General features: G+C 41.0%; 11 protein-coding genes across 45 annotated transcripts in view; 7 read left to right on the forward strand and 4 right to left on the reverse strand.

Moving 5' to 3' along the window:
- LOC110495269 (purine nucleoside phosphorylase) overlaps nt 1-5794 on the forward strand; it is a 13467-nt gene extending 7673 nt beyond the window's left edge. Inside the window, exons 5-7 of one of the 2 annotated variants that reach the window (XM_090206501.1) lie at nt 262-452; nt 600-769; nt 5227-5794. In XM_090206501.1, coding sequence (XP_090062627.1) covers nt 262-452; nt 600-769; nt 5227-5283 — 418 coding nt within the window. In that variant the 3' untranslated portion in view covers nt 5284-5794. Of the gene's footprint in view, nt 1-261; nt 453-599; nt 2401-5226 lie in introns of those variants that run through there. The other variant, XM_021570523.3, reaches the window with a different exon arrangement.
- A 4772-nt stretch (nt 5795-10566) lies between these two features.
- Nucleotides 10567-23629, forward strand: LOC110495285 (calretinin). The gene is made up of 11 exons (XM_021570524.3): nt 10567-10750; nt 14152-14228; nt 15047-15136; nt 15416-15496; nt 16602-16658; nt 17266-17343; nt 19863-19918; nt 20035-20074; nt 20266-20319; nt 22805-22876; nt 23006-23629. The coding sequence occupies exons 1-11, from the start codon at nt 10657-10659 to the stop codon at nt 23120-23122; spliced, it is 816 nt and encodes a 271-aa protein (XP_021426199.1). The 5' UTR covers nt 10567-10656; the 3' UTR covers nt 23123-23629.
- A 6020-nt stretch (nt 23630-29649) lies between these two features.
- On the forward strand, nt 29650-34617 carry got2a (glutamic-oxaloacetic transaminase 2a, mitochondrial). Its single transcript, XM_021570525.3, has 10 exons — nt 29650-29789; nt 30768-30924; nt 31115-31243; nt 31342-31401; nt 31739-31900; nt 32031-32135; nt 32239-32389; nt 32511-32676; nt 32762-32912; nt 33060-34617. The coding sequence occupies exons 1-10, from the start codon at nt 29710-29712 to the stop codon at nt 33180-33182; spliced, it is 1284 nt and encodes a 427-aa protein (XP_021426200.3). The 5' UTR covers nt 29650-29709; the 3' UTR covers nt 33183-34617.
- Nucleotides 34618-35292: 675 nt separating this feature from the next.
- si:dkey-12e7.4 (SDR family oxidoreductase) lies at nt 35293-40531 on the forward strand. 2 transcript variants are annotated; one of them, XM_021570530.3, is made up of 6 exons: nt 35293-37189; nt 38948-38999; nt 39095-39282; nt 39383-39541; nt 39658-39768; nt 39940-40531. In XM_021570530.3, exons 1-6 carry the CDS (start codon nt 36974-36976, stop codon nt 40051-40053), a joined length of 840 nt encoding a protein of 279 aa, XP_021426205.3. In that variant the 5' UTR covers nt 35293-36973; the 3' UTR covers nt 40054-40531. The 2 variants fall into 2 exon arrangements, with proteins under 2 accessions (XP_021426205.3, XP_090062671.1); XM_090206545.1 differs by having other exon boundaries at nt 37168-37573.
- A 426-nt stretch (nt 40532-40957) lies between these two features.
- Nucleotides 40958-45974, forward strand: syt19 (synaptotagmin XIX). Its single transcript, XM_090206525.1, has 7 exons — nt 40958-41065; nt 42733-42922; nt 43097-43176; nt 43977-44387; nt 44469-44588; nt 44687-44798; nt 44894-45974. The coding sequence occupies exons 2-7, from the start codon at nt 42754-42756 to the stop codon at nt 45199-45201; spliced, it is 1200 nt and encodes a 399-aa protein (XP_090062651.1). The 5' UTR covers nt 40958-41065; nt 42733-42753; the 3' UTR covers nt 45202-45974.
- A 10479-nt stretch (nt 45975-56453) lies between these two features.
- Nucleotides 56454-75625, reverse strand: LOC110495325 (choline kinase alpha). Of its 4 annotated transcripts, XM_090206579.1 has the most exons (13): nt 75136-75625; nt 74628-74736; nt 74044-74107; nt 71769-71822; nt 67556-67669; nt 65032-65165; nt 64383-64487; nt 64020-64078; nt 63038-63125; nt 59951-60059; nt 59752-59858; nt 59242-59323; nt 56454-58826 (listed from the first exon to the last, which is right to left on the reverse strand). In XM_090206579.1, exons 4-13 carry the CDS (start codon nt 71820-71822, stop codon nt 58767-58769), a joined length of 912 nt encoding a protein of 303 aa, XP_090062705.1. In that variant the 5' UTR covers nt 74044-74107; nt 74628-74736; nt 75136-75625; the 3' UTR covers nt 56454-58766. The 4 variants fall into 4 exon arrangements, with proteins under 4 accessions (XP_090062705.1, XP_021426207.1, XP_036810645.1 ...); XM_021570532.3 differs by lacking the exon at nt 74044-74107; XM_036954750.2 differs by lacking the exons at nt 71769-71822; nt 74044-74107 and having other exon boundaries at nt 75136-75619.
- An 814-nt stretch (nt 75626-76439) lies between these two features.
- On the reverse strand, nt 76440-84755 carry LOC110495327 (histone-lysine N-methyltransferase KMT5B). Of its 8 annotated transcripts, none has more exons than XM_021570540.3 (12): nt 84529-84755; nt 84365-84416; nt 83433-83656; nt 82701-82975; nt 82407-82554; nt 82025-82190; nt 81818-81927; nt 81541-81707; nt 81415-81434; nt 81183-81319; nt 80880-81076; nt 76440-80164 (listed from the first exon to the last, which is right to left on the reverse strand). In XM_021570540.3, exons 4-12 carry the CDS (start codon nt 82831-82833, stop codon nt 78381-78383), a joined length of 2862 nt encoding a protein of 953 aa, XP_021426215.3. In that variant the 5' UTR covers nt 82834-82975; nt 83433-83656; nt 84365-84416; nt 84529-84755; the 3' UTR covers nt 76440-78380. The 8 variants fall into 8 exon arrangements, with proteins under 8 accessions (XP_021426215.3, XP_090062689.1, XP_090062694.1 ...); XM_090206563.1 differs by having other exon boundaries at nt 82701-82886; nt 84529-84737; XM_090206568.1 differs by having other exon boundaries at nt 76440-80161; nt 82701-82886; nt 84529-84719.
- A 2943-nt stretch (nt 84756-87698) lies between these two features.
- On the forward strand, nt 87699-88909 carry LOC110501857 (uncharacterized). The gene is given in 3 exon segments (XM_090206594.1): nt 87699-87914; nt 87917-88059; nt 88061-88909. Coding segments are annotated over 3 exon segments (1110 nt in total). The 5' UTR covers nt 87699-87796.
- An 8046-nt stretch (nt 88910-96955) lies between these two features.
- Nucleotides 96956-113008, forward strand: anpeplb (alanyl aminopeptidase, membrane like b). Its single transcript, XM_021570565.3, has 21 exons — nt 96956-98149; nt 98274-98312; nt 99382-99524; nt 100577-100719; nt 101038-101164; nt 101394-101548; nt 101684-101797; nt 101921-102064; nt 102206-102271; nt 102480-102545; nt 102692-102840; nt 103272-103357; nt 108252-108385; nt 108775-108830; nt 110545-110692; nt 110812-110891; nt 110974-111084; nt 111328-111495; nt 111589-111729; nt 112100-112181; nt 112394-113008. The coding sequence occupies exons 1-21, from the start codon at nt 97560-97562 to the stop codon at nt 112553-112555; spliced, it is 2904 nt and encodes a 967-aa protein (XP_021426240.3). The 5' UTR covers nt 96956-97559; the 3' UTR covers nt 112556-113008.
- Nucleotides 113009-113050: 42 nt separating this feature from the next.
- On the reverse strand, nt 113051-115460 carry arpin (actin related protein 2/3 complex inhibitor). Its single transcript, NM_001165128.1, is given in 6 exon segments — nt 113051-113693; nt 113880-114043; nt 114163-114369; nt 114601-114733; nt 114938-115013; nt 115281-115460. Coding segments are annotated over 6 exon segments (681 nt in total). The 5' UTR covers nt 115373-115460; the 3' UTR covers nt 113051-113684.
- Nucleotides 115461-116587: 1127 nt separating this feature from the next.
- On the reverse strand, nt 116588-120705 carry LOC110495350 (protein FAM169B). 23 transcript variants are annotated; one of them, XR_016488158.1, is made up of 9 exons: nt 120446-120699; nt 120057-120199; nt 119683-119785; nt 119495-119598; nt 118981-119155; nt 118434-118616; nt 117531-117672; nt 117216-117286; nt 116588-116900 (listed from the first exon to the last, which is right to left on the reverse strand). XR_016488158.1 is itself a non-coding variant. In XM_090206608.1 (9 exons), the coding sequence occupies exons 1-8, from the start codon at nt 120480-120482 to the stop codon at nt 117228-117230; spliced, it is 876 nt and encodes a 291-aa protein (XP_090062734.1). In that variant the 5' UTR covers nt 120483-120705; the 3' UTR covers nt 116588-116900; nt 117216-117227. The 23 variants fall into 23 exon arrangements, 20 of the variants coding, with proteins under 20 accessions (XP_090062734.1, XP_021426309.2, XP_090062732.1 ...); XR_016488160.1 differs by having other exon boundaries at nt 119495-119580; nt 120446-120683; XR_016488159.1 differs by having other exon boundaries at nt 116588-116850; nt 120446-120683.
- Between the last annotated feature and the right edge of the window lie 14758 nt (nt 120706-135463).

The following is a 135463-nucleotide window of genomic DNA, read 5'->3' on the forward strand; positions in this document are numbered from 1 at the left end:
AAGAATAGCAGTCTTTTGATCTTTGGAAGGGTTGCGTTGCATGTTCCCTCTGTCTGAAGAGGATGGGCTTCTCTTTCTGCTGTGGAAAAGGCTCCCCAGAGGTCTCCTCCCACATTTTCCCATACATGGAGCCTGATTACTGGCATTTCTTTACAGTAAAGGGCATGGGTCTTACCCTTGTGGAGTCCTTCGATTGTACTTTGTCCTTTACCTGACATCGAGGGCCTCTGATATGACACAGGACTTTATGTATCGATTCAGGTTTGGAGTCCGTTTTCCCTGCATGTCGGACGCCTATGACAAAGACCTTTCTAGTCTGGCCAAAGAGACTGCTGAGGAGCAGGGCTGTTCCTCCTTCATCCAGCAAGGTGTGTACTGCATGCTGACAGGTCCCACCTTTGAGACCATCGCAGAATGCAGAGCTCTCCAGAAACTAGGCGCAGATGCTGTGGGTAAGTATGGTTCATTGGGTTTTGACCATGGCCTTCAAGTCTCTCAATAGCAATGTCCATTTCTTCTACAGAAAATGTACGAGTGTCAGGTTGAAAATGACCAAACTCAATGCTTGTCTTCTCTCACCCTCTGTCTGTGCTCTGTAGGTATGAGTACAGTCCCTGAGGTGGTGGTGGCCCGTCACTGTGGTCTCCGTGTCTTTGGCCTGTCTCTCATCACCAACAAGGTGGTCACAGACTACAATAGCCAGGAGAAGGCCAACCACGATGAGGTACTGGAGACCACAGGAATGCGTACTCAGGACCTACAGAGGATGGTCAGTAACCTGCTCGCTAAGATGTAGATCAGCCCCAGTCTGTCTGTGTAATCAGCCCAGGAAGGTGATGTTATTGGAAGTACAGATGACTATATTCCAGACTAGAGAAATGTCAATAGCTAGCATGAAATACAGATGGATCATTGCAATGATATGATGTACAGTTGAAGTCAGAAGTTTACATACACTTAGGTTGGAGTCATTAAAACTTGTTTTTCAACCACTCCACAAATTTCTTATTAACAAACTATAGTTTTGGCAAGTCGGTTAGGACATCTACTTTGTGCATGACACAAGTAATTTTTCCAACAATTGTTTAGACAGATTATTTCACTTATAATTCACTGTATAACAATTCCAGTGGATCAGAAGTTTACATACACTAAGTTGACTGTGCCTTTAAACTGTTTGGAAAAATCAAGGAATTGATGTCATGGCTTTAGAAGCTTCTGATAGTTGACATCATTTGAGTCAATTGGAGGTGTACCTGTAGATGTATTTCAAGGCCTACTTTCAAACTCAGTGCCTCTTTGCTTGACATCATGGGAAAATCAAAAGAAATCAGCCAAGACCTCAGAAAAACAATTGTAGACCTCAACAAGTCTGGTTCATCCTTGGGAGAAATGTCCAAATGCCTGAAGGTACCACGTTTATCTGTACAAACAATAGTACGCAAGTATAAACACCATGGGACGACGCAGCCGTCATACCACTCAGGAAGAAGACGCGTTCTGTCTCTTAGAGATGAACGTACTTTTGTGCGAAAGGTGCAAATCAATCCCAGGACAACAGCAAAGGACCTTGTGAAGATGCTGGAGGAAACAGGTACAAAAGTATCTATATCCACAGTAAAACAAGTCCTATATTGACATAACCTAAAAGGCCACTCAACAAGGAAGAAGCCACTGCTCCAAACCACCATAAAAAAAGCCGGACTACAGTTTGCAACTGCACATGGGGACAAAGATCGTACATTTTGGAGAAATGTCCTCTGGTCTGATGAAACAAAAATAGAACTGTTTGGTCATAATGACCATCGTTATGTTTGGAGGAAAAAGGGGAGGCTTGCAAGCCGAAGATCACCATCCCAACCATGAAGCACGGGGGTGGCAGCATCATGTTGTGGTGGTGCTTTACTGTAGGAGGGACTGGTGCACTTCACAAAATAGATGGCTTCATGAGGCAGGACAATTATGTGGATATATTGAAGCAACATCTTAAGACATCAGTCAAGAAGTTAAAGCTTGGTCACAAATGGTTCTTCTAATGGACAATGACCCCAAATATACTTCCAAAGTTGTGGCAAAATGGCTTAAGGACAACAAAGTCAAGGTATTGGAGTGGCCATCACAAAGCCCTGCCCTCAATCCTATAGACAATTTGTGGGCAGAACTGAAAAAGCGTGTGCAAGCAAGGAGGCTGACACCTGACTCAGGTTCTATCAGCAGGAATGGGCCAAAATTCACCCAACTTATTGTGGGAAGCTTGTGGAAGGTTACCCAAAATGTTTGACCCAAGTTAAACAATTTAAAGGCAATGCTACCAAATACTAATTTAGTGTATGTACACTTCTAACCCACTGGGAATGTGATGAAAGAAATCAAATCTGAAATAAATCATTCTCTCTACAATTATTCTGACATTTCCCATTCTTAAAATAAAGTGGTGATCCTAACTGACCTAAAACAGGGAATATCAGGAATTGTGAAAAACTGAGTTTCAATGTATTTGGCTAAGGTGTATGTAAACTTCCGACTTCAACTGTACGTTATTTGATTGCAAGCTAGCTAGCATTTTATTATTTGTTGTCATTACTCAGTACAGAGGCTAATTCTAGTATTGCTACCTCAGTAGGATTTGACACCTTATAGGCTGTGATTTGTCCTCATCGCATAATCATGTGTAGTATTCATCTCTAGACTGAAAACTGAGAAGAGAGATTCTTACCAAGCTCACGTCTTCGAAAAGAGGTCGTCCTTATGCCAATAAAAGTAATGTAATGACCCGTTTTCTATATTATAAATAGATAGGAGATGGTACAGACATGAGAATAATATATTCCTCTTACTTACAAAAAACTTGAAAATGCATACCGATGCATAACAGTGCATCAACGATCACACTGAACAAACTATAAGATATTTAGTAGCATAATACATCTTAACCATCAACTGTGGCATAGAAATGTCATATTTGCCATCATGAAAGAAACGTGCCCAGACAATAACATATACATGAATGTATTGCACTATGTACTGTAATTCGGTACTGTAAATGGACATTTTATTAGGTACAAATTATTCTCATTATCATTGTGATTAAGGGATCAAGCACTGAAAGACCAATCAATGGCCTGTATGTCATGTGGACCTACAATCATTGTGTTGTGTTACTCATTAGTAATAATGAACAATGTATATATTCATTGGTGGACCTATAATTCCACCATTTTAATCTGAGTTAAGAATTTTCATTGGAGATATCTCCTTGGTGGAGAGATCGCCATACCTAGTCATGGTTATAAGTTATGGTTATAAGAAATAAAAGTCTAACATTTTTAAAAGCCACTGAGTGTGAAAAACATTACGAACACTTTTCTAATATTGAGTTGTACCCCATTTTGCCATAAGAACAGCCCATGTTGACTCCAATGCTTCCCACAGTTGTGTCATGTTGGCTGGATGTCCTTTGGGTGTTTCTTGACCATTCTTGATACACACGGGAAACTGTTGCGTGTGTTTAAAACCCAGCATTGTTGCAGTACTTGACACAAACTAATGTGCCTGGCACCTACTACCATACCCTGTTCAAAGGCACTGAAATCTTTTGTTTTGCCTATTCACCCTCTGAATGGCACACATACACAATTCATGTCTCAATTAACTCAAGGCTTAAAAATCCTTATTTAATCCTGCCCTTCATCTACACTGATTGAAGTGGATTTAACAAGTGACATCAATAAGGGCTCATAGCTTTCACTTGGATTCAACTGGTCAGTCTAGAGCCGTAGTCTTAATGTTTTTTTACACTTAATGCTTTTGGCCCACTTATTTTCGTAGTCATATAAAGGAGCCTGTTGACTTCAGATGTTTGTCACAGTTGAGGAGTAGTAATGCACTGTATGTAGGAGATTAACTTCTTTACTGTAATTTTAGTCCTAAAAACAAAAGCATAATAACTCAAATAAAACCAACAAATTACACTTGTAAAGTTGTGTACTATGAGTGTGTTTGTGCAGGAGCAATGTCCGTGTGAGATTACAGGTAGGGAAAGGCCTTTGAAGGGACTGGTTTATTTCCTATTATTTATATTCATATTGACTCTCCGGGAAGAGATGTAATCCTTCGTGGTGAAACGGCCACGTCCGTTCACCACAAAAAATAAGTTACTACAAACAACAAATGATGTCCCTCTGACATCATTGCACGTGCATAGAACAGCAGCATATGTACTGCAATATTTGTTTTTACCAGGATGCACAACGCTCCCCAGCTCTGCTTAGTCAACAAAACAAAAACAACAACAACAGCCGTGGGGCGGACAAGGCACTGTTTCCCGTAGTGAGGATTCCATCTGTAAGATGCTTCCTAGAGAAGTAAAGGAATTTTATGCTTTGCTTGAAAAAGGCAAGAAATTGATTGTCATCAATGACTTTGATTAATAAAAGGAGGAATCTTTTGAAATGAGAGAAAAATAGAAGGGGGATACGCTTCCACTCTCCATCTCAACTGTCCCTCCCAATCAGTATTTAGAGAGACCTGTGTCACAGTACTGTATGCCTAAACACAAGACATGAACACATCAACAACTAAACACATATGCTGCAAAATGTGATGAATGAAAAGGAACTTTCCCATCTCCTATCCACTACATAATTCAACAGTTCTGCCAACACACTGTAGAAGTGGAGCTGAGATGAAATATTAACACGGTGAGCCTAACAGACCGCCGCCAGAAATAGAAACACCTTTGGAGATATTTCTCCATCTATGGCATACTGTACCACTGCAAATATGCAACAAAATGAAGACAATGACAGTGCAGAAAAAACACCTTTCTCAAATGGTTTAAGAACAATATTATGTGTCAAACATAGTACACTGTTGGCTCACCCCATCACTGTAGCAATCTCGATAATAACCGCTCATTGTTGTGCATAATGTAGAATGGTCAAATGAACAGTCTATAAATGGCTCAGGTCAAACACAGTGTGTTGTCCTGAGTGAGCGAGAAACAATAGTGACATGTCAATTGAAGACTCTACTGATGCATGTTGTCAGTTACTACACATGAGAGTACACGTTGTTGTACTCTCATGCTTGATCAAATATGATATTGAGTTACCCATCATGATGAACTTAATGTTCATCAATGTTTCAAATACCATCTACTAATGTCATGTGGATCAGTAAATAATTCAGGAGTTGATGACACGATGCTCTCCCTTTGTCTCTTAGCATCACCAGCAGTATCTGCAGTCTGCAACCACCCTTGTAATCAGTGCTGGAATATGAATGAATCAGCGAATGCCCTGTGTGAGCTGCATAAGCAGTAGGGAGGGAGAACAGGCTAGGGCCCCCGTTACTCTCTATTAACAGACAAGATAATAGTCACTCCAAGATACATTCATGAGGGCATTCCAGTTGTAAGGTTCTGTGTTTATTTTCTTAGTCAACCTTGTGTTCTGTTTCATTGTGTCCTGAACGTAGCCCTGTGTCTTTGTGTTCTTGAACATAGCCCTGTCTTTCATTTTTGTTCATTGATTTCACCTGTGTTAGTTACTCACCTGGTCTCATCAGCTCCTTATTTAGTTCAGTTCATTCTGTTTGTGCCTTTGTGAGGTATTGTTCGTTTTGACTCTACCAAGCCTTTTCCTAGCTCGTTTGTGAGAACCAGTTATAGCCTTCAGTCCTAGTTTTGAATCACCTGCCTGTTTGCCTACCTGTGTATGACCATTGCCTGCATGTGACCACGATTCCTGCCTTCTGCGAAATAAACACCTGTCACGCTCTGCGCATGAATCTACACCTTTTTCTTCCTGAGTATTCATTACAACAGTGCTACACTGAATAAAATAACAAGTGTGTGTGTGTTTGCGTGCGTGCATGTGTGTAGTGTGTGTGATACATGTTTTGAGTGACTACTTTTTTGTTTTCTCATGCAAGTGGTGTCGCTCTACAAAGTAGTTATTTGTCTCTACATGTAACTGACATTAGCAAGGAATACATGATTTTCATCTTGCCTGAAATGGAGGCAACATAATGGCTACTGAATTCCTATGATCCAGATTGGTCAAATCTATTGATCACCACGCAAAGGTCAGATTAAAAACACAGTTGTCTAAAACAGTGCTGTGTAAAACAGTGTTCTGAAGGGAACGTGAAGACAACCCTGGCATTGCTATGAGCCATTGTGCGTACAGATGTAGGATCTTAATTTGAGCCAGTTTGCTACGGCAGGAAAATAATCCTGCAGTAGCAAGGAATGTGAATTATGTGGATTATAATTGATGGACATTTTTGTAAGGGTTGATACATTTTGTCTTAAAGGAAAATCAAGTCTGAAATTTCAAAGTGGAAATTACAAACTTCAGAAGCCTTTTTAAACCTCAGATACACTACAAATGTTAAAGTTATCCTGCAACGGGGTGATAAAATTAAGATCCAACACCTGTACATCATTGCACGATGTCATGATATCTCAGTGAGTTAGCTAGATAACTTGTGGTAATCATGCATTGTACACTTTCTTCCATCTTTGGTCTGATGTCAGAGATTGTTTTTGTGTTTCCTCCTGTCTTTTCCCTCTTTCTCTGTTCCAGGCTAATTTTCCTTCCCTTTTTGCAGCTTGTCCCCTCTATCGCTCAAACACCAACTGCTAAATCATCCTAGAGATCCCAATTCCATTTTAGCTCACTACGAATTAATGTCACTTTGCGTTAATGTTCTCACAGGCCCCATATTTCCTGTTTCAGGGGCACTCTGCTTTCCAAGGACTCTATGTGGATGACTGATTTCAGTTAAGACTAAACCCATATGAGCCACTAAACTTGTAAATCACTCACAAGAAATCGAGGTAATGATTGACGAATGTGATACTAGTTTGGAGTGTGGTTTTTCTACTCTACATAAACACACACAGAAGTAAAACATATTTTTTTTTTTTTTTACGATATTCATTTTTAGATCAAGAGGCACGCTCTCCCTGTCTTCTACCCAGATATCTCTTAACAACACACGACTCACACATTCCCCTCCTCCATCCTGTTATTTTTATATTTTTCATTTTGGTGTAATCAGTGCAGTGCAATCCAACTGTTGATGGAAAGCTTTTTTTTTTTATTTCCCCACTCACTTGGCTCAAATCTTCTAAGCTACCAGAGGGAGAAAGCCTGTAAAGAGAGAGTGCCATAATAAGAGAGGGATTTAAAATGATTCATTTCCGAAAGCAGTTTGGGAGATTCCCACCAGCACACAGCAGTGCACAGTTGAACAACACACACTCTTTTAAAAGTTTGCTTAAGTTTATCTTTATTTGTTCATTAAAATCATAAACTAGTAGAGCGGAAGGAAGAATGAAAATAAATATTATGAGCAGTGGAGGTGGGAAACCCACAACTGAATACAACATTATGAGTCAGAGATGGTTTTAATATTGATATTAACAATTGCTATTTCCTGTTGTACATCAATCAATCTATATTGATGAAGGGGACAAACGACCACCTTCCTTGAATAGACAAAGCAAGAGTGATAACTGAAAAAAAGGAGGGTGTGAAGGACTAGAAAGCCTTTGCTATTGTTTTAAGGTCAACACTTTATTCCTACTCTGCAGGGTGACAACTCCCATCTCAGAATGCTGATCTATCTGTCCCTGTCTTGCCAATAAATGTGAAGTGAGACTATTGATTGCATGGTGAAAAGACCTGCGGTGGAAATAGACTGAGACATCTCTGCTGAATAAAGGCTTTCAATGTTCCCAAACCGCCCTGTCAGCTTTGGATATGAAGGAGGATGGAACTGTGCCAAGATTCAGGTGACCACTGTTCAGATTTTATTGGCTGACTGTCTGTTGCAGATCATATTAGCTGACCGCTAATTTCAGATTATGTTAGCTGACTTTCCATAAAAAAAGTTGTATGAGTTATTGTGCACTTTATGACATCCAAAAGATGTCTGTTGCTCTGGTCACTGTCAGAACACAGAGCCAGTCTCAGAGCCAGTGTAGTCCCAACCTGCAGTATGTCATGAGGAGACAAGGGGAAGTGTGACACTGCCAGGTTGTGGATACAATGATTTACAAGACATATTTTCTCAATAACTGAGCGAATTTACAATTTTCAGTTCTCGCCATAGGAATAATATTGAGGCGGTGTGCCCTAATTTCTGAGATTCCTAGAGATAAGGCATTCATCATTGGGGCGGCTAGAGCGTTGGACTAGTAACCGGAAGGTTGCAAGTTCAAATCCCCGAGCTGTTCAAATCCCTGAGCTGACAAGGTACAAATCTGTCGTTCTGCCCCTGAACAGGCAGTTAAACCACTGTTCCTAGGCCGTCATTGAATTTGTTCTTAACTGATTTCCCTAGTTAAATAAAATAAAAAAAGTTGTTACATTATTGACCATTGAAACTCCATCTGAATGTCCAAGGAGAGTTGAGCATGACTAAGAACATTGTGTAAACCAATAGCGAAATGCTAAACCAGGAATATCATTACCCTTGACATGTTCAAACAAAACAAGTACACTATATGTACAAAGGTATGTGGACACCCCTTCAAATGAGTTTCAGCCACACCTGTTGCTGGCAAGTGTATAAAATCAAGCACACAGCCATGCAATCTCCGTAGACAAACACTGACAATAGAATGGCCTTACTGAAGATCTCAGTGACTTTCAACGTGGCACCATCATAGGATGCCCCCTTTTTAACGAGTCAGTTCGTCAGAGCTTCCCCGGTCAACTGTAAGTGCTGTTATTGTGAAGTGGAAATGTCTAGGAGCAACAACGGCTCAACCGTGAAGTGGTAGGCCACTCAAGCTCACAGAATGTGACCGCCGAGTGTTGAAGAGCATAGTGCATAAAAAATTGTCTGTCCTCGTTTGCAACACTAACTACCGAGTTCCTCTGGAAGCAACATCAGCACACAAATTGTTTCATGAAATGGGTTTCCATGGCCGAGCAGCCGCACAAAAGCCTAAGATCACCATGCGCAATGCCAAGCGTCGGCTGGAGTGGTGTAAAGCTCGCCGCTGTTGGATTCTGGAGCAGTGGAAACACGGTCTCTGGAGTCATGAATCACGCTTGACCATCTGGCAGCCCTACGGATAAATGTGAGTTTGGCGGATGCCAGGAGACCGATACAGTACCTGCTCCAATGCATAGTGCCAACTGTAAAGTTTAGTGGAGAAGGAATAAAGGTGTGGGGCTGTTTTTCTTTGTTCGGACTAGGCCTCTTAGTTCCAGTGAAGGGAAATCTTAACGCTACAGCATACAACGACATTCTGGATGATTCTGTGCTTCCAACTTTGTGGCAACATTTTGGGGAAGGCCCTTTCCTGTTTCAGTATGGCAATGCCCCCGTGCACAAAGCGAGCTCCATACAGATCGGTGTGGAAAAACTTGATTGGCCTGCACAGAGCCCTAACCTCAACCCCATCTAACACCTTTGGAATGAATTGGAAAGTCAACTGTGAACCAGGCATAATTGTCCAACTTCAGTGCCCAACCTCACTGATGGAAGAAAGTCCCTGCAGCAATGTTCCAACATCTAGTGGAAAGCCTTCCCAGAAGAGGGGAGTCTGTTATAGCAGCAAAGGGGGGACCAATTCCATATTAATGGCCATGATTTTGGAATGAGATGTTCGACGACCAAGGGTCCACATACTTTTGGTCATGTTGTGTATGTTATAAGTTGCAAGGAAAATTCCTTTTCATAATTGTAATGTTGTTTGGATGTTCTGGTCCTCAAAGAATGCAGCCTAATCACAGATTCCTCTAGGGCTGTATAAAATGTGATTAGAGTGTGGATTTCTAATGAATCTGGCGTTGGTTGAATCATTTCACTGAAGCCCGAGTAATTGGCATTAATTAAAGCTGAGTGAGTTGCGCATGCAGCAGCTCCATGCAGTGCAGTGGCTGTGCAGCAGCAGGACTACAGTAATTACTGCTGTGCGTCCTCAGTCCCAGGGCACGGGCACGACTTCTCCCTGGGCTCTGGTTCTCCTTACTGAGCTAGTCTCAATGCATGAACGCCAAAGGATAATTAACCCAAGCCTTTGGGAAGTTCCTTGGAGACCAGTGTCTCTTACTGTGATTGTAAACACATTTAAGAGGTGTCCATGTAGTCCATTGAACACACTTAAACACAGTAAGGATTAACACTCTATCCAATGCCAATCCATCCCCATCTTCTACATGAATGCAAATTGACAGTGAAAATAAAGGAAGGAAATGACACCGGCAGTGTTTTGCTCATGGAGCTAGACAATTCCTGCGCATCTCATTGTGATTTACATAATTTAAGCCACATAGCCTAGAAATTTGGTTCTTGATGGCAGAGCTCAAACCTGAACAGCAACAGACGGTTCAGTCCATTGAAGTTCTTGGCTGCATTCCGACTACTGAACGTCCCTCTCCGCATGGAACAGTGAGTCCCTGTGCCTTGCGCGATTCCTCGCATCAGCAGGCGAACGCAGACGAATGGAGGTGCGAGGGCGTTGAACTTGATGTCACTGCGCCACCTGCGTGGCTACATGGGAACTGCAGTCTCTGCATTTGTTTAAAAGCTCTGGCAACACGCAGGGGGGTTACAGTGTGGATTGTGGTCCTACAGATAAAAAGTTCGCAGGGGATATTCTAGCGCACAGGAGGAAAAGTCGTTGAGAACATGGCAAACAAACCACAGCAGCCTCCTCACCTTCATCTGGCGGAATTGAGCGCCACCCAGTTCATCGACATCTGGAACCATTTCGATACGGACGGTTAGTACCGGAGCACAAAGTTATCCAAAATGTTACCTTGAATTTAACGGAGCACTTTTTTGAACGAGGCATTGTTTCAAATGCAGACACAAATGTAAGCTAACATGTCGAATAGACTAGGTTACATATACTCTATCACAGATTTTAGTTTACAAATTGAACATATCACAGGCGTACCTTCAATACTTTTCGTAGATGCGGCTTGGATATTGGGATAGCTTTGTCTAAAAAGTGTTGTATATCATAACTGAAATTCACTTTTGGTTATGATGGGAAAGGCGTGGGCTATAAACTGCTGGATGCTTAGAATTTTGATTGGACAAGACAATAAGTGTTTGACAAAAAATGCTGGATAAGCATTCTAGTGCATTTACTTTCTTGGCAGTTAGAAAAGCAACTGGATAACTCTGGATCATTTTTTAAATGTAATTAATTGTGGGCACTAAATAATGTATCTTTAGAAAGGTTCGAATAGGCTACTTGTGTATTCATTGATCCATTTAATATTTCATTTAAAAGGGTTGGTTGTATGGATGCATTACTTTTATTCAGTTACTAGAAGAACCCACTCAGATACAACTAATACATCAGTATTACAATGTAGATCAGTCTATCGATCAAAAGGCATCAGAAGTCTAGGTTATACCTCAGAATACGGTGAACTAATGGAGGGATGGCCGTGTGGCACACTGTCGTCCATTGTAAACGTATATGTAGCCTTACCACACAATAAGCGTTATTTTTGTATAGGCCTATCAAAAAAGTAGGATTCACTAACTTGACTGAATACTTAAACATTGTAATAATATTATTCCACTGTATTGTTTTATAAAGCACGATCAAACAAAAATAAACACATCTGGATGATGTCAGGACAGACTCAAGAGTTTCCATAGGCATCATAACTGATGGTTGGAATCCTGCTTTAAAAAGGTGCGTCTAAAATGTAAGGAGGGAGTTTGTCAATTGAATTCCAGTATTATATGAATGTAATTCACTATACAGATGAAACCCCAACTCAGAGGAGACAGACAACTATCTACTTTCAGTAGCCTATTACATGCTATAAAATGACGAGTTCTCGGCTCAATTCGAGCGAACGAGCCCACGCCCCTCCACACGCATTGTCCTTGGGCATCCTCTAGGCATAATTGGTTTCCCCTATTGATAGTGTTACTGCACATTCCGTCCCGGCCATTCGTTGAAGCGGAATGATAATACTCTAGGCGCGAAGAGTCTCTCGGATTACTGTACTAGTTCCCTTTGGGTGTTTAGTTCTCTGAGCACAAACAGAGATTGGTGCTGTTGGTCCACCCAATAGGGCCTATACTGCGCTGTCTCTATGGATTAAGAATTTTCTGCAAAGACAACATGACATAGGGATGTGAACATGGTTCATAGTGAATTGCTGCTCTTGTGCAAATAGGCTAGGCCAGAACATCAGATCATGAGATTGACCTACCAATTTTGCCGCTGACCATGGTGCTGAAATTATTAGACGAATCAACGATGTTGATGAACATTTTTCTATAGAGAACACACAGAGAGATACCTGACTAATGTCTGTCTGATATTGACATTTCAGTAATGCATAATTTATGATGCCGTTATAATGCATTGAAAGACTTGGCATGATCATGTTGTTGTCCCTTGATAATGTTTTCTAGTATTGTAGCTTTTCCCTGTCTTGTGGGGAATAGGTTATCAATCAGCTGGTATTTGTTTTAACAGTTCATACATTTTTTGGGGTATGAGATAAATAACACCATAATGATTGCCAATGTTTATCAGGATTTGTTATTCACATAAGCCTAGAATATAATTATGTGTCAAAAACGACTCAAAATGGCTGATGGTATAGGCTAACTCAAGATCATAATGAGATGATAAGCCATAGAGGTCAAATGTGCCTAAAACAAGTCACATAATGCATTCTGATTGTATTACAGTATGCTGACAGTATGCTACTCTTAAATTGTGGCCTTCTGAGGGAGACCTTTACATTTAATAACAAATAGGTAGCTTATGTCAGATCATGTTGGAGATGGCTATTGTCTGTGACCACAAATGTGACATAAACTAACACAGTAGGCCACATTCTATTGCCACAACTGTTTAGATAACAAGCAGGAGTCATTTGTTATTTGCAATTCTCCAATGAAATATAAAAAAAGTAAATGAGTAGATAATTGAAAAACAATTGGAGACTGCAGTACATAGGCTACTGTGGGCTAGTGTATATGTCACATTATCATACACAGCATACTCTGCAGTATACATGCACACCTACAGCTTGTTTTTGATTTATTAACACATATACAAAGTTCATACAAAGTTCATAGACAACGAGCATATAAAACCACTGGATCATATTGGTCATACTAACATGTAATGATAAACTAAATCATATGTAAAGCTATTATACAAACCTATATGTCAATACAACAAAGAGATAATAAAATAAGATTGCATCATGATGATTTTGCTAGAATTACATCCGCTCTATATAGAGCAAGTTATGTTTTCTGTGTAATCAAACGCAAATGTGCTTTTCCCATAATGATATGTACTTGTTTGTCTGGTAAATATCAAACTGAGTGCTTCCCCAGAGACTTCCGGTACTCAGGTCCGTGCAAATGTCACTAGGATCCACAGGCAAATGAATACATAGGCAATTGAAAGACATTTAAATCGTGAAGCTGATAGGAAAGGCATTGTTGGTATTTGTCAAAAGCCACTATAATAATCATCTCACGAGTCTCCCTTGATTGAGCAACATTAAGATTAAAGATCTAGCGTTTCCTTCACCATTATTTATAGACATCCAAATAATCCTGGCAAGGGTGCAACTAGGCACATTTATTTGAAGTTGGGATTTCTGCATCGATTTCTTACACTGTCAGGCCAGGCAGAAATTTCCCCATTGTCTTTTCAAATAACTGGACTTAAAAGGCCTTGGAGGCCTCAATTAGAGGGAGAGAGAGAGAGAAAGAGAGAGTAGCAGTGCATTTCAAGACTGGGAGACCCCTTCAAGGGATTTAATTAAGCAGGTTCCAACGTTTGAGTGCAAGCTATCTCGCAAATCACGTCAGCCAGAGCCAGCCTTGCAGCATGCTAACCATCTGGACAAAAAATGAGTTAGTTATTATGTCAGTCATTGAGCCAGCCATCCAATCAGCCAGCAAGCAAGCCAGACAAACTTAGTTCTGGAGTATTACTGTAAAACAGGGAAGCATTACCCTAATTTGCTGTCAAATTTGTACAATCTCACTTCTCAAGAGTCACACATTCACAATGGTACTACTGTGCATTACATGGGGATCTTTGATGCTTCACAGTCACTGCCTGTATGATAGATAGTCTTGGGCTGATTTGTCAAATCCCTGTTTCCTCTGCTGCAGGCAATGGCTACATTGAGGGCAAGGAACTGGAGAACTTCTTCAGGGAGTTGGAGATTGCACGGAGAGGGGCCGGAGTGGTAAGGGAATGATCCCTGGGACTTGACTAGGGCTCAATTCAATCAAACATGTCATAGCAATGTTTATACAGTATCTATGTTTACATAACTACTGCCCACAAACATTACGTAGTGTATGTCACAGGCCTATTCTGTCTTTGATGGGTCTATGTGGAATTTTTCACAGTACTGAATCCAATACCATTTTGTAACATTATTTCCTGTAATGCTGGATTGACTGACCACTTTCAATGAAAGTGTCATGGCTCTGGTCATTAAATACAACAGTAAATATGTTTTGGGTTTTATTAGGTGTGATATGAACTCATGTCTCTAAGCTGTCCAGTCCGTGTAGGACTGGCAGTAATTAAAATGCGACTGATTTGTCCAATCAAGATCTAATTAATTATTTAAGCAACATCAAAACAACACATTTCTCCAGAGAGTTCTCCCACAGATGGAAGATATCCTCTTTCTTGGGAGGAGTCAGTGCAATAATCTTTGTGTCACCACATCTCGTGTGTGTAGAACACAGGAATCAGAGAGCATCAGTAATCATGTTACATATCATCTCCCTGTAGCTGCATAAAGTCTGTGACTAGAAGATGATGAGCCCTTTAGCTGGGTAGAAGACGCTTGTCTGTTTTAGAGAGACAATCTCTCTGTCTGCCCAGTGTAACAACCCCTAACATAAAAAACAAGCTCTTTCACAACAATGTGTGTGACCACAGTCCTATAACACGAGAGGACGGTTTGCGTAAAAAAAATAACAACAGATCTTTACTGATGTTTGTGTCATGACAAACATAAATTTGCGTGTATTTGTCCATGTGTTATAGGACCCATCAAACTCCACTTTCAGAGAGAAGATGAAGGAGTTTATGCAGAAGTTTGACAAGAACGCAGATGGGAGAATTGAGATGTCAGAGGTGAGCTGACATTTTTTCATTTTCAGATCAATGAGGATTTGATTATGCTAGTGATAATTATTACCAATGATCTCAGACAGTTTGCATATCAATGCAGAAATAATCAGACACTGTTCTGAAACTGTTGATTGACTCGATGATCTATGCTTCATTCGAGTAATCTTCGTCGAAAAGATAAGATTCTATTATTAAACAGTATTTTTCACACAATCAAACACAGAGAAACAAAGGTTATCTTTTTTTCCCCTAATTAATTTCTCTCTTTCTCTCCTTCTCCAGCTGGCTCAGATTTTGCCCACGGAGGAGAACTTCCTGCTTTGCTTCAGAGAGTTTGTTGGATCCAGTTCTGAGTTCATGGCGGTAAGTGGTGAAAATAGATGGTTTGAGAATTAATTTAGTTTGAGTAAGAATGTGGAGACTTGTACAGGCTGTTTATAATGTGTGTTGGTGGGATTGGAAATACAGAGATACTGTAATAAGGTAGAATACTAAAAAAAAACAATTAGACAAAGCAATTAAAACACACTACAATCCACATTTTGGAATCATTGCCTATCCCAAATCATATTAGGGAATTGCACTGCAAGTAATACATCATTTGTAAGAAAAGTCTCAACAAAAAAAAAGTATCCTACTCACAGGTTATTTTTCTCTGTCATGTGTGTCCTCTGCCAAGAGAAAAACCACAATCACTCACTGGTAAAGGAGATTACATTTAGAGACACTTGACAGCTCTGTCAGATTAGTTCTCATACAGTGTAAATGGAGAGAGTTTGATTATCAGTGATACCAGGAGGGACCATCCAGTCACCCACTGCACTCCTATTATGTCAAGGGCAGGAAGAATTACATGAGAAAGAGAAAATGAGGCTTTCTAATCACCCGGTGTGGTAGCGAAGACTTTTAAAGGGATTGAATGAGGAAGTACAAACTTCTATTTTCAGAATCATATATTATAGATGTGCGGCTGTAATTCTCAACAGACCTGGAGAGGGAGGGCATCTATCTTTGATAAGAGCCCTTTCTGGAAACAGGGACAGCTGCTAGATTAAAACATTAATTAAAATGCATTTCTCTCTCCTTGCCCTCTCACAATGTGTGGGAGATAGGATTTAGAAATCTGGAAAGTATAATGAAAACCCTAGTGTGATTACGGGAAGAAAAAACTAACAATTACCAGCCACATAAATTGGATATGATTTTTTTGTGTGCTCTTCCTCTCCTTTTGAAAGTGATCTCTGCCCCTCCAGAGAGTAATTCATGAATGTCACATGCAATCCCATTAATATAATGCAGTTTGATTGCTTCAGTGTTAAAGGACATTGGATATGGGGGTGTTTGAGTGTGAGTGGAGGAATGAGATGACTCCTTTACAAAGTGATTGGTACTACTGTGGGAGCAAGTGATTGGCTGTATGTCTATTTTTTCATTTCTAATGTGTGTGACTTTGTGTTTGCATATATAGGCTTGGCGACGATACGATACAGATCGCAGTGGTTACATTGAAGCTAATGAACTGAAGGTATGATTTCTCACTTGTTAACCATCAATGTAAGACATGTTTACAGTATGTATTTTGTGCAAACTATGCTAAAGCTCCAACCAATGTCTCCTAACTCTTCTTCTCATTCGATATAAGATGGCAAGGAGATGCATTATTATACTTTACAATGTAAATGAAGGTTTAGAAACCAACACCCAAACATTTGCAGGTATAGTTGTTGTGTTGATACAGTGAGGCAAATAGGGACGATGCAAATTTCTCTCGTCTCAACGGCTGTCAGACAAGGACACTATACAAATCCTGACTTATAATACCATCCATTAGGCGGTTGTCTGACACTGATTAATTTCTAAAGCATTTTCTGCTGTCTTATCTGCAGGGAAAGGCAGGTGTTACTGTAACACAGGCTGGTAGTGATAGATAGAATGGTCCTTTCTGTCAATGAAGGATCTGAGAATGTATGTGACACTTCCAACTCTGCGTAAGCCAATGCTTATATGACTGACGAAAACCAATAACTGGGGCCTCAGCGCTAAAGTATAGACGAGCCAGACTCTCTAAGATCATAGGATTTTTGTTGACCTATTAGGGAATTATAGTTTACTCAACTTTCTCAACTCCACAGGGATTCCTCTCAGACCTGCTGAAGAAAGCCAACAGACACTACGATGACCAGAAGCTTCATGAGTACACACAGACAATAGTGAGTCTTTTCAGTCTAAATGAATCACTTCCTGTACCATTCCCAAACCTTTCATCCATGTAAAAGTATATATATTAATTGTTTTATTCACAAAAGTAGCACACTGGGCCGTTACTAGTATTAGCAGACTAATATAGATGGCTGTAGGCACAAAACATTTTCAGCATCTCTGCTTTGGCAAAAAAAAGGTAGTTGTATAATTAAGAACAGTATCTTGCAGGATTCAATAGTTGGAATTGTAAGAGTTGTTGCTCTGTCCCTTTCTCTGCGATTGTCATTCTAATGGAATCCACAAATAATAAAACCCTGTCCTCAAACATTTACATCAAAAGGTGCAAAGTTATGGGCAAAGATACAAAACAGTCACATCAAATTCAAGATTTTTTCTTGATGAAATAACATGGAAAACAACCCCTTTTTGTGCAGTATTAATTTACCATCCTTACAAACCACTTATTGTAAATGTACATTACTGTATTGTACATAGGCTGGTAATCTAGGTTTGTACCTGTAGACTGAAGAAAAACAATCCACAATACAGTAATTGAGTACATTGAGACATCAAGTGGGTTGTGATGATGTGACTCAGTTAGTAGGGCATGGCGCTTGCAATGCTGCGGTTGTGGGCTCTATTCCCGCAGCCGACTAGTGCAAAAAAGTATGACAATATATGCACTCACTGAAAAGGACTGAAAACACCATTTCAGTATTTCAAGAAACTGGAAAACATATCAAGCAAGTATTTTTATATTTCACAAGTATTATCAGATTATCTGTTTTGTACGGATAATGATCAGACTCAAGTTACAAATGCTGGTAAACACTCAAATAAATGTAGTTTCATTTTTTTCCACAAAAGTAGTGCACTGGGCCATTACTAGTCTTGTATTAGCGGACCGATATAGACTTCTTCAGCCCAGGCAAAAAAAATGATCCGCATCTCCCCAGTCCCTGCACCTCCAACCCCAAACTAATTCCCTTGGCTACGCCTTCCTCACAGACCTATCTGAGAAATAACCAGCACCACCACATCCAAAGTATTTTGAAAAACAATTTAATATAACTATTATAGAATCACAAGGTAAAAGTCGTGTAAAACTGTGAGGGGAATAACGACACTTCTAGAGTATATTGATCCACATGGACCACATCCTCGCATGTACACTACCGTTCAAAAGTTTGGGGGTCACTTAGAAATGTCCTTGTTTTTGAAAGAAAAGCTAATTTTTTGTCCATTAAATAACATCAATTTGATCAGAAATACAGTGTAGACGTTGTCAATGTTGTAAATTACTATTGTAGCAGGAAACGGCCAATTTGTTATGGAATATCTACATAGGGGTACAGAGACCCGTTATCAGCAACCATCACTCCTGTGTTCCACTGGCACGTTGTGTTAGCTAATCCAAGTTTTGCATTTTAAAAGGCTAATTGATCATTAGAAAACCCTTTTGCAATTATGTTAGCACAGCTGAAAACTATTGTTCTGATTAAAGAAGCAATAAAACTGGCCTTCTTTAGACTAGTTGAGTATCTGGAGCATCAGAATTTGTGGGTTTGATTACAGGCTCAAAATGGCCAGAAACAAATAACTTTCTTCTGAAACTTGTCAGTCTATTCTTGTTCTGAGAAATGAAGGCTATTCCATGCGAGAAATTGCCAAGAAACTGAAGATCTTGTACAACGCTGTGTACTACTCCCTTCACAGAACAGAGCAAACTGTCCCTAACCAGAATAGAAAGAGGAGTGGAAGGCCCCGGTGCACAACTGAGCAAGAGGACAAGTACATTAGAGTGTCTAGTTTGAGAAACAGATGGCTCACTAGTCCTCAACTGGCAGCTTCAATAAATAGAGACTAAATAGTCTCAATGTCAACAGTGAAGAGGCAACTCCAGAATGCTGGCCTTCCTGCAGTTACAGAATTGTAACATTTAGTCCATAATGTTGCTTGATTGGTGGTTAGGATATTAGCTGGTCAAAATGAGGCCAAATGAAAAGTGGAAAACTGTTAATATATATTCATGTGTTAGTGCAGGTTTTCAGTGACTTTATGTAAATCACGATTCTCATCTGCATTTCCTGCGGTGCAGGAAAATTGTCAGCAACAAAGGAGTGATCAAATGAAAATTGTCTGTAGGTATTGTATAATATACTTCATATGTGAACAAGGGAGCTATGTATCCCTTGTCCCATCATGCTGGTGGCTGCCATGTGGTTGGGAGTGGGACTCATGATGTCCTACGGGTTGTGTGTTCCAACTGCAGATGTTCAAACATCTGTTTGAACCTCAAGGCCTAAAGCTTGACCTGAATTACTCTCGGGAGAAAACCAATCTGTATTGTTTAGTCTTAGTGTTGAGTAGCAACTTCTATGTACAACGGATTGACAACAGAGTAGCATTCTGAATAAAAAAATAATACATGTTGTTGTCACAACTGGTGACGGCCCCTTGCTTTAATGTCTCTATCTATCTCTCCCTCCCTCTCTCCCGGTCTTTCTCTCTCGCTCTCTCTCTGTAGCTCAAGATGTTTGATCTAAACGGAGATGGGAAGCTGGGCCTGTCAGAAATGGCGAGGTGACTGTCAGCAACTGAGAAGAAATGTTTCTATTTCATGTGTGCCTTCAGCATCCGACACTCCTAACAAGTGTTTCATGGAAATGATTCTCTGTTCTCTGTTCTTCTCTTTTAAGGCTTCTCCCAGTTAAGGAAAATTTCTTACTGAAGTTCCAGGTGAGGAGTGTGCAAGAGGAACTGACAGTTCCTTCAAACAAATCCCTTTTCCACAGTAATTTTGGCTGAAAAAATACCAGCAATGTGATCATTTGATATTTCAGAACACAATCATTAATTTGCACAATCTAACTAAGTAACATCATGCTGCTCTGTTATAATATGTTTTTATTTCCAAATGTGTTTTACAGGGTATCAAACTGACCTCTGAGCAGTTCAATGCCATCTTTGCATTCTACGACAAGGTACATTTAGATATGTGATTGGATATTGTAAAAGGGTACAGTTGGCCATATACTGTAGGCAGTGGCGATTTTAGCATGTAAATCTTGGTGGGGAAAACACCCCCCCCCCCCCCCCCCCCAAAAAATATTTGTAGTTGCATGCCAGCAATGCCACTACACAACACAACACAACACTAAACAATACATTAATTGCACTATAACGGCGACAAGCGGTGCCCACTAATGTTTGGGTCCTACATAAAGCTGTCCCAACATCAGAGCTTTCTTTCCAGCATCATGAAGGGAATCCTTACCACCGCTACACCTGGCTATCAGCGGAGACTTGTCTGGCAGCGAAACAGTTAATTCAGCCTCGTTTACTGCCTTTTTTTAAAACATTGCTGATATGGCTGCATATCTCCCTGGTATATTACATCATTTATGCAGCAGCATATGGGACGTTTTTGGACTCATCTTGTTGTGCACGGTGGTCCTTCGTTGGCAAATTTTGTCATCAAAGAAAAAGATTTACAATTCCGAGTTGGATGACCATTCAAAACGTATTTTCCTAGTCTGACTTCCCAGTTGCAATGCTTGCGGTTAGCCACTGTCACCAATTCCTTCCAAACAACTCATTGTTGATCTCCAACTTGTTGTCTAATGTTTATGTCCAATGGCCGATGAGCACCAATACGATTTATCTATATTTTCTCTGCATTATTTATCTTCATTTGACAAGGATTAAAAAGGATTTGCCAGTAGACTTGATTCACAATGATGACTGCTAGCTAAGATTGTGAAATTATGATGTTGACATGATCAATCCAATCAAAGCTACTGTACATATATAACGTGATTTGACATAAGTTCTGTGGCCAATGACCTTGAGCCTTCTTGGAAGGTCACTTGTAATAGAACTCTATGGTAGGACCCAAAGTGCTGACATTTTGGATGTCTACCCTTACTTAAGGACTGAAGCTAGGTATTTGCATAATGTCCCCATGAGTGACAGAATACTGAGCCAATCACGGCGCAATGCTCCTTTTTTTCTGCTGGCTTGCTCCACTACCACAGAAAGCACTGAGCTAGGCTGAAACATCTGCATTTTGGAGCTGCCTTACTCAATAAAACAAAAAAGGCTAAAAATGTGGGACTCCACTGGCTGTAGGTACAGTATTTAACTTTCAATCAGGTTTGGTGGATGACTCTGAGTTGTTATGACTGATTTCACTCTCTGCAAATCAGTGGTCTTTCCGCTCATCCGGGTAGGTAAATAAGCTTGATTGGTACACCTGCTATTCTTGTTTGAGTGTTGGTTGAACATGTATTCCATCATTTGTGGACAGGTGATGCCAGATTTCAGGATCAAACTGCTGTTGTAGTATGTAGTAATATCTTAGGCTAATAGCATTACATCTGGCTTGACATGTAGTGGATAGGGAGCTGACTTCAAACAAGTAAAACGCCAACTCGTATCACTTGTGTGTTGTTGACACGCCTAGAATTGATTGTGATGTATGGACTATTTGATTTGGCCTAATTCTAAACCGGCACTGTATCTCAGCTAATTTCTTGTAGTCATTGCTTTGTCGGCTACATGTCAGCATTGTGATACATATTTCATTACATATACATTATTCTCTATTGAATTAAAGTATGTTACATATACATTATTCTCTATTGAATTAAAGTATGTTGCTCCATTTTCCAAAAAGAGCATGCATTATTCTCTATTGAGGGTTACATGTACGACAGTTTCACAATATTGTACTTACAATCCATAAGACAACTATTAGCAGGGATCCAAATAGCTCACGGACTCTCTGAGTGACAGGTTAGAGCCTGTGACTTAAAAAAACTAAATATGCGGAAAGTTTTAGAATGTGGACTGAAATGAAAGTGAGGATGGAGAGTAAAATTGAAATGCTTCAGCAGAGCAGAGGGATTTTTGCATGCCTATGTCTGGACTAGATGCTTGCTGAGAGGACTGGGGCAGACACTCAATTATAAATGAAACACAGTCCATGTACACATGATGTGTGTCAAATGCTAACATTTACGTGCATAATTATTTCAGCATTTGTTTCAACCTCCACCCTGCAGCTGAATCACTGACAGCTGCTGTCACTGCTATGGAATTATGGGTAAAAATAATGGAAAGAGCAGGTCAACTGAACACTAACATTGCTCACAGTGCCAAAATTAAAATGTGCATCGCTTTGAAAAATACAAAATGTTTGACAGCACGCAACCAAGACAGTCTGTTTCCCTGCCTTCTCAAAGAAACACCCCACCATTGTAACTTCAGTACCATGGCCCTTCCCCTCCACAATATCTCCTTATACATTTCAAGCTTTTGCTCTAAAGCAGCCATATACAGTACATATATTTTATTCTTAAGTGAAATGTCAAGGGAAGTGTACTTTTTAAAACTTCCATTGAAAGTATGGAATTGAGAACAATTCTAATGCAGGTATATGATACATTTTACCCCTCTTTCTTACAGGATGGAAATGGCTACATTGATGAGCAGGAGCTCGATGCTCTGTTGCGTGACCTCTATGAAAAGAACAAAAAGGTGAGATAATATGGAAGGTTTGAAGCTTAGCTCTCATTCCTACATAACGCTGAATTTATAATTTTAATGTGTCATTACAGAAGCACCTGTATAGTTACTGGTGTCTTGTCTTCTCTAATCTTCTCTCAGGAGGTGGACACCAAAAACCTGATTGACTACAAGAAGAGCATCATGGCCCTGTCGGACGGAGGGAAGTTGTACCGCTCCGAGCTGGAGATTGTGCTCTGCAGGGAGCCCATGCTGTGAACCCTGACAACCATCGCTGTCTGTTTTTTGACCTCCATGACCTTATCTGCCCATCCCCAGATCACACCCACCTCCAGCTGCTTGACGACTGTAACCTGGTGCATGTGCCGGTCACTCCCTTCATGAGTTTTGAATGAATGTGCAACTGAGAAGCACAAACCAGCTCTCCCTCAGAACCCCTGTCCCCACTCGTCCCTGCAGACTGACCCAGCTATTACGTTGCCCCTCAAATTCTACATTTAACAAAATGAATAAAGATGATAAATGTACTTCTGATAATTATGATTGCAATGTGAACAGGAGAGGAATGAAAATGAATATAATAGGATTATTTATTCTGAATGCTTGGTTTGACTTTTCTCCTCTCTTTTTTCTCTGTTTGATCTGGTGTTTCATCATTCAATTATTATCCTGTTACATTTAGATTTTTGATGTTGGGTTTTCTGGCTGATACTGTTATAATGAGGATATTATCGAAAGCATTAATTAAAGATATCTTACGATTAAGATTTTCTCATTTTGACTTTCACATTGTGTTCACCTCGTTTGCTACCCCTCCTTGTGCTTAGAATTTATAATCCATTCAATTGAATATTGACATGCTGCTTTGAAAGAAAGTGTCTTGGAAAAACACTTTAAGATGCCCTCTGTTTTATGTTAGTATCAGTTAGTATTTATAGAGATGAAGTGGGTGGAGAGTGGGTATAAAATAAGGAGAGCCCTACTGTCAAACCAGATAACAGTGCACGGTACTGCGACCACACACAGAAACACTTAAACATTTTTGTCATTATAAGAGAATACCTCCATCAAGTCCTAAATTCCCTGTATAGGTATTTCTGAAGTAGGACATATTTCCATGAAAATCCCCTCTAATTGTGTGCAGATTCTTTTAAAACGAGCTCAATAATTCAGCAGTCAAACTTCCCTCTTGCACAGCCAAGCTTGTAGAAATACCTATCAATGAATCATTACTATTTCCATGTTTAGGTTTTTTTGCAAGAAAATACTGGCTTTTTCATCCATCGTGCAATGCACAGAGATGAGCATTTGTGTTATGTTGTAGTAATTTCTATAAGATGCATATTAACAAAGACTTGTTGCAAATAGAGAAACGTGCGTGAGATACAAATCCCTCACTCCCTAACCATATTAGTCTATATTTAGTCAGAGTGCTGCTCAGTTTACTGTCTGCATGTGCACCTCCCATCAAGGTCTCCTTTTCAAAGAGGTATTCCAAATTCATGATGACCAGGTTTATCTTCATATAGTTTTCACATGTAGGGATGTCAATGAAAAGAGGGACCAAAAGTAATACTTTTTGATACATATTATTGTATGCTATTATGTTAAAATATCATTAAGATTCAAATAGACATGTTTTAGCTTCATTGAATCTGCAATCACCATCCTGATCTTAAATACTAACTGATATGATGACAAGATGTCAGCCACATGCAGAGGAGAACAAGAGAGAACAGCTTCATATATGAAGATGACTCTCATGATGTATGCATACAGTATACTTTATGAAAGGTGTGGTGTTTTATTAATGAACTCTTTGAATTTAGTTATTGAGAATGAAATAGTGATTGAATGGATGTCTCTGCCTAAATTCCCTACAGTACATCCACTGAGCACCACACACAGAAACACCAATGCACACTGGTGACTAAGACATAAATACTGAGCTTGTTTACAAATGAGCTTTTCACTGTACAATACAGTAGATAATAATCTCTCTCTGCACATCACTGTAGATGGCCCTCCCTGTGAGATATACAAACAAGTTTGAAATGCTACATTTCATGATGGTTTAAAATAATTAAATATTTACAGATGTAGAGGGAAGAGGCAAGCTGGTAGACAGATGCAGGCAATGCCCAATTAAAACAAAACCATATTGGGAAAAGATTGAGGCCTGACCCATTTAATCACTGAACCGACACAGGACAACTAACAAACTGTAAATTAAGTCAATCATTTTATTTTTACACTGCCAACATGCCATCAGCACATGACAGAGGCATTTCTAAGCATCCCGCTGCAGCTTTGATGAATGCACATAGGCAAACCCAGTCTTTGTCCTAAGGGACTATCCTCCCACATACCCATAATGCAATGTCATGCAATATGTTGGGAAGACTTAGGCCATCCCAACACATGCAAATGTAGGATCTTAATTTGGTAACTCTTTCATTTCTGATAATTTTCCTGCAGCACAGAAAATACAGATGAGCTTCATGATTTACATAAATTCACTGAAAACCCACATTAACACACTGTTATATTAACAGTGTTGCACTTTTGATGTAGCCTACTTTTGGCCAGCTAATATCCTAACCACTGATCAATAAATATTATGGTTTAAACCCCTCAAACTCAAACCTGGGACTGATTTAAACCTGGGACACCAGGTGGGTACAATTAATTATCAGGTCGAACAGAAAACCAGCAGGCTCCGGACCTCCTAGGGTAGAGTTCAATAGCCCTAGTTTAAACGTTCAAATCCTGTTGCTGCAGGATTATTTTGCTGTGACAATACAGTTCAAATTAAGATCCTGTATATGTAACTGCTTGTGTGTTGAGATACAACATCCCAAATAATAATGGTGCCCAACAAAGGCAATAAAGAAATCCAATTATACCACTGTCAACACATTCAGTATATTCTCTAAACATAGATTATGTTTACACATTCATTGTGGTATCAGGGCTTTTCCATGGCTATTCCTACTAAGATCCATTTCATTTTCCACACAGATCATAGATGACAAAACTAAAATGGCGTCCATGTCCTAGGGGACCTACAAGCCTTTACAACAGACTTGCAGTTTGAATCAGTGAGGAGAAGCAGACTAAGAAGGGGAGAAGTCAGGAGAGGAATTTGTGAGAGTGATGGTGAGCTAGAATTATGGATGGGAGAAGAAAGGGCAAGGCTTCTCAGAGTAAGAGGTACAATCACTCTTGCTACACTCACACCTCACTTTTGCTATACACAGCAGAATGCACTTCCTGCCTGCAATTTGCATGCCTTCCTGCATGCAAATTTAATCTGCAATGTCATCGCTCAGGCATAAAAAAGTCCTCCAAACATCTCTTCCGTGAATTGAGGGACTCTTTACATTTATTGCATTTACAAACATTCACACACAACTATTTCATAGTTATAAACTATGCACTAATATTGCATCTAATATTCTTGAACATAAGGATTTATTTTGGTAAAATGGAGTGAGAAAGCACTAAAAGACGCAAATACCAGACATGGTAAGATACAGTAATAATTTCCATGCATTGGTAGAAAACTTATTTTCAATGGTAACACTTTTAGTGAATGCATCCAACAAATAAAGCATTCCAGGTAAGGCTGTGCTTGATTTCCAGTGGGGCTGTGCTCTGTATAGCCTACTCAATCTTTGAACGTGAACTTTAATGACAATAAAGAGATGATCATCAACTTATTTAAGATGTCAACATTTAAAGTAATTACACGTATAGCCTACATGATGGGCTGATAAATAATAAATACAATAGCATAAAAAAAAATATATTTGACTGTGAAATCTTCTGATAAAGTACAATGATGTTGTTTTGCCTCCAAGTGGCCAATACTGTATATTACATGCTACTCCTAAACCTGCAGTGCACTCAGACTGAACACTTCTTCATAGCCCTGCATCTGCAACGTGGTCTCAGCATTTCGTATTATTCTGTACGTAAATCCGAGACACTCCTTTAGGGAAGGGAAGGGAAAGGAGATACCTTGCCAAATCAAATCAAATCAAATCAAATGTATTTATATAGCCCTTCGTACATCAGCTGATATCTCAAAGTGCTGTACAGAAACCCAGCCTAAAACCCCAAACAGCAAGAAATGCAGGTGTAGAAGCACGGTGGCTAGGAAAAACTCCTTAGAAAGGCCAAAACCTAGGAAGAAACCTAGAGAGGAACCAGGCTATGTGGGGTGGCCAGTCCTCTTCTGGCTGTGCCGGGTGGAGATTATAACAGAACATGGCCAAGCTGTTCAAATGTTCATAAAGGACCAGCATGGTCGAATAATAATAAGGCAGAACAGTAGAAACTGGAGTAGCAGCACGGCCAGGTGGACTGGGGACAGCAAGGAGTCATCATGTCAGGTAGTCCTGAGGCATGGTCCTAGGGCTCATGTCCTCCGAGAGAGAGAAAGAGAGAAAGAGAGAATTAGAGAGAGCACACTTAAATTCACACAGGACACTGAATAGGACAGGAGAAGTACTCCAGATATAACAAACTGACCCTAGCCCCCCTACACATAAACTACTGCAGCATAAATACTGGAGGCTGAGACAGGAGGGGTCAGGAGACACTGTGGCCCCATCCGAGGACACCCCCGGACAGGGCCAAACAGGAAGGATATAACCCCACCCACTTTGCCAAAGCACAGCCCCCACACCACTATAGGGATATCTTCAACCACCAACTTACCATCCTGAGACAAGGCTGAGTATAGCCCACAAAGATCTCCGCCACGGCACAACCCAAGGGGGGGGGGGGGTGCCCACCCAAACAGGATGACCACATCAGTGAATCAACCCACTCAGGTGACGTACCCCCTCCAGGGACGGTATGAGAGAGCCCCAGTAAGCCAGTGACTCAGCCCCTGTAAGAGGGTTAGAGGCAGAGAATCCCAGTGGAGAGAGGGGAACCGGCCAGGCAGAGACAGCAAGGGCGATTCGTTGCTCCAGAGACTTTCCGTTCACCCTCCCACTCCTGGGCCAGACTACACTCAATCATATGACCCACTGAAGAGATGAGTCTTCAGTAAGGACTTAAAGGTTGAGACCGAGTTTGCGTCTCTGACATGGGTAGGCAGACCGTTCCATGCACAACTGCATGCATTCAGCTGAAATTATGTTTGTGTTTGTGCATCATCCTTGGTCTCAGAGCATTTCGTATTATTCTGCATGTAAATCCTAGACACTCCATTTAGTATGACATGAACATTTCATATGCTATGTATTAATTTGTTGATGTCCATCATCCATTTTGTATTATATGTTACGAATTGCAATTCATACAATATGATACGAATTTGCTAAAAGTACAATATGTTAGGAATGTACAAAATTATATGATATGTTACGAATTCCAAATTGTTGTGGCTAACACTAATGCTAGCTAGCACTAAGGGTTAGGTGTTAAGGTTAGGAGTTAGTTAAAGGCTTAAGGTTAGGATTAGGGGAAGGGTTAGCTAACAAGCTAAGTAGTTGCAAAGTAGCTAAAGTTGTCTGTGATGAGATTCCAACATTAAATATTTGGATTGCTAGACATTCACATTATACGCACACCTATCCAGCCCGACCAGCCACCTTATTTTTGTTTTTGCTTTCAGTAACCTTCTATTGCTAGGTTTCCATCCAATTGGTGACAGATATTCATGCGAGTATTCTAAAATCTGCATAAAAACATTTCCCCACCATAAATGTGTTTCCATCAAATTGACTCATGTACCAAATAGAAACCACAAGTTAAATGAGTTTCCATCGCATTTTCAACTGATGGTTTTCTCACATAAAAAAAATACATTATATAGCAAGTGTGCCCACTCTGGTTTAGGCATGAGTGCTCTAGCCAACAGCTCTATCTGCACGTTGTTGGCTAGAGCACACGTATAGCCTACATGATGAGATTATTATGGACAAAAGAGATCGATTATCATACCACCAGAATAAGACCCTCAATATTTATTGTAAAGGAGCATCAAGCTCATCACCTTGCACTTTCACCACCTGTGAAGTTCATCATATTTTATTTAATCTGTAGCCTAATGGTGCTTTCAACAACTGGAAACTCTGAAAAAATGTTAGAAAGAGGCATGAGATCCCGCCATTGAATTCCGAGTTGGATGACCTTTCAAAACAAATTTACCTGTCAGAGTTTTTTTTTCTCGAGTTCCCAGTTGTTTTGAATGCGCTGAAGTTGGAAGTCGGAGATTATCCAGATCCAGGTTCACAGTTCCCAGTTGTTTTGAACATGGCATAATGCATGCTTTCCAGATGAGTCGTAGTCGGAGGACCACACAACATGTCATCACATGACTCCAAGTTTACTTTGATATGATGGTTATTATATAACTATTTGCACATAAAACATTTCCACCAACATTTCTTGCATAATTAATATTACAGACACAAAAAGATCCCACATTATTTAGAATATTTTGTTTTGTCGCAAGTTTACCGAAGATGTTCTATTTCCATCAGGCCTGTCAATACATGTTTTATCCGACATGTATTTTATTCACATAAAAAGGTTCAATTGAATCCTGGATTGTATTATTTAACCATACCAAACGTAACATACAATCTCAGTCTAATTTGAAGGTCCCGGATGTACGTTTACTATATTACGTCTAGTCTATGAGACCAGTCTGCGCTGCAGAGCATGTGGGTGTGCGTTTACTATATTACGTCTAGTCTATGAGACCAGTCTGCGCTGCTGAGCATGTGGGGGTGTGCTGGTTTTGACAGCTACTTCAACTAGCTAGTCCAGTGTGGGAGAACTCAGGAGACAACTTTCCGTGCGTGTCGTCTCGAATATCAGCAATGGCCCTGTTGAAATCTAGCAAGATAATTTCTACCGTCGGACTTCACCCTCCATTGGGTGTCCTCTCCATTCGTGCCAGGTAAATAATTTGCTCTTAGAGTAACGTTACTGCTTTATTGTTGTTTTATTGACTAGTCAGCTGGCCAGCTAGACTGACAACAATAGACAACTAGTGCAGAGCTAGCAAGCATACTAGTTCTAGCTAGCTAGCAGACGACCCTTTGACTTTCCCCTCAAAAGGAGCAGGCTGCTGTAGCTGGCCAACTCAAGACATATGAACAGCTAGCATGTTAGCTAGCTAGCTAGTTTTCACAGCCATGTTCATGTAGTTATCATGTTAGTCTAACCATCTACCTTGCCAATGTTATAGCGGATTTCATCATGCCTTGTGAGGCTGGTTGGCTATTTGCAACCTCACAACAAACCAAGGTTGTTCAGTGACTGGATAAATGTAAAGGTAACGATGTCAAGGTAACTAGGATCCAGTGATGTGTTTTAGCAGGTAACGTAAAGTGGTTAGCTGATCGCCATACATGAAATGTCAATACTTAATATTATTTCTTATGATTATAGTAGAGCTGGCAAAAGAGCAAGAACTTGGATGAGTTGAAACAGCCTTGTTAGCTTTCTACACAAAGATGTATATGACTGTGCTAAAATCACAAAACGCTAGAAACTAGTTGGTTGGCCTTCCTAGCTAGTGATGTTCACCCTCCACATGACTGGTCAAGCATGTTTCATTACTGTACTGCTGGTGACTGGCAGCCCCACTGAAAGATGCTAGCATTACTGAGTGTCATCCTTGCAACATTAGTGGTTGGTTGTTGATGCTGTCACACAGACTATCCAGTATGAGTATTTCTGTGTGTGGAAGCAGACTTCAGCCTAATCAAATTGAGATTATTAGGGGATTACCACCACCTAATTTGGATTGAATCCTCCTTAGTGCAAAGGTATCAGACAACGTAATTGGGTGTAAATCGAGTTGATGCAAGTCTGTGATTTACTGTCTCTATCTTCTACTGGATGTCTCAATCTCCCTCTCTGACTGTTTCAGCTCATGGTGGTCCGAGGTGCAGATGGGTCCCCCTGACCCCATCCTGGGGGTGTCGGAGGCCTACAAGCGGGACACCAACCCCAAGAAGATTAACCTGGGTGTAGGAGCATACCGTGATGACCAAGGCAAGCCATATGTCCTCAGCTGTGTTCGCAAGGTGTGTTCAATCACTGCTTAATGTTTATGATAACTAATCTCATCATATCCATCATAACACGAGAAACTCCCAACTTTCACAAGAGATTAGAAGTTAAACAGACATCAGCCTAGCTGTCTATAATCACCTTGACACTGAGAACAGACTTAACTAAACACCTTGGCTTGACTTTGACCCTGTGTATACTTAGGCTGAAGCTCAGATTGCTGCAAAGAAGCTGGACAAAGAATACCTGGCTATTGGCGGTCTGGGGGACTTTACCAAGGCATGCGCCAAACTGGCTTTGGGAGACGACAATGAGGTTATCAAGAGTGGCAGGGTAAGTCAAGCCTTTCCTGGAACCTCAGACATCCTGATTCCACAGCACAGATTTAGAAGCCTTATTTTTACAGTTTGTTGTTTATTCCCTGTTCACAGAACATCACTGTCCAAACTATTTCTGGAACTGGTTCTTTGAGAATCGGAGCCAACTTCCTGGTAAGAGCCCTGATCCTTTTGCCTATTTACATATGGGTAGTTCCATGGTAACATAGTGATGCTGAGACTCAGATTGTACACTTTAAAATGTATGTTAAGGAAAAACCAATGATTGTAAAGTTAAACAAACCATACAACTCTATGCACAAGGAATACTTTTAACAATTTCCACAGAAAATTGTACAAACAAATTTACTTGAAGAACATTGCAGATGCAAAGTTTGCGCCGTCATTCTGTTCCCACAAACGATCATTCTGTTACCAAACTTAGCATCTGCACAGGCTTATTAATGAACGTCTCTTTTCCCTACTTTCTCCATTCTTCCTCCCGTCTCAGTCCCGTTTCCATACAGAAGCCAGGGACGTGTACCTGCCCAAACCCTCCTGGGGGAACCATACACCCATCTTCAGAGACGCTGGGATGCAACTGAAGGCATACACCTACTATGACCCAAAGACCTGTGGCTTTGACTTCCAGGGAGCCCTGAATGACATCTCTGTAAGTCATGGCACAGAAGCCTAATCTCCCACCTGTCAATGTGTACAGAAAGTACAATAAACTACTAGATAATTGTATGTCTCATTATTATAGATATTTTTTTTAAGTGTTATTGTTTCCTCTTATTCAGAAAATCCCTGAGAAGAGTGTCATAATGCTTCATGCCTGTGCCCACAACCCCACAGGAGTGGACCCTCGGCCAGAGCAGTGGAAGGAGATCGCTGACCTAGTGAAGGTTAACACAGCTGAATATAAAGTTCTCGGTAGTCCTCTGACACCTCATTCGATCCAGCAACCAAAATATATAACACGTTCTCTTATACATTTTTTTATTCCAGAAAAGGAACCTCCTGGTGTTCTTTGACATGGCCTACCAGGGCTTTGCCAGTGGCGATATTGACCGTGATGCCTGGGCTGTGCGTTATTTTATTGAGCAAGGCCACAACATTGTGCTTTCTCAGTCTTTTGCTAAGAACATGGGTCTCTATGGTGAGTAATGATAATCAGACTGGTCATGTTTGAGTATAATGTTGGGGGGGGGAGACCAAATTATTTTGTGTTTATTTAAGCTAAGCAACATACCTTGTGTGGTGGTGTGTTATGTCCTCAGGTGAGCGTGTTGGGGGCTTCACTGTTGTTTGTAAGGATGCTGAGGAGGCCAAGCGTGTGGAGTCCCAGCTGAAGATCCTCATTCGGCCCATCTACTCCAACCCTCCCATGAATGGGGCACGCATTGCTGCCACCATCCTCAATACACCAGACCTGTACAAAGAGTGGTGTGTAACAGTCATCCAGTGTCGTGCTTCAATTGTCTCGCAGCAATAAATATGGGCCCAGTTGAGTCACGACTGTTCTCTCTAGGCTTGGGGAGGTGCATGGTATGGCCAACCGCATCATCACAATGAGGGAGCTGCTGGTGGCCAACCTGAAGAAGGAGGGCTCCACTCGGAACTGGAAGCACGTCATTGACCAGATTGGCATGTTCTGCTTTACAGGGCTGAAGCCTGAACAGGTAGTGTAACTGTCTCTACACGGTCTTATACTATAGTATGTGATTTCCATCGGGTCACCTACTTGTAAAGGAATCATCAAATGAAACATTGACTATACTATAAGTATCAGATGAGTCTTGAGTATAACTGTATTTCAACTTGTGCAGGTGGAGCGCCTTACAAAGGAGTTCTCCGTCTACATGACAAAGGATGGGCGTATCTCCATGGCTGGTGTCACCTCTGGCAACGTGGGTTACCTTGCACAAGGTATCCATGCAGTGACCAAGTGAGATGGTCGACCAGGAGTCACACACCGTAGTCACCATCAGGACAGAGGGGCGGTAGAGTCAGACAAGAAAAATACGTCCTTATGAAAATTAACTCTCTCCTCAGCTTTCCTTTAGGGAAATACTCAAGTAAAGATACCATAGGGTTATTTATGTTGGCATTGTCTAGATATTGTATGTTGGACTATCTAACTAGGTTTTTAATTGTGAGTCCCCTGGAAAAATTGTGGGTTCCCTGGGGGGAAAAAAATCAAGGAACTCTTGAATCTTTTTGATCCCCCCTCAGACATCAAAATATCTTATAGATCACACTTCCCAATGAAAGCACAAGTTTAGAATCGTGTCTATATTGCAGCAAGTCCTCTCACTTAGTTTGAACACACCCTGTCTCTAAAAGAACTGTGCTCAACTGTTGGTTGTAACATGGACACCAAAGTAGTAAGGATTAAGACAATTATTTCAGGTAATTGTATTGAAATACGCGTCTCTGAATCATTAATAATTATCTTACAAAGTTTCTTTCCAAAAGATATCAGGTGCTGAAAAACTTTTGTCAGTGGAACCTGCCTAGGTAATTCTAGTGGAGTCATGGCACTTGTTTTATGAGGGATGATATGTGCTGCATGGAATCAACGATTGTGATTATCAACTGGCCACAATGTGTGCTAAGGATGTTATTCTGCTGTTGTAATTTATTGTAACAGATTACCATCAACTGCCACATATCCCACTAATGCTGTACCATTTAAGTGAACTATGTTTATCTATGGGCTGTACACAGTATACTGTATGAACTGTTTTGACTCAATTTCAGGAGCATTAAGGGAGTTTTTCTACTTGCACATTGCCTTGTACACATGCCCCCTCATGTGCTTCACCTTCATTGAAAGTCAAATGTAATGCACCTTAAGATTGCCCTCTGACTTTGAGTGGTGTACATTTCTGATGGGCCATGGAAAGCAGAGTCCAGCCAACCTCTAACACAGACTTGCCCTCAAGCCAACCACTGACTTATGGCTTTTACTTTGTGTTGTGAAAGATTACTGGTGGGTTCCACCTTGTAGATTATGGACTGCAGGGCCCCAAACATTCTAAAGCATGTCAGAAGTTTTACCCTTTCAGTCACCTGCTCTGTTGAGGTTGCAGATCTCTGGCCCCATGTGGTCCCAGGAGTTGGAACTCCTTTCTTTTGGTGGAGGCATCTGCTTGTTCTAATTAGACACTGATTTTTAACTACTGGAACGGTTATCTTTTTCTGCCCAATGTCACTATTCAAATTAATCTGATGTTCTTTTGAATGGTACTCAATTCTCTGAAATAATCTGATCATGATTTGTGTACTATAATGTTCTGAGTTTCTCAGATTTGAGTCAGCTTCATTTCATTATTTATGTCTGACCAGTGTTATTGTCACTAAGATAAAGATGGTTGCACAGTTTGTAAATGTCAGTTTCTTAGCTTTGCGCAATGACTCAAGCACTAAAAATGTCAACTGTGTATTATTAAAAAGTTCGGTAAGGCAGCAGGGAAAGGATAAAGTGCAAAAAATTGTTTTAATTCAAGAAAGGCCTACAATTTACCGACATACGGACACTCTTCTCTTCAGTGCTTACAGAGCACTGGAAATGTTAGGTAGAAATACCTTGAGTAGGGTTGCAAAGGGAGGGTATTTTACTGGTAACTTTCAAAGTTTACTAGTAAACTAACAGAATTTTATGAAATGTATCATGATATCTAGTGGCCTTTTTGGATAGTTCATATTATCTCTGGCCCACTGTGGCCAATAGACAACTCTAGTGCCCAAAAGCTTATTTTTATTTTATAATGGGCAGCGCCATTGAGGACTTTAACCATTTTGAAGTAGTAAACTGGGTGGGACTTCCTATGCGTTAAGGCTCACATAATTCCATACAGATCAGCAAATGAATTATACTCATGAGGAAACATTCTATGACTGCAGGTGGCAGTAAATCGGCAAATTTCGCTTTATACCTGTTCAAACAACACACTAGATGGCAGTGTGCACCCTTTCAGTTTGTTTGCCAACTCAGAAGTTGTAGAAGAAGAAAATATACTACTTAAAAATGGAGGGCTCAATTGCGCCGCCACAGACAGAAGGGAAAACAAAGACAAGTAACGGATGCTATAAAGCTGAAGCATCCATTTACAATGTTTTCTCATTTTTTTCTGTTTAGGGGTGCAAGGTAAAATAGAGGAGAACAGAGGAGGCATTACGTAACGGAAATATGCAAATACTTGCTACAACACGCCAATGGGATCTCACTAGCTCGTGCTTGGCTTTGCCAACCTCCTTGCTGGTTCTGCCGACTATACTTAATTTGCTCTCAGTGTAAACGATAGATGAACAATCTTGGGTTAGTTATACATATCTTCAGCGCTGCGCAGATGCCATAATGGGACAGACACAATGATGCCTTGTCTATCTAAGTCTACGATGTGGCATTGTTATAGATCAAATCATTAAATAAGATGATTTAAAAATGTAAAATAGAATTGGCCAAGCTGTAAAGGGTTTCAGCATGACATGACCCCTTGTAGTTTTTACACACTTGTATTTATTTTACTAGCTATGTCTTGTCTTTGTTGTAAATGTTTTGGTGCTAAACTGGTAGCAGTTGTGAAAAAGTCAATAGTTGAAGAGGTGCAGAATTTATTTTTAAAAAAATAGTACAACAAAAATGCTGACATACAAACTCTTCCTCAATGATGCAGTGCTCAATATCAATTTTAGTAAATAAAACATCCAGAATAGGACCTTTAATTTAAAAAATATGGAATCAATACTAGGTCAGATTTTTTTAAACACACGAGAAATAAAACACAAGAATATACACTATGTACAAGGTCAGTACCAGCACCCTATCAATGTGCACGGATATAGTGGTAGTTGAGGTAAATATGTACTTGTAGGAGGGGTAAAAGTGACTGGGCAGCAGAATAAATACAAATAATAAATAGTAGCAGCCGAGTAAGTGGTGAATGTGTGTGAGTGTGCATAGACTCAGTGCAGATAGTTTGTGGGTGGGCAGCCAATGCTTAGCTACTCAGCAGTCGATTAGAATGGGGGCGTTCTCGGTCCTCCTTTTCCTGTAGTCCACAATCATCTCCTTTGTCTTGATCACGTTGGGAGAGGGGTTGTTGTCCTGGCACCACACGGCCAGGTCTCTGACCTCCTCCCTATAGACTGTCTCGTCATTGTCGGTGATCAGTTGTGTCATCAGCAAATTGAATGATGTTGTTGGAGTGGTGCCTGGCTGTGCAGTCATGAGTGAACAGGGAGTACAGGAGGGGACTGAGCACGCACCCCTGATGGGCCCCTGTGTTGAGGATCAGCGTGGTGGATGTGTTGTTACCTACCCTTATCACCTGGCGGTGGCCCGTCAGGAAGTCCAGGATCCAGTTGCAGAGGGAGGTGTTTAGTCCCAGGGTCCATAGCTTATTGATGAGCTTTGAGGGCACTATGGTGTGGAACGCTGAGCTGTAGCTAGCTGTTATTGGCACAGAGGTTTGAAACTCTCTTTCTTATTGGTCTTTTAACTAATTTGATGTCACCAGGCAAGCCAAAACTCCATCTCACCAAAACAGACTGACATTTCAGGAGGTCTTTTCAAACAGCTCTTACACTAAAAGTACATTATCATCATTTTGACAATTTCACAGTTCTAGTCCAACCTCATAGTGTGGAAATATATAAAACACGGGAAATTACGTGTATAACTGCACTGGGCCTTTAAATCATGTGACTAGGCTAAACCACTTTAGTAAGTCATGGTATGATTACTCACTACATTAGATACGAAGAAATAGCCCACAACAAATCCAAATTTCTCATAATAACCATGAGTAGTGCTTTTAAAAATTGCCGAACGGTAATGGTGACAGGAGCCAGCCGAGGCCTCGGTCTGCGAGTTGTGGAAAGTCTGGTGGCAGAGAGCTCTGATCCGGACAAGATTATTATTGCCACGGCCAGAAACCCGAGCGGGGCCCAGGTAATTAAACACATGCGGAAATGTTATACGTCTTGTTTTGAGCGTATCCTACGCTACAGTATTGAAACGGCCCTGGGTTGGGTTTATAAGCGCGGAAATCGACTCTGCTGTTTTATTACATTGGTATCATAAGTGACCAGACCTTACATCCACGACAGTGCGTGTGCTTGGCCGGTGAGCGCGTTCCTGTAAAATGTAGAGTCGCAAGCTAGCGCGAGGACGCGCTCTATGAAAGGAGGGAGTAATGTAACGACCCTGGATTTATAAACGCGGAAATCGACTTTACCGCACGAAGATGCTTTTGCGGCATAGTCGATAGCGCGATGGACTTCGGGCTGGAAGTTCGAGGGTTCCTCCTGTTTCATTACAGTATTCTTTATTGGGGTTGGTGGATGGTGGATGTTTTTTAATGTTTTTATTTCACCTTTATTTAACCAGGTAGGCTAGTTGAGAACAAGTTCTCATTTGCAACTGCGACCTGGCCAAGATAAAGCAAAGCAGTTCGACACATACAACAACACAGAGTTACACATGGAATAAACAAACATACAATCAATAATACAGTAGAAAAAAAAGATTTTTGCAGTTCGTTCCAGTCATTGGCAGCAGAGAACTGGAAGGAGAGGCTGCCAAAGGAAGAATTGGCTTTGGGGGTGACAAGTGAGATACACCTGCTGGAGCCGTGCTACTGATGGGTGTTGCTATGGTGACCAGTGAGCTGAGATAAGGCGGGGCTTTACCTAGCAAAGACTTATAGATGACCTGGAGCCAGTGGGTTTGGCAACGAATATTAAGTGAGGGCGAGCCAACGAGAGCATACAGGTCGCAGTGGTGGGTAGTATATGGGGCTTTGGTGACAAAACGGGTGGCACTGTGATAGACTGCATCCAATTTGTTGAGTAGAGTGTTGGAGGCTATTTTGTAAATTACATCGCCGAAGTTGAGGATCAGTAGGATGGTCAGTTTTATGAGGGTATGTCATGTAACGTAAGGTCTATCATATAGGTCATTTGCATATTCTCAATATTTTTTTACATGTTGATGTAGGCTAACATTTGCTCATACCTTCTCAAACAGACCAATTTTGTATTTGTACAATATGTTACAAATTTACCAGATGTATGATATGTTACAAATTCCAATTTGTTGTGGCTAATGTTAGCTATGCTAGGGGTTAGGGGTTATGGTTAGGCTTAAAGTCATGCGTACGTCTTGCAACCCAAAGGTTGCGTGTTCGAATCTTATCACGGACTACTTTTGCATTTTAGCTAACTACCTACTACTTTGTATCTACTTTGGACCTACTCAGCATGTTAGCTAACCCTTCCCCTAAGCCTTTGACTTAACTCCTAACCATAACCTTAACCCCTAACCTCGAGCCTAGCCAACGTTAGCCACCTAGCTAGGGTTAAGGTTAAAGGGTTAAGGTTAGGGAAGGGTTAACTAACATACTAAGTACGGTTAGAGGGGAATGGTTAGCTAACATGCTAAGTAGTTGCAAAGTAGCTAAAGTGGTCCGTGATGAGATTCAAACAAGCAAACTTTGGGTTGCTAGACAATCTTATACACCCTACCCATCCACCCTTCTGTGTTTTTTCCTTAAGTAACCTTCTGTCTTATGTAACCATACCAAACGTAACATATCATACTAATTTGAGTGTCCCGGATTTACTATTTTATGTCTAGTCTATATCACTGGTGAATGCCGATCTGTCATGTGCAATGTAGTTGTGTGAAGTAATTATCTGTGTTTTGCAGGAACTCCAGAAACTAGCTGAAAGACATCCAAATATCCATATAATAACACTTGGTAAGAATAATTAAATCAATAACTTTTGTATGCATGATATAATGCTATATAAAAAAAATCATATTGTTTTCTTACTGACTTTGCCTCCTCTCCAGATGTTGTCAGTCAGGAGAACATAGAGAAAGCTGCACAAGACGTTGACCTGATTGTTCAGGAGCTGGGCCTCAATTGTCTAATCAACAATGCTGGAATCAATGTTGTCGCCAATTTTGAGACAGTCACGGCTGAGAAGATGTTGGAGAACTTCCACACCAACTCTGTGGCCCCCCTTATGATCACTAAGGTTTCCTTTGTTAATTTTTATCTTTACATAAACAAAAATACATGATCGTCCACCTGCATGAGAGAAATAGAAATGTTCTCACATTCTGTATCTCTGCCAGGCTCTCCTACCCCTGCTGAAGAGGGCAGCTGCCAAAGGCACGGGCATGGGCATCCATAGAGCTGCGGTCATCAACATGACTTCCTTGTTAGGGTCAGTCGAGCTCAACTGGGGTGACCGGGCCAAGAACTTCAAGTGGTATCCTTACAGAACATCCAAGGTATGTGTATCATTGGTCATTTGACAACCTGATAAATGTGGACAGGTGTCGAGCAGATATAAACCAGACTAACATAAGTGACATGGCTCTGACAACAAGTTGTTCTGTATTGACAGAGTGCTCTGAACATGGTGACCCGATGCATGGCAGTGGATCTGGAGGCTGATGGCATCCTGTGCATGGGCCTCCACCCTGGCTGGGTACGCACTGACATGGGCGGACCAGAGGTAGGCCTCTATTCTCTTCTCAACAGAGAGAACATAATGCACACTGCATCACAATATCTGTCCCTACATCCATACTTGTTTATTTTAGTAATAGCCCCATGAGAATAAATAGTATTTTTTTAGGGAATCATTGATAATGAATAATCTTTAGAATTTCCCCTTTGCCTCCAGGCACCTTTGAGTCCAGAGGAGAGCATATCTTCTGTGTTGTCAGTAATTGGTGGATTGACTGAAAAGGATCATGGGTCATTTCTACACTACACCGGGGAGCCACTACCCTGGTGATTGGAATATCACCATGAATGATTTTAGAAGTTGTTGGTTTGCACATGTTTATGCTTTAACTATGCAAAGTTGAATGTACTACCTAGATAGCAGTTTTGCATGAAAAAATGCATCATGTAATGTTCCATATGACATTAATATTTATTTGCTGTAACACTGACACTGTATGCCTAGCCTATGTTATTAAAACGAGGCAAGTTAATTGTTCTGTAGGCCTATGTGCAACAGGTTGAAGTGTCGAGGAAGCAAATAGTGGACAGTCTTTTGTTTGTCTTTGAAGGAATTTGTTCTTTCAGCTTAGGATAAGAGTATTTGAAGAGTATTATGAAGATGATTTATTTGTGTCTTTAGAAATATAGTAACATATAGTATCCTGGAAAACAACATTTATCCTCTGTTATTTCCCCTGTGACTCATAGTAGGAGTTTGTCTGATGTTAGCTGAAATAAAAGTTATGCACACAAGTGTTGAAAAATGAGGATCAAGGAAGTGGGTGGATATTTTAAAAACCTTCTCTTCCAAATGTTAGGAATACTTTTGCTTTGCTCTAGTTATCTCAGAGAGCTGCATGTCTCTGCACAAAACAAACACTATTAAGACATTTTCAATTCAGAAGTCAATTGTATATGATCACTTAAACATCCAAACACTACTAGATGACTGCTGAAACAATTCAACCCAGTTTTATGTGCATACTATCTTATTCATCTGGTGGCTATTTGGGTACTACATGTGATAAACCTCACCTAGCAGTTGCTTTGCAAATCGTGCTGGTGGAACAATGAGCCAGAGAGGAATAGCTTCAAATGTCAAGGCTGCTTTTGGAGTAAGTAAATAAGACAAGCCAGTCTTGGACTGTCATTAGAAACTAATCCGACCTGTTTAACTAGGTGGTGGATAGTCAGGTGCTGTAATGATCAGTGAGTCAGTTCGCCAGAGAACGAATGTATGGTAATGTAAACACACAAATGACAGTGAATGGAGGAGAGGGACAGACAGACTGTGTCATAAGGTATTCATTATTATTTCACAAATATCACATTTCGTTTAGTCTTTTATAATTGTAAATCTCACAGATTGTGTTTGCCAGAGTGTGTCACTGTATTTCTCTCTGGCAATTGTAAAGAATGGACAGAATACAGTGAATAAGGAATAAGGATATGGGTGACTTCATTGTTATACACTTGTAAATAATGTGTAATAACATGGTATTGGGGAGCCACTTGCTTTGAAATATATATTTAGCTTACTTCTCTAATATATACTGAACGAAAATATAAATACAACATGCAGCAATTTCAAAGAAGTTACTGAGTTACAGTTCATATAAATAAGTCAATTGAGATTGACATTGACAATTGACAATTGACATTCATTAGGCCCTAATCTATGCCGTTCACACGATTGAGCAGGAGTGCAGCCATGGGCCCACCCACTCGGCAGCCTGGCCCAGCCAATCAGAAATAGTTTTTCCCCACAAAAGGGCTTTATTACAGACAGAAAGATTCTCAGCACTCCCCCCACCCCCCCTCAGATGATTCCTGCCGGTGAGGAAGCCTGATGGGGAGGTCCTGGACTGGCGTGGTTATACGTGGTCTGCAGTTGTGAAGCCGATTGGACATAATGCCACATTTTCTAAAACAACGTTGGAGGCAGCTTATGGCAGAGAAATTAACATTAAATTCTCTGGCAACAGCTTTGGTGGACATTCCTGCAGTCAGCATGCCAATTACACGCTCCCTCAAAATTTTAGGCATCTGTGGCATTGTGTTGTGTGACTAAACTGCACATTTTAAAGTGGCTTTTTATTGTCCCCAGCACAAGGTGGGGGATATTCCACACCTGTCAGGTGGATGGATTATCTTGGCAACGGAGAATTGCTCACTATGTGAACAAATTTGTGCAGCAAATTTAAGATAAATAAGCTTTTTGTGCTGTATGGAAAATGTAGGGGATTTTTCATTTCAGCTCATGAATTATGGGACCAACACTCGTTTATATTTTTGTTCAGTATAATTTTCTTGGTTATGAAGGAGTTGTTATACAGCAACACTAACTAAAGAATGTTGTCTCACTATAGCAGGGAGGGCCACATTTTCTGAGCAAAATAAATAAATAAATTGTATTTTTAAAAATGTTCATTGCTGGCCATAAAAGACTGAAAACACCAGGGAATCAGCTCCAAGTGATTCTAATTTTGGAAGCCTGTTCCTAAGTATTCCCACGCATAATAGAGAGATACATGTGATCGTATACAAATGTAAGCAAGGTTTGAAATTATAATGTTTTAGTCAAGTATTATATCTGTTTGGGCTTCTTGCCGTCAATTTACAGTCTACAAATTAGATGTAATTATGTTCCGGCCCCCCGACCACTCAAGAAAAAATCGACCTGCAGCTGAATCTAATTGATGATCCCTGCTCTATAAGGTTAAATGTCCATTAATAATATGAACGACAGATGGGAGACAAGGACGATGTTCAAGTAGCAATGTTTTCCATAGGTGAGATTTTAGTTTCATTTCCAGAAGGAGACTAGCCGAAAGGTTGTTACTGGTTCCTACCGAAGTCGTTTAACCATTGAGAATTGCACTCATTTTGCATATAGGATACGAGAGTGAATATATGATTTGAATAGAGCATTAGAAGTGTTGAAATTATATGGAGTCCTGCTATACAGGACTTCACATGGCTGAGAGACATGAATTTCCTTGCCACCACGGACCTGTCCATTGGGGACCTACGTATGCCATTCACTGAAGAGGTCAAGTACTGTATCCTGGGAATCTCTGCAGCCCTCTTCCTGATTGCTCTGAGCATTCTGGTGTGGCAATTATACCGATACCGCTCATATGCTCCAAGGAAACCTCGTAAGTTAACTAAAACTAATCTAAGTTATCAGTTGGATTTTTGTCAAACCATATAGGTCAAACACCAATATACAGTAGAATTAGATCGAGTAAAAATTGAAGTACTGAACAGCAAACTCCTACATTTTTGGGACAAGACTTTGGCTCATGCTGCTATATTTCTATTCACTGCAGTTGATGAGTTACTTTCATCTGATGGCAAGCCAGCAAAGACTGGAGTCTTCCACACAGAAACCCAGAGGCCTAATTTTAAGGTAAGAGCTCTCTATTACTTGTAACCATTAATTCCTTTCTCACAAGGAACACTCTCCATTTAATTTGTCTACATTGCTATCACTGACACATTGAGCAACAAGCTTCTACTAATATCTTTCCACCCATGTTGTTCTTGGATTTTATTTATCTGTTATTTTACCAGGTAAATTGACTGAGAACACATTCTCATTTGCAGCAATGACCTGGGGAATAGTTACAGGGGAGAGGGATGAGCCAATTGTAAACTGGGGATTATTAGGTGACCGTGATGGTTTGAGGGCCAGATTGGGAATTTAGCCAGGACACCGGGGTTAACAACCCTACTCTTACGATAAGTGCCAGGGGATCTTTAATGACCTTGGAGAGTCAGGACACCCATTTAACGTCTCATCTGAAAGACGGCACCCTACACAGGGCAGTGGGGTATTTTTTTAGACCAGAGGAAAGAGTGCATCCTACTGCCCCTTCAACACCACTTCCAGCAGCATCTGGTCTCCCATCCAGGAACTGACCAGGACCAACCCTGCTTAGCTTCAGAAGCAAGCCAGCAGGGTGGTATGCTGCTGGCACAGTTTTCTCTCAATGTTGCCTACCATAGTCAGTTTTCACACATTGTAATATACAGTGAGAGTTAGAGTTCACAAACTAGGGTTAGTCATTGTGAATTAGATTGGGACTGTAGTGTTTTTGTCAAATAACCCTACAGCCTACAACAACAAATGAATTCAATGCATTTACATCTCAAAAACTCACTCTTAAACACACTGAAACAGATATTAGGACCATATCTGTTCCCCAGGTGGAGAAGCTCCATGAAGAGGCGCGGAGGTTGAGCAATTGCCTGTCCATGGGCAGCCATGTGGAGTTGCTCAGCCTGGAGGACCAGCAGGAAGAGGTGGTGGTGCAGGGCTCCCTGCGCTTTTCCCTCTACTATGACCAGCTGCAGTCCAGACTGGTGGTCACCCTTCTGGAAGCCTGGGGTCTGCCGGTGAGGGACTTAAGTCGCAGTGTGGACCCCTTTGTGAGGGTCCGGCTGCTATGGGCCAGGCAGGAGAAGGAGAAAGAGGAGCAGTCCTCTCCTTCGCTGCAGTGTGTGCTCCATGAGTGGCAGTCCCATATGGTGAAGGACAGCAGCAGCCCAACGTTTGGGGACCAGTTCTCCTGCTCTCTGGAGGAGGAGGATGTCCCTCACATCACCATCAGGTTTGAGGTACAGAACTGAGATAATTACTTGAATTACATTGACAAGCTAATAAAATCAGATTACAACATCTTTTTCTCTTTTCCGCAGGTTAAAGACTTTGATAAATTCTCCAGGCATAGGATCCTGGGAGAGGTCAGAGTTCATCTGTGCGATATGGAAATCTCATACCCTCTTGAAGTCATCAAGGACCTACAGGCACCACAGAAGGTGGGTGATACACTCTATCTGGATCTATGTGTACAAAATTATATACATTCCGTCTGTGTACTTTCTTGACTTCAGTAATACATTATTATAATTTCCAGGACCTGGTTGGAGAGGTGCTTCTCTTTATGAAGTATCTCCCCACCCTCCAGAGGCTAGAGGTTGGTCTGCTGAAAATCAGGGCACCACCTCAGCCAAGTAAAAAAAATCAAGGTAAATGCCACTTTTCTTGTGTGATAAACTCATTATTGCGCTGAAGTTACATACTGTTGCATTGTAGATGAAGGTTCTGTTGACTCTGTTCACAGCACTGTATGGCAAGATCAGTGTCCTCTGCAACCAGTTCAAGCTGCGGCACCAGAAGTCCACTGTTAAGACCTGGAGGGAAGTGACCGTCTTCAACGAAGTCATGATGTTCACACTGCCAGACCCACAGATCAGGGAGTGCTGCATTGTGGTCTCTGTGTACGAGGTCCCTGCAGCCAAGAAGTCATCCAAACGCCTGGTTGGCCAGGTCACCTTTGGAAAGGGAAAGAGCTCAGAGGATGAACACTGGAGTTTGATGATGCGATCAATTCGTCAGCCAATAGCAAAGTGGCATCAGCTCTTAATCTGAGGCTAGCCAGGTCAGTCTACCTACTTTGACTATGTTCTTGTGATGCACAGCATATTGTAAAAGTGTGAAGGATCAGCATTACAGGTGATTTACACTGACATTTAGTTTTTCAAGCTATTTCTCACAACTGATATCACCTATCTATGAAATATAGACTACTATATTGAAATTGTGTGGATAAATAATACATTCCAGCTGCTCACCTGATATGAGCAGTGCCTGATCACCTGTGAATAATATAAGTATTACCAGTAGGCTAAGTATTTAATGTTGCGCTGCACCCCCCCCCCCTTTTAGGAACACTAGAGGGCACTCTCACTCAGTAGTTCATTTCTTGAAGAATCTATAGGCAAAGAGGTTGAATAAAAACATTCACATATTTATACAATCTCGGCTCTGAAGTCGGACTCCCGCGAGCAGTTTAGGCACTTTCAAGGTTCCTTCCAAGGTGCACGGAGCAAAAAGATGCCTAGGCAGGATGCTAGATAGTGCGTGCAGTATCATCAGTGGAGGGGAGACTTACTGGGCATAGACGTCAATTCAACATCTATTCCACGTTGATTCAATGTTATTTCATTGAAATGACGTTGAAACAACATTGATTCCCCCAGTGTGTGCCCAGTGGAGAGAGAGTAGAGTGACACACACACAACGTTTGATTTGATTTTATCTGCCGGTGATGGGCAGGAAGTATGTTTGTAAATTAATTTGATCAAGCAATGTGACCTATGCTTCTTAAGGAGCCTTCATGATGAATAAATAAAACAAAACTGTTTTGTTTCTCTATAATACTAGCCACCTAACAATTTGATGAAGTTGGCTTTAGATATCCAGCTAGATAGGTTCCCAATCTCCCAACCTCATGACTAGCTACCAAGCAATTTCAAGCTATCAATCAAGTTAGAGTAGCTTGTCTAACTATCTTAGTTGTTAAGATAAACAAACTAATATTTTTTTATATTAGAATTAGGCATGTTTGACGTGTTAGAAAAATGCTAAATTCTCAGGTGTTTGAAAAATGCAAGAACAGAAGAGTTGTCTGAGTTCAGACCGCAACCCCAAAACATGTGCTTCCCCAATCACAAAATGAAACTACAAAATCTCTCCCAACACTGTGAGCTGTTGATGTGAGATTAGTGGTCAACTTGCATCTCACCCTCTCAAGGCCATTCCCAGGCCATTCCCACCCCTTTTCCAGGCCAATGTGCTGTTAGCTCTTGCTAGCTGCCACCCCCCTACCTACTACCTCCTGTGAACAAGCAGAGGCCTGAGAAAATAAACTTAGAGACCTTGAGATGGAAGGGACCTTCAGCCGTGCCTTTAGAGGGGCTGCAGTCTACAGGCAATTACTGTCCATTGTCCACACTCCTAATGAAGTACAGCTCTCAGGGGTAATGCAGGTCAGTGACCTGCCGCAGTGGGAGGATTCTGTCCATTCTACTAAGGGTTTTGCACAGCGTTTTGCACAATATGCACACAGTCATAAGGCTTTTTAAAACCTCTTAAATATAACTAAATGTAATTGTAAGTGTAATCTACGTAATCCCCAAAAGTAATTATTTATCATGAGAGGGACATAAACAATAACTAAACAATAACTAGTAATGCTGCATACTCCAAGAAAGGTTACAATTATTTTGTATAAATTGCTGAGATTTAGTCACTTTTGAGGACACAAGCTCTAGTACAAATATGAGGAAAATATGAAAAGGAGGGCCAAACATGCCCATTCACATTGACGGGGCTGTAGTGGAGCGGGTCGAGAGTTTCAAGATCCTTGGTGTCCACATCATCTACAAACTATCAGGGTCCAAACATACCAAGACAGTCATGGAGAGGGCACAACAACACATTCTCCCCCTCAGGAGACTGAAAAGATTTCACATGGGTCCCCAGATCCTCAAAAAGTTCTACAGCTGCACCATCGAGAGCATCCTGATCACCGCCTGTATCACCGCCTGGTATGGCAACTGCTCGGCATCCCCCCTTTAATTTTACACTGCTGCTACTCGCTGTTTATTATGCATAGTCACTTTACCCCTACCTACAGTGGGGAGAACCAGTATTTGATACACTGCCGATTTTGCAGGTTTTCCTACTTACAAAGCATGTAGACGTCTGGCATTTTTGTCATAGGTACACTTCAACTGTGAGAGACGGAATCTAAAACAAAAATCCAGAAAATCACATTTTGATTTTTTAGTAATTCATTTGCATTTTATTGCATGACATCAGAAAAGCAGAACTTAATATTTGGTACAGAAACCTTTCTTTGCAATTACAGAGATCATACGTTGTTCTTGACCAGGTTTGCACACACTGCAGCAGGGATTTTGGCCCACTCCTCCATACAGACCTTCTCCAGATCCTTCAGATTTCAGGGCTGTCGCTGGGCAATATGGACTTTCAGCTTTTTTTTCAGATTTTCTATTGGGTTCAGGTCTGGAGACTGGCTAGGCCACTCCAGGACCTTGAGATGCTTCTTGCAGGAGCCACTCCTTAGTTGCCCTGGCTGTGTGTTTTGGGTCGTTGTCATGCTGGAAGACCCAGCCATGACCCATCTTCAATGCTCTTACTGAGGGAAGGAGGTTGTTGGCCAAGATCTCGCGATACATGGCCCCATCCATCCTCCACTGAATACGGTGCAGTTGTCCTGTCCCCTTTGCAGAAAAGCATCCCAAAAGAATGATGTTTCCACCTCCATGCTTCACCGTTGAGATGGGGTTCTTGGGGTTGCACTCATCCTTCTACTTCCTCCAAACACGGCGAGTGGAGTTTAGACCAAAAAGCTCTATTTTTGTCTCATCAGACCACATGACCTTCTCCCATTCCTCCTCTGTATCATCTAGATGGTAATTGGCAAACTTCAGACGGGCATGGACCTTGCATGCGCTGCAGGATTTTAATCCATGACGGCATAGTGTGTTACTAATGGTTTTCTTTGAGACTGTGGTCCCAGCTCTCTTCAGGTCATTGACCAGGTCCTGCCGTGTAGTTCACGAGGTGAGATTGTGCATGGAGCCCCAGACCGAGGGTGATTGACCGTCATCTTGAACTTCTTCCATTTTCTAATAATTGCACCAACAGTTGTTGCCTTCTCACCAAGCTGCTTGCCTATTGTCCTGTAGCCCATCCCAGCCTTGTGCAGGTCTACAATTTAACCCTGATGTCCTTACACAGCTCTCTCGTCTTGGGCATTGTGGAGAGGTTGGAGTCTGTTTGATTGAGTGTGTGGACAGGTGTCTTTTATACAGGTAACACGTTCAAACAGGTGCAGTTGATACAGGTAATGAGTGGAGAACAGGATGGCTTCTTAAAGAAAAACTAACAGGTATGTGAGAGCCAAAATTCTTACTGGTTGGTAGGTGATCAAATACTTATGTCATGCAATAAAATTCTAATTAATTACTTAAAAATCATACAATGTGATTTTCTGGATTTTTGTTTTAGATTCCGTCTCTCGCAGTTGAAGTGTACCTATGATGAAAATTACAGACCTCTACATGCTTCGTAAGTTGGAAAACCTGCAAAATCGGCAGTGTATCAAATACTTGTTCTCCCCACTGTACATGTACAAATTACCTCGACTACCCCCGCACATTGACTCGGTACTGGTACCCCGTATATATAGCCTCTGTATTGTTAATTTAGTGTGTTACTTTTTATTTATTTTTTTACTTTAGTTTGTTTAGTAAATCTTTTCTTAACTCTATTTCTTGAACTGCATTGTTGGTTAAGGGCTTGTAAGTAAGCATTTCACCGTAAGGTCTACACTACACCTGTTGTATTCGGCACATGTGACAAATACAATTTGATTGGATTTGATTTGATTTGTATATGTAATGTTTTATATGATGTATTTCCCATTCAACAAAACTGTATGAATAGGAGCGGCAGGGTAGGTAGGGTAGCCTAGTGGTTAGAGCGTTGGACCAGTAACCGGAAGGTTGCAAGTTCAAACCCCCGAGCTGAAAAGGTACAAATCTGTCTTTCTGCCGCTGAACAGGCAGTTAACCCCCTAGGCTGTCATTGAAAATAAGAATTTGTTCTTAACTGACTTGCCTAGTTAAATAAAGTTAAAATGAGTAAGGCTTGAAAGGACTTCTTTTATCTTTTATAAATCAAATAATACAAAAAAAGTTTTCACCTTCCTTATAACTGTAGACCACATATTTGAATATTTAGTGTTAGAGAAAATGTGCATATTTTCTAAAGGTCTCTCTTGATCAAAACGTCTGCCCCCATCTCTGTGAATGTCTCACAAAGCTCTAGCTTAGCTTCCTGAACTCATTTGTGTATGACAAACAGAAAGTGTTATTTGCTTTAAATCTATGAATTATTTTTCGATTAGCCTACTAGCTATAAATCAATCTCTGAATGTGCTTCACCAACAAAACCACTCTCTCCTACTGCTGATTCCAAATGCATGCGTTATTCATCCCATCTTCCAGTGGTGTCAGATTTCACATCCTGCTTCATTCAGTGAGTAGAGACACTCCTGTGTCCATTAGAATAAGGGCTACTGCTCTATGCAAGCCATTTCAATCAACGGTGTCCACAGATCGGTCGGAACTGTTACCAGAACCATGCAGGTCCCCTAAACAGGGGACTTTAAATCAAATAGGTTTTATGTGGACCTGCAGCTCTACATTTCATAGTTCCCTTCTCTAGGAACAATGAAAAGTCACTCTCATTATAATGTTGATTGATTCAGACTGTGCAGCGATACAGAATATCTGTCTCAAAATAGTAAACACAATTATGTTATGTCATTGTCATCAGCTGCTCTGCCATTTTGTTAATTGCTCCGCGTGAAATTAGAAGTAAACATTTAGTCACTGCTGTTAACCGCTTTCCTCGTTGGATTGCCAACACTGTGAATACAGTTGAGGACTTCCGCTTCACCCGTGGCCTCCTCTTTCATGTTCAATAGAAATGTATTTTTTCTTTATACTGAACAAAAATATAAACTCTCATGTTTCATGAGCTGAAATAAAATATCCCAGCAATGTTCCATACACACAAAAAATATATTTCTCACAAATTCTGTGCACAAATTTGTTTACATCCCCTAAAAATACAATTTATTTATTTATTTTGCTCAGAAAATGTGGCCCTCCCTGCTATAGCGAGACAACATTCTTTAGTTAGTGTTGCTGTATAACAACTCTGTCATAACCAAGAAAATTACACTGAACAAAAATATAAACGAGTGTTGGTCCCATAATTCATGAGCTGAAAAGAAAAATCCCCTACATTTTCCATATGTGCTTATTTATCTTAAATTTGCTGCACACATTTCTTCACATCCCTGTTAGTGAGCGTTTCTCCTTTGCCAAGATAATCCATCCACCCAGACAGTTGATCAAATCAAATCAAATGTTATTTGTAACATGTGCCAAATACAATAGGTATTTTACCGTAAAAAATAACAATAACGAGGCTATATACAGGGGATCATGTACTGAGTCAATGTGCGGGGTAAAGGTTAGTTGAGGTAATTGAGGTAATATGTACGTGTAGGCTGGGGTAAAGTGACTATGCATAGATAATAAACAGTGAATAGCAGCAGCGTATAAAAGGGGGTCAATATGCAAATATAACATTTGATTAATGTTCAGCAGTCTTATGGCTTGGGGGTATGTTAAGAAGCCTTTTGGAACTAGACTTGGCGCTCCGGTACCGCTTGTCGTTCGGTAGCAAACAGTCTATGACTTGGGTGGCAGTAATCTTTGATGATTTTTTGGGCCTTCCTCTGACACTGCCTGGTATAGAGGTCCAGAATGGCAGGGAGCTCAGCCCCAGTGATGTACTGGGCCGTGCGCACCCTCTGTAGCACCTTGTGGTCGGATGCAGAGCAGTTGCCATACCAAGACGTGATGGCAACCATAGGATACTCTCGATAGCGCAGCTGTAGAACTTTTTGAGGATCTGAGGACCCATGTCAAATATTTTCGGTCTCCGAAAGGCATTGTCGTGCCCTCTTCACGACTGCCTTGGTACGTTTGGACCATGATAGTTTGTTGGTGATGTGGACACCAAGAAACTTCAATCTCTTGGCCTACTCCACTATAGCCCTGTCGGTGTGAATGGGGGCGTGCTCAGCCCTCCTTTTCCAGTAGTCCATGATCAGCTCATTTGTCTTGCTCACGTTGAGGCAGAGGTTGTTGTCCTAGCACCATACTGCCAGGTCTCTGACATCCTCCCTATAGGCTGTCTCATCGTTATCGGTGATCAGGCCTATCACCGTCATGTCATCTGCAAACTTAATGACGGTGTTGGAGTTGTGCGTGAACACGCAGTCGTGGGTGAACAGGGAGTACAGGGGGACAAAGCATGCACCCCTGAAAGGCCCTCATATTGAGAATCAGCGTGGCAGATGTGTTGTTGGCTACATTTACCACCTGGGGACAGCCCATCAGGAAGTCTCGGATCCAGTTGCAGAGGGAGGTGTTTAGTCCCAGGGTCCTTAGCTTAGTGATGAGCTTTGAGGGCACTATGGTGTTGAACTCAGTGTTGCTTGCCTCAAAGCGAGCATTGAAGGCATTTATTTGAAGGCATTTATTTAGTCTTAGTCCTGTGTTGACACATTCATTGCCTGTTTGATGGTTCATCGAAGGGCATAGCAGGATTTCTTATAAGCGTCCGGATTAATGTCCCACTCCATGAATGCAACAGCTCTAGCCTTTAGCTCAGTGTGGATGTTGCCTGTAATCCATGGCTTCTAGTTGGGATATGTAAGTACGGTCACTGTGGGGACGTGGTCAATGCACATATTGATGAAGCCGGTGACTGATGTGATATACTCCTCAATGCCATTGTATGAATCTCGGAACATATTCTAGTCTGTGCTAGCAAAACAGTCCTGTAGCTTAGCATCCGTGTAATCTAACCACTTCTGTATTGAGCGAGTCACTGGTACTTCCTGCTTGAGTTTTTGCTTGTAAACAGGAATCAGGAGGATAGCATTATGGTCAGATTTGCCAAATTGAGGGCGAGCTTTCCACGCATCTCTGTGTGTGGAGTAAAGGCGGTCTAGAGTTTTTTTTCTCTCTGGTTGCACATGGGACATGCTGGTTGAAAAGAGGTAAAACGGACTTAAGTTTTCCTGCATTAAAGTCCTGGGCCACTAGGAACGCCGCTTCTGGTTGATAATTTCCTTGTTTGCTTATGGCCTCATTGAGTTTGGTCTTTGTACCTGCATCGGTTTGTGGTGGTAAATAAACAGCTATGAAAATTATAGCTAAAAACGTTCATGGTAAATAGTGTGGTCTACAGCTCATCCAGTTTATTCTCCAGTTTTTGCACGTTCGCCAATCGGACGGATGGTAAAGGTGAATTATCCACTCCCCAACAATTTCTCACCAAGCATACAGATTTTTGGCCCCTGTATCTGCATCTCCTCTTCATGCGAATGACGGGGATTTGTGCCTGGTCTGGGAGGAGATGTAAATCTTTCGCCTTCGATTCATTAAAGAAAAATCTTTGTCCAGTCCGAGTTGAGTAAGCACTGTTCTGATATCCAGAAGCTATTTTCGGTCATAAGAGGCGGTGGCAGAAACACTATGTAATAAAAAAGTCACAAACAACTAGAAAAAACATACTGAAAAGCACAATTGGTTAGGAGCATGTTAAAATGGCAGCCATCCCCTCCGGTGCCATTTTCATGATTAAACTGTGGGTTTGCACAACCGAAGAATTTCTGCTCAAACTGTCAGAAACCGTCTGAGGGTTTAGATTAGATTATTGCCTAATGAATGTATTTCAATTGACTGATTTCCTTATATGATCTGTAACTCAGTAAAATCTTGGAAATTGTTGCATGTTACATTTATATTTTTGGTCAGTGTAGAATAACAAAAAAAACAATAAAAACAATGATAAATAAATGTCATGACGGGATGTAATTTGAAGTTGAAGAATGTATTTTTCCTCCAGTGCACAGGCTAATAGTCAGGTGTGGTATATGTTTATTTTAAAGCTTGGCTTTGAAACGTGAGTGTGGAGTGTCGTGGTTGGAAACAAAAACAATGCAGTGTTATTTCTGAGCTCCTGAATGCTACAGCAGAACATGATATATGGGACTTTACAGGACTCCAGATTTACAGGACTCTTGAGGATATCTGTCAGGCACCACTGATGATTTCATAACATAACCATATGTCTGAGAGAAGCATGTCAATTCCATATGGTTTACACTTGATATACAGACAGTACAGACAGTGCATGTTCTTACTGTATGTCAATTGTCTCTTATATCCCCCCTCTGGAGGGGCCTTGTTGTTGAGTTACATCAGGGATACACAGAAAAAGGCTGGGTGGAACTACATTTTTTTCCTGAGTTTTAGAGTTAAACTGTTTGAATTTAGCATGTAGTATCATCCATTCTTAGTTTTGGGACAACGTTTCAATTGAAGATAAAATAACAAACATAAGATTCAACAGAGATGGGGTATGAGCGTTACTATGTTGAGAGACAACAAAAATATACTGAAATATCTACTTTTACTGTGGCATTATTGGAGTTGTGTGAAGTTGGTGTTGTGGCCTTCTGCCTGTCAGCCCTCCCCGCTGAAAAATGGACTCATTCCATTCTGCTTCTCCCACATTGACCCTTGGGGAGAGGTTCTCCCTGGCAGAAAGGAGAAACTTCTAGACTTTACCAAGCCCTAATCAATGCTTTGTAGACAACAGATGGAACTACATTTGAAATTCTTCCTTACAGGTCATTTTCAACAATGATCATAAAGATCATAAAATAAAAAAATAAATAGAAATAGTGACACAAGGAATAAATACACAGTGAATAACTAATAAAAATAATCAGTAAAAGATTATTATACTTATTTTCCACCATCATTTGCAAATAAATTCATTAAAAATCCTACAATGTGATTTTCAGGATTTTTTTTCTCATTTTGTCTGTCATAGTTGAAGTGTACCTATGATGATAATAACAGGCCTCTTTCATCTTTTTAAGTGGGAGAACTTGCAGAATTGGTGGCTGACTAAATACTTTTTTGCCCCTCTGTAGGTATGAGTAAAGTGACTTGGCAACAGGATAGACAGGATAGTTAATAGACAGTAGCATATGTGGTGTCAGCATGCATGTGTGTGCATGTAAAGGGAGGTACCTAGTCAATTGCTCAAATGAATTCAACCAAAACCTGTCTTCTGCATTTAACTCAACCGCTCTGAATCAGAGCATTGCAGAGGGCTACCTTAAATGACATCCACGTCATCAGCACCCGGGGAGCAGTTGTTGTTGGGAGTTAACTGCCTTGCTCAAGAGCAGAACAGCATCATTTTGGGGGGTGGACTTCCTCTGATACCATTTGGTATAGAGGTCCTGGATGGCAGGGAGCTAGGCCCCATTGTACTGAGCAGTATTCACTACCTTCTGTAGCGCCTTATAGTCGGATGCCAAGCAGTTGCCATACCAAGCGGTGATGCAGCCAGTCAAGATGCTCTCAATGGTGCAGCTGTGCGTAGAGGGTCAGCGTGGCGGATGAGTTGTTGCCTACCCTCAACACCTGGGGGCGGTCCATCGGGAAGCCCCTGGCAGGCATTCCTCAGACAGACCAGTTATTCTAAGGGCTACACATCACACATCAGTCCCTTATTCTCACTGCGTTGTTCTGTCTTATCTCTTGTTTATCCTCCCTGTTGAACACTTTCCAAATCCCACACATTACCATCTTTGAGGCAGAGTTAGATATGAGCCATAGAACCATCTCCACCACAATAAAAGCTGTCTTTGTCAAGGACAGGTCTCTGGCTCACTTCTGTGCCTTGTATTCTCCCTGATTAGTATTTTCTGATACTGCAGCACAGCACTTTCCCTTCAGACGTCCCTCCAACTGTATAGAAGAACTTCCAATTGGCCAGAGATACGGGGCGGCAGGGTAGCCTAGTGGTTAGAGCGTTGGACTAGTAACCGGAAGGTTGCGAGTTCAAACCCCCGAGCTGACAAGGTTGATCTGTCGTTCTGCCCTTGAACAGGCAGTTAACCCACTGTTCCCAGGCCGTCATTGAAAATAAGAATTTGTTCTTAACTGACTTGCCTGGTTAAATAAAGGTAAAATAAAAATAAATACATGTCCAATTAGCCTGGCAGAAAATACAGAGAAAAGGGCATTTGAAGAGCACCAGATGTAACACAAAGAAACTCATCGGTAACATACTCTGTAAAGTACATCAGATAAACTTGATGAAATATAGATTGGAGTAAAAATGTATTCATAAATACACTGCAATTCCTCAGGGCAGGAGTATCAATCTTCATCTGTTTACACTTAAAGTAATAGGCTCTGCCTTTCTTTGAAGTTTCTAGAGACCCTGTGTCTATCGTGAAACTACACCCATTTAAATGATAACACAAACATGTTTTTAGCTGAGGAATGTGATTCTGTGCTCATCCCTGCATGTGGCCAGTAGTCACACCATGATGGGGTCAACAAGAAAAGACAAGGCCAGATCAGATGTGGTGCTGGCATGTTAGCTAAGGTCAACAGGCAGGGGTTGTATTTTAAAACAACAAGGACCACCTGGAGCAAATGTTTTTTTTATTCTGCTCCCAGCTGAAGATTAGAGCCATTCTCCCACCGATATTCTGGCAACTCTGTGAAATGTTTCCTTTGTAGAGTTAGTTTGAACTGGTTGAACGTAGATCAAGGTCTTTATCAGTGTCATTAGTCAAACCTCTGTGTCCTGGAGAATATAATACATTTAACCCCATTTGTCACCTCAGAGAGATCAATGTGCAAAAAAGCCAAAGAAGGGGAGAGGAGATGATGACATGACCACAAAAAAACACAGTAGTTACATAATCGCAGAGGACAACGTGGCATATGCCATAAACTGATGAACGCAACAAGATGAAAGATGTGTCATTGGAAGTGAATGTACAACTGCTTTGTAGAAGGAAGGCAAGGTTTCGAGGAATTACATAACATGTGACTGTCAGCCCATTCTGAGTCATCTTATCCAGTCATCCAATGGAACTCTAATTGTTCATACACTTATCATTGATCCAGTACTTATTAACATACATCATTGACCATGATGGTGCTGGCCACACACAACGCAGAACAACAGTTATGATAGGAACTACTGTATTTCTTATGTTATCTCTCCTTCTTTGTCTTTTTTGACAGAGATTAAACAATGTGATTGGCGCAAATCTATGGTACAATGTCACAGTGAATCATATTTCCCCCTCAGTTATACAGACTGATTTGCAAGAATACACGTTTTGTTTCTTTATCTTTATTGTAGTACTTGTGCAAAGCAGTAGAAGGTACAGTAAATGTATATAATGAACTTGCCATAGTGGTACATTTTCAAATGACTTGACCCTTGCTATTTACAAGGGAAGAATTTATACGGTACATATTTTCTTATTTTAGTGTATATCTGCATAGCTATCTTTATAGGTAAGCCAGGCTAAACGTTTGCACTCACAAAATAGAGTAGTTGGGATCCTTTCACAGCATATACAAATTGGACATTCAGTTCAATTATCCATAAGATTACAATATTCATAATCAACAATATTCAGTGTAATGTAGAGGAGCTCCTTCTTCCCTCATGTTTTGATAATCAATCACATGTTATTTGATCTCTGTATTGAATGGCAAAACATGAAATACAGCAAGGATATAGTCAGAAAACTGTATGTGACACTGTCAATTACAATTCCATTTGAATACATTTGGATCAATTCTTATTTTATTATCTCAAACTAATAATATAGCATGAAAGTGAGGTGTAATGTACATACAAATATACACAACATATACCTGAAAATGGAATGTAGTTGATCACACAATAATGATATAGCAGGTGTTGAGAAAACAGGAGTGAGATGTGTTTCAACAAGGAAAGAGACAACTTTCTTATTAAGAAAAATACATATTCCATTTAAGGAAAACATTTAAAACGTTATCCTTAAAAATGCAACTGGTCAGGAAAGTGCCACTCATCTCGCTCCCAGGCTAATAGCGTATGAGCATAGGGAAGAAGTGTCTGGTGAATGAGATTGAAGTGCCACTGACATTGTAGCCTACGCAACAATGTCATTTCAAAGTGAAGGCTCATATTTGTTTCAATATTATATTAACCAGATTAAATAAACATGTTGACATAAAACAAATAGAATGATGAAATACAGAATAGAAATTCATATTAAAACAGCACTAATTATCACAGTTTGGTTATGAATTTTTCACCAAAAAAAAGTAAAGTAAATATTTCCAGTCCCCAAACACATTCTAAATATATCATTATACATATTAAAGACCTCTACATGAGGATTTTTTTACAACTTATTTACAGTTCTTCTCACAACTACATGTGCAACTGTTTACTCCAGCTGAATAGCACAGTAAGCATCTCTATTGTTTGTCTGTTTGAGTTAAAGCTGAGAGCGTTCCTGTTTGCCATTTCCTTACTTATCCAATGTACTATCTGTGATATATTCAATCAATCAAATGTATTTATAAAGCCCTTCTTACATCAGCTAATGTCACCAGGTGCTGTACAGAAACCCTGCCTAAAACCCCAAACAGCAAGCAATGCAGGTGTAGAAGGACCTGCATTTTCATAATGAATATATCTGTTTGAATACCAAAACCATTTCAATGACCTATTCAGAGCTGATACTCTTACTCTACACAATCCCCATCTATTGTAAGTACAAAGTAGGGTAGTGAGGTCACCATTACTACACTCTTAGAACAAAAGGTGCTATCTAGAACCTTAAAAGGGGTTTTCAGCTGTCCGCATAGGAGAACCCTTTGAAGAACACTTTTTTCAAAGAGTACACTGTGTTTCATGTCACATTTATCAGATTATATTTACAGTACTGCAGGTGGGGAATGCTGTTAGCCAGAGACGCACCCATCTAATTGGTGGCTCCAAATATTTCCATATGCAAGTCATCTTAGAGGAATTACTTTTGATAAAGAATGAAGGAAAACTGAAATGTATTGGATGGATGCAAAAAAACTAACAATCAATTGAAACTGAGAGTTTAGTTATTTGACGTATGTTTTGAACCTTGCTCTTATGTCACAGAAAATGTACTATTGCCGTTGGGTCACAGATAAGAGATTACTGGGTTTTCAATAAGCAAGGATTTTTAAGGCTCATTGAGACTTCTGATCTTTTGAGCTACGCCAGAACATTTCCAAACAGGAATGGACTTCCTGGGAATGTAACTTACACCTCCGTTCAGAATGAAGATTTTTATCCCTGTCTTAATCTTCCTGATGTTCTTTGAAGAAAAGACAGGCCAAGAACAATCTTGACCCTGTGAGCGTGTGTTATAAAGGAGCGTAGTATTGTGCAAACACTGAGCAGCGATGCATGGGGCACCAAACCAGATATTCATGGTTTCACTTTGGTCCATGCGATACCAACTATAGCGAGCGTTTCATTCCCAAAGCACAGGTTCGCTATTAAAGCATGGTCCTACACCCTGATTGCCTGTCTGCATTATTTTCAATTAAGCGCTGTTAATCCATTCATCCTCCACCTCCTTGTTACAGTATGTGGTCCCTCGCTTAGACCCCCAAGCTCCGTTTCTGCTCAAAGTATGCATCAAACCTGGCCATGGCATACTCCTGTGGACAGACAAAGGAAATAAAAATATTGGAACATTTGCACAGAATGGATTTCAGACAATGGATAAAGAGAGAGAGAGAAAAGGAATCAAAATGAAAATCCGCCTCGCACAGTATGTGTGTCAGTTATATATATTTCAGCAAAGAAAGGAAATATAACAGAGATAATCTTTACCAGGTTGACCATGGAAAATATTTGTGTATAGTTCAGAGTAGTCTATGACACCAAACATAGCAAGGAACACACTGACAGTGCTTTCTGATTGTCTGGGTATAAATTGTATGCTTCCATGTCCTGTCTTATGCAACATGCACTTCTGATTTATTTTGTTTGAGGGAGAATGGCTGTGTTTTTTTATATCACACATATAAATGTGTAAAACAAAGGCATGGCAACCAGATAATGGACACTCACCATGTATCCAAACTCAATGGTGGAGATTCTCGCCTGGATCATCGACCACAGACCCCAGAAGAAGTGCGAAGCCAGAGCAAACCTGTGTAATTACCAACAGACAAATGTTTCAATAAAACAGTGGACGAGCACAATGGCAGTATGGTCCATTAAACATACATATGGGTGAACTGAGAAAACCTTTGGTCCATAGCAACTGCCACATGGAAATGTGCTATTTCATCACTACTGGACTGATTGCAGAGTTTTATTTCCCAGGGAGCATTTTACAGTAACCAAGAGGCCCAGTCTGAGGGGTTCATTATTATTAGGATTTACTGCTGCTCTCTCAACAGGAGGCCATTCTAAGTACTAAACCACAGGTGTCCTCAGAGTTGTAAAAAAAAACAGTAAGTCAACTTGTCCTCATGTGTCATGATGACTCATATGGTGTGTCAGAGACACGTGAGAAATTTCACCCCTCATTCACATTCCAGCAAAAAGCCTTGGCCACTTCAACGTGGTGCTCACCTGTTGGCTTCCACAAACAGCTCCTCTTTGAGTTTCATCTGGTCTTCAGCACTCTGATTCTCAAATCCCTGCTCAGTCTCTGACAGGTAGCTTCCAATGAAATGTAGCTGAAAAGAGGAACATCACAATGTTATTGGCTGTCTTTTGCCTAGAGAGCCACTCATTCAGATTCAGAGGACAAAAAGTCTTACTTACTCACCTGTTGGGCTTTAGTGGGATAATTATTTGAGTTGACATGGAAAAATGGGAACTTGTCATTTGTATAGTCATACATCCATTCACAGAAGTGGTTTCCTATGTCAAATCCCCTGAAAACACAAAATATGGAGAGAAAAAACATTAACAATGATATCACATTTGCCAGGTCAGCAGTCCTGTCAGTTACACCTGATATTTGATAAGCGTATTTTCAATGTTGCAGAACTGAACATTCTTGCAATGTACATTGCATTGCCACATGGATTGAGGATTATGATTGTTTGGGCTCTTTTCCTTGTATACCCAAATGAAAACTAGGGCTGCAGTAAACTGTTACCATAGCAAAGGAAGAGAAATATGAGATGATTTCTCACAAAGGGAACGAAAATGGGTAGCTCTTTGTGAAGGGAATCACAGTTGCTGCTGTGGAAACCAGACAAGAGGAACAACTTGGAGGATAAACTCTTTCCCAACATTTCTCTACCCCTGGCTGCGGCATTATGGGTTAGTGCTGAAAACCTGTTCAGTTCAAACCCTTTCAAGCAAACCACACCTGCTGCTAAGGAAACCAACTGAGAAGAAAACAGTGGGAAAACAAACAAGATGTGAGTTTGACATGGGCCTCCTAGGACTGTTCTCATTGTGTACAGAAGTCCATGTGACATAACCATTTTTTTTGGTATGAACACAGCTTGTGACGGCCCTGAATTTTTCTGAACCGTCTCAGTGCTTCTCCTTCCAATAGGGCGCTTCCCCTTCAATTCCCATTTAAATAGTGCTTCTCCTTCCAATAGGGCGCTTTTCCTTTAATTCCCAATTAAATAGTGCTTCTCCTTCCAATAGGACGCTTTCCCTTTAATTCCCAATTAAATAGCCAGCATCAGCTGCGCAAAAGTGGGGTTGTGATGGAGACGGTGTGAATGAGGATGTGGTCAACCCTCAGTTCCAAAGCATCTCTATTCCGTGTGTTTTGTAGCCTAATAGAGTTTTACCCAGGATCGGATCCACTCTTGCGTCCGTGAACTACACAGCTCAGCGAATTGGATTGTCTGACTGACCGACTACTACAACCTTTTTGTATACGGTATTTCATTTGATGTGATGTATACTGTGATGATTTATGTAGTTCGTTGTAGTTGAGGACTTAGTAAGAGTTGATACCTTTAAAGATCTGTGGTAAAATAATTGTTATATTGATTGTATGGTTAATACTGGGTTTATGCTACACTTGAATGAACTGACAAACATTACGTGACAAAGGTCACTTGAGTTCCCTGAACTCCTTTACCGGGCTGGACTCTTTTTTTAGGCCCGAGGTACAGGACATTTCTGGAGGAACCAGAACTCATTGTGTTATTTTTTTTTAAATCTCTGAAACTGGAAACACTTATCTCCCTCACTAGCTTTAAGCACCAACTGTCAGAGCAGATTACTGCACCTGTACATAGCCCACCTATAATTTAGCCCAAACAACTACCTCTTTCCCTACTGTATTTATTTTATTTATTTATTTTGCTCCTTTGCACCCCATTATTTTTATTTCTACTTTGCACATTCTTCCACTGCAAATCTACCATTCCAGTGTTTTACTTGCTATATTGTATTTACTTTGCCACCATGGCCTTTGTTTGCCTTTACCTCCCTTATCTCACCTCATTTGCTCACATCATATTATTGTATTACTGTATTATTGACTGTATGTTTGTTTTACTCCATGTGTAACTCTGTCGTTGTATGTGTCAAACTGCTTTGCTTTATCTTGGCCAGGTTGCAATTGTAAATGAGAACTTGTTCTCAACTTGCCTACCTGGTTAAATAAAGGTGAAATTAAAACAATTTGTGTAATCATTTGTTGGTAATACAACCCACGCAAAATAATAGTTGTTTTGAAGTTATTTCCAATGTTTTTAAGGGTTTATGAAAAGTTTATTTCCATCCTGACTTTTACATAAGTCCTTTTGTATTGGTGTAGCCTTGACGGACCAGATGGGACTCATTCCCTTCCAAATCAAAAGGAGAAACCAATGTTTTCTCTGGTAGGCACAACCTACCTGGCACCCCTATAAATAATAACCTCAAGTCAAAACTGTTACAAGCTTCCTAATGGTGCCCTGTTCTACCCTACCATAGAGGTTTGGGAGGGAATGAGTCCCATCTGGTCCGTCAAGGCTACACCAATACAAAGGACTTATGTAAAAGTCAGGATGGAAATATCAAAGCTTGGAGAAGGTGAAACCTGAGCCGTCTTGCGAGTGACGAGCACATGTGGTGACGTACAATGACTACGAGGGAGCCCGAGGGTCAGGACAGCGGGGCGGGGGGGGCTGTTTTGACGGAACTAACTTGGCTGTGAGCAAAGGCCAATAACCGTGAAGGTCCTTTCTGAAAAATAGGGCACTCAAGCATTCCATGTTTTACAAAGAAGGCTGTGGTACAGGAAAACATACAGTAAGATATTGTGTGGAAGTTCTGGATGGCTTGTTAGAGTCTGAAATAAAACTCAGTAACCCAGATGAAGACAGCTTGCTGCTGAAATATTGGAGATTTTAAATGAATCTCTAAAATATGTGGCTACATTCTTGTCTTAAATACAAAATACCAGGGTAAATTCCTTCCATCAATAGCTGTGTTGCAGCAGACATTACATTAGAGTTCCTATGAATATTTCATGAGGCAGAAGCTGTGAATGATAAATGTGAAGGAATATGGTTGGAGAACAGTCAGGGGAGCTTTGGGAATCCACTGTTAGATTCTGTGCATAAAGCTAGCTGGATGATTAGATTGAACAGGTTGTCTGGCTCTGCTCCACCAGCCCAGTCTGCTTGATTCCAGAGACTCAGACACACTCAGAAGGGTGAAAGAATGTCACAATGGATCGGCCATGGGGGGTATGATTTACCATCTGCCGAGACAGTGTCACCTTGGATAGACACAGCCCTCCCACATCGTACAGTGTGGTCAATGTTTACTGGCTCTTAGACACCCAAAATGTTGTACATTCACTACAATTTGTGACCAAAGTAGTTGAATCGGTTGTAAAGGAGATGATTACAGTATACACTGACTAGTGCCCTGAGCATGAACACACCTGTAGTTGTAGCTGCTGTATTCAAAGTCAATCAGCATGAGCTTCTGTCTGTCAGAGCCTTCACAACCACTGAGGAGAAGGATATTTCCTAAAGGATGAGCGAATAATTATTATACCACACACACATACACAGTGCAACACATTAGCAAGGGATTTCAAAGATTTTCTTCACTAGCTTTATACAAACTGCAATACTATGCCTAACAGAGGCCTAGCACAGTTTCACGGGGTCTCCGTAAGGTTGGAGCAAGGACAAACCCCCTCATAAACATGGGGCATAGAGAAAAATGTACAGTTTTATAGCTAATGTCATGCTATTCTACATATTTTGCCATGAGGCTGAGAGAAAATTCAGCAGCTTTAAAGCTAATTTCCTGTCATAGGGTTGGCCCCCCGGTAGGTGTGTGTGCTATGCCAGTGTACACACTCCTGTGTACACACTTCCCATCCGAAACAGATCAGAACAGTTAGTGCATATATTATGACAACATTTTGTTGGTTTTGGTCTTTGGCCAGGTTTTTTTAGGCTGTTTGTCCACACAACATTTTATCTCGAGGCAAGCCGAAAATCTACACCCCTTCGTCAGTCATTGGTCAACAGTAGGGATTCTTCAATGAGGTGTTTGTTGCCATTCAACGATAGACAACTTGTTTTCATATACAGTTTTTTCACCTGAGAAATACTTCACCAAACATCTTATTTAGATGTACAATTCTGTGACTAAGATCTCCTCTGCAAAAATGTACAAATGTATGACAGATTTCTTGAGTTATCTTAGATTCCTTCTGACTATTTTCAGGAAGTGTATACTGGCTACAGAGTCTCAATATGGACAAACAGTACTATTGTCACTTTTTCCTTGTTTTTCAAGCGACAGTCTTTTATTAAGGGAGTATGCAAGCACACTCGTTCGGTTCGCCTAGCCGGGTTCGGCGAGGTGCCAGCCAAACCGAAGCATGCAGAATCCTTCAGACCCCTTACCTTCTTGACAGTCATTGTGGCAGAAAACCACAGGGGAATGACTGGAGTCCAGCAAAGACCTACAGAGACAAACAAGCCATATTTAAGCAGGAAAAGAAGCAGGAGATATAAGTCCACTAATTTACTGTTTACCCCCAAAAACAGGATGCAAAATGCCCAAACATATTTCAACCATATTTTAATATAATTATTGGTTTATTGTTGTTGACTGGATTCTACACCAATTTAGTGGAAAACACCATATGACTAGTCCATAACTGAATTACTGCATATACATGTAATCATGTCCGTTCATGTGTGCTTAGTGTAAATACTGTTGTGTACGTTATGCAGGGACCAGGGTGGATGTGATGTGGGCCTTACTTGAGATTCTCCATCTCTTGGGGCAGGTTACAGCTCATCAGACGGGCAAACTTGAGCATGTGGGACTCCCTGGTGAAGGTGAGTCTCATCACCTGGTTCAGGTACCTGTGGATGGGGGAAAACATCAGGACAGTCAGGGTACTGTATGTATGGGAACACTGGGATACAAGCCGTTGAAGAGTTAATAGATAAGACGGATATCACTATTTTATCACAACGATGCACTTCGATGCACAGCACTCGTACAAATCACACATTATTTTTGCTGACAAGCAACCTTTCCCTTGTGATTTACCTGAAACTATCCTCAGACCACGACGAAGGACACTCTGATAAGCGAATTTCTTTAACAACTTAAATGACTTTAGTGTAAGCAAAGAAGACATTCATAAAACACATCAGAGGGGGCAATTTTTTTTGACCAAGACTGTTATTGATGTGTAGTTTTACTCTACAAATGCCATAGGAAAACATAATTTGTCTCTCTGTTATCCTCAAACCAGGTGACTAGAGAATCAACCAACAAAAGCAAACTAGCTAACCATTTTGTAAGAGGAGATATGTGTGACAGCTAATGTTTGTTTGGAGTGTTCAGTGAGGTCAAGTTAGGCAACGAGGGTTTACAGTTTCTAATAAGATACCAACTCACTTGTCAATAGTTCCAAACAGCCATTTGGGCTCCTTGTTGAAAGGCATCCTCATACCATGGAACTTGGCCATCTTCTCAGCTATTTCAGCAGATATGCTAGGCATGCTCAGCTCATCCGTATCCAATTTACGACTCTATTAACACAAAGAGGTCAAGGAAGTAAGGTCTACAAGTCTTAGCTGAATACAGGTTGTCTTCATTCCCCTCACGCTGACAGCTTTATATGCAACAATAAGCAGAAACACCATTACCAATAGACTGCTGACAGTGTTGTCATAAAGAATGGAGGGTATAACCTGTTCCAATGCCCTTAGGCCCTCTAATTTGCTCACCGTCAACCTGACAGTTTAAGATCTTATCAAAGAGGAAGATGTTTAAAGGCCACACGCTTGACCTCTGTGGATTCTTGGTCTCTGAGTACTAGTGAATAACTCAAATGTTTCATTTTTACTGCTATTCTCAAAAATGATTAATAATATACAGGCCATTTCATTAACCCTGTGTGGATCTTCATGCACCATTGACCTCAGTGAGAAGAGGAAGAAGGTAGGTCACAGGCTATACATTACCAGTCAAAAGTTTGGACACACCTACTCATTCAAGGGTTTTTCTTTATTTTTTTACTATTTTCTAAGTTGCAGAATAATAGTGAAGACATGAACACTATGAAATAACACAGATGGAATCATGTAGTAACCAAAAAAGTGTTAAACAAATCAAGACGAATCAAAACTTCTTCCCAAGTAGCCAACCTTTGCCTTGATGACAACTTTGCACACTCTTGGCATTATCTCAACCAGCTTCACCTGGAATGCTTTTCCAAGAGTCTTGAAGGAGTTCCCACATATGCAGAGCACTTGTTGGCTGCTTTTCCTTCACTCTGCGGTCCAACTCATCCCAAACCATCTCAATTGGGTTGAGGTCGGGGGATTGTGGAGGCCAGGTCATCTGATGCAGCACTCCATCAGTCTCCTTGGTCAAATAGCCCTTACACAGCCTGAAGGTGTGTTTTGGGTCATTGTCCTGTTGAAAATCCAATTATAGTCCCACTAAGCGCAAACTAGATGGGATGGCGCATGGCTACAGAATATGGTGGTAGCCATGCTGGTGAAGTGTGCCTTGAATTCTAAATAAATCACAGACAGTATCACCAGCAAAGCACCATCACACCTCATCCTTCATGCTTCACAGTAGGAACCACACATGCGGAGATCATCCGTTCACATACTCTGTCTCACAAAGACACAGCGGATGGAAACAAAAATCTCAAATTTGGACTCATCAGACCAAGGGACAGATTTCCACCGGTCTAATGTCCATTGCTTGTGTTTATTGGCCCAAGCAAGTCTCTTCTTATTGGTGTCCTTTAGTAGTGGTTTCTTTGCAGCAATTTGACAATGAAGGCCTGATTCACGCATTCTCCTATGAACAGTTGATGTTGAGATGTGTCTGTTACTTGAACTCTGAAGCATTTATTTGGGCTGCAATATCTGAGACTGGTAACGCAAATGAACTTACCCTCCACAGCAGAGATAACTCTTCCTTTCCTTTCCTGTGGCGGTCCTCATGAGAGGCAGTTTCATCATAGCGCTTGATGGTTTTTGTGACTGCACTTGAAGAAACTTTCAAAGGTCTTGAATTTTGTTTAACACTTTTTGGGGGTTACTACATGATTCCATATGTTTTATTTCATAGTTTTGATGTCTTCACTATTATTCTACACTGTAGAAAATAGTAAAAATAAATAAAAACCCTGGAATGAGTAGGTGTGTCCAAACTTTTGACCTGTTATAACACATTCATGAAATGCCTATAGATGTGTAATAAACGTTATGGATAGTCAAAGTAAATCATTACCCACTTGAGTAAATGAGGGATACAAAGTATATTGAAAGCAGGTGCTTCTACACAGGTGTGGTCACTGAGTTAATTAAACAATTAACATCCCATCATGCTTAGGGTCATGTATAAAATGCCCAGTTGCCCATTATTTTCGCTACCATGGCTAGAAGAAGAAATCTCAGTGACTCTCAAAAGAGCATAGGGGATTTACAGGGTGTGTGTGTGCGCGCGGGTTTGTGTTTATTTTATTTAGGCAGTTACCTGTACATCATACAAGCAAAACTCGTGATTCAGATAGAACATGACTATTCTGATGGTCTATACGATTTAAATTCAAACTGTCTAGCCTAGGCGTGGGTTGAATTTAGCAAGAGAACTCTCGCTATGGGAGAATGCCTGGGCAACGTGGGCGTGTATTAAATTGACCAATAATACTCTCGCTAGCACAAAATGTTAAATTACAGAACTTCAAGCTATTTTTGCCACTTTAAGTAGGGAATAGATTTAGCATGGTTCATGTATTCCCTTTTCTATCAATTAAACACACATCATTGAACAAAACACACATAGACACATGCAAAGATCCAGACACCTATACGCACGCATGCACACAAGCAAGCATGCAATCACATAGTCATTAATGATTTTTTCAATGATTATCACTCCACATAGAGTAACTTACTGGGACAAACTGCTCCAGTCTGCCCTGAGGGAAGATGCCAAAGAGTTTGGGCCCAAGCTCCCGCTCAGCCAGAATGGCAAACATCACACTCTCCAGCACCATGGCCTCAGCACCCTGCAGACACAGAGAACAGGAATTAGCATGCACACAAACAGATAGCTGAATGAGAGAAGGTTGTGGTTGTTGACTTCTCTTATTAAACCTTGTGATTGTCAGTCACTGCTGCCTTGCACAATCAACCCCGTCCTTAGAAATTATGAGGTTAAATGACTTAGTCATTGGTTAATGCTTTCATGGCAACCGGACGTGAGGACAATTAATAGGATGAGCTGGATGACTGCAGCCAAACTGTGGTCCATTGTTAGCTGAAACTGTCCGCAACTATCACCATCAGGTGGGGGTCAGTTGGACAGAAACTCATTCAATTCCATAGGATTAAATGAGGAACAGCTTAGACAGAGGAAGCTGATGATGAGCACATGACCTTGCGGCTGTCTGGAAGAGATGGGAGTATATTTTTTCCAGGGATCTAGCATTCACAATTGATAAATCAACTATACACAGATCCAGATCTTTGAGGCATGTTAACTGTAAAATGTAAAATGGCTACCTCAATTAATCAAATTACATTCCCAACTCTGTCAGTGAATTGGCAGGTATTTTTATCCGTCACGGTGGTAGGTTTAAAAGCAGATTTGGACCAGACGGGAGAATTGAGTTGCGTTCCACATGATGAGAATGATAAAACAAGGGGCCAATTGTACTGAGAGAGGCAGAGCCTGCCAACAGCATCAATCGGTAATTGTGGCTGCTTAATCGAAGAAGACACCTGGGCTTTTCTACTGGGGAGGAAAAATGGTGTCAGGAGCAATTATCTGAGGCCAGAGCTCTGATATAGCTAGCATTCAAAAGATAGGCCCACAAAAAAATGTGTTAACTTACAAATACATCTATGTTAGCACTTCTAAATACAGGGTCCTTGTTACTGTGTAGTTATTAATGAAAGTACATTAAAAAATATTACTAATAACTATTTCCAATGTTACACTGTACAGTAGTAACTCTAATAATAACCCATAGCACTGGGTGCAATCCAAATGGTGCCCTTATCTAGGTCTAGTGTAACCTGCTATGAGCTGGCAGTGACCTGTGGACTCTGACAGTTGGCCAAGGAATGTGCTAAGTGGTGCACTTCAAAGTGGCTTGGCGCTTCCTGTCGGAAACCAGATAGGAGGAAAACAGATCATAGTAGTGCATTGCTTATGACCTGTTGTATGCACTGTGGACCGACCTCATATGACTATAGACATGGGAAAAACATTATTAGTCAATAATCAATGACAACATGGGGGGTATTCTATAGTCCTCATCTAAGATATCTTTCCCTCTAGTCAAAAGAGAGATATTGTGATCATCTTTAGGGACAGTATATCCACTGTGTGGATGTCTTGCCTTGAAAGGGGTGAGACCCATCAACCATAGACAATATGCGTATATGAGACCATAATGACCCTTGGTTTGGCAGACCTAAAAATAAATAAAAAATAAGCCAAAAAACTAAGCCAAACTCTGCAAAGTATTCATATACATTGACACATTTACAGATGGGTTCTGTAGTGCTGATAAATGACAAATGCAAATCTGCTCAACATATTATCTCTGTTATCATGATCATCCTGACACACATCGTGGCCTTGCAGCCTGTATGTAGGTCTATGTGTTCAGTGCATTTCTATGTCCAGAAAGTCCCTCTAAAAGTGGGTCAGCAGCCAGCCTCAGTTTTCCAATTACTTTTATTTAACTTTCTATTACCTATTTCTATGACCTACTGGTCAACAGCAACCTAACAGGTTGTCAAATTAAACTGGCTAAGTAGCCTACTTTTCAGGTTAATAATCAGCAATGCTATCTACTGGTCTGTTGACATTGTTGTGAAATTGTTCATCATTCCATTCCGCCAACCTTCCTCATTATTGAAAAAAATAAAAAGTGAATTTTTGAATGGCTATCACTTCCTTTGTTGCAACTCAATATATGATTTGTAAATCAATTTAAAAAACTTGATTACATTTATTCTGTGAAACAGGAAGGGAAACAATGAAGTGTCCCTTTTAGCAGGATGCCATAGTCCACTGTGGCCTGTCCTAATGTTAACACTACTATCCTGAGAAATGGAAGGAAATCACACTTCCTCAAAAACACTACTGAGGTCCATGTTTCATAATGTTGACAAAATAATGTATTTGGAAAATCATGTCACTTTTCTAGCCTTAGATTTGTTTCCCTGTAGCTCTGACCTGGATATCTGTGCATGTGGATAACAAGACAGATAGCAATAATGAACTCAATCAGTAGTAGCCATGGCCATGGGTAATGAGTACCTCTATTGACTGAAAATAAGATTGATCATATTCCACCACCTTAAAAAAAATCATTGTTGACAAATGTGTGAATGAACTCCTTAGTTTCACAATTCTCTCACCTTCTGTAATATAAATGAAGCATGAATAGTTTCAATGCTAATTTGAAAGTTCTGCTAAAAACACATTAACAGTAGGTTCAATGTCACAGTACCATCCCCTGAATATCACTTCCCCTCCCTCTACCCCCTGTGTACCATGGCTACGGTCACATGACCATGGAACAGCAGCTGTGGGGATTTTCCAGTTGAAGCTCCAGTTATGAGCACTGTTCCCTCATTACTGTGCTCAAGCAGAATAAATATCAGACCACCTAGAGAAGCACAAGATTGAACCTCACTCGACTTTCTAGAGTTTTCCCCGTTAGTTAACACTATCAACGTTTCCCTTTATTGTGGAAATTGTGATCGAATCAACGCAATATTCGCCACTTTCAATGTAACATACCGAAACTAAACGAACTATGCAAGACTTAGTATGCAAGACTTAGTAGATTTTGTAGAATTCTGTTACTACCCATACTATCTACACAGACATGTGCGGCATAACCAATCAGAGCTGCAGTAGGCCTATATTCAAATAGACCATTGCCATATATGGTCCTATGACATTTACTTTGAACTGGACTATTTACAGCATGAGCGGTCCTGAGTAGATACGCTTGTTTTGGGATTAAAGAGAGGTGCATGTACCCACTTGTGCACATTTAGTTAATATCCTTTGGTACTTAGTGAGTTATTAGTCCAGTTATAGATAATTTGTAGTCAGCTATAGGGGAGTGATTGCTACATTTCTAGCCATCTTTGAAAAGCAAGTCAGTTTAAGAGCTTTTTTTTTTCTTAAAGGGGCAGTGTTGTATGTTCACACAGGCTTGAATAAGCTAAGTAGCCAATAGGCAGAGGGTAGCATAATTTGTCTGACTCTCTGTAATAATGGTTTGGGCCTACATTATGATCAAATAGCCACAGTAGCCTGCTTGGCCACTGTTAAAACTGTAACTTAAAGTGGGTACAGCCTCAGTGTTCACAGTAAACGCGCACTGGAGGTTGCACAGAATTTTCACAACGTTCAAATTTCCCCTCAGCAGATCTCAAATTTGCTCAGTGCTGAAAAAAATTTTGAGGGAACATTGGTTATGAGTGGTGTGTTTACTATTACTGGAATTAGTCATCATATAAAGGTGAGAGTCTATAGTGAAGTATGCCACGTTGTTCTCAAACTGTATTTTGAAAACCTAATTGGCAATCTTGTTGTCAATTTGAACTTGTTTCAAGACGGTATAGGGAAAAGGCCATAAACATGCAAATGAAGGCTAAGGAGTGGTGAGGTTTACAAGGGGACAGACTGGCTAGCCAAGCTAGGATTAGCCTCTATGGGATCAAACTCTATGTGACTCTCATGCAAAAGATAGTAATTGCAGATTTACGCCATGACATCATGAATATTAATGTTTACCCTCTTTTTATCTTGCTATCATCAACTGACTAACAGAGGTCACCTCAATCCAAAGAGATGACTCAACAGTGCTATTTTTTTACACCATTTTACACCATCCAGTTGGGAGAAAGGACTGGGATTGACATTTTCCAAAGTGATCACTAAGTCCATTGGCAATTACTAAAACCTTTGATGCTAAACTATACAGACTCATTTGATCACAGACTCCAGAAAATGTATACAAAAACATAGTATCGAGGCCAGAACAATGACACATGCTGTGGGGTCATTTTCACAATCAGATAGCAAATCTAACTAATAGTCTGGGTAAATCACCTTTGCCATTAGTTACTTACTTGAAAGAGATTTTCTTTGTTTGACTGTCTGGGCTCCCCCTTATTACAGGACATCTATCAATGAAAGAAAAAGCAAGAAACTAACCATGAGTACATGTATTTTCTCAAAAGACACATCATGCTACATAGCATTCTCACAAAGAGACAATGACAGAGTACAGTATAGTCCCCAAGTCTGACGGCCAAAGAGGCAATAGGAAAACTCTCAGTGCCTTTAACAACCTCCTTGTTGAGAAAGTAAAGTTGTAGAAACAGAAACAAGCTCTCGCTCTCTCTCTCTCTCTGAAAGGCATATATTATCTCCTGATCAAGGCAGCTGGCACTGACTGTATGCTTTGGCATAAAATGCAGATATTGACATTGTTGTCCTATCTATGAACTAGCACTTTTAATATTTTCTCCTCTGAGGAAACTCGGTTACTCAACGAATTTCTGAGTTATTAATTAAATGAGGTATTTGATAAGACAGCAGTGTATTTTATCTGTGCATGTGCTAGCTCCAGCTTAGCGAGCCTCCCTCTGTAGTTCAGAACAACTGAATGTATACGTGCGTCTTAGAAATCGTTTTCACATATAAACTTTACATGTCCGAACTCAGAATCAAATATTCTTCCCAAAAATAACTGTCGCTGTGGAAGAAGGTTGATTTTGATTGCCAATGTTCTGCATTTATCCGAGTGCCACCAGGTTGCCTGATTTCACGTGTCCATGTAAACAGGATTATTAGGGAAATCGTTCTTTTGCAAAGCATGTAAACGGTTTAATCGAACTATGATATTAATCTGACTATCCACAATAATCACATTATTGTGTGCATGTAACCATGTAACCACTCATACGCCGGATTGGCGCGCATTCAACAAATCTGATCTAACAAAGTGGATATTCGTCAAATCTGTCATGATTGATGTATAACAGGCCCACAATGTGGGAACTAAAGTCAGATTTGGATATTTGTCTGGTTTTGCTGCATAACATTTAGAAGTGGTCTCTTTACAGGTTTAGAAGAAGTGACTGCTAAATGCTAACTCCCTTTCGTATAAGCTGGTAGCATAGCTAGCATACATAATTTGGTGGTGGTAGTCAGTAATTTTTAACTGTAATGAAGTTGACATTAACATGTATTGGGGTTGAAATCCATACAAGCATTATACTATTCAACATAGTGTGAAATAGACATATAAACAATAGCCTAAATGTAGGCTAATTTTGCTGGGGGGCAATGAGGAGATTCGGGGCTCTTTCCCCCATGTGTTTCCATGGCATTTTCATTGTTTTGGTCAAGTTCAATTGATCTCTTTACCACATGTATTATCAATTAAAAAAACTCAAACTACTTGAGTCTATAATGTATAGATATTAATATTCCATTCTATTCGATTCTTCCAATAGTCGTGGGTGCTTTACATCTCCTGGCTTATTGTAAATGTTTAATTAATGGGTCCTCCAGTTCCAAATCGTGTATTACTTCTTACTAGAAATGTGGCATGTCTCTTTTATTTTCTATTTCATAGTGTTACTTCAATCATTTATCACTGAACTGTTTTAGAGCAGGGCAGTTGCTTTTGTCATCCCCATCCAACTTACATGAACATCCAGTTCTTTGTCAGCTTGACTGAATCTTGACCTGGATTTTCTGGTAATCTAAATTTAGTCAGGAGGTTAACTTGGGGTTGCCCTAACTAGCCTACCATCATGTGACCTATGAGTAATGTAGTGTGGACCTACTGACACATCATCAGGAATGATATCATCCTGTGTCCTTTGGCTGTAGCTCATGATGCACACTCTAAACAAAAATATATCACTGGTTGTTATCATTATCATCATGGGTGGTAGAGTAGCCTAGTGATTAGAGCGTTGGACTAATAACCAAAAGGTTGCAAGTTCAAATCCCAGAGCTGACAAGGCACAAATCTGTCGTCCTGCCCCAGAACAGGCAGTTACTGTTCCTAGGCCGTCATTGAAAATAAGAATTTGTTCTTAACTGACTTGCCTAGTTAAATAAAGGTTTTTTATTTTTGAAATAGAGCGCAACACCTTATATATTAATTGCTGTCAGGTTATACTCCTATTGATTTACACCTGGAGTTCTCCTTTGTATAACTATGGTATTTAACAACTTCCAATATGAAAATAAAAGGATAGGAGAGGTAAAAAAAAAACATTCCCCCCATATCTTCACAAGTGCATCAATTCACAAGCTGACTTCCATTACAATGTGGGTGAACTTTGTTGAGGACAATACTGAGACTTCAGGGATCGCATACTGTACCGTGTATGGTATGGTGGAATCACCTGGAAACAAGTGTGCTCAAGGCACGCTCCTTTTGGAAGGCCTACGGCAAAAAACATACGCATGTACAGCCATGGTGGTACATCACACCACAACAACAGAAACACACACACACACACACACACACACACACACACACAGCTTGAGCCACCATAGACCATGCCATCATGTGGGTATTTGCCCCAAAGGACCTTTCAAAGATGTTTGAGGAAGAAGATATATCTCCTTTCCCTTCTGTCCAACCCCAAATTCCAGCAGCAAAGCAAAGACCCCTCCAGCCTGTTCAGAACCTCTCAGGGAATACATGTACGCTATGTCTTTTCCTAAACTTTTATATTATCACATTCTATTATATTCTAAAGCATGACCAGAAAATCTGACTAAATCAAATTGTACTTTCAAGGGTCCAAGAGTGGACCTTTTCGGTAGGCTACGCATTTAGCCTAAAGAACATTGATTACATTTTCAGATTCAGAACCAGGACGTTTTTAATTAAACTGAAGAGAAAAAAGGTAAGATGTGACTGACTCACTCAACATTGAATTGTCTGTTGTCATACACACCTGTAGAATAGCTCCATACAGACGCAAGAGGACGTTGCGGGGTTCGTCACCTACACTGGTTTGGATGTCGGGTAGGGCGCAGAGGAAGAGCTTGTTGCTGAGGCCACCCCTGTCACAACGTCACAAAAAACAAATGAAGTTCATAAAAGCCTCACATTTCCCTATCTCCAGCGTGTACACATTAGACCAATCGATGTGGCAACCTAAATTACGGGTTTTATTCTAGGATAGAAAGCCCATAAATAAGAAGTGATGCTTTGAAAACAAACACACACAATACAATCCCATTTAGGCAAAGCTACCATTTTAATTTGAAATAACATTAGGTGTAACCCAGTATCAAATTATCTGCTTATTAACCCCATCATGACCATTCATTTCAATTATAGGGCGAGAAAATGTGGCCTATATGCAGTTGCAAACGCAGCAACTGTTTATCTGTGTAGTAGGCTATATGACAAATAAATAGTGATAAATAATGGTGAATGTCCTCAAAGAACATATCTACCTTATTATGCTGATTTGAAAATCCTCTTCTGTCACCGTTTTCCACGCACCGTGGAGAAAATCTTTGCACCATAAATACGCCTTGCGCTTCGTGTCCTGGTCGGGCTCATCCGGTCGGATGATTTCCTTGCATTCATCCTCAGTGTCTGGCTGGACCTCAAGTGCGTTTTCAGTGACCAACAAACCCAAGGCCATAGAAGGGGAGGATGACACCCCGTTGATAAATTTTGTCTTCATTTTGTCTTAAAATGAATACTAAATAGCGTACAGTTATGAATTAATTAGATTAAAGTAAATTTATAATTACGCAGCCTTGCGTTGAGGAAGAAAAATATACGATTTGATTTCAAGCAATGTGTCTTTAATCCCCAGCAAAACAATAACACGCGTCCGTTTTATTCAGACAGCAGAATAAACAGGTTCGTTCCGTGGCAAAGAATGAAGACTGAAGACACACACTTGCTGGTTGAGTCAGGCAATAGGCTGAAATCGAGGGGATTTGCATCTACACGTCATACTACCGCACTCATTCTCTCCCCTCATTGGTTGGCACGGGCACGTCCTTTCACGAGCAAACAAAGCCAACCCAGCACCATTTCCCATGCACAATGAAAGCCTCCTTGTAGTTATTTCGCAAATGATAGATAGCAAACCATTGTCCTCTTGCTATTGCTTTTATCCGTGAAAACAATTATTCTGTTTGCCAGAGTGGTGGGCAGACAACTGACTTTATGCCATGCTATGAATTATGCTTTTGTTATTCAAGATCTAATTCAACAAGACTTTCTATAAAACAGTTTACACCTCAATGGGAGACTTCTGGGAATTTCATATTTTCACAATGCATTTCCTACAAATGTTGTGACTATGTAATGTTTGTGCTGATCTGTGTGCACAAAAGGGTCAATTAATATGGCAAAAGCTGAGGTCAAGTCTGTGTACCCAAGGAGTAGTGTAGACTTCAAATGCTATTTGTCCCATTACCCATTCTCAAGTATCAACTCTCACTAAAAATACTACATATTATTTGAAGACACCCCCTACAGTTTACAAATAATGTAGGGCAGCCAAATCTGTTTTGCCTTCTTGCCAGGTCATCCTCGCAAAATAGGTTTTTAACCTCAATGGGTCTTACATGGCTAAATAAAGGCTAAATAAATAAAACATATCCTATATTTCAGGGAATTCACATGATCTTTGTGGGGGCAGCAATTAAGAATGGAAACTAAAGTTCCAGAAAGTTCCTCGATTTGACCACGTCTCCATAAAGAGCAGCGAAGTGCATCAGGTCATGAAGACATTACATTTGGAAGAAAACTTTAATTTGAGTACTCAAACTGTAAAATAAAAACAAGATTTTGTGATTTGCATAATAAACTACATTCACCAGAAATAAGCACAAGTTTACTATTGTTTTTCTTTTCCAAAGTAGATGAATGTTAAGAAAAACAAAGTTATAGAAAACACAGCCATGTTTTATCAAATTCAGCTGTAATTCTCAACATTATGCAAGCAACTCAAAAAGGTAGCTTAATCAAGACTACAGACAGTAGCCTACATATGACAGAACACAGTATTAGTGACAGGTCCAAAGTTGTACAACATACTTTAAATCAACCTAGTATAAAAATATACAGTACCAGTCAAAAGTTTGGACACACCTACTCATTCAAGGGTTTTTCTTTATTTGAACTATTTTCTACATTGTAGAATAATAGTGAAGACATCAAAACTAGGAAATAACACACATGGAACTATGTAGTAACAACAAAAAGTGTTCATTAAAAATTAAGATTCTACAAAGTAGCCACCCTTTGCCTTGATGACAGCTTCACACATGATTGGCATTCCCTCAACCAGCTTCACATGGAATGCTTTTCCAAAAGTCTTGGAGTTCCCACATATGCTGACACAGCCTGGAGGCTGTCCTGTTGAAAATCAAATTATAGTCCTACTAAGCGCAAACCAGATGGGATGGTGTATCACTGCAGAATTCTGTAGTAGCCATGCTGATTAAGTGTGCCTTGAACTCTAAATAAATCACTGACAGTATCCCCAGCAAAGAACCCCCACGCCATCACACCTCCTCCTCCATGCTTCACGGTGGGAACCACACATGCAGAGATCATCCCTTCACAAACTCTGCGTCTCACAAAGACACAGCGGTTGGAATTCAAATCTCAAATTTGGACACATCAGACCAAAGGAAAGATTTCCACCGGTTCAATGTCCATTGCTCGTGTTTCTTGGTCCAAGCAAGTCTCATCTTCTTATTGGTGTTCTTTAGTAATGGTTTCTTTGCAGCAATTCGACCATGAAAGCCTGATTCATGCAGTCTCCTCTGAACAGTTGATGTTGAGATGTGTCTGTTACTTGAACTCTGTGAAGCATTTATTTGAGCCACTAAAAATAAAATAAAGAAAAACCCTGGAATGAGTAGGTGTGTCCAAACTTTTGACTGGTCCAGTATATAAAGAGCAATTTAAAAAGTTGAGACATGCACCACACCATTCACAATTCAGACACAGCAGACAGGTGAACTGATGATCAAATGGTGAACAAAATAACAAAGTGAAAAAAGTGTTTGAATATCTACACCACCTAAGCCAGACCAAGTAAGTTCTGAATTTGTGATTGCTAAATAAAGACTGAGAAATTATACAGTTCGAGAATTGAGTGAAATGAATAGAAAAATAAAAATGTGATCAAAAAATAAAATAAACATCCAAAATAACCACATCTACACAAACTAAAAAGTTAACAAAGAGAATCATTATGCAAGCACCAACACATTTTGATTAAGGAATGAGTGATTACAACGGGACTAAAACATCAGAGACCAGCTCCCAGGAATCACTGGGAGTCAAACATTTTCACATACCTCCAGCAAGAAACAAGAATTATGTTCCTTTCAAAAGCTCTCAAAACAATATATAAAATGCTTATTATTTTATATGCACTGTCATGTTGACAAAAGCACATTTTGTTTGCAGTGTGTTCCCAAAAGGGTCCATTCTTGCGATGTCAGTGGAGCAACATTTAGCATGTTTACCAACACAAACTAGAAAATGCTTTAAATATAATTAACAATTGTACAAAATAAAGCTGAAGATATAAAAATAATTGCCTAAAATGTACACATTCTACAATAACGAACCAAGTTCCACCATGTACAAAAATAGTTAACATTTTACAACAGCATGTGATTGTACTTTTATTGACTTAACAAATGAAGACCCATAGAGCTTATGGATTGACTGTTCGTGACTGATTTTCACGTCTCCTTGATGCGATATCAATATCTATAGAGTCTTTACCAACAATGAGCCGGAGGCGTTTTGTTGGTGGAAGTGGAATAAAATCGTCAAACTCTTCATGGTCAGATGCATCTTCATCCTCTTCTTCTGAAGAGGACGAGTCTTCCTCTGTGTCATCGTGCATTCCAAATGTTGCTACTGTGGGCCCAAAGACCTCCCCTGCCTCCCTCTCTACTATACCTGTGAAGGGCCCACTACCATGGCAATACTGGCTTAGCCTCCTGCTGTCCCACTCATGCTGCAGGTGAATCTTCAGTTTGGAAGAGCGAATGTGTTCCACAGGACTGAAGCCATGTTTGGAGGAGCGAATGTGTTCCACAGGACTGAGGCCATGTTTGGAGGAATGGATGTGTTCCACAGGACTGAAGCCATGTTTGGAGGAGCAGATGTGTTCCACAGGACTGAGGCCATGTTTGGAGGAGCGAATGTGTTCCACAGGACTGAAGCCATGTTTTGAGGAGTGAATGTGGTCCACAGGACTGAAGCCATGTTTGGAGGAATGGATGTGGTCCACAGGACTGAAGCCATGTTTGGAGGAGCAGATGTGTTCCACAGGACTGAGGCCATGTTTGGAGGAGGGGATGTGTTCCACAGGACTGAGGCCATGTTTGGAGGAGCGGATGTGTTCCACAGGACCGAGGCCATGTTTGGAGGAATGGATGTGGTCCACAGGACTGAAAGTCCCATTACTCCATCTGGCTGCATAAGAGCTCCTTTTGGTCTTTGCACGGTGATGGCTCTTCCCAAATTTCATGCTGGTCTTTGTGGAGCTGGAGGACTTGACAGGGTCAGACTCAATCCTACTGCTGCCGCTGTCCCTTCGTCTCCGCAGGGTTAATTTGGGAATGCCTGAGCTGTTGTTGGCTAGGATCAGCTGGGAATCATAGCGCGTAATCTGCTGTTTCTTCTTCCCCTTGCCAAGGTGGAGAAGCTGGTCTCCCTTAGACAGATTGTCGTGAGTACTACAACAATCAGGCAGGCATTGCAACTCTTTCCTGCATTCAGCTATGTCTGGGGTACGGGCTGCATGGTGCAGGCCTGGAACCTCCTCCTGGAGAAGGGATGCTGGTCTGAAAGAGTGCTGCTCCTCCTGATTTATCATTTGCCTCTGTCTGGGACAGGTCTCACTTGGACACTTGATATCCAGGCTTGGGCTGATTATCCAGTGACCATCTGTGACATACTCTCTGAGGTCTGTAGGCTTGATCTTACTAACCACACCACAGTTTGGTTCAAGTTTAATGTTGTCAGACCCCTGTGTGCCAACTGATGCTCTGGTTGAACTGCGAGTTCTGTGAGTGCAAGCTAAACCATCAGGGCACCTACTACCATCTTTCATTGAGTTCTGAATGTGTTCCTTCACAGTGTAGTGCACAAGACAACCCCTTGTTCCCACCACTTGCATGGGTCCTTGCTTATCCATCACACTCTTTCGCGAGACCCTGTTACTGACTAATTCTGTGGGGTCCTTAAGGCACAAACCCATAGCTTCCACCTCAATGGGGAACCTGTGAGCAGTTACCTGACACCTTCTTCCTAGCTTGTGTAAAGGCTTTACGGACTTTGAGTTTCGTCTCTCTTGCACGTTGGAGTTCTTTGAGTGTCTTTGATTGAATGATGAGGTAGGCATAGGCATTTTGGACAGAGTTTGCCTGCTTAGGGCTTGTGCGTCACTGAGCCTGGTCACACTGGAGCAGGCTGTCCTCCCTACTGCTAAGATGTGGACCGGAAAAATAAGAAATAACAGCAGAACAGTCATCAGAAAGTTGGACAAACATTACTAAACCTAATGACAATCATTGCAAAATTGCAATGTATTAGAATATTATTATGTAGCATGTTATAGTTCTTAATGCAAGTATGTGTGTCCAGTAAATCTTATAATTGACCAATAGCATCTATACATCCTAAACCCAGGGATTGACCCTAAGGTCTGAAAATCACTTGCCCATTGGGGAAGTCAGGACTCTGGAATATTTTTTAGTTGCCCGAAGATTATGATCACTTGCCTGAAAATGTAAATTAGCTTTTTACATGCAGAAATATAATATATAGCCTGCCTTTCTCCTATACATAGCGGAGGAACCAGAAAGATCACCATTAGAAATCATTGTATTTTGGTTATCAGTAACCATGTCCTGAATTTCCTGGGGCAACCACAAAGTAAACACAACTTGCCTAACTGCCATAAAAGCCAAAAATGGTCCATCTTCCACTTAAACAATGGGGAGAAACTAAAAGCCCAGTTTAAGGCCACTGGAATTCTTTGCATTTTGGTTGTTTTCAGTTTTATTGTTGAAATCACCTGCTCAATGGGGCAACCACAGAGGAGGCTCAACTTGCGTGACTGGTTCAGTTCACTCGCCCTAGCCTAGGCAATATGTCACCCTTAATGTCAATCCCTGCTCAACCTCAAAGGTGCACTTACATGAATGTGTGTCACGATTTTCCTGAGAGTCTGGATCCATATTAGAGCCGTCCAACTGACTGTCAGAGCATTTGCTGTCTTCTAATTTCTTAAGTCGATGGAGCCGTTTGTCTGTCTCTCTCAGGCCATACATGCTATTGATAATAGGAGTGGCCGTAGACTGCCCAGTCTTCGGTTTGAAAGCACCAGCACTGCGTCTGAAGGGACCAGAAGATGTGAAATAGCAAAATCCTAGCCAATGTAGGACTCATTATTATACATATAAAGTAACTACAAGTTTGATATTAAATCAATAAATTATACCTTTCACAGGTGTAACATTCACAGAGTTCATTATTTTCCCCAAAGAAGCCATCTCCATAGTAACAGGAGATTTCTTCCCCAGGTTCAATATCCCTCAGAACCTTGACACATGCTGTATCTCGCCCAGTGGAAACAAACTGTAATAACACATACATAAACATTTGTTAGCCATTTGTACAATTCACTTCATTTTACACAATACTTTTGATTTGCAGGCATTGGTATTACTTGCCTTGCAATTTGGCCTGCAATCTGGAAAACAAACATATGTTTAGTCTTTTAATATAGGTATTTGAATTCTATCATAAGTGTGTTGAATGAGGCAGACAGTTATTGTCAAGTGCATGAGGATGTATACCATGGTTGATGAAGGCTGCAGGTCCCAGCCACAGTTGAGCACAGTTCTTGCGGGTGGAGTACATCACACTGAAGTCATTTTCACCATGTCGCAGTAAAATGCTTTCCTCATGGTGTGATAGCTCAGCAATGCAGCCCACCAGGTATTCCATCTTATCATTGGTTTTCCTTGGGAAAATATGAATGAGGGATATTTGAGAAAATGTAAAATGACTATATTCACAGTGCAACATTTTCTTTAAACAAAATGTATCCTACTAAAATTATGATATCCTTACCACTCTTTTGTTGCTACAATTTTGGCTCCATTCTGCTCAGAGGAATAACGATTGCAGGGAAGTATTTCAAACCCACTGTTAGTTGCAAACATTCGTAGGTAAACAAAAACCTGCCAAAACACACACAAAATAATAGTTTCCACATATTTTTGTTTCGATTATGGTTCATGCTTTTTGCGCAACAACAGATATTTCTAGATAACTTACATGCTCTTTGAAGAGTTTGCCCTGAGCCTTCGTCTTGTGGTGAAAGTGGGGTCTTGACCAGTCCCCAGCAGTCAAGGCATGGAAGGCCTTCTCGAGGTTATCATGTTTTTTAAAGCACTCTAGCACCTCCTTCAAATGTCCTTGTCGGTCCTTGATGGGTCGAAACCTAAGCACACCATCAGTCCATTTTTAACCACCTTCCAAACCATTCTCAATACAAATGTTATGCAGCTGGTGCAGAGTCATAGCCTATCGTGATAGGCAAGTTTGTCTGAGGCATACGAGTAAACCGCCTCCCCAGATGTTGTGAAACTTTGGCTGCTGACTTATGCACAAGCTATTATGACAAATGTGGACAATTGTGAGCCAGAAAGAGACAAACCTGCTATTCATCTTATGGGTCTGGAAGCCGAGGTAGGGGTCCAGAATAAGACTTGTAGTCAAGTCATCATTCTCACAGAGTTCCTTTGGAGTCATACCTGACGACGGGGTATGACGTCTCTCTGCCTCAAGGGTAGAACTGATGACACCTGAGGTGAAAAACGTGAAAAATGAATGATTGAGCCCCCCCCAAAAAAAATTACAATTCAAAAAATCTGCCAATAGCCCAGTGTAATTTATTAATGAAGCTGAAAGGGGTCATTTATGGTGAGCATTGCCAGAGAACAGCACTTACGTTGACTACATCTCCTACTTCTTAAGGAGCCCTTGCTCTGACGCAGGGACCTGGCCGAGGTTATGGATCGATCACTGGAGAATCTGCTGCAATGCCGCCTGCCATTCAACACCATGTTCTTGGATTCCCCCATCTACCTCATTACGCCAGATCCAGCAGCATTTACCCTAGTCTGTGCTTGAAGATCTGCAGTGAGGATGAGGGGAGGTTAGGAGGCCAGGGTGGTTGAATCTTATCTTGATACTGACAGGGATCGAGAACTATGCATTCTGGACCTAGACAAAGAAACAAAATGGTTTGAGAGTAAAGACTTGAAGGCAATGAACTTCAAAGATCAAATAGGGGCTGCTTATGTTTCTGTCAAGTTAGAAATAGCTCTAAGGTATGCAATGACTGACATGACAAGGGGAAAACTGATGATGCACTTCCAAATGTCAAAGTTTCACCTTATATGTGTGTTTGCGTGTGTGTGTGTGTGTGTGTGTAGGGGGGGGGGGTAGTTGAAATAGTAGGATGTACAAGTTGTAATTTCCCTCGTCATGTCAGTCATTGCATACCTTAGAGAACTAGTTATACCTTGTCAGAAATGACCTGATCGACTAGCCAGCTAACGATTTTTAGCTAGGTTTTAAGCCCATATATTTTGTTGTTATGTTGGAGTCACTCAAATATCTCATAAATACACATTACACATGGAGAAAGAAAATGTGCTTTAAGACGGCAAAAAATTACCTGCACTACATGACATGTGTAGAATTGCAGGGAATAAGCTTTAAACCTGCAACATTTGCTCTCCGCCAACAAGAGGGGTGTGAACAATCGGTCATGAACAGTGTTTATGCCCATAGAAATAGACGTGATGCGCACAAGGGGGGTGCGGGATGTTCCCCAATTCAGGAAGGGAGGCCTGAGTGAAAACGTATGGGAACCCCTGCTCCATACCATCAGTTGAAAACCTAAGACAAGTTAAAAATGTTATGGTCACATACGCAGGATACAGCAGCTTTAAACAGTACAGTGAAATGCTTAACTGTAAGCCCCTTGAGTTATCGATAGTTACTCCTGAAGGAGAAACTGCAAGCGCATCAACTAAGCAGAAAGTGGGGCCTAATAAAGATACGGAACAGATGGTAGCTAATGGTTTATCAAAGGCTGACACCTTGTGGTTGCATGTCAACTTTCATGAGTTTCCATATCATATTATTTCATCTGGTCTATTTATTAATTTCGTCTTTCTCGACAGGTAACTTTACACCTGCACACATCGGGTCGTCCTAGCCAGTGTAACGTGGCACAACAATCAACTCAACTAGTTAACGCAATATCCCAGTCGAATTAAAAATCTAGGCTAACGTTAGCATGCTAACACCACATGCCTCAGGACTGATGCAGATGCTATGCGCGTTCTAGTTACCAAGTTAGCTGGGGCTTCATGCTGGCTACATGTAGTTATTAGTACTTACTCTGCTTTTGAAAATATATGCTTCCCACTTAGCTAACGTTAGCTATATACATGAAAGCTATCGAATGCTAAAGCTTGGGCCAAGACATCACAACGAACAATGCCACAGCTAGCTAGCTAACGTTATTCCACCGAAACAAAGGCCATGAAATCTCCGTTAAAAAAAGTGTCGCTGATGAGACACACTGTCCAAAATACTCACTTTGTTATTCCTGCGTTTGTACTACTATGTGATCCATCATGCACGACGAGATCTGAACAAATATAAATTGCTACCTTTAGTTAAAACGTCAATCAGAGGAAACAAACATTTACATTTCAAGATGGCGTTCAGGGGAAGATGGGAATAAAGATGTCTGGACATACAATTGGCAGTGTTTGATGTTACGGCAGTTTCATAGATTAATCCGTGAGTACATGAAGTTTAATAACTGTTGTATTAGCTAACTAAATTGTAAAACAAATAATAATAATAACACCACAGTAGCCGACGCCTTATAAATTGAAATAGCCTGCGCACTGCTTACTCAAACTTGAAACACATGAACATTTGAGAGAACCTTGGCGCGCGATTTGATGACGTTGTCAACAATAACACCGCATCACCGGTCACTGCTAGAATGGATACGATTTTGTAAAAGTGACGTAACAGTCCAGTTTGTGCCAATCGAGCTGCATCAGGTATAGTATTTTACTTGTCTACAAGAAGACAGTCTGAACCATTATAAACAGGAGACAAGGACCACATTTGTTGTAAACAAAAATTATAAACCGTCTGCACAGAAGGGTGACTTCGAATTTAATCAAGGAGCGATATGAATCTAGGTCGTTAGTAAACTAGATAGCAAACTCCGTTGACTAGTAACGTTAGTTAGATTTATTGTATTTATTTATTTCACCTTTATTTAACCAGGTAGGCAAGTTGAGAACAAGTTCTCATTTACAATTGCGACCTGGCCAAGATAAAGCAAAGCAGTTCGACACATACAACAGCACACATACAGTTACACATACAGTTACACATGGAGTAAAACAAACAGTCAATAATAATACAGTAGAAACAAGTCTATATACGATGTGAGCAAATGAGATAAGGGAGGTAAAGGCAAAAAAAGGCCATGGTGGCAAAGTAAATACAATATAGCAAGTAAAACACTGGAATGGTAGATTTGCAGTGGAAGAATGTGCAAAGTAGAAATAAAAATAATGGGGTGCAAAATAAATACATAAAATCAAATAAATACAGTACGGAAAGAGGTAGTTGTTTGGGCTAAATTATAGATGGGCTATGTACAGGTGCAGTAATCTGTGAGCTGCTCTGACAGCTGGTCCTTAAAGCTAGTGAGGGAGATAAGTGTTTCCAGTTTCAGAGATTTTTGTAGTTCGTTCCAGTCATTGGCAGCAGAGAACTGGAAGGAGAGGTGGCCAAAGAAAGAATTGGTTTTAGGGGTGACCAGAGAGATATACCTGCTGGAGCGTGTGCTACAAGTGGGAGATGCTATGGTGACCAGCGAGCTGAGATAAGGGGGGACTTTACCTAGCAGGGTCTTGTAGATGAGATACCTAGTTAGCTGTAAGTAGAGAGACATGTGTGTTTATTAACATTAATTGATGTTAGATTATCCATCAAACTTGCATTGGGAACTAAAATATGTTCCCCATGACGGAACCCCCTTCCTGGTGGTCGGGAGGAAAACCTACGCCTGCCACCAGGGCGAGGATAAACATGCGAGTGATAAGAAGAGGGAAGCAGAAATGGTAAATTGGCTAATGTTTATAAAGGTGCACAATAAAGGTGATTATGATTGACTGATATTGGGAGGAGGCGATGTCGGTTAGGAAGGTTGAGTTTGAGAAGGGTATGTGTTAGAAAGGGAAAACAGAAGATAACCACAAGATGCAGGACTCCTTGTTCCCCCAATATCTAAGAAAACAGATGGATACAGGGCTCCTCTTTTATGTTGAGAGAATCATACTTGGTTTCAGTCTTGTAAGTTAAAGTAAGTAACTTGTAGCTAAGCCTTGGTCAAATAATCCTTGTCTGAGCATGAATGACCCAAATGGGCAGAAGCCTATTTCCTGTTTCGAAACTAAGCAGCCAATTACTTTATTCGCTTTTTTTCTATCTCGTGGAAGCAGGTAGCCTAGTGGTTAGAGCGTTGGGCCAGTAACCGAAAGGTTGCTGGATTGAATCCCTGAAATGACAAGGTAAAAATCTGTTGTTCCGCTATAATGCAGTTAACCTACTCTTCCCTGCTAGGTCAATCATTGTAATAATAATTTGTTCTTAACTGACTTGCCTAATTAAATTAAAAAGTCACATTGCTAACATTATACTTATTGCTATTCCATTACTTCAGTTCCATTGCTATAGTTTCTGTAGTCTGGTGGCCAGTTAGTATATGAAAATAAATAACTCGTAGAGCTGGGACACCACGTGGGTGCAATAATTGTGAAGAAAAACAGCACTACTCAGAACCTCCATACACAAATCTCTAGCAGTTGTCCTCTTAAGTTCTACGAGGGGAATATTACTAGCTGATAGCGAAATTCACGTTTGTATTTACATCATGTAATGCTCAGTAGAATGATATTTATTGCTGAATTGTAGCTAGCTTTTCCCCAGTGGTTCCGCTAGCCAGCAAGTGCGAATTGAAATCAAGTCCAGTCTGCTGTAGAACTCGACGCTGTGTGAGACGCAGTCTCGTTGTAGTGAACGGGACTATGACATAACTTTGACAAAATTGGTATCCCTTTTAGCCCTGACCCAACTCATCCACAGTTTTCCATCAGATAACTACTGTGTTTGACTGTTATCCAATTGGTCTTATAATTAGACATTTGATATCGGCACCCTATGTCATTTAATATTATTAACTAGCTACCAAGAAAAAACTACCAAGGTTGCTCTTTAACGTTAGCTAAGTCTCTTTTTGCATACCATTTCAAGCTGGCTAGCTAAGTTACATGATTAAATAACGCTAGTAAACATGCGGTACAAAACACCAGTTGTTAGCTAGCTATATAACGTTAGATTTCGAGGAGGTAAAAACTGATTTGTTCCATTCTTTCATTGCCACATTGATGACAACCTCAGGCATTTATGTTGTTTTTTTTTCTCAAGCTAGCTAGCTAACTTACTACTTTTATACAATCTCTCACTAGTCACTCTAAACAATGCCACTCTAAATAATGCCACTTTAATCATGTCTACATATCTTACATTACTCATATCACATTTATATACCATCTAGTGCACCTTGGCTATGCCGCTCGGCCATCGCTCTTCAATATACTTACATGTACATATTCTCATTCACCCCTTTTAGATTTGTATGTATTAGGTAGTTGTTGGGGAATTGATAGATATAACTGCACTGTCGGAACTAGAAGCACAAGCATTTCGCTACACTTGCATTAACATCAGCTAACCATGTGGATGTGACAAATAACATTTTATTTGAATTGTTAAGTTAAGACTAATGTTATAGTTACAATAGTTAGTATACTATAGATGATTGCTGACAAACATTTGATTCTCTTTCTTAGCTCTGAGAAGAACCAGACCAGAATATTTTTTGCATAGCTAGCTATATCAGACTTGTGGGGATTTTGACCTCCACCAGTGAACACCATGTCCCCAAGGAAGAAGCTTGTTCCTGTCAGTAGAAGAATAATGGCCAAAGCAGGGGACGACTTCTTCCCTTTCAATCTTCTGCCGGTGGAATGCCAGCTCCCTGTGCTTTCCTTCCTGAGGTTGACAAGTGCAATTCTGCGCTTGTATGCTTCAGTTGGAGTTGCCTTGTGCGATCAGGGAAGCTTTGGAGAGTGGCAGACTTTTCTCACCATAGAGTGCTCAACCTTAGACAGGAAGGACTGCTGGTGTCCAACAGAGAGTTTTGAGCTTTGGAAGGCATGGTTTCACCACTACACCCACCACCTAATATCCTGTGGTGCAAGCCTACTCACCCTAAAAGCCAGCTTTGACCTGGGGGACCAATGCAACAAGTGGGGGGAGCTTCTCTCTGACCTTCTAAAAAATGTCCACTGCAGGGATCTCCGCCAACTGGAATTGAACTAGACATTCACACTACTGGAGCCACTGGACCTGCGGGTTGGCTCCATTTCCCACCACAACAACATTACCAAGATCACGATGGACCAGTTCACTAACTTTCAGGTACTACTGGGCAAACTGTCCCACAGCTGCCCTCGGATCACCTAGATGCGCCTGCACTTTGACTGGTCTGAGACATCAGTGTCACTCCTCACTCAGTTCCAGCACCTCCGTGTCCTTGAGCTCAAGTACTTTTGGGTCTTCAAAAGGATGAGCCCAAGCACTTTGTAGATCCTGACCAAGTCACTGCCTAACCTTAAGTCCCTGACATTGCATATCCTTGTGCCTCTCAGAAACCTTGACATATCTTACATGCTGGAGTCCATGTCTCTAGAGTTCCTGGATGTATCACCTAGTCGTGGTCTAGTCTTCACCAGTCTTAATCTGCCAGCATTATGGGAGCTAAGGGCCAAAAATATTGCCCGTGGCATTACTTTACGTCAAACCAGGCTTAGGATACAGAGCAGGTGGCGTCTGTACCAGGTACTAAGAGAGGGGACCACCAAGCTACAGGCCCTCAACAATGAGCGACTGCTTCCTGATTGGAGAGGGCAGAGTTCCAAATAACTATCCTCTATCCTCCAGCAGTCCTGTTATTGCCTCCAACACCTGGACAGTTGACTCTGGTAAACGAAATGCTCAGGCTCCAATCCAATGTTAGCTGGAACATTTTAGCTCATTCCCTCACCATTCCATTGCACAAAATTATTGTGCATTTGATTTTTTAACCTTATTTAAAATCCTTATTTAACCTGTCTCCTCCCCTTCCATCTACATTGATTGAAGTGCATTTAACAAGTGACCTCAATAAGGGATCATGGCTTTCACTTGGATTCACCTGCTCATTCTATGTCAAGGAAGGAACCTTAATGTCCTTAATGTTTTGTATACTCTGTGTATTTTATTTCACCTTTATTTAACCAGGTAGGCTAGTTGAGAACAAGTTCTCATTTGCAACTGCGAACTGGCCAAGATTAAGCAAAGCAGTGTGACACAGACAACAACACAGAGTTACACATGGAGTAAACAATAAACAAGCCAATAACACAAACAAGTCAATGACACAGTAGAGAAAAGAACGTCTATATACAGTGTTGTGCAAAAGGCATGAGGAGGTAGGCAATAAATAGGCCATAGGAGCGAATAATTACAATTTAGCAGATTAACACTGGAGTGATAAATGAGCAGATGATGATGTGCATGTAGAGATACTGTGTGCAAAAGAGCAGAAAAGTAAATCAAATAAAAACAGTATGGGGATGAGGTAGGTAGATTGGGTGGGCTATTTACAGATGGACTATGTACAACTGCAGTGATCGGTTCGCTGCTCAGATAGTTGATGTTTAAAGTTGGTGAGGGAAATAAAAGTCTCCAACTTCAGCGATTTTAGCAATTTGTTCCAGTCACTGGCAGTAGAGAACTGGAAGGAAAGGTGGCCAAATTAAGTGTTGGCTTTGGGGATGATCAGTGAGATATACCTGCTGGAACTGTTACGGTGCGTGAATGAGGACCCAAAAGCGAATTAACGTAAACAGAGCTTCTTTAATAACAAAACAAAACGTAGGCTCAGATGGACCGGCAGGTTCCGACAGGACAGGACAAGGTTGCAGCAAACATGACGATAGTCTGGTTCAGGCATGAACAACACAAACAAGAATCCGACAAGGACAGAAGCAGAAACAGAGAGAGATATAGGGACCTAATCAGAGGGAAAAAGGGAACAGGTGGGAAAAGGGGTGACGAGGTAGTTAGGAGGAGACAAGGCACAGCTGGGGGAAAGAGGGGGAGAAAAGGTAACCTAACAACGACCAGCAGAGGGAGACAGGGTGAAGGGAAAGGACAGAAACAAGACACAACATGACAGTACATGACAGTACCCCCCCACTCACCGAGCGCCTCCTGGCGCACTCGAGGAGGAAACCTGGCGGCAACGGAGGAAATCATCGATCAGCGCACGGTCCAGCACGTCCCGAGAGGGAACCCAACTCCTCTCCTCAGGACCGTACCCCTCCCAATCTACTAGGTACTGATGACCACGGCCCCGAGGACGCATGTCCAAAATCCTACGGACCCTGTAGATGGGTGCGCCCTCGACAAGGATGGGGGGGGGGGGGAAGACGAGCGGGGGCGCGAAGAACGGGCTTGACACAGGAGACATGGAAGACCGGGTGGACGCGACGAAGATATCGCGGAAGAAGAAGTCGAACTGCGACAGGATTAATGACCGAGAAATACGGAACGGACCAATGAACCGCGGGGTCAACTTGCGAGAAGTGGTCTTAAGGGGAAGGTTCTGAGTGGAGAGCCAAACTCTCTGACCGCGACAATATCTAGGACTCTTAGTTCTACGCTTATTAGCAGCCCTCACAGTCTGCGCCCTATAACGGCAAAGTGCAGACCTGACCCTCTTCCAGGTGCGCTCGCAACGTTGGACAAAAGCCTGAGCGGAGGGGACGCTGGACTCGGCGAACTGAGATGAAAACAGCGGAGGCTGGTACCCGAGGCTACTCTGAAAAGGAGATAGCCCGGTCGCAGACGAAGGAAGCGAGTTGTGGGCGTATTCTGCCCAGGGGAGCTGTTCTGACCAAGACGCAGGGTTGCGAAAAGAAAGACTGCGTAAGATGCGACCAATAGTCTGATTGGCCCGTTCTGCTTGACCGTTAGACTGGGGGTGAAAGCCGGAAGAGAGACTGACGGAAGCCCCAATCAAACGGCAAAACTCCCTCCAAAATTGAGACGTGAATTGCGGACCTCTGTCCGAAACGACGTCTGACGGAAGGCCATGAATTCTGAAAACATTCTCGATGATGATTTGTGCCGTCTCTTTAGCAGAAGGAAGCTTAGCAAGGGGAATAAAATGAGCCGCCTTAGAGAACCTGTCGACAACCGTAAGAATAACAGTCTTCCCCGCTGACGAAGGCAGTCCGGTGACAAAATCTAAGGCGATGTGAGACCACGGTCGAGAGGGAATGGGAAGCGGCCTGAGACGGCCGGCAGGAGGAGAGTTACCGGACTTAGTCTGCGCGCAGACCGAACAAGCAGCCACGAAGCGACGCGTGTCATGCTCCCGGGTGGGCCACCAAAAGCGCTGGCGAATGGAAGCAAGCGTACCCCGAACGCCAGGGTGGCCGGCTAACTTGGCAGAGTGAGCCCACTGAAGAACGGCCAGACGAGTAGGAACGGGAACGAAAAGAAGGTTCCTGGGACAAGCGCGCGGCGACGGAGTTTGAGTGAGTGCTTGCTTTACCTGCCTCTCAATTCCCCAGACAGTCAACCCGACAACACGCCCCTCAGGGAGAATCCCCTCGGGGTCAGTGGAGGCTACTGAAGAACTGAAGAGACGAGATAAAGCATCAGGCTTGGTGTTCTTAGAGCCCGGACGATAAGAAATCACGAACTCGAAACGAGCGAAAAACAGCGCCCAGCGCGCCTGACGCGCATTAAGTCGTTTGGCAGAACGGATGTACTCAAGGTTCCTATGGTCAGTCCAAACGACAAAAGGAACGGTCGCCCCCTCCAACCACTGTCGCCATTCGCCTAGGGCTAAGCGGATGGCGAGCAGTTCGCGGTTTCCCACATCATAGTTACGTTCCGACGGCGACAGGCGATGAGAAAAATATGCGCAAGGGTGGACCTTGTCGTCAGAGAAGGAGCGCTGAGAAAGAATGGCTCCCACGCCCACCTCTGACGCGTCAACCTCGACAATGAACTGTCTAGAGACGTCAGGTGTAACAAGGATAGGTGCGGATGTAAAACGATTCTTGAGGAGATCAAAAGCTCCCTGGGCGGAAACGGACCACTTAAAGCACGTCTTGACAGAAGTAAGGGCTGTGAGAGGGGCTGCCACCTGGATAACGATTCTTCACTGTTATGTCATTCAGCCCTCGATAATCTATGCAGGGGCGCAGGGACCCGTCCTTCTTCTTAACAAAAAAAAACCCCGCTCCGGCGGGAGAGGAGGAGGGGACTATGGTACCGGCGGCAAGAGCTACAGACAAATAATCTTCGAGAGCCTTACGTTCGGGAGCCGACAGAGAGTATAGTCTACCCCGGGGGGGGAGTGGTTCCCGGAAGGAGATCAATACTACAATCATACGACCGGTGTGGAGGAAGAGAGGTGGCCCTGGACCGACTGAACACCGTGCGCAGATCGTGATATTCCTCCGGCACCCCTGTCAAATCACCAGGCTCCTCCTGTGAAGAAGAGACAGAGGAAACAGGAGGGATAGCAGACATTAAACATTTCACATGACAAGAGACGTTCCAGGAGAGGATAGAATTACTAGACCAATTAATGGAAGGATTATGACAAACTAGCCAGGGATGGCCCAAAACAACAGGTGTAAAAGGTGAACGAAAAATTAAAAAAGAAATGGTTTCGCTATGATTACCAGAAACAGTGAGGGTTAAAGGTAGCGTCTCACGCTGAATCCTGGGGAGAGGACTACCATCCAGGGCGAACAAGGCCGTGGACTCCCTTAACTGTCTGAGAGGAATGTCATGTTCCCGAGCCCAGGTCTCGTCCATAAAACAGCCCTCCGCCCCAGAGTCTATTAAGGCACTGCAGGAAGCTGACGAACCGGTCCAGCGTAGATGGACCGACAAGGTAGTGCAGGATCTTGAAGGAGAGACAGGAGTAGTAGCGCTCACCAGTAGCCCTCCGCTTACTGATGAGCTCTGGCTTTTACTGGACATGAAGTGACAAAATGACCAGCAGAACCGCAATAGAGACAGAGGCGGTTGGTGATTCTCCGTTCCCTCTCCTTAGTCGAGATGCGGATACCTCCCAGCTGCATAGGCTCAGCACCCGAGCCGGCAGAGGAAGATGGTAGTGATGCGGAGAGGGGGACAACGGAGAACGCGAGCTCCTTTCCACGAGCTCGGTGACGAAGATCAACCCGTCGCTCAATGCGAATAGCGAGTTCAATCAAGGAATCCACGCTGGAAGGAACCTCCCGGGAGAGAATCTCATCCTTTACCTCTGCGCGGAGACCCTCCAGAAAACGAGCGAGCAAAGCCGGCTCGTTCCAGCCACTGGAGGCAGCAAGAGTGCGAAACTCAATAGAGTAGTCTGTTATGGATCGATTACCCTGACATAGGGAAGACAGGGCCCTGGAAGCCTCCTCCCCAAAAACAGATCGATCAAAAACCCGTATCATCTCCTCCTTAAAGTCCTGATACTGGTTAGTACACTCAGCCCTTGCCTCCCAGATTGCCGTGCCCCACTCACGAGCCCGTCCAGTAAGGAGAGATATGACGTAGGCGACACGAGCAGTGCTCCTGGAGTAAGTGTTGGGCTGGAGAGAAAACACAATATCACACTGGGTGAGGAACGAGCGGCATTCAGTGGGCTCCCCAGAGTAACACGGCGGGTTATTGATTCTGGGCTCCGGAGATTCGAAAGCCCTGGAAGTGGCCGGTGGATCGAGGCGGAGATGGTGAACCTGTTCTGTGAGGTTGGAGACTTGGGTGGCCAGGGTCTCAACGGCATGTCGAGCAGCAGGCAATTCCTGCTTGTGTCTGCCTAGCATCGCTCCCTGGATCTCGACGGCTGAGTGGAGAGGATCCGAAGTCGCTGGGTCCATTCTTGGTCGGATTCTTCTGTTACGGTGCGTGAATGAGGACCCAAAAGCGAATTAACGTAAACAGAGCTTCTTTAATAACAAAACAAAACGTAGGCTCAGATGGACCGGCAGGTTCCGACAGGACAGGACAAGGTTGCAGCAAACATGACGATAGTCTGGTTCAGGCATGAACAACACAAACAAGAATCCGACAAGGACAGAAGCAGAAACAGAGAGAGATATAGGGACCTAATCAGAGGGAAAAAGGGAACAGGTGGGAAAAGGGGTGACGAGGTAGTTAGGAGGAGACAAGGCACAGCTGGGGGAAAGAGGGGGAGAAAAGGTAACCTAACAACGACCAGCAGAGGGAGACAGGGTGAAGGGAAAGGACAGAAACAAGACACAACATGACAGTACATGACAGGAACGTGTGCTAAGGGTGGGTGTTGTTATCGTGACCAGTGAACTGAGATAAGGCGGAGCTTTACCTAGCATAGACTTATAGATGACCTTGAGCCAGTGGGTCTGACGACGAATATGTAGCGAGGGCCAGCTGACTAGAGCATACAGGTCGCAGTGGTGGGTGGTATAAGGTGATTTGGTAACAAAACAGATGGCACTGTGATAGACTGCATCCAGTTTGCTGAGTAGAGTGTTGGAAGCTATTTTGTAGATGACATCGCCAAAGTCGAGGATCGGTAGGATAGTCAGTTTTACTAGGGTAAGTTTGGCGGTGTGAGTGAAGGAGGCTTTGTTGCGAAATAGAAAGCCAGATTTGACTTTGGATTGGAGATGTTTAATATGAGTCTGGAAGGAGAGATTCCAGTCTAGCCAGACACCTAGGTATTTATAGTAGTACACATATTCTAGGTCGGAACCGTCCAGGGTGGTGATGCTAGTCGGGCGGGCGGGTGCGGGCAGCAAACAGTTGAAATGCATGCATTTGGTTTTACTAGCGTTTAAGAGCAGTTGGAGGCCACGGAAGGAGTGTCGTATGGCATTGAAGCTTGTTTGGAGGTTAATGAGCACAGTGTCCAAGGAAGGGCCAGAAATATACAGAATGGTCTGCGTAGAGGTGGATCAGGGAATCGCCCGCAGCAAGAGCGACATCATTGATATATACAGAGAAAAGAGTCGGCCCGAGAATTGAACCCTGTGGTACCCCCATAGAGACTGCCAGAGGTCCGGACAACATGCTCTCCGATTTGACACACTGAACTCTGTCTGCAAAGTAGTTGGTGAACCAGGCGAGGCAGTCATCAGAAAAACCAAGGCTATTGAGTCTGCCGATAAGAATACCGTGATTGACAGAGTCGAAAGCCTTGGCTAGGTCGATGAAGACGGTTGCACAGTACTGTCTTTTATCGATGGCGGTTATGATATCGTTTAGTACCTTGAGCGTGGCTGAGGTGCACCCATGACCGGCTCGGAAGCCGGATTGCACAGCAGAGAAGGTACGGTGGGATTCGAAATGGTCAGTGATCTGTTTATCAACTTGGCTTTCGAAGACTTTAGATAGGCAGGGCAGGATGGATATAGGTCTGTAACAGTTTGGGTCTAGGGTGTCACCCCCTTTGAAGAGGGGGATGACCGCGGGAGCTTTCCAATCTTTAGGGATCTCAGACGATACGAAAGAAATGTTGAACAGGCTGGTAATAGGGGTTGCAACAATGGCGGCGGATAGTTTTAGAAAGAGAGGGTCCAGATTGTCTAGCCCAGCTGATTTGTACTGGTCCAGGTTTTGCAGCTCTTTCCGAACATCTGCTGTCTGGATATGGGTGAAGGAGAAGCTGGGGAGGCTTGGGCGAGTAGCTTCGGGCGGGGCGGAGCTGTTGGCCGGGGTTGGAGTAGCCAGGAGGAAGGCATGGCCATCCGTTGAGTAATGCTTATTGAAATGTTCGATTACCATGGATTTATCAGTGGTGACCGTGTTACCTAGCCTCAGTGCAGTGGGCAGCTGGGAGGAGGTGCTCTTGTTCTCCATGGAATTTACAGTGTCCCAAAACTTTTTGGAGTTAGAGCTACATTTCTGCTTGAAAAAGCTAGCCTTTGCTTTCCTGACTGCGTGTATTGGTTCCTGACTTCCCTGAACAGTTATTTTTTTCAGCCTATTTACTGAGGGCTAATGACATTCCAACAAGTCATTGAATTGTATGCTGACATTTCCTTTTTACCATTGATTATATAAAACTCCTTTGCTGTGATTTTAGAATATGGATCCATTAAAGGACCCATGTACAGTTTTTGCTGCTCTATTGTTTGTAATTTAAGGGGGTGGAGGGAATATAATTTACCGTATGTGTGATTGCATATGTGCCTAGGGATATTTTACTTAAAGGAGGACCATTAACTAGTGTAGGGTTGGTTAGTTGAAAGTGAGCCTTTCCTGTCATGGGAAATAAAATACCTAATGGCAATGTTTCTCACAGCTTAACATAAGTCACCTTGTTCACAGTAAGACAACACTGAATAAGGGGGTGTCCAAATACAGTATTTTAACTTTTAAAATGCAGAATGCAAAGAATATATTAACGGTAAACTTGGGAACCTTTTCACTTTCTTTGTTTTATTCTATGCAATGATCATGAACTTGTTGTTCCAATTCTCTGAATCAAGCACATTAAACTTTCTACCATGACTAGATACAAATTAATTACTACTGGAAACCATTGTAAACACGTACCATAATGTCTGGAAAGGTATTATCATGCTTGGATTTATTTGGTCAGGTAAAGGAGGAAAACAATCTCAAGTATTGATACAAAGTAGTTTATATCAACAATATTCTAAATAGTCTAAGGGTTTACAAGCTTTCTTTGATTTGCTATAATAAAAACATCTACAGGTACTTCAATCTATAAACTTTATTTACAGTAGGCCTATGCGTCTATTTTTGTAGAATCTTGGTTTACCACGCAAATATATTTCCTACAGTGTAATTCTATTTGTCACAGACCCAATTTCCCATAATGTTTTGTTTTCTTAAATTTTTTTCTCTTGAGGTAAAGAATTTGTGGTGAAGGGGAGGGGTATATTCCAAATAATAATATGCTAAAATCCCTTCCCCCATAACTCACCCTCCTTGCGCAAACACATGCTCCTAATTGTCCCTGAATACATAGTAATCCAGTGCTGGTGGGACACAGACCCACCAGGACACTCCGACGTTGTTTGGAAGACTAGTAGGGAACTCTTGAGGACTTAGAGGGCTGCAGCTCTTGCTGCTGTCCCACACAGCTGGTTCTATCATTACTTAGAACCGTGAGGATCAACATACTTATTTTCTTGCTCTTAAATGCCATTTTTCTTTTGAGAGGAGCTTACACGTTATAAAGTATCACTTTTTGTACCCAGCACTTATTGAGAGGCTTGGGATGGTTGGGAGACAAAGCGGTCCCATTTGAGGTTCACCTAACACAGGATTGGTGGTATGAGAGGATAACCAATGCCAGATGTGTGGGAGAACAATCTGACTGATTTCTTTTAAATGAACATCGACCTCCTTCAGTATTACTCTTTGCTTGCAATGGCAAGTTAATGCTTAATCTATGAGCAATAACTGGTTAGCACATGCCCATAGCCGTGTGCATGTTTATGGGAGGTCAGATGGAGACAGAGCCAATTAAAAGCAGCTCAGTTCTGTTTCAAGTTCAGTTCTGAGTTTCAAGCTTTACCAACACAACAGGAGGCGGGAGGCTCTTCCAGAAGGACTGGACATGGCCATAGGAATATATATCTCAAAGGTACTGGCCATAGCCACAGTGGTAATGACCGTCTCATCTATTGGAGGAATAATTACAATGATGATTGTGTATGAGACCGAAAGAATCAAGATAAATCCTACACCACCACCAACACCTAATGCCACTATTCTGTATCCAACTGGACCACCACCCAACCTGAGACTCCCTGGAAACCTCATTCCAGAGAGATATGAAATCGTCCTACAGCCTCGCCTCTACACCTTTATAAACAACGCTACCAACCAATCTCTCATCTTCACTGGAAACTCCACTGTGTATTTTAGATGTGTGGAGAAAACCAAAACGATCTTCCTTCACAGTAAACAGAATGTGACTGATGTAACAGTGAAAGATCTTGACAATAAAAAGACCATCAACGTTAAGAACACCATACTGTATAATAATGAAAGCAACTTCTTAGAGATTCAACTGGAAGGTGTTTTGGAGGAAGATGGGAACTACAGTCTCTTTACTGCATTTGAGGGAGAGCTCCTCGATGATCTGGCTGGTTTTTACATGAGTTCATACAAAAAAGAACCAGGCACAAAGGATGACACTAAAACGTAAGTGTTTCTTTGATAACTGCTGAAAAATGAAAAATATCAAATATTTGTTGTCAGACAAATATGAAAAGAATGCTGTGAGATGGAAAATAGATTTGACTCTTATATGAAAACCCATTTACAGGTTGGTCGGGAATGAAACTATTGTCGACCTTGACGAAAGGTAAGACTTGTACAAATCTGATTAATATATGTTTACATCAATTATATTACATAACTGTATTGATCGCCAACCGCCACCCTAACAGTGCTCTAGAGCTTTCAGTATGATAAAGGCATGATCGCATGGGAAATTTACAGGTAATAGTTGTCCAGCGATTCTGATTATGAGAGAAGCACACTTAACTCCTGAACCTGTAAAATGTCCAGACCTTTTGACCCACTGTGTCATTAGATCCAGACCTCTTTTGGCGAAGGCTGTTCTATGGTTACATCTAGGTGTCTATAGTATGAAAGATGATTCTGTTTCTGTCTCTTAAGTCCTGACAGGTTAGGTAAGGCAGTAGCTTACTCTTTTAATATGCAGTGCTTCCTCAATGTATTAATGGTTCTGAAACCACTTGGCCATTACACCTTGACACACATTAATATGTGATCATTACCATGCTGTAAATCAGTGACCTGCTAGTTTACAGATCACAGTGCTTGAACAGAGAGCGGACACAAAGTTTCTCATGATTTGTATTCTATTGTACTCTTGTTTCTCTAAAAAACATGGCTAGTCTGTAAACTAGCAGGTCACTGATTTACTGCATGGTAACGATCACATATTATTGTGTGTGAAGGTGTCATGTTTTCTAAGGTAATACAAAATGTCCCTAGAAATGGGAATATATTTCCTTATTTCCTGACATATCAAATCACCCAGCAGTTGTTAGTCCTGGCTCGTATTTACAGTATATGCTCCGTAAAAAGACCCCCTGAGAGAATGTTGCACATTTTTCCTCTGTTCACTTCAGCAACAGCTTTGCTTCTATTCCTTGAATAGATCAGGACAGTCATTTGACACAAATTGTTACTTCCTCATGGCTTTACAATTACAGTACTGTATCACGATAAATGTCATGTATCACAGTTCATACTGTAGACATTGGAAGCTTGTATACTTTAATAACTGAAAAGCTAATCGAATCCAAATGAACTAATAAGCAACTATTTTCTGTATTGTATTGCTGTTGTTCAATTCTAGTTGTAATATTTATCCTATTTTTCAACAAATACTTTCCACACAGATTCATTGCTACTAGCCAAATGCAGCCAACAGATGCCAGGAAAGTATTTCCTTGTTTCGATGAGCCAGCCATGAAGGCTGAATTTAAAGTCACTATCATCCATAGGTTTGGCACTCACGCACTAGCAAATGAGAAAGCCACAGGTGAGAAGCACATTTCATTCTATTGTCAGACAAGGCCAAAAGGTGTAGGCTATACTGTATATTCAATAATATAGACATACACTTATGACTTCTCAATAAATTAATAATTTTATATGCATGACTTTGTAAACTATAACAAGGTTTCCATCCAACCTTATGAACCTTTTAATGAAAAATCCCACGACAGGCCTGATGGAAACAGCACAGTTTTCTGTAAACTTTACAAATGTTGACAAAACTAAATACGTTAGACAAGATGGGATCTTTTTGTGTCGTTAAAATGTATTATGCGAGAAATAGTGGTGGACAGCTATTATCCGCAAATGTTGATATAATAACCATCATATCGAAGTAAACTTGGGAGTCATGCCTTGTGTGGTCCTCCCACTACGACTCCACAGTTTATTACGCTACAGATGAAATAACTTATGAACTTCACAGGGTGGTGAAAGTGCACAGTGATATTGATGCTCCTTTCTAATTCTGGTAACATATTGATCGACTACCATTTGACAAATAAAAACGTTTTGCTCTTATCCATAATAATCTCATCATGTAGACTAGCCTACCAGCACAGCCTACCCGCACTGTATCCGCGAGCTTTTGGCTCGAGCGCACGTTCCAGAGTTGGCACATTTGCTATTTAACACAACAGTTTTTGTGACAAATAACGCTATCGTTAGACTTTTTAAAATGCGTTGGAGACACACTGAACTTTAGATTTTTATTCGGCACATGAAAACTAAAGCGGAAAAGTACATTTTGTGTGTGCTATGTCATCACTGAGTGTCTTTTATCCGCAACAAGTCCATTTGGTGGAAACGCCACTGGTGGGAAAATGTGCGTTTTAGAATACTGATTGATATTCCCATGAAAATGTGTCACCTACTGTAGCTATAAATTCACAAATTATGAGGCTAATGCATGCATATACTGTTCCTATTCTTTTAGCTTACATTGAGTAAGCTATTTGCTGTAGATTGTGTCAAAGAAAAGCTATTTTCTTTCTTATTTTCACAGTAATGAATACGTATTTTTTTAATTACTTTTAGGTACAACCCTTGTGGATATCGATGGAGAGTACTGGGAAGTCACTCGCTTTCAAACGACTAAGAAAATGTCAACATACCTCTTAGCTTTCACAGTATCTGATTTTGATTCCATAGTTTCTAATCATGAAAGAGTTGACATTAAGGTATGTATAGTTGCTGAATCATAGCTGTAATAGTGTATTATATGATATCAACAAAATGACTTGTATTTTGTAACATAGGTATAACAAGGACCATGTGAAAAGGTTTGTATTTCAATGGCCATGTCAAAGAAAGTTGATACTGTAGTAAATGAAAAATGAATGGCAATTCCAGCTAGATTTCAGGCAAACCACCATACTATTTATATGTATTCAGTTTAGACTACACTGTTGATTTTCATGGTAGAGATGTGTTTACTCACCATATCATTGATATGATACTAAAACTCACTTTTTTATTCTCTGTTTGGTTTGTTAAAGACATATGCTAGACCGGAGGCCATAAAAGCTGGACATGCAAAATATGCTGCAGATATCACTGGAAATATACTGGCGTTCTATGAGAGTAAAGAAGTATTTGGCATGATTTATCCTTTGAGCAAGCTAGGTATGTGCACTATTGCACCATAACAATCTAAAATAAGCACTATTCAACAATTCATTTTGATCAAATCCATCTAATCAATTGAATTCTTTACTCCATAAATTACCTGTCTAAAACATTGTAAGAAGAACACTGATCATTTTGTGAAATTCAATTAAATCATCAGCTGAAAGGTATTCAAACAGCATACAACTAATGCAATATAAAATAACCACTTTCATTACTACTTTAGATCAGATTGCTCTACCAGACTTCAGTGCAGGTGCCATGGAGAATTGGGGCTTGGTAACATATCGTGAGACAGCTCTGCTATATGAGGAAGGAGTGTCTTCCACATCAAACAAAGAGTGGATTGCTACAGTTATTGCACATGAGCTTGCCCATCAGGTATGAAAACTCATAATTACTGTATGTCAAAATGTAGTAAAAGATGTATAATGTAAAGTTAACTACAATTCATTAAAACATGATATTGTAATGTAGTGGCATTTACTGTAACACCACTTATATATTTTTGTTCAGTGGTTTGGAAACCTGGTGACAATGAAATGGTGGAATGACCTGTGGCTGAATGAGGGATTTGCAACATATATATCCTATATGGGAGTGGATCACATTGAGCCAAAATGGAACATAGTATGTCCCCATCAACATTTAATAATATGACTTCCCATTCTCAGTATATTTGTTTTGCATCTATTGCATAAGATTGCAAATTGTGGTCACACTGAAGAGGTTTCAAATGTTTTGTTTTTCCAGAAAGATATGATTGTTCTAAATGACATCCAGACTGTGTTTCAAGTGGATTCGTTGGCCTCATCCCATCCTCTAAGCTCTAATGAGGACGATGTTCAAACTCCTAGTGACATCACTGAGCTTTTTGATTCCATCACCTACAGCAAGGTCTGGATGCGACCAAGCCCAATGGGGGAAGAGAGACAATATCAAAAAAATATTTGTTTAACATTGTACAGGAATGTTCTATATAGTGACGCAAGGAGTTCATGTACTCTATGAATATGAATATATCTTTCCACTCTTCAGGGGGCAGCTGTGCTGAGAATGCTTTCAGATTATCTGAAGGATAAGGTGTTTATGGATGGTCTAAAAGTAAGTCAAAATATGTCTCTGTCCATTAAAGGTGTAGAATGACTTATTGTCAGTGTGTGAAACATCTATGTGGTATATTTGTTTTTTGCAATTTTGCATATGGATGTATCAAAACTAATGGGAACCTTTTGTGGATCAATAATCAATTACATTTTTGTATCCAAATCTTAAGAGTGTGTGTAAATAATATTGCTTCAAATTGTTTCAGAAATACCTTCAGGCTTTCCAGTATAGTAATGCTGTACACAAGGACCTGTGGGAATATTTACAGAAGGTAAAAGATGATACAGTAGTTTTACCAGGCCTATTAACGCAAAACTCATATATATGTATTTCTGTGCTTTCAAGCACGTAAAAAGTATGGAATATTTTAGCGGTATGAATACATGGTCTAAAATGCTAATGACAAAAACTTTTTAGGCGGTGGACAACGACGGCAGCCACATTAAAGTTGCTGAAGTCATGGCAACTTGGACAATGCAAATGGGCTACCCAGTCATCACCATCAACACCACCACTGGGGACGTTTCTCAAGAACATTTCCTCCTAATTCAACCATCTGACTACAAGTAAGGCCAAGAAACACCACAGAGAGAGAAAACAAATGGAAGAGGTTTCCTGAACCAACGACCATCTCCTCCATGTAGAATTAGATGCTTATATAGCCCCCCAGTTTATGTTGCGTAACTTGAAAAATTGTATCTTAAATTCTATTTTTTTTTTAAATCAACATATGTCCAAACACCTGTCATAACTGTTTCTAATACATGCAAAATGACACTGCCTTAACATTCAGTTATGACATGTTTATGACAATATTATGACGCTGTTCTCATCTATATTTCAAATAAGATGTTACTATATTATTATCCTTTAAATTGGATTACATTGTAATGAGTTAGGCCTACATTGAAGCATTTTATTCACATATGTAAATATCAATGGCTGTAGGTCATAATAGTATGCCATTGATTTTTTATGAATTTATCTCTTTCATTAGTTATACATGGCATGTCCCAATCAAAGTGATGAAGGAAGGTTTAGCTCCCACAGCACTACCTACACAAGTACTGGCTGTTCCTAAAGGTAAGGAATATTACATTCAATTAACTTACGTACACTATGTATATTGTTTATGTGTGTCTTAGTATCACCTAATGAATAACCTTTTCCCCAGGGTAATTGAGAGATCTGATCGGATGAGCTATGTAATGTGCAGTAAATCTCCATTATTATAGATAGACTGAACATGGAAAATATCCTTCTGTATACCAGTGTTGTGGGTCTCGAGTCCGGTCTCGAGACCACATATATTGAGTGTCTCGGTCTTGTCTTGGTTTTTAACTCGGTCTTGACTCGGTCTCGAACAGTGGGGACTCGTTATTTCTTCCCGAGACCAGCAGAGTAGAAAACGCATAATTTTCAGCTCCCATTCAGTCAACGGATTAAAACGCTTCCACAGGTCAAATATCCACACTCCTGTCATGATACATTAATATCTTGTCGCCTATTGGAACCTGGTTGGTGGGACATCCCAAGGATTCTGTTATAACACGGACCGAATTTCTTTGCTGCGCTAATGCAGGTTGGCATTTGTTGGGATGACTCATGTACTGGAGGATGGTCTGCAGGGTAGTCAATAGCTGGCACAGTCATACAATCTGATTTGAAACCTAACCACGCTGATAACATTATGCCTAACACTGATCTTGAATAAAGACCAAAAATCGCATTTTTGTTTTCATTAATTTTTAGTATATAAAGACAATTTTTACTTTGCCACTGACCAATCTAGTGGAAATCGTTTAGCTCTCTGCCTCCAGGACAAGATTCATCCCAATAAACGTCACCTGCGCAGCTAGTAGGGAAGTATGGGATAACTATTAGTAAGGGCCAGTAGCGATTTTAGCATGTACAGTCGTGGCCAAAAGTTTTGAGAATGACACAAATATTAATTTTCACAAAGTTTGTTGCTTCAGTGTCTTTAGATATTTTTGTCAGATGTTACTATGGAATACTGAAGTATAATTTCAAGCATTTCATAAGTGTCAAAGGCTTTTATTGACAATTACATGAAGTTGATGCAAAGAGTCAATACTTGTAGTGTTGACCCTTCTTTTTCAAGATCTTTTCAATCCGCCCTGGCATGCTGTCAATTAACTTCTGGGCCACATCCTGACTGATGGCAGCCCATTCTTGCATAATCAATGCTGGGAGTTTGTCAGAATTTGTGGAGTTTTGTTTGTCCACCCGCCTCTTGAGGATTGACCACAAGTTCTCAATAGGATTAAGGTCTGGGGGGTTTCCTGGCCATGGACCCAAAATATCAATGTTTTGTTCCCCGAGCCACTTAGTTATCACTTTTGCCTTATGGCAAAGTGCTCCATCATGCTGGAAGAGGCATTGTTCGTTACCAAACTGTTCCTGGATGGTTGAGAGAAGTTGCTCTCGGAGGATGTGTTGGTACCATTCTTTATTCATGGCTGTGTTCTTAGGCAAAATTGTGAGTGAGCCCACTCCCTTGGCTGAGAAGCAACCCCACACATGAATGTTCTCAGGATGCTTTACTGTTGGCATGACACAGGACTGATGGTAGTGCTCACCTTGTCTTCTCTGGACAAGCTTTTTTCCGGATGCCTCAAACAATCGGAAAGGGGATTCATCAGAGAAAATGACTTTACCCCAGTCCTCAGCAGTCCCTGTACCTTTTGCAGAATATCAGACTGTGCCTGATGTTTTTCCTGGAGAGAAGTGGCTTCTTTGCTGCCCTTCTTGACACCAGGCCATCCTCCAAAAGTATTCACCTCACTGTGTATGCAGATGCACTCACACCTGCCCGCTGCCATTACTGAACAAGCTCTGTACTGGTGATGCCCCGATCCTGCAGCTGAATCAACTTTAGGAGACGGTCCTGGCGCTTGCTGGACTTTCTTGGGCGCCCTGAAGCCTTCTTCACAACAATTGAACCCCTCCCCTTGAAGTTCTTGATGATCCGATAAATGGTTGATTTAGGTGCAATCGTACTGGCAGCAATATCCTTGCCTGTGAAGCCCTTTTTGTGCAAAGCAATGATGACGGCACGTGTTTCCTTGCAGGTAACCATGGTTAACAGAGGAAGAACAATTTTTCCAAGCACCACCCTCCTTTTGAAGCTTCCAGTTTGTTATTCGAACTCAATCAGCATGACAGAGTGATCTCCAGCCTTATCCTCGTCAACACTCACACCTGTGTTAACGATAAAATCACTGACATGATGTCAGCTGGTCCTTTTGTGGCAGAGCTGAAATGCAGTGGAAATGTTTTTGTGGGATTCAGTTCATTTGCATGGCGAAGAGGGACTTTGCAATTAATTGCAATTCATCTGATCACTCTTCATAACGTTCTGGAGTATATGCAAATTGCCATTTATACAAACTGAGGCAGCAGACTTTGTGAAAATTAATATTTGTGTCATTGTCAAAACATTTGGCCACGAATGTACATCTTGGTGGGGTAAAAAAAAAAAAAAGTTGGATGCATGCCAGAAAAGCCACAACACTAAACAATACATTAATTGCACTATAATGGTGACAAACAGTGCCCACAGACTGACAAGGCCTACATAAAGCTGTCTCAACAGCAGTCCCAACATCTTACCACTGCTACACCTGGCTATCAGCAGAGCCTTGTCTGGCAGCGAAACAGTTAATTCAACCTCATTTACTGCCTTTAAAAAAACATAGCTGATATGGCTGACTTGCTTAAACAAATGTGGTTTCTAATGACAATTGAGCTGTACAAACTATGGCGCAAGGGGATGAGAAGCGGATAAGAGGGCAATTCGTATTTTAGATTAAGACATTAATGAGTGAGCTAGGACTGACGTAGTTAATATAACTATTTGTTTAGCACTTTTGAAATGTACAGAGACAGAATTCAGAACATGAGCCGTTCTTACAGTGTTCTCCCTGTACACCAAGTCAGAACCGTTGGATAAATAAAGGGGGTATATAAGCAGACAATGAAAGCTCTTACAATATTCGATGATTGCATTTCTCTAAACAGGTTATAGGCTACATGTGCACTACCAAGTCAGAACAGTAGGTGAAATTAAGAGCGGTATATAGACCAAATTATTAGGGTGAGGCACATGGGCTACTAACATCTTACTACACAGCATACACGTAGTATTGCTTTGTTAGTTACAGTATACATATCTCCCTGGCATATTACATAATTTATGTAGCAGCATACAATACATTTTTGGACTCATGTTGTTGTACTATGCTCACTTGAACAGGAAGGTGGTCTGGCAGTCCTTCATGGGCAAATTTTGTCATCAAAGTCTGGCATTCTCTAGATTTATGGTGCTTTCAAAAACAACTGGGAACTCTGAAAAAAACATGGTCAAATCATGATGACGTCATTGATCTTCGTAGCTCTAGAAAGAGGCCGGACTTACAATTCGGAGTTGGATGACTGTTCAAAATGTATTTTCCCTGTCGGAGCTCGTTTATTCCTGACTTCCCAGTTGTCTTGAACTCACTGAAGTCAAGTTTCCGCAGTTCCGAGTTAACAGTTGTTTTGAGCGTGGCACAAATCATGCTTAATTGACAGCATGGCCAATGTTGAATATTTACCATTTTAAACTTGGAAAAGAGACCCAGATTTGGGACCACACAGCCACTGTCACTGATTCCTTCCAAACCACTCATTGTTGAATTTGCGATTTCCAACTTGTTGTGTAATGTTTATGTGCAATGGCTGATGAGCACCGATACGTTTTATCTATAATTTCTCTTAATTATTTCTCTTCATATGACAAGGATTGAAAGGATTTGCCAGTAGATTGTCGACTTGATTCATGATGATGACTGCTAGCTAAGATTTTGAAAGTATGATTTTGACATGATCAGTCCAATCAAAGGTACTGTAGACATAACGTGATTTGACATCATTTTATCTGTGTCCAATGACCTTGAGCCATCTTGGATGGGCACTTTTAATGTAACTCTATGGCAGCACCCAAGGGGCTTGAATTTTCTAGCTATACCCTTAGACTTGGTGGTGACGTAGTGTTCCAATGAGTGAAAGAACACTGAGCCAATCACGGCGCAATGCTCCATATTTTCTGCTGGCTTGCTCCACCATCACAGAAAGCACTGAGCTAGGCTGAAACACCTGCATTTTGGAGCTGCCTTACTCAAGAAAGCAAAAAATAAACCATGTTTGTATGCAGCTTAATTAACTCAATTATATATTTTTTACATTGTTTGCAAACTGATATGTGACACATATTAATGCCAAAATAACACGCAAAACAGGCAAGCCCCCTCAACAAAAAAAATAAAAATATATATTTTATATATACAGATATTTTTTTGTGCTAAAAATCTGGGTCTGATTGACAGGTCGCCACTGGTAAGGGCTGAATGAGGAAGTTGTTGCATATTTAGTATTTTTATCTATTATTTAGAGACCCGTTTGGGTTAGTGATCATTTGTAGAGTGGCTCTCTATTTTCCCTCTGCTTGCATTTTTTCACCATTCTGAATGTCAAAAAAATCCATATGTTCTTCTGAAATATGAACACAGAAACACTAGGAATTCGGACTCTTAATATGGAGGTGATTTGAAACAATTGCAATAATGTCCTTAAATTGGACTCGCATTGATTTGGTCTCGGTCTTATCTCGGTCTCGGCCCCCTCGCCTCGGTCTTGACTCGGTCTCGGGCCCCACGCCTCGGTCTTGACTCGGTCTCGGGCCCCATGCCTCGGTCTTGACTCGGTCTCGGCCACCTTGCCTCGGTCTTGATTCGGTCTTCACCCCCTCGCCTCAGTCTTGAATTGGTCTCCCTTTAGGTGGCCTCAAACACAACACTGCTGTATACTGTATGATAACAGCAAACCCAACTACTTAAATGGTGCTAGTCAGTAGTTCTGTCAATAAAAACCTAATTGAGGCAAAATGTAACTTTCATGTTCTGTATTTGCTCAACAGAGCGGAAGTCAGCGTTCAAGTCTGATGATGGCAAGTGGGTGCTTGCCAACATAAACTGTATGGGATATTTCAGAGTCAACTACGATCCAGCAAATTGGGATAGACTGCTCTCTCAGCTGGAAACTAATATTCATGTAAGTCTTCCTCATTTGTGTGGAACAGTATTGTTCATACAGTCCTAGTCAGACACAAAACAGCACATTATTGCAGGTGTTGAGAAGGCTGCACTTGTGTACAATCATGAACTGTCCTTGACAGAATAAACAATGTAGCATTTTCTAAGGAGACTAGGTGATATTTTGTTATGGTAAGAAATATTTGGAGAGAATGTGCTGGACAAGGTTTTTGTATGTACATTCTTGTGAGTACATTGAAGAATGCCGGACACCTGGCATGCATCAGCTATTTGAAACCCCTTGTCACAGACCATGGAGCATGACCCTTTATAAGTCAAATAACATAATATGCTAGCTCCCTTGTGTAGTTTACTTTAATAATTAGAATTGATTTGATTTATTCACAGGAAATTCCACTCATCAACCGGGGACAGCTTATTGATGATGCATTCAACCTGGCAAGGTAATCTCATCCAAGACTGATAAGTTCATGGTTTTCCTTCAAAATGTATATTCTGTCTTACACATTATAGGGATTGCATTTTCATGGTTTGAAATCTTATGGAAATCCTGCTTTCATGATGCAATTAATATCCTCTTTTGACTGCTAAGGTATTCTTACAGTTGAAGTCAGAAGCTTTTCACAATTCCTGACATTTAATCCTCGTAAAAATTCCCTGTCTTAGGTCAGTTAGGATCACCACTTTATTTTAAGAATGTGAAATGTCAGAATAATAGTAGAGAGAGTGTTTTATTTCAGCTTTTATTTCTTTCATCACATTCCCAGTGGGTCAGAAGTTTATATGCACTCAATTATCCTTCCACAAGCTTTTCACAATAAGTTGGGTGAATTTTGGCCCATTCCTCCTGACAGAGCTGGTTTAACTGAGTCAGATTTGTAGGCATCCTTGCTCGCACACACTTTTTCAGTTCTGCCCACACATTTTCTATGGGATTTAGGTCAAGGCTTTGTGATGGCCACTCCAATACCTTGACTTTGTTGTCCTTAAGCCATTTTCCCACAACTTTGGAAGTATGCTTGGGGTCATTGTCCATTTGGAAGACCCATTTGCGACCAAGCTTTAACTTCCAGACTGATGTCTTGAGATTTTGCTACAATATATCCACATAATTTTCCTCCCTCCTCATGATGCCATCTATTTTGTGAAGTGCACCAGTCCCTCCTGCAGCAAAGCACCCCCACAACATGATGCGTGCTTCACGGTTGGGATGGTGTTCTTCGGCTTGCAAGCCTTCCTCTTTATCCTCCAAACATAATGATGGTCATTATCGCCAAACCGTTCTACTTTTGTTTCATCAGACCAGAGGACATTTCTCCAAAAAGTACTATCTTTGTCCCCATGTGCAGTTGCAAACCGTAGTCTGTCTTTTTTATGGTGGTTTTTGAGCAGTGGCTTCTTCCTTGCTGAGCGGCCTTTCAGGTTATGTCGATATCGGACTCGATTTACTGTGGATAAAGATACTTTTGTACCTGGTTCCTCCAGCATCTTCACAAGGTCCTTTGCTGTTGTTGTGGGATTGATTTGCACTTTTCGCACCAAAGTACGTTCATCTCTAGGAGACAGAATGCATCTCCTTCCTGAGCGGTATGACGGCTGCGTGGTCCCATGGTGTTTATACTTGCGTACTATTGTTTGTACAGATGAACGTGGTACCTTCAGGCGTTTGGAAATTTCTCCCAAGGATGAACCAGACTTGTGGAGGTCTACAATTTTTTGGGATGATTTCTTTTGATTTTCCCATAATGTCAAGCAAAGAGGCACTGACTTTGAAGGTAGGCCTTGAAATTCATCCCCAGGTGCACCTCCAATTGACTCAAATTATGTTAATTAGCCTGTCAGACGTTTCTAAAGCCATAACATCATTTTCTGGAATTTTCCAAGCTGTTTAAATGCACGGTCAACTTAGTGTATGTAAACTTCTGACCCACTGGAATTGTGATACAGTGAATTATAAGTGAAATAATCTGTCTGTTAACAATTTTTGGAAAATTACTTGTGTCGTGCACAAAGTAGATGTCCTAACCGACTTGCCAAAACTATAGTTTGTCAACAAAAAATTTGTGGAGTGGTTGAAAAATGAGTTTTAATGACTCCAACCTAAGTGTATGTAAACTTCCGACTTCAACTGTAATGATATATTAAATGTTTATCTAGGGCCAAACATATCAATGTGACACTGGCTCTGAGAACTACCAAGTACCTCCGGAATGACACAGAGTACATACCATGGGAATCAGCACTGAGAAACCTGGACTATTTCATTCTCATGTTTGATCGCTCTGAGGTCTTTGGCCCAATGCAGGTCAGTACTCAAATACAGATACTGTACATTAAAGCGCCCTATTATCATAGGAAACTGTATTACTACACAGTTGAGTGACAAATATGAGTGTAATAGTATTTTTCCTATGCTATTCCCAGGCATACATGCGAAAGCAAGTTGGTGGCCTTTATCAACATTTTGAAAATTTCACCACAGTCCCCGAGGATCCTTCTGAACAGTGAGATTTTTTTCTTCTCCCATAATCATCTGATATTTCCTCTCTGTAAGTATGTTATTAACATGTTATTATTTGTTCGCAGGTACAACCAGATTAACGCCATCTCAGTCGCATGCAGCAATGACATTGAAGACTGCCAAGAAATGGCAAAAAAGCTCTTTGACAACTGGATGACAAACAAAACCAGCAATCCGTAAGGAATTGAGTTTCATCAAACCAACATAGCCAGATGCACTTAGCTCTGTATTCCACAGTTGAATGGGCTAGTAATATCATTCATAAAACATAACACATTTATAACCTGTAATATGCGTGATATTGATTCAATAACAGAATACCAGAATGTTATATGCTGTTTTTGATATATTGAGTGTATTGATCCTTTTAACTTTAATGAACAGATATTGTTTCTCTACGGTTATCCCCTCTGTCACAGCATACAACCCAACCTGAAGGCCACCATCTACTGCCAAGCTATAGCTGCTGGGGGAGAGAAGGAATGGGAATTTGCTTGGGGCAAGTTCCAGAATGCCACCACAGCATCAGAGAAAGACAAATTAAGATTTGCCCTCTCATGCACCAGGAAGATCTGGCTCCTGAACAGGTTAGATTGTTTCCCTCTGTACCACCATCTTCTGGGACATTAACTTTAGTTACTGTGCAACCATTTAACAGATATTTCCTTCTTATCTTGCAGATACCTTGAGTACACTTTGAACCCTGACAAGATAAGAAAAATGGATGCCATTTCTACCATCAACTACATAGCCAGGAATGTGGCAGGGCAAGCAATAGCCTGGAATTTTGTCCGCGCCCACTGGAACTACATCAGCTTGGAGTATGTTTGTTTCTGTTAAGTACTGTACATAGGGTTAATGTTACGACAAACAAGCCAGAGAACCAAGTTCCTTTCCAACTGAAATAATGGACCAATGATCTACTAGCAATTATATAGCTTATGTTTTTTGTATGGTGTCTCATAAAAATCACCTAAATAAACCTCAAGCAATATACCAATAAGGAAGGCGTAGACCGATCAACCATGTCTGGTACTAAGGTCTCCTTGGGCAATCAGAGGAAATCACCTCAGCTACAATTTATCATCCATTTGTTTGGAGTTGCCAGGCAGTTATCTAATTTGGCTTTTATCAAACTGCTTGCTGAGCAAACATGCTCATCTCACCTCTGCCCTCCGCCCTCTTCCTCAGGTACGGAGGAGGTATCATGTCATTTGGCCGCCTGATTGAGGGAGTGACGCAGAGATTTTCCACGGACTTTGAGCTCCAAGAGGTGAGCTTCTCCCTATTGGTAACAGGCAGGCCTACAACAATATCTGAGTCACAAACCTCTCCTCCTTTGCCTCGATGACTAAATAGAATGTTCAGTTGTAATTTCTGGGGATGAGAGACTAGGTTCAGCTGGTGGGAGTTGAATTTTGAGTAATCGCTCTAATTACTGGTTTCCGCCCTAATTCTAACTTTTTCCTGATTGTTATTGTGCAGCTGAGGCAGTTCCAGAGCGACTATAATGAAGAGGAATTGGGTTCTGCGAGCAGGGCCCTAGAGCAAGCCATTGAGAGAACCCAGGCCAACATTAAATGGGTGAAGGAAAACAAGCAGACTGTTCTGGAGTGGTTTAGAAAAGAATCAAGTGAGAGCAGCTGAACTGAGCTGATGGGATGAAAAACAGATTTTATTTCATTCTAATTACATACGAAAACAGGTTCCATATAATCAACATGCAATATTATTCTAAAATAAATATGTATATTTCAATGTTTGAAAGGAATTACGTCACTTTTAATTCAACAGGAAATTCTGTTTTATTTCAACAACAAATCCACCATGTATTTTTGAGACTTTCCAATATTGTTTACACTGACAAAGTCAAATCCAGAGAAAGTACTTTCTCAGGTTCATTGACAACTACAATTATTCTGTTAAGACTATCAAACAACACGCAACTATAGCAATAATATGTCTTTATGTATTTGTAAAAGTATTATGTACCAAAGTATTGCATATTGCCATTTTCCTTTTTTAAATCAATGTAAATGTTTGGGCTATCATGTTTGGAGGCGTGAGGAATATTCAACAATAAATATGTACATAATTGTATCTAAGTGCATTATTTGTTAGTAAAGGGCTCAGAAAAATTGAGACATTAAGTTTATTTGTTACATGTACACAAGTACTGTATTCATTAATGCTGGTAACCCAAACAGTTAATCTTTTTTTTGAGAATGCATGATTTAATGTAGCCTACATCTATTTGGCAACTTCATACATTTGCACACACTAATAATCTGATTAGCAGACAATGGCTACTCTACTTATAAAAGTTATAACTCTGCCCTTGCATGACCACTCTTACCCAATTGATGGTTTACATTTTGGATGACACACATGATTAGAACAACCCCATCAGATAAATTGACATTTGCTTTATTACAAGGTTAACATGTGCAGTACATATCATTTGTACCCTTCTACAAACAAGGATACATTTTCAATAGAGAGAAAGTAGAGAAGAAAAGCATGTATGACGTTTACCAAAGACAGGTTCAAAGCAATACATGTACACCCCTATACCGAAGATACACTGCAATAGCCAGATTTGTCAACTTCTTGTAGAGAACTCTATATTACAAAAGGAGTGCTGAATAAAAAATGAAACGACCCTCTTCCTCTTTAGTGTGCATATGCTGCACAAGCAATGTTAAGAGGGTGGAACCGTGGAGTACAAACCATCACAGGAATAAGGAGGTTTTACTGTGCAATTCCATTCATCTCCTCATTCATCCTAAAAATAGAAACACAGTGATAGGGGTTTCAAAATTGAAATGTGGTGTCATAAAAGATATACAGTACAGAGAAAATGCTATAATGTATGTAGATCATTTAATTAGACTGTAGATCATTTTTGACATGTTCTTCAAAAATTAGCAAGGGGAAAAAAATCGTGCCTCAAATCTCCCACTCCTCTTACCCATTCCTCCTCATCTGCTCCCTCGCCATGGCCTTCAGACTTCGTTGCACTGCTGGCATCGGATTTGTTGGACATTATTTTGTCTGTCCACGATGCTCCTGCTTCTTTGTCTCCGGCAAAATTGCATTTGGTCACTGTGCCTCCATCGACTTTGGCCAAGGAAACTGAAAGAGCAGACCAAAACTAAGTACATAATGCTCATCCTGTCTAGAGCTACAATCAAACTGGGAGTGGAACTTCGGTTTAGGCAAATTATCAAGGGATTGCTGAACATCAAACTTACAAATAAATGGGCCATCGCCTTTGGTTTTCAGTCGAATGTCCTGGCCTGTTTCTAGTTCAGTCTTGCTCATCTCTCCCTCTGGGTACCAGAAAGCATAGGTCCCACTTAGACAGTGTTTCCCTGTCACTTTAACCAGATCCTCCTTGGTCACTAGGTTTTCCAGCTGGACCTCAGTGAGGCAATCAGTCTCTCCTTTAGCCTCCACCTCTGCACAGTAGAAACAAACAAACACACCAATTCAGATAGCATCACTAGAGTTGTTTTTACAAAGAATATAGTATGGTGGTAAATTAATGTTTTTACATAATTTTGAGAGTCCTTGAACAAGCTTTGACGAGTAAATGTAAGGTGTTACCAATAAGGTATCGTCTGTGAATCATCTGACCTTAGACTGTAGGCCTATTCACAATATTGTACGAAGTGGATAAGAATACTCACTGAATGATGACATGAGATAACCAGTGTTGACCTTTTTGGTATCACTGAAGTTTGGTTCAATTTCCATTCCTTTAGCATCAAATTTCCTTTGGTGGATTCGACTAGGTTTGATGTATAGGACATAGAAACGGTCCTGCCAATACAGCACAACATGTGGCAATCTAGATTGTTTAAATTAGGAGTCCTAGAAAACCAAGTAGGCCTAGTTCCTCATGTGGTCATCACTGATATGATATAATATAAATAAAATAAATACAATATAAATAAAATAGCCTAATAACAATCAAATAGCCTAATCATATTTTATTAAAGAGGTTATTCTATGATGTCAGTTTACCTTCTGATTGTTGACGTCAGTGATAACATGGCGTGAGACATCAACCAACTTTCCCTCTAATATGACACCCAGACCACTGTGGGAGAAAAGGATTGTAGGCTCCAGTATACCATTTTTCAGGACTGTAGTTTAGCCTATATGCACGAGTTCTTCATTCTCTCTCTAGCTCTCTCTCTCTCACACACACACACACACACACACACCCCTACTGCGTTTAATAAAACATTAGGCATATTTAAGTATTATATTGTAGCTCTATGCAGTATTATAGTTTATCTTTATGCAGAATTACAGATTCTCTGCAGGCAGCGTAATAGCTTTGATCTGCAACACGGCATCATACCTCTGATATGAGGAGGGGGCCCACGCGTGCTCAATCTTTTCATTATGAACAGGTTTATTCTGCAAGGACGTATTGTTATAAATTCGGCTCATTTTTTACTCTAGAGAAAGCAACAACCACACCGTTTTGATACTCGAAAAACCGAAGCAAAACTATCCCGTGACTTCCTGATTCTACGTCAAATGAGGAAAAAAGTGTCGTTGTGCTCGTTTTGAAAGTCGGTGTGTCCCGAAATTATGTAAACGGCATACCACTGGAATTGACGACCAACAGCACGAAGTAAAACAGGTGAGTAAAACATCAATCAGATCAGAAAAAACAGGAGTATAAATGTTTGATACTGAAATTAAATTATACTGTTTGGTATTGGAACATTGGCTCTGATTCCAATACGCTGACCCATAACAGTCTACAATGATGTGAATGGGCAGGAGAGGAGGCTGGTTGGATGAGCTATAGGAGGAAGGGCTTATTGTAATGGCTGGAATGGAATTAATGGAACGGAGTCAAACGTGGTTTCCATATGTTTGATACCTTTCCATTTACAATGAGTCTGTCCTCCCATAGCTCATATGATGGGCAGCAGCCTACTACCTCTCCTAGGTACAGGACTCTTCACCACTAATGCTTTCTTACGCAGTAGGTATAGAGTTGTTCTGCTAAGCATTCTGCATGTGCCCCCTGTGTATTTTTCTTTATTTCTCATGTATCCTATTTTTGAAAATGTTTACCTGTGTGTGTATTAATGTTGCCCTGCCAAACCCCATACGTTTAAAGTAACTGCCCAGTGTTTCCAGATTTCTAATAAATATGACTTATAAATACAATATGAGTGAAATAGTTTTTCTTCCAAAAACATATTTATTAAGTATGTTAAAAAACAGATTTTCTGTGTTGGAACCCCAGCAACAGAATGGGGTGGGGGCGTATACAAGTCATTAAAAATATGAATGCAAGTAGTCCGCTGATTGGCTAGCTCACTCTCCTCTAGGCCGCTGATTTGCCAGCTCATCCTCCCTCCTCAGGGAGATGACATAATTTTCTATGAGGAAATAGTAAGCATTTTTTAAATGGTCTGTTTGAGATCCAAGTTTGAGGTGGGGGTTTTAAAGTGGTTTTCCTCCAGTTTATGCTTTGGCCACCAATACGAGTATAGGACGAGTCAACAACATTATTTGGATAGTAGTTAACATGAACTTTTAAAAGTGACATTTTCACTGGGCAGTTACTTTAACACCCAATTATAGTCTAAGATGGAAGGAGAGAATGATTACAAAGCAGTAAACACATTGCAACAGACACCCATGTAACCACAGTGATGATGTTATCACTTTATTAAGCAGAATATGAAACTGATATGTAATTATTTGCAGTTTAGGTCCCAAAATTTTAAACATTTTGAACATCCATTATTTCTAGCCTTAAGTCAGCACCTTATAGTTGCTCAAAATAACAACTGACACAAATGCCCTTCTATGTCCTGCTACAAATGTCTTCTGAGGACCATGATCCATCTGTGGTCTGAGGTTTAATTTCAGCCTCGTCTGCCGGTAGCTTCTCTCTTTTACTTCTGTTTGTCATCACAGCCAAACCATCAGAAAACCAATAATCAAGAGACATCTTGAGGGAAGGGTTAGGCAAGAGGCAGATAGTACAGTTATAAATATACAATATCCTCAGACAATGTGAATAGGCTAAATCAGATGTAATCAAATATATTACACATTGATTTCCCTAACCCATGGATACGTTAGCTTATTTTCCTCCTACATATTATAAATGGTCTTAGTTACAATATCCAGTGGTTGCTAAATTTGTTGTGATGGATTCTAAAAGTCACTTGAGGTTGAGACCAAAGCTAAAACAAGGTCATAAACAGTCCCTCCTAACTACTACTCTGTAACCATAATGAAATAGAAAATAAAATGACCTCACCTGATGATATGATTATTTATAGTTTCTCTTCTCCTTGTTCAATGTTGTTGGACATTGCTCCTCACTTGAGCCTACAAAGACAATCCCACTTTACAAAGATGTACTCACATTTAAAATGTATGAAAATAGCATTAAAATAAAACAGCTCTAAAATCCTGACATCGTATAATCAAACATGAACCCTATTTACAAGTGAAGTGCTTTCAAAATGTGCTTTCTTGTCTTACAATTCACAGACCATGTTATGATGTTTACAGTGATATGTCTGTCTCTCATTATCACACAACCTTTGCATTGGTACACCCTGATCCAAACCTAGGGAGGGCCTCACTGTTTGTGCTTCGGTTGAGCTGTATGTTGAGCCATATGTTCCGTCTCTGGCCCCAGCCCCCAGGAGCTTCCACCTCATAGAGCCGGTCCCTTTGGTCCTGGTGCATCTGCAGATACTTGCTGCACACTGGAGAGAGAGGTGGAGACATACCATGTACATTTCAGTAAATGACTGGAGGTGATGTTGGAGATCTACAATGGATGGTCACTGGAATTGAGACTTGACTTAAATGGGGCAACTTTGATGTTGTCCTGAATTGTCCATAAGGCATAATTACTTTAGTAACAATCCTTTGTTTCCCTGTAAATTGTGCTCATAAACATGACGTTATAATGTTTAAAAGGTACATTTCTTGAACATTCCTGCTGAAAATGTCTAATTTTAAAAACCTCATTACCTTATTAACGTTTTGGAGTCCAGACATACAGTATAGTATGGGTATCGCGGTTACATTTTATCTGAAAGTGTTGCCCAATTATTTTTTAAGAAGACAAGGTGACTAGCATTATTTCAAATGTAGTGTAATCTAAAAGTGTTGGTCTATGACTAAATATTAGGTTACATACATTATGATTCAGTAAATCATATCCTGGAAGATAAAGTACAGCTAGTGTGAAGCCCTACCCTATCCCGCCCTACCCTATCCCACCCCACCCTCTCCTGGCTCATAGATCTCTGACTAGGTAAACAGTCCTTCATAACACACCATAAATTGTTGTGCGTCCAAACAAGTGATAGCGTCTGCCATCTCCAAATTGACTGGAAGCACCTCATATTATCTGACTTTGTCCTTATATAAATACAGCAATCTTTACATGGATGACTACAACAGTTACAATCAGCATTGACGTAATTAACCTTTGAATTTCTAATACTGACTGACCCACCTTTAATCATGCTTGGGGATATGGGACAGCTGATTCCGATCACTTCCTCGTTGGGGAGGGATTTACAGAAGTCTGCCAGGATCTGCAGTGCCAGACCACTCCTCCTCCACTGAGTCCTCACAAACACAGTGTCAAGGACAGAAAGCTGATAGCTTCGACGAGTGAATCCATCACACAGACTTCCTGAAAGAGCCAATAATACATGATGTTGCTTTGACCAAATGATCAAAAACATATGCAACCCCCAAAAGAAAATAAATTCCTCCCTGCACTGTTTAGCTTTTATAAATTATTTACTTGAAAACAGGAATGGGATGATTGAATGTGACACTCCTTTAATTCTGACTCACCCAAATTCAACATGTACACATACAAATACAGAGCCTATTGTCTAAACCGAGCGCATTACTATTTTGTTGCATTGCCCTGTGTTGACCTAGCAACCCTCCCTGTTCTAAATACAAATTGAGTGCAGATGAGAATATTTTTTGTAAGACACTATTTTTTGTCAACTGGCAGAAAATAAGAAACTAACACAATGCCTTACCTTTCTTTTTGATGGTGTAGAATCCAACTGCCTCCCCATTATGCCATAGAATTTTGCCAAATTCCCTCATTGGGTGAGGTGAGAAGTAAATCTCTTCCCCTGAAGGCCTCTCCAAAACTCCAAAAATGATTTGACTAAGCAGGAAAAGTATCACTCTCTCCATAACAGACTGCACCTGTGAATGACCTACACATCTAAGCCTTATCCTAAATACATTGACAAAAGCCACATTCACTGGTTTAAAACCTAATTGGATGTATTTGTGGGACTAGTAAATTAAATCGAATTATATCAAAAGGTATGGAGGGGCCTTTGCATGTTATTACATGTAATAATACACCCTTTAGATGTAATAACCATGTAAAAAAAAAAAAAATAGTGCATATTTAATTTATGTGTGCCTACTCCCTCTCAAAATGAAGGTAATGGGAAGTCATGGCCTAGGCCTATATTTAGAGGGATGCCCTTTACTCTCTTACCATGGAGGACACAAGTGCAAATGTAAATAACGTACCATCACAAGACCAGATCTGGATTTGGTGGATGTCTTCAAAACATCATTTAAAGACCACCACTTTCCATGCAGGTTCAGGGCCACCACTGTGAAAACATAACATTCTATATAACATTATACGGTAGCCTATATAACATCAACCAAACACAGCAGATCTGAAAGGCAACCTTTCTCTGTAGGGTATCAACCTTGAGTTCCATCTGCAGGCATGTGCAGAGTCAGCAGAGTGCAAGGTGGATCGTCATCACCGAACAGCTGGAGTCTGCCCACGTTGTCATGTGTCACCTCCACCTGGTGAAGGGGTTCAGTTTGGCAGGTGACAGATCTGTCACCAACATTGGATGTTTTTGTAAGACCCTTACAAAAAAGATTGCAGTTTAAAAAGTGCAGTCCACTGTTATTTTGGATGCAGTATTTGCAGTGTACTGCAGTTATACTGCACTCTGACTGTAATCTTTAAAAATATATATTATTATGGGGAGATGCTCATCTGTAGCCTACAAAAGCATTATGTTTTATTTGGAGTGAGTGTAACCAGAAACTCGTCATTAAAAAAACATGCCTTTGAGCCATTTGAGGGTAGAAACCAACGCTCTCCTTCATAGGTGTTTGACGCCAGGGAGGTCAATATGTTTTCAGAGGTTGAACTCAGTGCCCTGTAATCTAGATCTGGGAGGTCAATGGGATATATTTCCTTGATTTCCCCTTGGGCAAAAGTAAAACATAACATTAAACTTGAATTCTAGCAAGGTCTAAACGTAACTTGAAACATTGTCTAGCGTCTATGACTGCTTGCAAATGAACTCTGAACTTTACAAGACGAGTGGAATACGACCGTGTAACGTGTTTGACTGTCAGCAACATCTTAAGAGTATAAAAAACGTATAATAAATCGTCTACTAAACATTCTATCCATTTGTGCCACATAATGGTCTTACGTTACTCTTTTACCTGTCTTTTGTGTTTGCGAGGTTCGATTGGATTCCATCTTGAAAATTCTGTCAACTGGACGACGACGAATGTTATATAACACTACCACCTTGTGGCGACAGGGAAAACTTACATCAAAACATTGTTTTTTAGAGGCACTTCAAGTTAGTCATAGGAAGCTGCATCGCTGGAGTGACTTGAGAGAAGTGTGAGAGAAGTGTAGGGGTGGGGAGCAATGGGTTTAAGAAATGGGAGGATCAAGAGCAATTCCAATTGGCAAACCGGAAGGAGGGGAGAAGATGGCGGAAGTGGATGCTGAGTTCGAATCAAGCACCACGTTGAACAGAGTTGGTGAAGACGAATGTTTTGAATGGACAACAGTAGTATCGAAAACTGGAACAAAAAGGAAAGTGTCTAACATTGGAGTGGAGGATACGTGTATGAATGATAATGAATCGCTTCTTGTTGGGATGCATTTGTTGAGTAAGGATGCATATGTGGGAAATCTGTTTGAGGTGTTGAAAATGGTGATGTTTGCGCAGAGTGACCAAAAGTCTGTCAGAGTGACCAAGAGTGGTCTTATTTGATTACAGTTTTTTGTGATTGCTTACACACTTGTTGCAGAATTTGGCTCATTGTGTCATAAAACTCTACACACAAGCTAAATAAGACACAACACTTGGAGATAAACCTCTCACTTCTATGTCAAAATGAAACTCTGCAGTCAAAACCTAAATCCTTTCAAAATTGCATTTTTTGCCACAAAATGATACACACATGCACCATTTGAATGACTCTTTCAAAGCAGCAACACACTGATGTCTTTAGTACTTTGTATACCTTTTTAATGTTCTCATACAGGCTTCTGTGAAAGATTGTTCCAGTGCAGCACATCTACTCACATTTCAATGAACACAAAATAGAAAGGCTTCAGAAAAAAATGTAGACAGCTTATTTTTTTGCCATTGCAGGTTTTTACAACAACAAATAAACACAAAGTAGAATTACAGTACAGTAATCAATACAATATGTTACTGTAAACTCACAGGAAAAAAAAATTACAGTAAAATTACAGTGCAATGGTAAACAAAAAAAATAGTATTGTAATGGATGGGGTGGATGTTTTATGGATCCCACCTTCTGTTAGGGTCTGGCCACATCACCTCATCCACATCACACGCAATGTCCCCCCTGGCTAGGCAACGGGGAAAATATCGCCTTGCGTGCCATATCCAACACTGGACTGACCCCACCTCAATGTCTCCACATGCCTATTCCATTGCTTGCAGGCGGGCATGTGGTTGGCGGTCATACACTTTCTAACGCCAAGCCGAAAATAATTCCTCAATCGGATTGAGAAATGGGGAGTAAGGAGGCAAGTATACAACTGTGAAGTTATTGTGGTTAGTGAACCAGTCCCTGACCAGAGCAGCCCGGTGGAAATTAACATTATCCCAGATGACAACGAACCTGGGCTGCTCTGGTCCGTCCTGTACAACTGTGAAGTTATTGTGGTTAGTGAACCAGTCCCTGACCAGAGCAACCCGATGGAAATTAACATTATCCCAGATGACAACAAACCTGGGCTGCTCTGGTCCGTCCTGTACAACTGTGAAGTTATTGTGGTTAGTGAACCAGTCCCTGACCAGAGCAACCCGATGGAAATTAACATTATCCCAGATGACAGCAAACCTGGGCTGCTCTGGTCTGTCCTGTACAACTACATTATGTAGTGCATCCAGAAATATGATTATGTGTGCAGTATTGTAGGGACCGAGGGTGACATGGTGATGGAGAACTCCTTGCAGACTAATGGCGGCACACAAGGGGATATTTCCCCCGCGCTGCCCAGGGACATTCATAACAGCTGTTTGTTCTATAACGTTTCGGCCCCAATGCCTGGTTTTAAATAGATTGAATTCAGCTTCATCAATGAAATAAACTAATGAGGCTGTGCAGCTGCATCAAAGTCCAGGACTCTCTGCAACAGAAAATGCAAACACTGTACAGTAAATTTGGTGTAACTCAAAACACAGGTCTACAATGTCTACATTTTCACACAAGGATGGGGGTAGGGGTGGGGGGGTTGGGTCAGGCACATTCAGTCAAAACTACAAGCTACAGGCAAGGCAGGTGCCTCCACAGACAACACCCCCCACTGCCTAGGTCAGATACTGCTTTGTCTGAATGTATCTATGCAGTGCCAATAGGACAAAATCTACTGCCATTGCAGTATAGTACAATGACACTTACTTGCACATAGTCATAGTGAGGGTCTTTGACTCTAACACTGTTCCTCTCAAATGGAACCCTGGACAGCTGCTCCATCGTAAGATGCGGCAGAGTGTCGACATACTGACACGGTTGATATTATTGAATGTTGTGGAATCTGCGATAATTTGCTCTCATTAGTTGATGTAGGCGGATGGTGTTGTTTGCCAACACTAGATTGACAATGGCCAGTTCCTGTTCATGGTGAACAGACGTTGCCTTCCACCCTCAGGAGGTCGTCTGGCAGTTCTGTAGAAAATGAAAGAACATGATGTCATTGGTTAGGTTCTTTTTTACATACTGTACTGTCATACTGTACACAGTAACATCAAAACGGTATTACATGTACTTCATAGCACTATACCTATTTTTTGTTCACTGAGGAGCATAGACCTAATATTGTAGGACTACATTGTATTGTACTGTGATGCAGAATGATGTGCAACAATTACATAGGTACAGTCTAGTGTAGAAAGTTGAAGACATACCTGTTTTCCAGTCTAAATGTCCATATTATGGATGCTACCGTGTAGCGACTTAGGTTGGGCTGGACTCTCTGCCCAACCTCCCTTATCGTCAGGCAATGATTTATGACATGGTCCACCAAATTGGCTCTAATGTCTTCAGAAATATGTCTCTGTCTATTGCTTGGTCCCCTTCTTTGTTATTGTCCTGGTTCTACTCCTCTCGCTCTTCATCTATCTCTTCCTCTTGTTCTCGCTCTCACTGCCACCTTGTTTGCAAAGTTCTCACAAAAGAGGTGATCTTACCTGAGGTCTATTTGTAGTGGTAAGGCTCAGACTAATTGGTGTTCAATTACTGTAGAAGTGTTTTCATGTGTGTGTGTGTGTGTGTGTGTGGGTGTTGCCAATTTCAGGTATGTTTTGCATTTTGAATAGAAGTGTTTTCTCAATGATTGCAAGAGATTTCATTCTTGAACGATGTGTCCAATGTAAGAAACAGTGTGTAGTGTTTTGCAGAAGTGTGTGTAGAATTGCAAACAAAGTGTAAAGCAGAAAATGTGTTTGTACATTTGGTGCCTTTGATTACGACATAGTTACAAAAGTTAAGGTTTTGATGCTTTTGTTTAAGCATTCACTTTCAGTGTGTAAGCAATCGGCAAAAACTGTAATTGTATTTCTGAAGAACAGAGGAAGATTGAAGTGGGCCTCAAAATAATCCGGACAACAAAAGTGTTGTGTTTTGAACTTCGGGCTAGAGCACCCGTCAAAGGAGTCATCTCAGGGGTGACGACATTTGTTCAAGTTGAATACCTGAAGAGAATTCCTGGTGTGGTTGGTGCCCAGTGTCTGAACACTGCAGTGGTTTGGGGACAAAAGCTCCTACCATACATAACTAAGCTTCACATGAGTAGGCAGTTGCTCTTTATAAAAATATAACAGCACAGACATACTTTCTTTCTTTTTTCCCATTCACCCAGAGTGAAGAATTGTAAAGGATTTGGCCTTGTTTCAAGTGTGTGCAGAAGGACAGATTATGCTGAAGAACGGTGTGTAGAAGGACAAAGGTGTTGCAATTGTGGTGGGGATCATGGTCCCGAGTTCATGGAGTGCCCTGTAAGGGTGAAGGAGATTGAGGTGGCAACAGAGCGGTCAATCGAATCTCCTATGCGGAGACGATTAAAATAATAGAGAAAACATATAAAAAACGTTATTCTACCTCTATTTTACCAGGTAAAGTGACTGAGAACACATTCTCATTTACACCTATGACCTGGGGAGTAGTTACAGGGGAGAGGAGGGGGATGAATGAGCCAATTGTAAGCTAGTTGAAGATTTTTTTTTCACCTTTATTTAACCAGGTAGGCTAGTTGAGAACAAGTTCTCATTTACAACTGCGACCTGGCCAAGATAAAGCAAAGCAGTGTGAACAGACAAGAACACAGAGAGTAAACAATAAACAAGTCAATAAAACAGTAGAAAAAAAGAAGAAAAAAGAGTCTATATACATTGTGTGCAAAAGGCATGAGGAGGTAGGCGAATAATTACAATTTAGCAGATTAACACTGGAGTGATAAATTATCAGATGGTCATGTGCAGGTAGAGATACTGGTGTGTAAAAGAGCAGAAAAGTAAACAAATAAAAACAGTATGGGGATGAGGTAGGTATATTGGGTGGGCTATTTACCGATGGACAATGTACAGCTGCAGCGATCGGTTAGCTGCTCAGATAGCAGATGTTTAAAGTTGGTGAGGGAGATAAAAGTCTCCAACGTCAACGATTTTTGCAATTCTTTCCAGTCACAGGCAGCAGAGAACTGGAAGGAAAGGCGGCCAAATGAGGTGTGGCTTTAGGGATGATCAGTGAGATACACCTGCTGGAGCACGTGCTAAGGGTGGGTGTTGCCCTCGTGACCAGTGAACTGAGATAAGGCGGAGCTTTACCTAGCATGGACTTGTAGATGACCTGGAGCCAGTGGGTCTGGCGACGAATATGTAGCGAGGGCCAGCCGACTAGAGCATACAGGTCGCAGTGGTGGGTGGTATAAGGTGCTTTAGTAACAAAACGGATGGCACTGTGATAAACTGCATCCAGTTTGCTGAGTAGAGTATTGGAAGCTATTTTGTAGATGACATCGCCGAAGTCGAGGATCGGTAGGATAGTCAGTTTTACTAGGGTAAGTTTGGCGGCGTGAGTGAAGGAGGCTTTGTTGCGAAATAGAAAGCCGACTTTAGATTTGATTTTAGATTGGATATGTTTGATATGAGTCTGGAAGGAGAGTTTACAGTCTAGCCAGACACCTAGGGGGGGGGGGGGGGGGGGGGTTGGAGTAGCCAGGAGGAAGGCATGGCCAGCCGTTGAGAAATTCTTGTTGAAGTTTTCGATTGTCATGGATTTATCGGTGGTGACCGTGTTACCAAGCCTCAGTGCAGTGGGCAGCTGGGAGGAGGTGCTCTTGTTCTCCATGGAGTTTACAGTGTCCCAGAACTTTTTGGAGTTAGAGCTACAGAATGCAAATTTCTGCTTGAAAAAGCTGGCCTTTGCTTTCCTGACTGACTGCGTGTATTGGTTCCTGACTTCCCTGAACAGTTGCATATCGCGGGGACTATTCGATGCTATTGCAGTCCACTACAGGATGTTTTTGTGCTGGTCAAGGGCAGTCGAGGGCGTTGTACCTTTTGATTGTGCCATTCCTGTGTTGGTGGACTTTCTTATTAAAACACGCTTCTCAGACATCCCTGCTCTCCTGTGCCTGACTCCCACACCTACCACCTAGACGCACGCTGTCACACGACCTGTATGCTCTAGTCGGCTGGCCCTCGCTACAATTTCATCGCCAGACCTACTGGCTTCAGGTCATCTATAAGTCTATGCTAGGTAAAGCTCCGCCTTATCTCAGCTCACTGGTCACGATAACAACACCCACCCGTAGCACGCTCTCCAGCTGGAATATCTCACTGGTCATCCCCAAAGCCAACACCTCCTTTGGCCAACTTTCCTTCCAGTTCTCTGCTGCCAGTGACTGGAATGAATTGCAAAAATCGCTGAAGCTGGAGATTTATATTCCCCTCACGAACTGTAAATATCAGCTATCTGAGCAGTTAACCGATCACTGCAGCTGTACATAGTCCATCTGTAAATAGCCCACCCAATCTACCTACCTCATCCCCATATTGTTTTTATTTACATTTCTGCTATTTTGCACACCAGTATCTCTACTTGCACATCATCATCTGCTCATTTATCACTTCAGTGTTAATCTGCTAAATTGTAATTACTTCGCTACTATGGCGTATTTATTGCCTACCTCCTCATGCCATTTGCACACACTGTATATAGATTTTCTTTTTTTATATTGTGTTATTAACTGTACGCTTGTTTATTCCATGTGTAACTCTGTGTTGTTGTTTGTGTCGCACTGCTTTCCTTTATCTTGGCCACACACACACACACACACACACACAAACACTCTCCCTCAAAACTAGAGACATCTAAGGCATTGTGTTCTGTAACAAAAGTGCACATTTTAAAGTGGCCTTTTATTGTCCTCAGCACAAAGTACACCTGTGTAAAGATCAGGCTGTTTAAGAGAAATAAGCTTTTAGTGTATATGGAACGTTTCTGAGATCTTATATTTCAGCCAACACAGAAAGGAAAACGCTGCACACTGCTGCTCTTGCTCCCAGGTGATTTTATTTATAACCAGGTTTTGACTCTTAGGTCTTCATCAGGCACATAATGGTCGAAATGTTGTTAGAAATAAAATCACCTGGGAGCATGAGCAGCAGTGTGCAGCGTTTTCCTTTCTGTTTTCCATGAGTTTGCCTACAACTCCAGGATCTGCGGAAAGTACCTGGATGTGCGTATGTTCTTCAGCTTTTATCTTTTGTTTCAGCTCATGAAACAAGGGACCAAACACTTTACATGTTGTGTTTATATTTTTGTTTTGTATATATCACGACCCCTTCTGCAAGCCTTCTAGCTACAAAACCAAGAGACTATGCTTGTGTGTGGGCACACATGGATGTTGAATGCTGTGCAGCATAGAGGTAAAAGGCACATACCTACATTCATCACACCAGATCATATAATAACATATGAACATTAGCTATGATTTCCAGCAAGGGGGTGGGGGATTATTGTTAAGCAGCGACTGTGTGTTTAGAAAGACAATTGTTGCTAATTTGGTTCAGTTCAATGTTGACTAATGTCTAGGCTGCTTATTTCAAATGAAAGTAATTTAGCAGACACACTTATCCGGAGTAACTTACAGTAGGGAGTGCATACATTTTTCTGCTGGTCGCCCATTGTAATTAAACCCACAATCCTTGTGTTACAAGCACAACACTCTATCAACTGAGCTACGTGGTATGCCATGAGGATGGCACCATCAAGTCTGGGGGTGTCTCAGTTCACACACTTGTTCACTCTACTGGACGTCCCATTCAGGTAACATACACATAAAACACATTTCAAATATTGTAAATGGATCTCTCGCTCTCTCTCTCTCTCTCTCTCTCTCTCTCTCTCTCTCTCTCTCTCTCTCTCTCACACACACACACACACACACACACACACACACACACACAGCAACAGAGGACTGCTGTAACCACTTCGTCCAGAAGAGGGACATTTTCGTCATTAAGTTTATATATTAAAGGACTCCGTAGAGGAGAACACAGTGAGGATTTAGAGGAAGATGTCACATATAGGTGATATTCAAGCCCTAAAGAGAAATGGTGTTTTGATCATTGTTCCACTTCACCTTTCACAAAAGTTTAGAATGATAAAGAATAGGGAATAAAACCAGATTATTTTCAACTGCTTAGGGACTCCTGGTTATACAACACATGACCACACCATCAGACCAGGCTAAACATTGATGTGATTTTGACTTCCTCTATCATTACTTGTACTCCATGTCAAATCTGTGTTTCAGGATTGTTTAGCTTAACTGAATAGGCGATATTAAGTTTATTTCGCAGGGACAATCTAAAAAAAGTCTCAGAATGTGAGTAGTGACGCTTTGAACCTGATATGTCCTTGACATATAGCTCACCAAATCATGATTTATATAATACATATACACTACCGTTCAAAAGTTTGGGGTCACTTAGAAATATCCTTGTTTTTGAAAGAAAATCATTTTTCTGTCCATTGAAATAACATCAAATTGATCAGAAATATAGTGTAGACATTGTTAATGTTGTAAATGACTATTGTAGCTGGAAACGGCTGATTTTTAATGGAATATCTACTTAGGCGAACAGGGGCCCATTATCAGCAACCATCACTCCTGTGTTCCAATGGCACGTTGTGTTAGCTAATCCAAGTTTATCATTTTAAAAGGCTAATTGATAATTGGAAAGCTCTTTTGCAATTATGTTAGTACAGCTGAAAACTGTTGTTCTGATTAAAGAAGCAATAGAACTGGCATTCTTTAAACTACAACATTAACAATGTCTATACTGTATTTCTGATCAATTTAATGTTATTTAAATGGACAAAAAATGTATATGTACAGTGCATTCGGAAAATATTCAAACCCCCTTGACCTTTTCAAAATTTTGATACGTTACTGTCTTATTCTAAAATGGATTAAATAACTTTTTCCCTCACCACTCTACACACAATAGCCCATAATGACAAAGCAAAAACAGGTTTTTAGATTTTTGGAAAATGTATTAAAAATATAAAACAGATACCTTATTTACAGTTGAAGTCGGAAGTTTACATACACTTTACATACAGGTTGGAGTCATTAAAACTAGTTTTTAAACCACTCCACAAATTTCCTGTTAACAAACTATAGTTTTGGCAAGTCGGTTAGGACATCTACTTTGTGCATGACACAGGTAATTTTTCCAACAATTGTTAACAGACAGATTATTTCACTTAAAATTCACTGTATCACAATTCCAGTGGGTCAGAAGTTTACATACACTAAGTTGACTGTGCCTTTAAACAGCTTGGGAAATTCCAGAAATTATGTCATGGCTTTTGAAGCTTCAGATATGCTAATTGACATCATTTGAGTCAATTGGAGGTGCAACTGTGGATGTATTTCAAGGCCTACCTTCAAACTCAGTGCCTCATTGTTTGACATCATAGGAAAATCAAAAGAAATCAGCCAAGACCTACACAGGTCTGGTTCATCCTTGGGAGCAATTTGCAAACACCTAAAGGTACCACGTTCATCTGTACAAACAATAGTACGCAAGTATAAACACCATGGGACCACGCAGCCATCATACCATACCGCTCAGGAAGGAGACGTGTTCTGTCTCCTAGAGATGAAAGTACTTTGGTGCGAAAAGTGCAAATCAATCCCAGAACAACAGCTAAGGACCTTGTGAAGATACTGGAGGAAACAGGTACAAAGTATCTACATCCAGTGTAAAACGAGTCAATATCGACATAACCTGAAAGGCTGCTCAGCAAGGAAGAAGCTACGGCTCCAAAACCAACATAAAAAAAGCCAGACAACGGTTTGCCACTGCACATGGGAACAAAGATCGTACTTTTTGGAGAAATGTCCTCCGGTCTGATGAAACAAAAATAGAACTGTTTGGCCTTAATGACCATTGTTATGTTTGGAGGAAAAATCGGGAGGCTTGCAAGCCGAAGAACACTATCCTAACTGTGAAGCACAGGGGTGGCAGCATCATGTTGTGGGTGCGCTTTGCTGCAGGAGGGACTGGTGCACTTCACAAAATAAATGGCATCATGAGGAGGGGAAATTATGTGGATATATTGAAGCAACATCACAAGACATCAGTCAGGAAGTTAAAGCTTGGTCGCAAAGGGGCCTTCCAAGTGGACAATGACCCCAAGCATACTTCCAAAGTTGTGGCAAAATGGCTTAAGGACATCAAAGTCAAGGTATTGGAGGGGCCATCACAAACACCTGACCTCAATCCTATAGAAAATGTGTGGGCAGAACTGAAAAAGTGTGTGCTAGCAAAGAGGCCTACAAACCTGACTCAGTTACACCTGCTCTGTCAGGAGGAATGGGCCAAAATTCCCCCAACTTATTGTGGAAAGCTTGTGGAAGACTACCCAAAACGTTTGACCCAAGTTAAACAATTTAAAGGCAATGCTACCAAATACTAATTGAGTGTATGTACTCTTCTGACCCACTGGGAATGTGATGAAAGACATAAAAGCTGAAATAAATCATTCTCTCTACTATTATTCTGACATTTCACATTCTTAAAATAAAGTGGTGATCCTAACTGACCTAAGACAGGGAATTTTTATGAGGTTTAAATGTCAGGAATTGCGAAAAACTGAGTTTCAATATATTTGGCTAAGGAGTATGTAAACTTCCGACTTCAACTGTACACTACCAGTCAAAAGTTTTAGAACTCCTACAAGGGTTTTTCTTTATTTTTACTATTTTCTGCATTGTACAATAATAGTGAAGACATCACAACTATGAAATAGCACAAATGGAACCATGTAGTAACCAAAAAAGTGTTAATCAAACCAATATATATTTTATATTTGAGATTCTTCAAATAGTCACCATTAGCCTTGATGACAGCTTTGCACACTCTTGGTATTCTCTCAACCAGCTTCATGAGGTAGTCACCTGGAATGCATTTAAATTAGCAGGTGTGCCTCCTTATAAGTTCATTTGTGGAATTGATTTCCTTCTTACAGTTTTTTCCAACTGCTTACACAAGTTTTCAAAACTCTCCTTTTTTTCAAAACTCTACACACAATTCCCAAAACTGCACACACAAAATGCAAAATGCCTCACATCTCCTTCAAAAGGTAACACTGCATTCAAAATGCCATAAACACATGTCAGAATGAAGCATTTGCATCAAATGGCAAACACTGCTTTCATAATAGCAAATTTTTGGATATACCATGTAAACACTGTTGTTCTAAATCTAAAGCTCTTTGGTCTTTCATAGGCTTATATCTACATTTCAATACAATGTTCTACAGTGAAAGTAATCTGCTGAGAGGGGTAACAAGTACACTGTAAACACCAATGCAATGTAGAAACAGAAAATATTTATTAGGCCAAACATTACTGTTGTATTCAGTAGCATACAACAAAACCATAAACATATGTAAATCAAAAGTATATTCTTTAGAATTCAGTAAAGAACACAATTGTGTGTGTGGGGTCCCGGGGGGGCAGTCCAGGAATTGGTAGGGGGGGCAGTCAGCAGTGCTAAGCTACACTTCATCTCTTCTCCGGCCTGGGTCTGGCCACAATACTGTACGGACCCAGTGTGGCATTGTGATGGAGGACCCCGTTTTGAGTGAGGGCAGCACACATAGTTATATTACCCCCACGCTGTCCAGGGACATTGGTAATTGCCTTACTGTCCTATTACATTTCTTCCGCGGCGCCTGGTTTTGGTGAGGTTGAAGCCAACCTCATCCACATAAATAAATTCATGGCGAATTACATGGGCACCCAGCTCCAATACTCTCTGTAACAGACAAAAGGATATACAGATGAGTAAATATGGTATGTCTGAAGTACTGGAAGTAGTGTTGCATACATACCTCTACAAAGTCATGTCGCATATTCTTGACTCTGTCAGAGTTTCTCTCAAATGGCACCTTGTAAAGTTGTTTCATCATCACTCGGTGCCGTTGGAGGATGCGTTGTATGGTCGACAGGCTTACAGCATTGATGTTGTTAAATATGGTGTCATTATTCAAGATATGCTCTCTTATCTCTCGAATCCTAATTGCATTGTTGGCCAAAACCATATTTATAATTGCAGTCTCTTGTACATCTGTAAACAAGCGTCCTCGTCCTCCATGATGTCTTTGCCTTTCCACTCTGTACAGAATTCAAACACAGTATGTGTTCAGCATAGGAACTGTAAACAATGTACAAAAAAATGTAGTACAGCATGATAACCAACCTCATTCATTCAATGCAGTGCAGTAAATGGATGGCTTAGAGTTACAAATGTTTATGCAATACTATGCAGTCATACGTATTTTACAGTACATTACTGTAATGCTAAAATAGTCATTAGATAGTTGCATACCTGTTCTCATTTCTGAAGGTTCGAATTATGGACGCCACTGTAAATCGACTCAAGTTGGGCTGGACTCTCAGTCCAGCCTCTCTCATGGTCAAACTGTGGTCGATCACATGATCAACAAGTGTTGCCCTAATCTCACCAGAGATGGCTCTCCTTCCTTCTCTTCTTTGTCCTCGTCCTCTTCTTCTTCTTCCTCTTCCTCTCCCTCCTCCTCCTCTTGCTCTCTGTCCATTGTTGGCATCCATTGTTCAAAACAGGTAATCTGACCTTTGACCTATTTATAGGCCTATACTACAGTAAAGCAGTGATTGGTTAGTGATCAGTTAAGCTATTAGTGTTTGGAAGATAGGAGTGTGACCTGGTGAATAAGTGTAGCATTTTGATTGGTTGTGTTTTGAAAAGTAAAGCAAGTCGCTCCCTGTTAGATTTTTGTGTTTTAGGTAGAGAATTGTGTGTAGTGTTTTGAAAAAAGTGTTTTATGCAATTGACAACTGAGTCAAAGGCTGAGAAATAGCTTATGGTTTTGGATATTTGGTGTGTAGTTTAGCACTTTGAGTGAGAGGTTTTAAAAATCGTGTGACATGAAAAGATTTTGTGCGTAAGCAGTTGGAAAGAACTGTAATGCATCTGAGCCAAGCAGTTGTGTTGTGACAAGGTAGGGGAGGACACAGAAGATAGCTCTATTTGGTAAAAGACCAAGTCCATATTATGGCAATAACAGCTCAAATAAGCAAAGAAGCTCAGTCAATACGGAAAATTTCAAGACCTTTGAAAAAAAATTCAAGTGCAGTCGCAACAACTCTCAAGTGCTATGATGACCGCAACAGGAATGGAAGATCCAGAATTACCCATGCTGCAGAGGATAAATTCATTAGAGTTACCAGCCTCAGAAATTGCAGCCCAAATAAATGCTGCACAGAGTTCAAGTAACAGACACATCTCAACATCAACTGTTCAGATGAGACTGTGAATGAGGCCTTCGTGGCATTTGTGGTCTTTGTGAAATGCGATGTGGGTGAACGGATGATCTTCCCATGTGTATTTCCCACCGTAAAGCATGGAGGAGGAGGGGTTATGGTGTGGGGTGGCTTTTCTGGTGACACTGTCTGTGATTTATTTTGAATTCAAGGCACACTTAACCCATGCTACCATATCATTCTGCAGTGATACGCCATCCCATCTGGTTTGCGCTTAGTGGGACTATCATTTGTTTTTCAACAGGACAATAACCCAACACACCTCCAAGCTGTGCAAGGGCTATTTGACCAATAAGGAGAGTGATGGAGTTTTGCATCAGATGACCTGGCCTCCACAATCCCCCGACCTCAACCTAATTGAGATGGTTTGGGATGAGTTGGACTGCAGAGTGAAGGAAAAGCAGCCAACAAGTGCTCAGCATATTTGGGAACTCCTTCAAGACTGTTGGAAAAGCATTCCAGGTGAAGCTGGTTGAGAGAATGCAAAGAGTGTGCAAAGCTGTCATCAAGGCAAAGGATGGCTATTTGAAGAATCTCAAATATAAAATATATTTGATTCCATATGTGTTATTTCAAAGTGTTGATGTTTCACTATTATTCTACAATGTAGAAAATAGTCAAATAAAGAAAAACTCTTGAATGAGTAGGTGTTCTAAAATTTTGACCGGTAGTGCATACATACAGTGCATTCAGAAAGTATTCAGATCCCCTCACTTTTTCCACCCTAAGCACACAGCCAAGACAACGCAGGAGTGGCTTTGGGAGAAGTCTCTGAATGTCCTTGAGTGGCCCAGCAAGAGCCCAAACTTGAACTCGATCGAACATCTCTGGAGAGACGTGAAAATAGCTGTGCAACAACGCTCCCTGTCCAACCTGACAGAGCTTGACCAGATCTGCAGAGAAGAATGGGAGAATCTCCCCAAATACATGTGTGCCAAGCTTAAAGTATCATACCCAAGAAGACTTGAGGATGTAATCGCTGCCAAAGGTGCTTCAACAAAGTACAGAGTAAAGAATCTGAATACTTATGTAAATTGTATATACAGTGCCTTGCGAAAGTATTCGGCCCCCTTGAACTTTGCGACCTTTTGCCACATTTCAGGCTTCAAACATAAAGATATAAAACTGTATTTTTTTGTGAAGAATCAACAACAAGTGGGACACAATCATGAAGTGGAACGACATTTATTGGATATTTCAAACTTTTTTAACAAATCAAAAACTGAAAAATTGGGCGTGCAAAATTATTCAGCCCCCTTAAGTTAATACTTTGTAGCGCCAACTTTTGCTGCGATTACAGCTGTAAGTCGCTTGGGGTATGTCTCTATCAGTTTTGCACATCGAGAGACTGAATTTTTTTCCCATTCCTCCTTGCAAAACAGCTCGAGCTCAGTGAGGTTGGATGGAGAGCATTTGTGCACAGCAGTTTTCAGTTCTTTCCACAGATTCTCGATTGGATTCAGGTCTGGACTTTGACTTGGCCATTCTAACACCTGGATATGTTTATTTTTGAACCATTCCATTGTAGATTTTGCTTTATGTTTTGGATCATTGTCTTGTTGGAAGACAAATCTCCGTCCCAGTCTCAGGTCTTTTGCAGACTCCATCAGGTTTTCTTCCAGAATGGTCCTGTATTTGGCTCCATCCATCTTCCCATCAATTTTAACCATCTTCCCTGTCCCTGCTGAAGAAAAGCAGGCCCAAACCATGATGCTGCCACCACCATGTTTGACAGTGGGGATGGTGTGTTCAGGGTGATGAGCTGTGTTGCTTTTACGCCAAACATAACGTTTTGCATTGTTGCCAAAAAGTTCAATTTTGGTTTCATCTGACCAGAGCACCTTCTTCCACATGTTTGGTGTGTCTCCCAGGTGGCTTGTGGCAAACTTTAAACAACGCTTTTTATGGATATCTTTAAGAAATGGCTTTCTTCTTGCCACTCTTCCATAAAGGCCAGATTTGTGCAATATACGACTGATTGTTGTCCTATGGACAGAGTCTCCCACCTCAGCTGTAGATCTCTGCAGTTCATCCAGAGTGATCATGGGCCTCTTGGCTGCATCTCTGATCAGTCTTCTCCAGGTCTTGGTAGATTTGCAGTGGTCTGATACTCCTTCCATTTCAATATTATTGCTTGCACAGTGCTCCTTGGGATGTTTAAAGCTTAGGAAATCTTTTTGTATCCAAATCCGGCTTTAAACTTCTTCACAACAGTATCTCGGACCTGCCTGGTGTGTTCCTTGTTCTTCATGATGCTCTCTGGGCTTTTAACGGACCTCTGAGACTATCACAGTGCAGGTGCA

This window comes from Oncorhynchus mykiss, chromosome 2, assembly GCF_057628025.1.
Source record: "Oncorhynchus mykiss isolate SJ-2025 chromosome 2, ASM5762802v1, whole genome shotgun sequence".
Lineage (NCBI taxonomy): Eukaryota > Metazoa > Chordata > Actinopteri > Salmoniformes > Salmonidae > Oncorhynchus > Oncorhynchus mykiss.

Excerpts from the sequence above, each read along its gene's own strand:
- LOC110495285 (XM_021570524.3), top strand. The coding sequence starts at position 10,657 with ATGGCAAACAAACCACAGCAGCCTCCTCACCTTCATCTGGCGGAATTG. Across the intron at positions 20,320-22,804 it reads TCTTTGCATTCTACGACAAG|GATGGAAATGGCTACATTGA; the intron begins GTACATTTAGAT and ends TCTTTCTTACAG. Across the intron at positions 22,877-23,005 it reads TCTATGAAAAGAACAAAAAG|GAGGTGGACACCAAAAACCT; the intron begins GTGAGATAATAT and ends ATCTTCTCTCAG.
- got2a (XM_021570525.3), top strand. The coding sequence starts at position 29,710 with ATGGCCCTGTTGAAATCTAGCAAGATAATTTCTACCGTCGGACTTCAC. Across the intron at positions 31,402-31,738 it reads GAATCGGAGCCAACTTCCTG|TCCCGTTTCCATACAGAAGC; the intron begins GTAAGAGCCCTG and ends CTCCCGTCTCAG. Across the intron at positions 32,136-32,238 it reads AGATCGCTGACCTAGTGAAG|AAAAGGAACCTCCTGGTGTT; the intron begins GTTAACACAGCT and ends TTTTTATTCCAG.
- si:dkey-12e7.4 (XM_021570530.3), top strand. The coding sequence starts at position 36,974 with ATGATTACTCACTACATTAGATACGAAGAAATAGCCCACAACAAATCC. Across the intron at positions 39,000-39,094 it reads TATCCATATAATAACACTTG|ATGTTGTCAGTCAGGAGAAC; the intron begins GTAAGAATAATT and ends CCTCCTCTCCAG. Across the intron at positions 39,283-39,382 it reads CCCCCCTTATGATCACTAAG|GCTCTCCTACCCCTGCTGAA; the intron begins GTTTCCTTTGTT and ends TATCTCTGCCAG.
- syt19 (XM_090206525.1), top strand. The coding sequence starts at position 42,754 with ATGAATTTCCTTGCCACCACGGACCTGTCCATTGGGGACCTACGTATG. Across the intron at positions 43,177-43,976 it reads CCCAGAGGCCTAATTTTAAG|GTGGAGAAGCTCCATGAAGA; the intron begins GTAAGAGCTCTC and ends TCTGTTCCCCAG. Across the intron at positions 44,589-44,686 it reads ACCTACAGGCACCACAGAAG|GACCTGGTTGGAGAGGTGCT; the intron begins GTGGGTGATACA and ends TATAATTTCCAG.
- LOC110495325 (XM_021570532.3), bottom strand. The coding sequence starts at position 75,371 with ATGAAGACAAAATTTATCAACGGGGTGTCATCCTCCCCTTCTATGGCC. Across the intron at positions 65,166-67,555 it reads GACTGGAGCAGTTTGTCCCA|AGTCGTAAATTGGATACGGA; the intron begins GTAAGTTACTCT and ends TTGTGTTAATAG. Across the intron at positions 63,126-64,019 it reads CCACAATGACTGTCAAGAAG|GAAATATCCTTCTCCTCAGT; the intron begins GTAAGGGGTCTG and ends CTCATCCTTTAG.
- LOC110495327 (XM_021570540.3), bottom strand. The coding sequence starts at position 82,833 with ATGGGGGAATCCAAGAACATGGTGTTGAATGGCAGGCGGCATTGCAGC. Across the intron at positions 82,191-82,406 it reads ACCCATAAGATGAATAGCAG|GTTTCGACCCATCAAGGACC; the intron begins GTTTGTCTCTTT and ends TGGTGTGCTTAG. Across the intron at positions 81,928-82,024 it reads GCAAACTCTTCAAAGAGCAT|GTTTTTGTTTACCTACGAAT; the intron begins GTAAGTTATCTA and ends GTGTTTTGGCAG.
- anpeplb (XM_021570565.3), top strand. The coding sequence starts at position 97,560 with ATGGCCATAGGAATATATATCTCAAAGGTACTGGCCATAGCCACAGTG. Across the intron at positions 99,525-100,576 it reads AGCAAATGAGAAAGCCACAG|GTACAACCCTTGTGGATATC; the intron begins GTGAGAAGCACA and ends AATTACTTTTAG. Across the intron at positions 108,831-110,544 it reads GATGCATTCAACCTGGCAAG|GGCCAAACATATCAATGTGA; the intron begins GTAATCTCATCC and ends ATGTTTATCTAG.
- LOC110495350 (XM_090206597.1), bottom strand. The coding sequence starts at position 120,482 with ATGGAATCCAATCGAACCTCGCAAACACAAAAGACAG. Across the intron at positions 119,786-120,056 it reads TACCCTCAAATGGCTCAAAG|GTGGAGGTGACACATGACAA; the intron begins GCATGTTTTTTT and ends CCCCTTCACCAG. Across the intron at positions 118,617-118,980 it reads CTACACCATCAAAAAGAAAG|GAAGTCTGTGTGATGGATTC; the intron begins GTAAGGCATTGT and ends TGGCTCTTTCAG.